General features: G+C 40.8%; 3 protein-coding genes across 10 annotated transcripts; all 3 read left to right on the forward strand.

The window, feature by feature from the left end:
• Positions 1–35,380: 35,380 nt before the first annotated feature.
• IFNAR2 (interferon alpha and beta receptor subunit 2) lies at positions 35,381–52,909 on the forward strand. Of its 6 annotated transcripts, none has more exons than XM_074858220.1 (10): positions 35,381–35,496; positions 36,552–36,786; positions 38,662–38,758; positions 42,049–42,090; positions 42,402–42,531; positions 42,705–42,868; positions 45,185–45,357; positions 46,841–47,003; positions 47,447–47,565; positions 51,516–52,909. In XM_074858220.1, exons 3-10 carry the CDS (start codon positions 38,716–38,718, stop codon positions 52,203–52,205), a joined length of 1,524 nt encoding a protein of 507 aa, XP_074714321.1. In that variant the 5' UTR covers positions 35,381–35,496; positions 36,552–36,786; positions 38,662–38,715; the 3' UTR covers positions 52,206–52,909. The 6 variants fall into 6 exon arrangements, with proteins under 6 accessions (XP_074714321.1, XP_074714319.1, XP_074714323.1 ...); XM_074858218.1 differs by having other exon boundaries at positions 35,398–35,496; positions 36,547–36,786; XM_074858222.1 differs by having other exon boundaries at positions 35,398–35,496; positions 36,547–36,786; positions 47,471–47,565.
• Positions 52,910–54,073: 1,164 nt separating this feature from the next.
• IL10RB (interleukin 10 receptor subunit beta) lies at positions 54,074–67,125 on the forward strand. The gene is made up of 7 exons (XM_074858225.1): positions 54,074–54,227; positions 56,999–57,122; positions 58,446–58,615; positions 60,837–61,003; positions 62,521–62,671; positions 64,190–64,347; positions 66,369–67,125. The coding sequence occupies exons 1-7, from the start codon at positions 54,179–54,181 to the stop codon at positions 66,579–66,581; spliced, it is 1,032 nt and encodes a 343-aa protein (XP_074714326.1). The 5' UTR covers positions 54,074–54,178; the 3' UTR covers positions 66,582–67,125.
• Positions 67,126–79,294: 12,169 nt separating this feature from the next.
• Positions 79,295–102,303, forward strand: IFNAR1 (interferon alpha and beta receptor subunit 1). Of its 3 annotated transcripts, none has more exons than XM_074858226.1 (11): positions 79,295–79,452; positions 88,257–88,377; positions 89,636–89,829; positions 90,521–90,666; positions 91,806–91,953; positions 92,906–93,023; positions 93,855–94,057; positions 95,253–95,407; positions 96,201–96,354; positions 99,081–99,235; positions 100,670–102,303. In XM_074858226.1, exons 1-11 carry the CDS (start codon positions 79,326–79,328, stop codon positions 100,895–100,897), a joined length of 1,749 nt encoding a protein of 582 aa, XP_074714327.1. In that variant the 5' UTR covers positions 79,295–79,325; the 3' UTR covers positions 100,898–102,303. The 3 variants fall into 3 exon arrangements, with proteins under 3 accessions (XP_074714327.1, XP_074714329.1, XP_074714328.1); XM_074858228.1 differs by having other exon boundaries at positions 99,108–99,235; XM_074858227.1 differs by having other exon boundaries at positions 92,909–93,023.
• Positions 102,304–121,847: the final 19,544 nt, after the last annotated feature.

A 121,847-nucleotide genomic window follows, 5' to 3' on the forward strand; every position in this document is an offset into this window, starting at 1 on the left:
AAGGATATGGTCTGCAGAGGACGGTGATGCTCTTAAGCCATAACTCCAGTTGATGTGGTAGCTTAAAACACAGTAGTTAAGTAAGAATGAACTGTGCTGGTGATCAAACACTAGCCTGATTTCCAGGTGAGGTAAGGTAAAACAGAGTGTTACATAAGTCCCCCCTGCACCTTGAAATATCAGACAGCTTTCAGTTAGGCATCAAAATATAAGCAATTTCAGTGTTTCATTTTGTGCACCCAGGATTAAGAAGTAATCCCCGTGACAGACTCTAGTTGTACAGTCACAGAGCAAGCTTTCCCTGGCTCATGTGGGTCCAGGTTTTCAGAAAAGGTCAGGGCTGAACGAGAACATCTCTTACTGGATAGTCTTTGAACGTCATACTATATTAGCCTTTTTTCCCTTTTTCTTTTTACATCTGTTTCTATAGACACCCATACTAGCAATGAAGCAATGCTGCTTCAGACTTCAATTCATACTGATTCACAAATGCCCGCCACTGATCCCTCGGTAAATAGAACCACAGTCCCTTGAATGCAAAAGATCTAAAGAAATTGCCTTTTAAGTTACAGACCTAAAGCTGGCCCATCACAATGCTTTTTCTTGATGCCTTGCCTAGGATTTCTCTTTATTTTCCTTTTGTGGTTTTGTTTACTCAGTTAAAGATTATCCTGACAAAAGAAAAGAAAGAGATTTTATTTTTAGAAACATTTTAAATTTTTTTTAGGATAGGATTAGATATATCATTTTGTGCCTGAAGAGCATACTCACTGTATACTATCCTCTGGTGCAAACGCGGTGTGAAAAAGACTCTACTGGGATGTTTTTAAGTCTCTTGATCAACTTCTACAGGAGAAAGTTTTAAAATGGTGAAGCCGAAAACTGTTTTTATAATTCCAAGGCTTTCCTAAAATGTTTAACTCTTTACAGTGTGGTGCTTAGGTACAGCAATAAGCAACTAAAAAATCTATATGGGTAATCTACATATCTTGCATGTCACAAAATAATCAATATCATATCATATCATAACAAACTCGAATTTTGCCACGTTACACTGACAGCCACAAAGAGTTTTAGCTCAGTTTGGCTTCTGTCGGCGACAGCAACGTGAGAAAGGAATTTAACACCATGAAGTGTCTCTGTAACAGGCAGCACAGAACTGAGTGGGGTGCCACTGATTATTGGCATCACTCTGCTACCTGAAATTCTGGCAGCTTTTCCAGAACACTAACAGCTCTTTCTAAAATATTTTGATGAGTTTACAGAATATAATTTTTTAAAAGAAATTAATAAATTGATGTACTAAGAGAGTGCTAGATGTAGAGAGCATTAGTTCACTCTGATTTCTTTTCTGCTTTATCATAGAGCTCATATCAGGAATAATAAGCCACGCTTCGCATGCACTAACTTTGTAGTGGAATTATCTTTCTTTTTTTAAAAAAAGAACTTTGAGTGAAGTCTTAAACTCCAAAAGCAGAACTCTCCCATAACTGCAGAGCTTAGTGCAAATGCATAATCCTTGATATACGTGATCTTTTTGTCCCCTGGCCTGTGAACCGGAGGCTGGGGCTTTGCTGTTCTGGAGATGTGGCAGACTTCAGAAGAAGAATGGCAGTTTGACACCGTACTGTCACAGTGAAAGCGGGTCCTTCATGTGACCCAGGCTTGGAGGCTGATGCTCTGTACCCAATAACAGCTGAAGCTGCATCTGCCACGTTTCGTGGGCCCGCCACACCATGCTGTGTGACCAGCTGCCTCTGTTTACGCTCGGCCCCTCGCAGCCTTCTGGCCGGGCTGCAGCCAGCCGCAGCCCCGTGCTCTGGTGCGGGGCTTCAGATGTCGACGTGCGCCAGTCGCAGCGCCGCAGGACGCCCAGCGCGTTGGGAAGGCCGGGAAAAGGTCTGCTGGCTCCGCGAGCTGCAACATGAAGACAGCGAAGCATCGTAGCAAGCGGCCTCTTTGCACAGGGGAATTCAGGTTAAAAAGTCTCTAGCAGGGAAAAGGAGCGAGGCTCTGGGAGAGCCACTGAAGACAAACACCTTAAAACGACTTTTTATTAAAAATAAATCATCTGTGCTGCTCTGCAACAGCATAGTCCTAATCAAATCAGATGGCATTCTGTGCGTCCTAAAAATAGCGGTATCTAACACCACTTTCTTCAGGCCAGCTTGCCATATAGCAGGTGTATGCACAAGATGACAAAGAAATCCCTGATATGGCAGCGCAGTCAGCCTTTATCACGAGCACGGTAAACACCTCCTCCCCACCTCTTTGGAGAGGAAGGGAAAGGGCCCGATCCTGCAGTGTCAGTATGACAAGAAGAGTTTGTGGGATCAGGCCCAGATATCTTTCCATCTACCGAGAAAACAAAGCGGTTGCACTTCATCAACCCCGCCGCTGATTGCTGCCATGACACATCACTTCCCATTCATCCCTTAAAGAGGGCCCTGGGACCACAGGCAGGAATCCCTTCAACAGAAAATAATTTTGTCTTCAACAAGGAGAGTTTCAAATCAGTAATAAAATTTGCATTGCAATAAGAGAGTGTTAGACCTATAGGCACGGGATGAGCCTCCCAGGAGGCAGGTCCCAGCACTGCCCAGCTCAGTGTGCTCTGGGTGCTCCTGGGCTTGGTCAAGAGCACCAGTTGATGTGCAACTGGTACAGTCTTCCTGTGAGAAAAACAGTGCTGCACTGCATGGAACTCAGTCCCCACAGCTTGGCTGCAGACAGCGCTAACTCCTGAGCCTCTGCCTTTGAGAAAAGTTTAATTAGTCTTCATTACTGCTTTTACCTAAATGGAAGCATAAAACATAGCAGAGCTTCCTTCAAGTCTTCCTTCATGCATGACAGCAAAACTTCTGTCCTGGTCATTAGTATCTCACTGAGTAAAATCCCGTGGACAATTTGGAAATTCCTCTTTGACAATGATCTGAAAAGACTTTTTCAAAATAAAAATACTTCTTTCAATATAAAGTAACTACTCCCACAGTCTTAGCTTCTCTTACTCCTTTCCTACCATTTCTGTTTAAAAATTATTCTGATGCTGAAAAATTACAGTCAAGAGCAGGCAGAATCAAGTACGCTGCTAATTTTCTGCTTCTTTCTCCCTCTTTGCTTCTTAGGACAGCAGTCTAAGAATGATTAAGGGACACCGAGCTAAATTCCCATTCTCCATAGCTAGGCAAAGTTTATAAAGAAAAGGAAGCTTGATCCTTGGTAATTCACCAGCCTAACAGATGTTTAACTGCTACCACTCCTACACTGAAGATGCAATTAAGTAGGTTGTCAGTAAGAATGCAAACAGGAGTCAAGAACCTAAACAGGTTTAAACATGTTATGGAAAGAGTTGTTACTAGAAATCCTGTTCACAGCTCTAAAGTCAGTGAGTAGGACATCCTAAGGGAAGACCTGGGACATTAGCCCTGCCTCTCTCATGTTGAGTGGTACCCACTGTCACTCCAGAGGGAGGACAGCTCCACTTCCCAAAATTAGAACTGCCTGAATTACAGCCCACCCACAGATAAAGCCAAGGACAGCAGTGATGGTCCCTTACCCAGAACACTCCCTTCCAACTCAGAATACCCTGAGACAATTCCCTTTGCAAGGGAAAGAGATGGCGACACACCTCTTCTAGCCGCTGAGTGCAAGCTTGAGCCATCAGGTGCTGCCACGTCCTGCACAGTCATCTCTGCACTCAGCATGGCAGATGATAGCCTGCTCTGTGCAACACACACATGCATGCATTGGCAGGGGGAAGGAAGGGTCTTTTCTCAGTGCAGTTGCAGCATTTGGGACAGGAGAAACTAGGATAATTCTCCCTGTTCTACTTAATCTTTAAATAGTTTGCATTATTTATTTTCCTCCCCAGAAAGCCTAAGTCTGGTCTTTTAGAAGGTGCAGTAGATGCTATTCACCTGGGACCACAAGTTACTGGATTCCTGTTATTTTGAAAAGGACATATTCATTATATTCATGCATTGAGAACTTGTCACAACATGAAAAAGAGATTCAGATATTTGTTTCTACCAGAATACACATTTAAATCACTTCCAGCCTTCTCTTTTAGAAAATATATTAATGCCCACTTTTCCTTTCACATGTCTAGCCTCAGTCTTGGACAGCCTTACAGTATAGTCCTGAGGGAATTCATCACAGTGGTGGAAGACCCAGGTTCAAATTCCTTTGGACACAAGTGGAAGTTAAACCAAAATGCTGGCTACTAGAAAAACAGAATTTACAAGGAAAATAGTAGCTATGCTCTGAGGAAGCTGGGTGAACCACGGCTAGGAAGCAAGACTGGTAGTGAATGACAGATTCATGAGTCTCGGCTGAATATGTCAGATGACTGAGCACAGAGATTTGAGGACAGCATCATTTGGATCAGAGCAGTGCTAGGCACATTCTAAGCAGACATTTAGGAAGCTCCAAGGTTAGGCAGCACCCTGATCATGTAAAGACTGTAAGTTTGGGACCTTATGGGAGCAACTGGCGTCCAAGTCTTCAAATGGCCCAGACTGCCCACCCTCTATTCAGACTGGCCTATCTGGGGGGACACTTTGGTGAGAATGGTGGGTACCCACACTTGTCAGTTGTGCTCGTGAAAATAGAGAATTGCAGAGAGATCTTGTGATGAAGAAAGCAAGCTAGATCTATTAACAGAATAACTGAAGACCTTTCCTCACTTTCACCATTAACAAACACCTTCTGAGAGAAAAAGGTATCTAGGCTTTTTTCTATGGGATAAGGTTTACTGGTGACCTTGGCAGTGTTAAGTTTACAGTTGGGCTCAATGATCTTAAGGGTCTTTTCCAACCTAAATGATTCTATGATTCTATAATTAAACATATCTGAAAGTTTTGTTGAAAGTTTTGGTTCTGTTCTTTGCATGATTACTGCAAAGTGTCATTCAGAAGTCTCCTCGAGGGTAAATCCTCAAGTGGTGTAAGTTGGCATTATTCCCTCAAGAATATGGCTATGAATATTCCAAAATATTTAAAACCTTAAAAATATTTACAAACTCTTGAAGTCATCCACTCATAATTCTTGCACAAAAGCTAAGTAACGGTACGCATTGGAATGAGAAGTCAGACATTACTGTAAACGTTGCTAGTATTTTCCTGACACCAATCCGTGTTTTACAGTGATGCTACAGCTTCCAGATGGTGAGGGAAGGCTGAACTTTGGCAATTAAATTCAGCACTGATTTTGAACATGGAAGGTCACCTTCAACCTTTCCTCCACCTAACCTTAAACTCCAGTGAAGAAAAAGAATGGGGAAAGCAGTTCTGTCTGCTCAAATGTTTTGTTGGGGAAAAAGAAAAATATTCACAGCCTAAAATCTCAGCAAGGACAGAAATGGTAGCTGTAACACAGAAACTAGCAGAGATCCAGCTGGAGCTTCACATCCTACAGATGCAAGGACAGCAGGAGTGGAAAATGCTGAACACTTCCAAGGATCAGATCTTAAACACAGTGCGCTGGCAGAACCTGCTTCCCTCTCACCGTGTTTCTGTTTTTAACATCCACAACTGCTTTTTTTCAGATTCATATTCCACATATAGCAAAGAAGCATTGGGCTGAATGAGTGCATGCAAAAGTTTGAATATCTGGAAATCACTGCCCTTTAGCAATAAGGAGAGAAAGAAATGGGAAATTACCCAGTATACAATTTGAGGGTGCAAAATGAATAATTTGAAATAGTCCATGAAGACATTTCCTAGAAGCAAATACACAGATGAATGCGTCTCTCAAAAATTACCCCAGCAATTTGTAGGGGACAGCTAACTATTAATATGTAAATTGGTTTTAGTACTTCTTTTCCACTTGACCAGGGAATGGATCTTCTGTTCAGAGTGAGCACTGCTAAGGGTTACATGGTGTCATGGCTGTTCACAGTCAGTTTATGCATCTTTGTGAGGACGAGTTCACCAGCACAAGTCAAACTTCACTCACTCATGCTGATGAGTGCCTGGGCACCAAAGTCCAACTTTACATCAGTCACGACCCTGTTTGCTCTCAGACCGGTGGCTCATTCATCCTAAGTAGTCATGTCATTCACGCTTCCAGTGGAGAATCCACCTGTGCTTTCGGAGCTGATGCTCACGTCAGGTGTGCTGGGTTGATGCTTCCAGCCTCATGCAGACAGCTGGGATTGTCTTGTTGGACTTCATGCAGCTGTTTGTAACATGTTTTTTGCAACATGTTTTTGCAACATACAAAGCTTCCTGTGGGTCTGACTTCCACAAACCGAATGCCTTCTTACCTCCTATTGCTCCCTTTCAGACATTTTTTACTCAAACCATTCACGCTTTGAGTTTCACTCCAGCCTTGCTGACCTCTTCCAGTTAGCAAACTGTAATTCAGTTGACACTATCTGTGGGTGGCGACGGTTGTCTGACTGGTTTGTTTGGCATAGATCCTCTGTTTTCATTTCTTTGACCAAATCTCTACCTAGACTCTTAGCACTGATTTTAGACTCCAAAGGCAACACCCTGGCATTATAGCAACAACACCATTTTCACTTTCTCCTTGAAATCAAATTAAAATTATGTTATGATTCACATTTACATGCTGTGCAGATCTCCTCTGACATATGTAAAGTATTTCATAGTTCCTTCATTCTCCAAGGTACCCATGGTTTGTAGATACAACAGGAAGCACTATTTCAAAATATTTATTTTCAGATGTTTCTAAAAAGGCTTCAGGTCCAAGAGGATTTTTAACTGCTGCAGCCTGCTGTTCCAGGTATTATCTTATTGCATTTTCATATCTGACACGTTGAATGGAAAAAGAGAAAAATCACCCATAAAATCTGAGAGGTCTGCACCATTCAGTGCTCAGACCATTGCAGAGAACAGGAATTGTTCCAATCGGCTAACACAAAAACCTGTTCAAAGCTGCAGTTTCCCATAGCAAGACTGAAATCCAACATCTTTTAACCTCTCTTTTCCAAAAACAAACTGCCACACTATCCACAACAAGATACTATTGCAGAGAATTTTTTTTTTTTTTTTTTGAGCACAAAGCTTGTTTGCTTGCAGGCTGAAGGGAAGGATTGTTTGCAGTACAAGATAAATTTCCACAGGAGTGGTTCCAATGCCATCAGATTTGCACCTGCCAACAGCTGAGCACCCAGATTAAATGAAGTGTTGAATTTGGCTTTCGTGGATTGGAGCATTCCTCTTTGAAGGACAGTATGTTTTATCCACGCCATGCTGACCCAGCTGCAATCCACCGCATCATCTATATTGGAGCTACCAGGACAGTATAAGGGCCTCTCAGCTTCGGCATCTGCTTCTCACCGGATCAGTCCTACAGCTTTGAATCCTGCATGTGGCAGAGCCCACCTATTTCATTAAACTCAGCTATGGGGAGAGAGAAGCTAAAGCCTCATGGAGGTATGTTCTTCTAGAGGTTTAAGCTGAAGGGCTGTATTATGCTTTTTAAGAACTCACTGTTTCAGTTCAGCTTTCTTCATGGCGTGTAACTGTAATAAGCTGCCACAGAAAGGGTATCTTTGTACCAGAATCCTTGCATACTATTTTAAATAATAAATTCCTAAAACATTTAAGCTCCTGCCAGTTTGAGATTTATTCTGACAAGTGAAGAAATGTCAAAAAAGGCAGTAAGAACTTCTATATCACTCAAATCATTCCACAAAATCCTGGGCCCACTGAATCCAGTAGCAAAATTACCTGTCTTCCTACTAACCAGCCACACCCCAGTAAATGAGAGTCTTCACATGTTATAGTCTATTCTGATTCTGGGGGATTCTATTTTAATTAAACAGAGATTTTAGGAATGACCTCTAAACTTCCTGAAAAATCAACCATGCTGTCCTCCAGTCCAGCAGTGACTTTCATATGATGCTTCTCATCTCCTGTAATAAATTCACAGATGGACCATCCTTGTCCTTCCAATGCCTAAGAATAACTCCTAAGTACTGTTCCCAGGAGATTTGATTTAGTTTACACACATCTGCTGAGATACGTGTCTTTGAGCCCAGATTAAGTCTTTGTTTGACTATATTTGAACATTTGTGAAACTACTTGGCAAGAATGTCCTTATTTTATTCATTCAAAACATGTGCTGATTGTTGCCAGTGTGATCTGAACACCTCCGACAGAATCGCTGTCTTTCATTTCCAACCTATTCAGAGGGAAAAGAAAACCAATCACAGAAAATGGTCAGCTACATTAGCCCTAAAACTGTGCTCCCCAAGTCTCTCTTCTTTAAAAAAAAAATAAAATCAATTCTTCAATTTTTGAGCAAATACATTTCAGACTCAAATCTTTTCCTAACTAGAATAGTAATGTTTTGCTTTATTATCCCCCTGTCTCAGTTTAATACCGGTTTTGCTCATTACTCTTTTGTATCAGATGGGAGAGGTTTCAATTAAAGTATTTTATCTTTCATGGCAGAGAAAGGACTAGGAAATTGCAAAACCTAAGCTTGCGACTGGCTCTACAGGAGAAAGGTGAGGATGCTGAGACCGTGGATGTAGCTCGCAAAAGCAAAACATATCTTACAAGGAGTACAGGACACTTCCAGCTATGATCCAGACTGCCTCAGCAACATACAACTTAAACCTTCCTTTGTTGAGCATAAACCACCTAGTCTGTCACACAGCAAGATCACAATGCTGACACCACTGAACCAGCAGTGAGAATCTGTGCAGACCAGCACCTCAGAAGGACGGTACATCAAGGGCTTGAGGTTTATGCAGTTCTGTATTATGCAACTGCATTTACTTGTCGATCTGTTCTTCTCAGTAGGTCTTGTCTTTCTCCATTAGCATAAGCTCTCTAACTCATGTTACTTCCATGAATTGTGTTACAACACCATTGACCAGAACCCCATTGCCCAGGAGAAGCAATACCTGCGTCTTTCTGTAGGAAATACGGCACATGGGGAGTTGTAGCCTTTTTCTAGTGGCTTATCAAGTTACCGCAGATCAGCCCAATGACCTTCCTCATCCTTGGTGTGCAAATAGTTAGCTGGTCCTCGCTGCAACATAAAATGCGCCAGCTCAGACCTCTCATAGCAGGATTATTATTATTATTATTTTCACATAAAATGGGAAGGACCCAGCTGTCTGGAGACACAAGGAGCCAGTTCTTACCCTTTCCTTCAGAAGCAGCTTCTAGCGTAAGTGGATGCAAAAGGGTATTTTTGGGGAAGACAGAATCAGATTCCTCCCCGCCCACTCCTGAGGTAGGTGGCAGAACAGAAAAACGAGGCTGTAACAGCATTGGTAAGGGCAGGCTCAAAGCAGTGGCATCACAGCTGTCCTGACAGACGGGGCTGGTTACTGCTCACACCCCTCCGAGGCAAGGACAACCCTGGAGCCAGGGCAGTAACCTCCACACTTCAATCCCTGCACTCTCCCACTGTGGCAACAAGCCTGCTTTGGGCAGATTTATCCCATGCCGAAGGGACTCTCCATCGCAGAGCTTTTATCAGGACCTAAGCAGCACCTCCAAGCACAGGCGCGGACCAGCACCACGCTGCACAAGACAGGTCAAAGCTATGGCCTCTCCTCTGAACAGGAAGCAGAGGATACATGCAAATAAAACCACAGGTTGTTGTTGTGCATTTACAGGCCTTCCAGAAAGCTGCTGGATGACTGTAGAAACAAATCATTTATGGTTTATAAGTCATGCTTTAAAACCTAACAGGAAGCCCAGCCAAGAGAAGTCAGAAACCTTAGGACCTGCATAACCCCTCACACTTACCCACAAAGAGCAAGCCCGGGCTAGCTGAAGCTTGTTTCACCAGACACTCTGCTCACCACGACTGGGGAAATGCAGCTTTGTGTTTGCTTTGTGGGAAGAGCTCTGCCCGGAAACAGAGTTACTCTGACACTTAATCTGAGCTGATGTTTCAAAGTGCAGATGCAACAAGACCTGCCCTGTTCAGAGCATAGTTCCAGAAGTTTTGGGAAACATTACCCATACAGGGCTGGTCCCTTCTCAATGCTACTTAAAATTTTAAAACGGAGACATTTTCTTTCTGTTAGCCATATAAATGCAATACTATGTATTTTTCCTTACATGCAATATTTGTGTTGCTTTTTCCTCTGTTTACAGCACTTCCTACTTACGAGTGTTAGTAAAGTTCTTCCAAATGTGCTCCTTTGACGTGCTTGCTTTCCATGGGGAATTCTCACCTCCAGCTCAATCTGGGGACCAACAGTAGTGCCCTCACATATCATCTTGTCTTTTACTCAGAATGAAAATCAATTTAAAAAAATGAAAAGCAACTAAAAGTTCTCCTATTCCAGCATACTCTTAAGCATTCTGGCCAGGAGCTGTATTGCCAGCAGTAGGTTGACAAGTCCCAGGCAAGACTGTCAAACAGGGGATGAAATAAAGTTCACTGCTTTAAAAACATTAAAACTTCTTTTATTTTACCTTCCCGTCTCCTGGAGTGGCCATGTCCCCTAGCACAGGGTAACTATGCTGCAACCATCCTAGCACTCCCACCTTGCACTGGAGGAGAGAAGAGCAGTCAGCTTCCACACTCCTATTCAATTTCTGTATGACTTAGATTGTTCTTCTTAGCTCTCCCTTATTATTTTAGTTTAATTACTTCTGGAACAAACCCAAATATCTAGGTTCATATCATAAAGTCAATTTTTAAATAAGGACTTGTTGCGTTGAAGTCATTATTTAGTATCACTGAGTCCCCAAGCTGTTCCCCCATAAAGTCTCTCTTCTCCACATGTAAGTGCTGCTAACAGCAGCCACAGCTGGGAGAGGAGAAAGGGGGTTAGAGAGGAAACATGGACACACTGTGGCTTTGCCAAGGCTCTCTTAAAGTGCAGCTGACAAGTGCTCAGTTGTCCATGATGGTTATGATCTCCTCTGATGTCCCCATCATGTAAGCAGAGCAATAGCAAAGGTGCCTGGGAGCCCAGGCATTTTCTAGGCTTTGAGAAGACTGGGATCACACGCCACAGATTTGGGCTGAGTTGTTTATCTGCCCTTATGGTGCCTCAGTTGCCAGCCCCTGAAATGGAGGAAAGTGGTTCTTTATGTGCTAGGGCGGATGATAACTACAGGATAAACCTGTAGTTCTTGTGGTAACAGTGACCTGTGTGTGAATATGTGTGACATGCCAAGCTCACTACCACACTTGCACACCAGGTAAACATTTCCCTTCCCATGTCCCTCTCTGGAGTACTAAACGAGACCTACAGCAGATGAGATACCAGGGTTATAATAAGGAGGTGCCCATATAGCTGCAGCCAGAGGAGACATGAGAGAAACCAAAGGACACGGGAGCTGCCAGAAGCAGAGTGAGAGGAGCGGATGTTTTGCCAGCGTTCAGTGTGCGGCCATAGGGGAGGGTGTTACCCTGTCTTTTATACCAACACATGGCAGTCTCAGTGTGACTCCATGTTGGCTGTTGTGCCTCCAGGAAAGCAGAGAAGGAATGCAAACTCTGGCACACGAGACTACCCATCCATCCTTTGGAAAAACTGATGGGAGCTTTTTGTACGCCTGCCAAAGGGAAAAAATAGCAACACAATTTACCTGGGAACAGATGGGTCTTCCTAGGCAGCCAGCCTTAATTAACCAACAAGACAACTTAACAGCCTCGGGCCGCGGCGCATCGCAGAGGCCTTGCTGGAGCGGCGGGCAGCGGCCCAGCCAGCGAAGAAGCGCCAAGCCAGGAAAAGCCCTGGACTCAGCACAGCAGCGCGGGGGCCGCCAGCGAGTCAAAGATGTCACTTGTTCTTTGCTCTCCCTGCTGCTCCTCCATATCACGCTGCTGACACCGCAGCCCAGGGCTGGCACTCGGGAGGAGAGGCAGCAACCCAAAAGGCCAAGGACGTTTCCCTTTCAGGACAGGGAGGGAAGCGGCACGCTGCGGTGCCGAACCTGAAAGCCTGCCAGGAAAATGCCCCCTTCTTGACTGCTCGGAAGAGGTCACCTGCAGTGCCTTGTGCCATCTATTTTCTCAGTTTTATCAGAAGTTAAGAGTTGCAAAGTTAATTCGGAAGTGCTCAAAGGCAGATGGGGAGGGGTAAAGGGATGGAGCACAAAGGTGTTGCATTTGCAGTACTGGAGGAAGCCCTCTCACTTGACCAATTAACAATTTTCTCTTCATTTTCCATCCCGTACATGGTTCTTCCCCAGCAGCTCTTCCCACCAGGCTCAAGAACCATTAGTGAGTCCCATGTGCCCCTTTCGTAACAGTAAACACTGCTGGTTATCAGACATTGCTGAAACAGTGCCTCCATTTCAGACTGTGCATCTGCTGGCTTTCAAATTCATCCATTCACTTTCTTACTCTTGTCATTAACATTTTTCTTAGCTTAAAAAAAAATAAATCATTTTGAGGAGAGTCTCAAAAACATCCCTCACGTATCTGAATTCTTAGACAAGCAAACCAGTGTAATTTTGCTTTTAAAACGATGGCACCTACTACTTTTCTGCACACAGCTCAAACTGGCTACATTTAAAATTTTAAAGCTATGCACAGAGTGAAATTGTAAATAATGAAATCTATCTATGGGACCTATGGGAGTTACACAGGGTTTTGTTGACTCTGCTATTGGAAACTACAACCCAAGAGCAACTGTAGGGTAAAGATGATAGACCAGCATTGGTTCACAAATAAGACAATGTGATCTTTTATTTATATTTCTTTATATACATGTGTCTATCTGCTCTGTATACTCAAACACATCAGGAGACTGAGGATCCCATTTTAGCCCTTATTCCCTTCCCCATTTGTCATAAAAACACTGCAGATTAGACTTGGATTGTTTTGCATATTCAGTCAGTGAATCACTGACCATGGCTATCTATAATTTAATTTACAGATAATCCAGAAAGCGAGTACAATTCTCCATCTCTACCCTACCATCCGTTGCTATCCTGCCGGTGCCATATGTTTGTTTTGGTGGAAGCTATTTCTCTATGCCACTTCTGGTTACATTTGAGGGGTCAGGTTCCCTTTGACGTGAAACCTTTAAAAGCAGTGGGAAACCATTGCTCCCAGCACAGTAATTTGTCAGAGTACATCTTTTCCTAGAGGCTCTGCTTAGCAATATGAAAAGCTTGCATCCACACAGCCAAAGAAAAACTAAGAGTAGTACACTAGTTTCTGTGATTATTGGAATAATCTCCATGACGTACGAGTACTGTAATTTCAGACTCTCTTCCTTATGGATGTATCAGTTATAGTTACTTGCATAGTCATAAATGCGTAGCCAGTTAGATGAACAATTTTTTTTTTCCTATGGAAATCAGACTATTGGCTTTTGAGCTAATCTTTTCATTTAAGAAAGTGTCAAATGCCTTTGAATGTCTTGGATTTTCTGTTAAGGCAAATCAGTAAAGTTCTAATATGCTGAGTAAAGGCCAATTGGCTTCTGATTTTTTATGTCATTTAAAAGGTGAAGAAAATTCCTTCCTCTTCTCTGTTAAATGTGGCTGAGCAGAGCTCTCTTTTACATGGTGAGCAGACAGCAGGGCAATGTGAAGATAGTCTTCCTCACAATTTAAGCAAGTCAAGCCTAGTACTTGTAGGCCAAACACATTCTGGTAGGTTGCAGTCAGTCAAAAATATGAAGAAAACATCATGAAAGAAGAATATATTGTTTCTAAGACCCTTTCTTTTCCTCAGATCTCTATTATTGGCCTTGCATTTCAAATAAACTCATAGCATAAGACTACGGTTAGACCTTTTGAACAGACTTTTCTGGGTCTGGAAATATCAGAAGGGAGCCACATTTAGATAAACAAGAAACCATTTTTTAGCATTCCCCACAGCCAACCTGATGTCCATACCACACGAAGGAGTTTTAGCCCTCCCACTTACCTCCCTCAGGCAATTCTTAAAAAGCAACACACAACTCCTGATCATTAACGATTCATTATCTGTACCACTCTCTTTCTCTCTTTTGTTCTAACTGTCACAGTGTAATTCTTTGTCTATTTACTGTGTATTATTGGCCAATAACACTTTGTAGAGTCTTTAAAAAGAGCTGTTTGCTCAGAGTCAATAACACATTCATCCACAAGGAGTTAATGCTCTCACATACACTGAGGGGGACAGTTTCAGAGGGCTGCACAAATCCCACAGCATTGTTCATGGGGATTTGTGCACAAACTTCTGCTTACCCCGCCTTGGAAATCTACATTTAATTCCGTTGTGTATGGTAATAAGAGTGCAGTGGGCTAACATTTCCATGGCTGGTAACCCAAACAACTTAGCAGAATATACTTTTTATGTCATTGTCAGTCATTGGTCGGGTAGTTGCTTGGCTTTAATTCATAGGACAAAGGTGAAAGTCTATCTGCAGCTGAAGAATTCCTGATCAGGAGAAGTACTGGAGAAGATACAATCCAAGTAGCACAATGCGCTGCAAACGACCAAAGAACATGTGCAGGAACAGCATCAGTCCCGTGCCCAGTAGCAAAGAGAAGCCTTCAGGACTACTTGTACACTGCTTGGGTGATGGATTCAAGACATGCAATCTAACCACTGGGAATCTCCATCAAAAAAGACCTTGCACAACAGCAAACCTGTGAAGTTTGGAAGGACTTTTCAGAACCATGGGAAACAGCACATTAGAAATCCGTATATCCTAGGCATGTATAGAAGACCTCTTCAAAGCACTGTGCAAATTTTACACCCACTGCAAAGCCCAGTACTTTGTTACTGCCCTTACTCAGTAATGAAGCAGCAGTGTTCTGTGTACTCACTCCACACTTCAGGAAGAACTGGGCTAACTGAAGTTACTTTCTCCCTTCAGCATCGTTACCACACAATATAGAAACCTACAAACTCACAAAGGGCTTCACAGGGTAGGAGGGCAGATAAAGCTCAGTCACAGTTTATCAGAGCACTAATTTATTGAACTAGCGACCAGTATTTTCATTCAGCTCCCGCTTTTGTCAGACAGCAAGTTGAAAATACTGAACTCAGTAAGTCTCTCTCTGGCTCAGTAGGTCCTGACCTGTTTTCATTTTTTTCCCTAAGTCCTTGCCGCTAGCCAGTGGTCTCTGGGTTTGAATGAATTATCAGGGTACCCGTTCTGGACAGCCTAGAAAAAGAACCCCAGGATCTTGCCTCTTGTGTGTATTCATGGAATTTCTCACAGTCCCTAATGTCAGATGAGGCTGTCAGCACTAACCAAATGGACAGGAGGACAGCAGGCTGTTCTGCTGCTTTTCCAGACCCCTAGATTGAACACCAAACCTGAGGCAGATCACATCACACTTGTTGAGTCAGCCTGGGAGATCAACAACAATTTTCCCACCCTGGTGATCATCAGTTCTCTCTAAGTCACCAGTGTAGCCCTGCTTCATCATCACACACAAGGACTGTGGGCACTGCCAACACCACCTCTGGGTTTTTTCTGCTTCTCTGCACTGCAGGTGCTTGTAAAAGCTTGTAGGAGCATTCATGTGTGCCTGGGGCCAGTGCATGAAGACAGGCTGTGGGGCTCAAGGCACATTTCTTCTGACCCTATATAAACCAGCCCATGTACATTATAGCAGTGGCATTTGCAATATCCTAACTGAGCAAATTGGCATGTTCAATTTATATAGGGTGATTTGGAGGGCATGAATGCTTCCTTTCTTTCCATGAGCCTACAGACTTCTTTCCCTCCAGGAACAGCCAGGAGATGTGATCCTCACACAGTTAGATTACTGCTGCTTTGTAAGCCAAGCCTGGTGCTGCATTTCCTGGGTGTTCCTCTGTGTTCCCACCTGTTTGAGAAAGAATAAGCTGCCACTTCATTTAATGATTGCTAAATTCTTCCATGCTCCTAGAGGTGACTCACTGAAAATTTCTTTTGGATTAAAGCTACTGGAATTTTTTTATGAGTGACCTATATCATACCCTTACATGAAAGGCTTTCATTCCACCTCAGAGCTGCCTAGGAACAAAATCCAAAGTACCCTGTCTATTTTCAGCACCACAAAGAAATGTATTTAGTGAACAAATAGCCTGAAAGTCAAAATGTGGTGTCCTCTGAGAAAAAAAAAATAAATTATTGTTTCAATCAAATTATTTGTAGCACAGAGAAGGAAAACAGTATTTTATTTCTACATGACAGCATAACTCTAAACATATAATAAGTACCTTAATAAGCTGTTATTTCACTTGAGAAGATTATGTCTACTTCTCATCTTCTGCTTTGATCCAAGGAAGACTAACATTAGAAATCTGGACTTCACCACAGGTAAACTGGAGGTAGAACTTAACAAAGGCTATATGGGGATTACTGTAAGAGGACTTTTAGCCATGGTTTACACCAGCAGTTTAGGTATATCCCACTGGAAAGAGCTGCTGAAAGGGAAAATCAAGGAGAAACATAGGCTTAGAAAAGATAAATCTGAATATTAAATGTATATACTATATCAAACTTATTTGATTTAAAGCATCGTACACATGGATTGTCCTCAACATTGTCCCTATTACATACCACTGTTAAACTAAACTCATTAAGCCAAAAGCTTGAAATTAATGGTCCGGGAAAGAACGGCTGGAGGACTCACTGTTAAATCCCACATATGGGGGATTTATCATTAAGCATCTGAGATCAATTGCATCAAATCCCTCTGACAAATTCAGTGGATTAAAGCTAACACAGAACTATTAGATTTATCAATGGAAATCACAATAAAGGAACTGATAAGGGTTATTTCTAAAGAGTAACCATACTTTAACATACCTCCAAGTTAAAGCCAGTGATCTTTTTGACGAAAACACGGACTCTGGGCATGATTTGTTCAGGTAGTTATGGTACAACAAGAAATACTATGATGAAAATTATTTCTTCACTTATCTTCTGAATAAAAGTATATTTTCCTCCAAGAAAGAAATACAATTTCATAACAGAAAAAGCCATGAAAACAAAATGCGACTAATGAAACTAATATTTTCTCCCAAAAAAAGAGCTTTTTCTCTTGACTTCTATGCAGTATTACAACTAAAAAGACTGTATCACATCCATTTTCTCAAAAAACATGCTGTGCATTGTTTTGAAACTACTCTTTCACAATATGTACTAACATTTTCAATGATCAAAAAAATACTAAATAATACGAGATAAAGTTTCTTTGTTTTGAGCAACACAAAAGGCCACACTTATGTGAACTACTTATATTATGGATGTGGAGAGGATTAAAAATAAATAGATGATAAAAAGAATGCTTCGATTACAAATACATATTTATGAGACAGGGTAACTCACACAGACACTGAGAAATACTTTTATCCCAAAGTTCTAGTGGTGTTCATTTATTTCTACCAAATTTTACATTTTATGGCAGACTTCACCTGATAGAATAGCTGTAAAAATTACTTACAAACCATAACTGGGATCAAACAGAGTTAAAGATAGAAAACTTCTTTTTGAAGGTCAGTATCATTATTTTCATGTCATAGAGAAGAAACTGAGGCACACATAAGTGCAGATCAGCAAGCAAGTTGAGAGAAAGGAACAGACCCAAGGTCTCTCAAATCCAAGGACACAACACTGGAGTTATCATTACTACACAAAATTCAACAAATACCAAATAACCACCTTAGTTGTCTCTGAAAATTCTGGGAACCCTTTTACAACTTCAGGTTTTCATCAACTGTAACACAAGAATAATTTGGACAACTTTACAAAGGGATTATCAGAATTGACTGGTTTGTGGTATCTGGCACCATGTTTGCAAGTATAAATATAGATTAGGGTAAAATTTATTTTCAAAGCGAATACATGCTAAGATTTCTCTAAAATAAAGTTTAAGAAATGTGGTTAGTTGATTCTTTTGTAACTCCAGGAGCTGTAAAGCTTTAGCCTTTGAAAATTATTTGTTCCTTCATTTATTTTAATCCTCTCTGGATTTCCATCCATTATTTAGAAGTGTAAAGTGAGTTGTTTATGCAAACAAGGAAAATGATAGTTTTCTGATTTTATATGCAGAATCATGACATTCCACTACAATGCATTATTAGCATGATAATACTTTGCACTTTTATAGTGGCTTCCACACATGGAATTCAAAGTGCTCTGAAGAAATTGCCATTCTGGCCATTCAAATTTACATTGCCAAATCAGCTAGGAAAATATGTTTCTGCAATCTTTCGACTGCTCTCAATTAAATAAACTGTATTTAACATAATGTGAATGCTTTATAATTCCAACTGGTTCAAAAACTGTTGCTTTTGAATAAATACTACATGCAAATCAACATTTAATTGCCTAGTAGTGCCCCGCAGCTCCCTGCGTGTTCCAACTTTACAGATGTTCCCAATAGCTCAATGGATCATGTAGCGAAAGATCACGATTAAGGGTTGTCTTGCTAAAGGTCTAAATGCACCAGCAAGTCCTGCTAGCTTCCTATGTACCTTCAGTCAAGCAGAGGTTTGATATATGTTTGCTTCTCCCAAGCCATCTATTCAAAAAACCCAACAGGATACTTGTTTGTTTCTCTTTTTAGAATTAAGAAATACTAGGGTTTGGGTTTTTTTTTTTTCTAGACTACTGTCCTATAGCTTGGGAACTGTCAGTTAACTACAGCCTGTCTACACACAGGAGACATATCTTCTGAGTAGGTGTCTGTGTCAAGCTGCACGGGAGCACCTCTGTTACCCTGCAGCTAGATATATCGTTTGTCTGTGCACTGTGGTTGGATGCCATTTTCTTGGCAAGTTTCTGGCCATAGAGTTACAGTTATTGTTTTTGTGAAGCACTAGGTACCATTTACTTCATAAGGAAACAACAAAGCATTACCAGTGATGCTTAGGTAGCCCTCCATCCCATATTTCAGAAGAGAAGGGAAGAAAAAAAAAAGGGAGATTTTCAAATGTGATTGAGATTAACAGGTACCTGACTCATATCTGACTCTCACTGACTTCCAGTGGGACCTGAGTGCCCTCTGAGATCTCCCCCATACAAAACATATATGAGAGCTAGTCCAAAAAGGACTGTAATGTTGACCCCACCAGGTGATCACTTTGATACTGCAAAAAAAAAGAATGAACAATGGCAACCACAACTTGCCATCACAAAAAATAATGCCAGTACAGAAAGTGACCAACTATCATCCCTGTGACACAGGTCTGTAGGTAATGTTCTGGCAAAGGAATAGATTTCTAAGAGCACTTGATAAAGTTTCCTGTGCATTCTTTCAGTTCCTGTATCTACAGGGACAGGAGATGTATATGTATACACATAATTTTATTTGGTTTTAATCTGGGCTAATAATAAGGTAATTTAATTCCTCAGCCTTGCAAGCCTGACAGAGTTTAAGAAGCAGCTTACTCTTGAGACAAAGATGTGAAGGATGTCATGGTTCTGAGTGGCAAGATACTGCTTTGGGTGCTTCTCTTGTCTTAACATCATTGCCTACCCTCTTTCTGCTGCTTTAGAAATCACACAGCAAAAACATCTCACCACAATAACAATAAAATCCTCTTCCTTCCCTCCTATACACCAGTCAGCCCTTCAGTCACTGAAATGTCACATGCCAGCATTAATACTCTTCAGAGTCTTCTCAATTTCTTGTGCTACAGTCCTCTCTCCGTACCCCCATCTGTCCCTTACTGACATCTATGAGTCCCCTCCCTGTCATCACCAACACACACAAAACTAAGTTACAAATTTTCCCTCTTCCTTTCTTTTATGGATAACTCATACTCCAGATGTGGTGGTCCTTATTTTTTTAAATTTAGAGAATAAGCTCTTTAAATCTGAAACTTTGCCTTATTTGTTTATGCAATGTGGGGTGGGAAGCTTATTTGGAGATGCAGTCTGGGGGATGCAGGTGCTTTATACGCTACCTGCATTGCACCGCTTCAGTCTCAGCTAGGATCTTCAAAATGCATCTTACAAAGCTAACAAGAGAGACAAACCTCTGTTTCAGAAGTCTTCTGTTCTGAAAAGCTTCCAGGATCCAAAACTAGGGATCAACAGATGGAGTTTGCTAGCTGGTTTCTATTCTCAGTAAAGCCCACCAGTAAAGAAGTTGCCTTGTCCCCTAGACAGCCAGAACTATAACCATCCACAGGGAGAATCTGGAGATTAAGGACAGCACCTCAAATCCTGGCAGCAAGTAAGAGAGTGACAGGAACAGCACATAATCCATCCCACAGGACAGTGAGGGGGCACAGACCCACATAAGGGCTTGTGACAGCCAGATCCATGCAATACAGCATTTACTTTTGTCAGGTGTCCCAGGCAGATGTTACTGTCATGTTCAGGTGGATTTGGGCAGCTCTTTCAGGAAGGAGGCCAGGGAGAGGTGCAGCTGAGGGACAGCAGGCTGTTTTCCTGAATCTGATCCTTTTCCTTCCCCTGAGGTGTGCTGGGAGCCCATTGTACAAGGAGCTACTGCTGCTTCCAGCCCTCAGTGAGAAGAGAGTTTTCAAATACATACATCAGCAGACTCTCAGGCCCTTAAATGTTTTCAGGTGGCTACTTCTGAAAATGATGCAAGTTTTTTGCCTCTAAGCTGATTTAAGGAGCTGGGCAGCACAGTCTTACATTTCCTTCTCTTGCATTTTAATTTGGTTTGTTTCCTCCTTCCTGAGCCTTATGTCTGCCAGAAGTAGAAGAATGATCATTTTTCACACATGTAAATCAGAAAAATTACCAGCAGGAAATGGCTCACACCCACCACACTGCTCACTGGTATCTTGACATTTCCTGTGTCATCATCCAAAGAGACAGAACTACCTCTGTTTAGTACAAAGCAACGACTGAAAGTGAAAATAATTACCTACAAAGAGAGTACATGTTTCTTTCATCTAATTAGATAATATGCCCAGGTGTTTAGCACCAAGGCATCTACTCCTTAATTGGAAAAAGTCAAGGACAGAAACTAATTAGCAGCATTAATCAAAAGCAGAGGTCTAATGATAATTAACAACACATCCCCACTACAAACCCAATCCCTTTATATAATAAAGGTATTCCAAATTGTAAAATTAAATGAATGGAGTTTTACAGTAAGTGTTTCCAATTGCCATCTTCTGATAAAACTACGCATTATTTCCCCAAAATAAAGAATACTAATCAGACTAAAAAATATCATTTTCCACACAATGGCTGTACACAGTTTTCCCTGTAATTTGAGGAAAAAAAAAAAAGAAAAATCAAATTCCTAGGTAACTCTCCATATTATTGCAGCCACTGAGTGCCCAGTGGCCAGACAGATCTCTGTTCTTGCTGGGACAAAATGCTACCTACCATGCTCAAGGAAGAGCTCACACTAGCAAAAAAAAACCATGCAAGGGGAAGGGAAACACAGAGTCTTGCTAAGGTAGTAGTTTTGCTGCTCTGCACAAGCATGGAAGGCTACAGGTCTTAAAAGTTTTGGCAAAGACCTCAAACTTTTGTGAAATAAATTACTAACAAGCTGCAGCAAAAAAACATCAGACGCACTGTCCTCCTGCAGAAGCCTTTGGAGAAGGCAGGGCTGGAGAAGAAATCCCCCCTCTCCAGCTCACCCCTTCAGCCCTGCCATTTAGGAAACCCTGCAGTTTTCCAAGAGTGTCAACACATTCAGACACATCCCAGAACACAGTTTAAATTTGACTGCTCAGGGCTTTAGGCTCACTGGTGTTCAGCAAACTGAGGCTGCACTGGATTTGCAAGAGGGAGAAACCGCTGGGTTGTTACATTTTCTTCTCTGAGAATCTCCAGGGTCACTCCTTCCAGCCTCCCTCCACACTTCTGACCAAACTCCTATTTTAACGCTGTTCTCTCCTGGGCTTCCCGTTACAGAGCTAATAGAAATGCATCTTCATGACAAGCTAAAAATTATCATCCCATGTAGAAACATAGTCTGCAGTTAGTTACTGCCAGCTGAGCTGCAAATTACATTATTATAATATCAACAATGATTTTCATAGGCTCTGGCATGCCATTAAGTGATTACTTATAAGAAGGAAAGCAATGAGAAAGGGAAAACATTAAAACAGCGAGGCTCAATGCTTGAGACCACAGGAGTTACACTCAAGAACAAGATACCCACAGAAAGAGAAATCTCTGCCCACATCTGTGAAGCCTACTTCCCAGATCCGCCACAGCACATTTTCCACATGGGGCCTGCAGCCCTTCAGTAGCTGGGTAATTTCTAACAGCATTCACTTGCTTTTTCCCATCTACTCAAACACTCCTGTGAGGCAAAAAAAATCTTACCTGATTCAAAACTTAAAAGGAGTAGTCAAAACCCAAAGAGAACAGCATAAATCTTTATGCCAGACTACGATGTAGGTCAGTCATTTGCAAACAAAATGTCCAGATCCTGACAGCTTTTGTGGGCTGAAAATTCCGCTGCTGGGCAATGGAAGATTTTACTCTCTTTCTTTACCATTTTAAGGCCCTTTACTCACATGCACTCATGTAAGGATTTAATAGTCTCATTTAAGTTCAGTGAGACAATGTGTGCGAGTAAGACCAAGGATGTATGTAAATGCTTTCAGGGTTACGCTAACACCTAAGTTTCATTACCTCTAGCAACCGTACTGTGGTTCGCGTGCATTTCCTGTTAGATGCAATGCCTGTCAAAGACTTAGAAAAACTTCCTGGGGATCTAAGCTGCCAGCTTTCCAGAAGCTGAAGTTTACAAAAGGGAAAACAGAAATAAAACCCCCTGAGGTACAGTCTTCACACATCTCTCAAATCAAGGTTGTTGGGATTTTTCATTCTTTTGCACTGAAGAGAGCTGCTACACACCGCCCTTCTCCCAAAGGACTAAGGCAATGGAGACTGTTACTGAACAACACCTGATACAAAATAAATCTAATTACTCTGTCAGCCCACTGCAGCTCTAACAGAATCTTTTTATTATTTTGGTATTTCTATGTTACATCTTAGTGAAGAGACAAAGCAAAACAGGAAAAATATAAGTGTTCATTTAATTTGGTGTGTGGTGGACTAATTGCCATCAATATTGATTAACCTTTGGGGACACCATTGAATTTTAAACCTGCAGACAGTGAAATCCCAGCTGATGCTTTGAGTAACACTTATTACATGTTTCTGTGTTTATATTTATCTGAGAAAACTGTGAAACTAATGGTCCCACACTGGGAATAATATGCTATCATATGCTCCAGGATTGTGCAGTTTCTGCAGCTCTCTACCCCTACCAGGTGCTAATCAATGACAGGTTGATTAAAGTTCTTCCAAAACGGAGTATTATGAAAAAAATTAAACCATTTCTGAGTGTTGAGCAGCCCCAGAAAGCATTTGATAGTCTTTTAGCCCAGTGCTGGTTTTTCATGAATATAAATCACCAGAGACCAGAGTCTGTACCACCCTACTGCAAACCATACTAGGTTAATTGACTTCGCTGAGGTTGCATGATTTCATGCAGAATTTGGCTTAACAAGTCATACCTATATTGTTTTAGTTATTGCACTACAGGCAGTGAAAACTATGGGTCAAGTACCAAATTCACTGTTAAGTGTGATACCAAATCAGATCCCAATTCAGTTACGGGATATACCAAGGCATCAAATGTTAGCAGAATCATTTTAATAAAGAGGACAAGTTGTTAGTAATATTAGCCAGGCAATTCATTCTCTGTAATCTATCTTCCTATTAATAAGTATTAAACCAGAATTTTTTGGCATGTATTTTATATTTAAACTGTACAACAATTTAATTCATGGCTTACTCCATGCTTAGAAATTGATGTTTCACTGGAGCTTTGAATGAAGATTCCCACGGTTGTTTTCATTACACTCAGTGCTGTTATGTGATGATACAGTATTGTGTTTAGTTACTGGACGTAACATTATAGTAGACATTTCAAACGTAAGAAAATATTCAGTAAATGTCCTGATTTTGTTTGGTTTTGGTTTTTTTTTTTTTCTAAAGACTTCTCTGTTTGTGTTATAACTACCTCACATGCAGCAGAAAGTATTTAATTAATAGGACGGAAAAGGTCATGCTGTATTCAATAAAGTAGCAAAACACTAACATCATTTTAAATTAAAGCTTCAGCCATTAAAAAAGAAGAGATCTAAAGTACTGATCTGTACATCTGGCTTGCAAACAGCCATGTCCGAAGCAGAGAGATGTAGGTACATGGAAAAGAGTTCATATATTAACTTGTTTGTACAAAAACTGTCTTCACACAATTAGTACTAGTAGTAGTAATGGTAAAAGTAGATTTGGATTTATTCTATACAATGCACTTAGAGTAAGTTGTAAAGTTATACAGTAATAGGTGAAAAAGTCCTTTGTCACTACTCATAGGAAAAAGTGGCAACTTGGAATATTTTCCAAGGTTTAGACTTCAGAGACCACCATCTTTAGGAAAGGAGGTGTGGTACTTCCTAAAAGGTTAATTTTACACTGGAAAGTGGCCACATCTTCCCAATCGAAATAAGCATCCCATCTAGAAGCATAATCATGGACTTCCATTGTGCCATTATAAGGATAAGCACTGTTTTCTGCCCACCCATCTGGGAAGTATATATATATACATGGTCCTCATGCACAGCAACCCCTATAACTATCCTAGAACTGTGCAATACTGAATGAACTATATTACACTGTATTTGCTTAAAACTTTCTTTTTAATCCTTGACTAGGTCTTCAGACAAAGTTTCAAAGCAGGTACGAGTTCTATTTTAAAGTGCCCCCTTTTTCATGAGAACATTGCACTGTGTGTGACAGCCAAAGAGCGGGGTCATGGGCAAGTACTGTCTAGCACTCTTTTCCTATCTGTCACACTTTTGTTAAACCAAACTTTTAAGATCGCTTAACAGGCGGTAAGCTGCCAATACTGATTATCCAAGCAGAAACAAAAGGCTTATTCGGACCTCCATTTTCAAACACAAACCATATTTTAGAGAGCCCATAAAAGTCACTATAAAACTGAGAAAATGCTTCCCATCTTTAGTTCTTTTCTTCCAGACCAAGAGTATGGGACAGATTTTAGGGTGAAAAGTATTTACTAGGCAACAGGGAGTCACCATTCCTCTTCTACATCTCCCTAGTCCAAAGAGGGAATTACAACATCAGGTTTCCAGTTGTGGTTCTCTACATAATCAACCACGCAGAGACCAAATTAAATTTTGCAGATCGTGGTAAGCAAGGGTTCAGTCTAGCACTTGCATATCCCCTGAGAAAATGATCAAGGTTACTTAAGTCAGCAGTTTTCAGAGAAAAGTTAGCAGGTTCTATAGAATAAACAGTGTTGAAAAGTAGTATTTGACACTGCTGTTACAGAAGTGCCTCAAAATCCCAGCCAAAGATCAGAAATCAGCAGTAGTCACCTTTTATACGGCCATGGTCTGACAGCTATCTTTACCCAGAGAGCTCATTACCTACATAACTCACAATACAATGCAGGCAGGACGCAGTGCAAGGCACGTAAGACAGAAGAAGCAGAACCTGTACAGCAAGGACCTCCACAACCCAGGTGTAAAGGCTTAGGCAATGAAAAGATCTGATGGACAATCCATTTTCTGCAAACACGAAACAGAATCTTTCCCAGTGCAGTTGGCATGCCTGCAGATTTCATTTCTTCTACATGGCAGTTGTATGTAGGAACTCAGCTGTATTCCTGGAGCCATTATGCCTGTTAGGTTCACATGGAGTTTGGAGCCTTCACAGTACCTGAAGCTCCACAAGGAACCTGTGGGAGTTCACAGGCACTGAAACAGTCCATGTTCATAAAATCCTGTTCTCCCTAAGAACACCTGGCTTGGATGTCCTGCAGTCTGAGTCTGTACTGATTCTGCAGCCATAGGACATAAGCTCAGTCAAACTTCATCATACCTAAAATTCAGTTATACCTGTGTCCTGTCTCATGCAGCAGCCAGCAGCACAGACCTCAGGAATAATGTAAAAACGGGTTAAGCATCTAGTAATATCTTAACATTTAATTTCATCTGCCACTTTAATCTATCAAGTAGCCCAGTGACAGCTGGGAAGTATTGCTAAATATTTCTGCCCTGCCTAATTTCACACTAGCAGTAAACTTTGCCTGCCTGCTCACTTTTCCAGGTCATTTCTGAAAGTGCTGAACAGTGCAGAACCAACATATGCCTATGTAGAAGAACATCCTGCACCCACTGTCTAACCTATCCTAGAGTCCTACATTCCCTCATACTCCAAAAATAACCAAGGGCTGTGCTTGGCACCCCACCAGAAATGCATGGCATCTCAGGCTGGGCCACCAAAGGCAGTGACACCTTTCCCCACTCACGTTTAGGACGAGACAAGTTCTCTCTCCCATCAGCATTAATTGGCCCGTAAGGTGAGACACAAGGGTGACACAGGTGACACCTGAAGGTGACAGACCACATCCTAGAGACATCTAAGACTGGAATTTCATTTTAAGCAATCTTTCAGGATACAAAAGATTTCTTAGTAAAAAGGAGAAGGATCTCACCAGTTTGCTAAGCCTACAAAGGGACAAGGAAATTGGGCCAAAATTCAGAAATTTGCTTGTGTATTACAATTTAAGTCAAAACACAGAGATGGTAAAAATTGACTGAAATGAGTCATTCACAAGATATGAAAGTAACACCAGAAACCTACTCTGTCTCTCAGCTTTGCACAATGAAATCTTTCAAAACAAATAAGCATAAGCACGTTCTGTGGGGACTTGCACATAAACCACACCTCTCTCCCACCAACAAATCTGAAAGCACGTCAAAGCAGATGACCAACACAAGAAGACAGATTAAAGATATGCATGAATAGGAAAAAAAAAAAAAAAAGAGGCTGCTATTTTTAGTGTGCTGGTCCATGATATGCTGGAAGGTTTAATAAAGTACATTTGAGTTCTGCTAAGAGAGGTCTCAGTCTTCCAAAGTGTTGATGAAACCTTATTAACACAAAGTCAAAGAGCATAAATAGGTGTATATCTAATGTTAATGCAAGTACTTTCTACAAGACTTCCAAAGTACTCCTCTTCAATGTCTTTTCCAATACTTTTTCCTAGAGAAACAGCATCACCTTCAGGCCAAACAAGATCACATTCCAATTTCTTTAGTCAGTAAAGACTTAAAAATTACTTCTCAAAATCTTGCACATTTTTTATTTCTTTCTGATCCTAGATTGTAAAACATGAACGTAAAAAACAAATTTTATGGGGCTGTACACAAATTAAAAAAAAAATAGGGAGAAGGGGCAGTCTCTCCTGGTTTTGGATCCACTGAAGTTTCAGAACAGTCCACACAGTTGAGGTCAGAACAAAATAAAGACAGCAAAACCAGAAATAAGATTTACTAGAAATAGATGTGTCAGAAGCCAATAATCAGGGAAAGTTATATAAAGATGCCTACACCTAGAAATTGTATAACAATGTTGTCCCTAACAGTATCACTAAATAGGGTGCACCAATACTAACGCTGACAGTAAGCATAGCAATTGGAAGACGGGCTCACAGTACTTTACACTAGTTTTGATTGATTCCCAGCATCTATATACTCACTGAAACCCTGCCTGCATAGAGGATCATCTCTTACTAGAGGTATCAGCAGTGGGAAAGTAATAAAATGTAAGAAGAAGAAAGGAAATAACGCAGGACATGAAAAAGTTGAGGATATCTCAACTGGATGTATGAGATGAAATGAGTACCCCATGAATTCACAAAGAAAATAAGAGCACCTCAGTCCTGTCTTTTTACCTCTTTCTTTATTCTCTCTTTCTTTGCAATGGGCCAGTTTTACCAACAAGCCTCTCAGTAGCCAACTGCTATAACAATTATTTTGCCACCTGAAATCTCCAGTATCAATAATACAGTCAAAAAGGTCAACATGGTCTATGAATGACAGAAAACAGGATGTTTCAGGGTGTGCAAGCAGAAGCAGCTGTCATCAGAAATTATGTCAAGCTAAACAAGACCTACGTGCACTCTAGGAATTTTCTTTGTATCAGGAAAAAAACAGATGTAGCACTGCATAACTTCAGGACAAATACCAGCTTGATGAGCTATTTTGAAATGATCTTTTGAATTATTTTCATGTTACTGCCTGTCCTGGTGTATGGCATACACACATGATCATCTTCAAAAAACTATTGAGCACAACTAGGCTGAGCAGCCACAGGAGAGGAGGTATGACCATGGTCTGTTATTCCAAAAAAGGTTGGGAGACACTATTCTATGCAGCACAGCATGGGGACTGCCATGTGTGTTTAGCTGCTGCATTTACTCCTCCAGTTCTGCAACAGCAGTTGCACCCATAGACCTGCCCACAGCTGGCAACTCTTTGGCTTGTCTAGATACCACAGTAGCTCCAGAGAGGAATGGGATGATCTTTTTGTCATGTCCGGGCTGGCTTGTTGTGATATGCTTAGAATACTTTGGAGCTCGGAACAATATCCATAACCTGGCTTTTGCAGACTGCACTGGTCTGACCTTGTATCAGTCTAGACTGGTGAGACTTTCCTTCCAGACAGCCCTGCATTCAAAAACTAAATATCAAAGTGACAACGGGAAAGAGAGGGTGCTTGCTTTATCAGTGTTAAAATCTAACTTTTAACCCAGGCACTGTGTGTTAAGCTCCTATGTCTGACATGAAGTACTAAAACACAGAAAGAACTGTTTCTGCCATTGCCCTGATGAAAGCACAACCACCTCTCTCTGCCCAGAACAGAACAAATGGATGACAGTGACTTCTTCTATGTTAGTTAACCTTTTATAAACTTTGCCTTTCTTATATTAGTTTTGAATCTAGTTTTAAAACCTCCTGCTCTTTTAACAATCATGTATTTCATGGGTTAGCAGTGGCACATTTAATCCTGAGGAATAATTTTACTGTAGATTAAATCTGATTCATTGTAACAGATGAATCACAGTGAACTCTCGAGATCATTTTATTTAACCTTATATTGCAACAAGGGAAACTGAGAAATTGAATAGGAAATTTAGCATCTCAGTTACTTCCTCAAAACGCCTTCCTTCCTCCCCAGATCAGCTTTACATGGCACATTTCACATGTAACAAGCTGCTCTTTATCCAGCATTGGCCTTGTGCAAATAATGCATCAGATGATCTCTGAGAGCAACAGTTACATGCACACAAATAGACATCTATGTGTAAACACACATGTGCACATACATACACACACACACATTAACAGAACTAAGAAAATAATTGTCTGCGATACCAGTGTATTTAGTCTGTGAAATTTCTTCCCAATTTTCTTTGAAGAATAGTATCGGTGTTTACTATGCCAGAGCCCAAGACCAGGCTCCCCATTTCACTTAGAAATTCTACAGGCAATTTTTCACATGAAGTGCAACAGATGGAGCCATTCTCTAACATTAAGAAACAAACCCTCAAAACAACAAACAACCCCCCCCAAACTACTGGAGTTTTCACCACAGAATCTTATTCCTGGTATAGTTGAGCATCTCTGTGGTTTCAGCACAATTTTTCTTTCATGGGAAATGCAAGTTAGGCTGCCAAAATTGAGAGGCTTTATACTTTGCACAACCCAAATCTTCACTATTCCTTGCTTGTAGCCCTACCCTCCTCCCCATCTGCATTGGGTCAGTACCTGAGTGAGAGTACTTTGTTGAGTGCTCCAGAATCAAGAACAGCTAGGAGTGGAAGTAATATTTCAGCACCCAAGGATACATTTATCTCTGAGTCACAGACAGATCATTATGGGAGTCAATTTATATTTATGTTGGTAATAGCTGTAACCTGACGACCAAAAATTTGTGAAAACTGAGTTCTAGCTCTCCTTCACCACAAGCATACAGGATAAAATTGCACAAGTCATTTCTGACTTTAATCCTAGTTACAAGAACTGCCAACAACCTGTAACTCACCCTAAAATCACCAGGGATTGGAAAGGTCAAGCACCTTTGAAAACAAACCTTCTTACCTCTCTGCCTTAGTCATCTCACCTATGAAATAACAATATTTTCCCATCCCCCACAAAGGGCTCTGAAGCCCATGGAAGGAAAACCGTACTTAAATAGAAATAACAAATGTGATATTATGAAAAAATAGTCCAAATAAAGAATGAGTTTCCTTATTTAAAAAATAAACAAATGCAGGAAAGGCATAATTCCAGGAATGGGACACAGTGTAAGAAAGACCCTGAGGCTAGTTAGAAAGAAAAACATTCTGCATGGAGGAAGAAAGCAGAACATTAACAGATACCACATGTAAGTGAGAGCTATTTTAACTTACAAAAAGGATCAAGTGCTCTTCAGGTAATTCAGCAACCTTGCAGCTCAAGGGTATGCTACCAGCCAAGGGAACAATTCAGCTCTGGGTACTTTCTGTTTGAGCAAAAAGAATAAGTCAGCAGCCATGAAAAGGAAAAAGCAAAGGCACGAAAAGACACATCCTAAAGTTAAAATATTCAGTGATACCAGAGATCGTGAGCATGGGTAAAGGATAACACAGATACCAGCACACAAGCTGCAATTTTATTGGAAGAGGTTTACAAAGAACCTTACTCAGCAGACACTGCATGGATGTAAACAGTTCCCTGTAGCTACTAGCGGGGAACCTATAAAAAGGGAGCCTGATCCACTGGATCTTCTGCTACACTTCTTCCCAAAGGCTTCCTTGGAAATGTTTTTCAAGGTTTTTCTGGCTTTCTTGCCAATCACTCAGGCTGAAGGCTAGTGTCCTTACTCCTCCCAACAAAATTCTTCTCCCTTTGCCCCTACAAATATTGGCGAATAACAGTCTGCCATAACCTGGTCTCCTTTTTGCTGGCTTCCCCATCCCAAAGTAGCTAGGTAAGCAAGCAGGCAAAGGAGTCCCTGCACCTGAAGAGTCAAAGGCAAAGTAGCTGATTCCTGCATGAGTCAAAGCTGATGAACTCTTTCCCCTCCTGCTGTTGCTCACTTAAGCTTTTTCCCCCTCACGGCTCTCTCTACCCCATACAATGGAGCCAGTGACTTGAAGGTTTCTTCATCCCTCCTGTACCTCAGCCAGACAGAAGATTTCACTGGATGACTAAACAACAGCATTATCACTGGAGACAGTAAGGAAGACTGGCAGAAAGCTGAAGATCTCACTTTTTGCCGTATTTAAAGCGGAGAGGCAAGGAATGATCAGAAAAAGGAAGAAGGAAATGTAAAAAGAAAAAAAGTGCAGAAAGAACTTCAACATCTTCAGCACGAAGTGCAGAGACCACAAGAGCCAGTGAATTCATCTGATAAACAGGAAAGAACAGAGTTTGGGGGACCTTCTGCAAAGATGTCAGGAAAATTAGAAAGAAATTTCACTAAAGATAATGCTGAAAAGGCAGTTCACAAAAAATAGAAAGGCTCACAGGTAAAACAGCCTTTAAAATGTGAAGCAAGTGAAATAAAAATTAAGAGTTTAGGAGACCTTTATGTTTGGATAGACAGAAGCTGAGGGAGCCATGGGAAGGTAGTGTCAGAGGTATAAAGCAAATGTAGGTATACAAAAAGGCACTGTACCATTGTAGGAGAACTGATCGAGGCAGAATATCATTAAAATTTCAATTGTCCTTCTGATTTTCACTCCAGACTCTGCTTCCAGGTAAACGTTCTGCCCTTCAAAAAGTTAGTTTGGAACTGTGTGCTGGTTTTGGCTGTGTGGTGTTTATTTGCTGGCTGGGGTTAAACCATGACAGCCCTTTTTGGTGCCCAGTGTGGGGCTTGAAGGGTTCAAGATGGCGATGGGTTTGATTGGAATGTGCTGGATCGAGTTTATAGCTGTTATTGCTGTTTAGATGTTGGTTGGCAGGCTCCTGTGCTTGCCATGGGGCTTGCTTGCCTTACTGTATGTTAGAGTCTAGAGCTAATTAGTGGCTGCTTTTTGGTTTTGCTGTCTGCTGTGGTGCTGCACTGCTTATCATCTTACTCTGCTGCGCCTGGGAACATTTGATAACAGCAATGGCGATGCGCCTGGGCTAGCAAATGGCCAGGGCTTTGCTGCTGTTTCTGTGCTACTGTACTGGGCAGGCTGGAACTCCGGCGTGACCTCGAGTCAAAGGCAGGGTGAGAGTTCACATGGGAGCAGGACACCCCAAAGCATCTGTGGCTGTGAGTAAGTCCACAACAGAGCAGGTACACCTTGAAGCATGAGTGGCTGTGCATGAGGTCATGCTGGAGCACCTCAAAGTGTGTGGCCATGGATAAGTCCACGACAGAGCAGGTATAGCCCTGGAGCGACTGCAGCCACGGGTCAGGCTACTCTGGAGCAGGTATATCTCTGAAGGCTTTGTGGCCTGTGGAGAAGGCCACGCTGGAACAGGTGCACCTCAAAGCAACTGTGGCTGTGGATAAGTCTGTGCTGCAGCAGGTACACCCCTCGAGAGACTGTGGCTCATAGATAAGGCTCCACTTGGAGCAGGTACTCCCCTGAGGGACTGCAGTCTGTGGGTAAGTCCAAGCCAGAGCAGGGACAAGGGAAGGAGTTCATTGCAATGTTAAATCTGATGGTCTGGCACAAAGGGAGCAGGGATGGAGTTTGTAATGGAAATACCTTTAAAATGTTGTAACCCATGATTTAAGTCGCATGTTATGGGAATTACTATAGCAGGAACCACCTGAACCAGTGGAGGACATACCTTACAAGAAGCAGTGCAAGCGCAGCTGTGACCTGACCTGAGCTGGCTTTAGTGCTCAGTAACTCCACCAACACACCACCTCTCCTGTCCTGAGTGACCACCATGAGATGGAGCCCAAGATCATGGACTAAATGAACTCAATGGACATTTGTGGATGTTTTAAAGACATTTTACAGGGGTGGTCCACAAACTAAGGGAATGATATCTATGTATTATATCAAAGGATGGGGGTGGGAGGTGGTTAATGAGGTTGTATTGGATAGTGTGGGACCTGAGCATGACATAAATGGTACAGAATAAAGTGTGGAGAATGCGTTGGTTTGGGCTGGGATAGAGTTCATTTTCTTCACAGTAGCTGGTATGGGGATATGTTATGGATTTGTGCTGAAAACAGTGTTGATAACACAGGGGTGTTTTAGCTGTTGCTGAGCAGTGATTGCACAGAGTTGAGGCCTTTTCTGCTTCTCACCCCACCCCACCAGCGAGGAGGCTGGAGGTCACAAGAAGTTGTGAGGGGACACAGCTGGGACAGCTGACCCCAACTGACCAAAGGGATATTCTATACTGTCGAGGTTTAAGCCCAGAGGTCAAGTTGAACACCATTCAGCTGCTCACTCACTCCTTCCCTCTCAGGGATGGGGAGGAGAAAATATAACAAAAGGCTCAGGGATTGAGACAAGGACAGAGTGGGATGACTCACACATTATGGACACGGGCAAAAGACAGACTCCAGCGGGAAGAAAAAGAACATCAATTTAATTTGAACACCACCACCACTAATTTACTAATCAAACAAAGTAGGACAATGAGAAATACAACCACATCTTAAAAACACCTTTCCCCCACCCCTCCCTTCTTTCCGGGCTCAGCTTTGCTCCCGATTTCTCTACCTCCTCACCCCCAGCAGCACAGGGGGGCAGGGGATGGGGGTAGTGGTCAGTTCATCACATGTTGTCTCTGCTGCTCCTTCCTCCTCAGGGGAGGACTCCTCACACTCTTCTGCTCTAGCGTGGGGTCCCTCCCATGGGAGACAGTCCTCCACGAACTTCTCTGACATAAGTCCTTCCCACAGGCTGCAGCGCTTCATGAACTGCTCCAGCGTGGGTCCCTCCTGCACACTGCAGTCCTCCCAGCACTGAATTACAAAAGCAGGGGCTTCTCTCACAGTCCCAGCCTTCTTTGGGCACAGCCACCTGCTCCCACATGGGGTCCTTCACGGGCTGCAGGTGGGCATCTGCTCACCAGCGACCTCCATGGGCTGCAGGGGACAGCCTGCCCTCTCACCACGGACTGCAGAGGAGGCCTCCCCCCCTCCTCCTCCTTTCTTCACCTGACCTTGGTGTTTGCAGAGGTGTGTCCCTCACCACTCCTTCTCCTCGCAGGTTCCCCTTCTTAAATACATTAATGCAAAGGCACAGCCACCATCACTAATTGGCTCGGCCTTGGCAGAGGCGGGTCCAACTTGAAGCTGGGGGAGCTTCAAGAAGCTTCTCACAGGGGCCACTGCTGTAGCCCCCATCCCCTGCTACCAAAACCCCACCACACACAAACCCAACACACATACCATATAATGCTGGGGGAAGAAGAGGGAAGGGGGTTCGTTCAGAGTGATGGTGTTTGTCTTCCCAAGTACCCATTACACATGATGGAGCCTTGCTTTCCTGGAGATGGCTGAACACCTGCCTGCTGATGGGAAGGGGTGAATGAATTCCTTGTTGTGCTTTGCTTGCGCATATGGCTTTTGCTTTACCTTTTGAACTGTCTTTCTCTCAACACACGAGTTTTCTTACTCTTACCCTTCCGATTCTGTTGCCCATCTCACTGGGGGGGAGTGAGCAAGCAGCTGTGTGAGGCTTGGTTGCTGGCTGGCGTTGTGCCACGACAAACTGACATCGAGAAATACAAATAATGGTGCCATATATAATACTCATGAGACAAACTCATGCAAAGACATACAGTTAATTTAGCCTGTTTGGAGTTTTGATTCAAAACTGGGACTTTTTCAGTTTGTATCTCAGATCTAAAGTTATTTCTTCACAAAGTAAAATGAAGAAAAACTGTGTTCACTACTTCTGAGCTATTCAGGGGTTAAAGCAATATAGATATTTAACCAGAAAGTTTGTAAAAGCCTAAAAGATGGTGATTGGAAATCTCAGGTTTGCTTTGCCTTGTACGGCTTAAGGACATGCAGCATAACCTCATGTCCAGCCGTCAAACAACTCCCCAAATTACACCTGTCTCCATCAGTGAAGAAACAGAACAGACAAGGAGATGCAGTGAGGCTGCAGGTGCAGCAGGACACGGCCACTAACTGCACCTGGTTTGTTACCGCTCACCTGCCTCAGGTAGGTACCAAGATTTTCTCATTAAGATCCCTCACATGACATGATACAGGCTGTATTTAATACCACGTTATTGCTGTTTCCGCTATCAGAAAATACTTGGACAGAGGACACCTCACCCATTTGGGTGCCCGTTAAGACCAATATTTACGAAACACTTAGCAGCCCCGCGCTCCCTCCACACTAAGGAGAAGAGGAGGAAGCGCTGCCGCAGCTTTCCGCCGAGACTTCCCTCACTGCAACGAGCACCAAAGGCCGGGGGGTTGGGGTGGGGCGGCGGGTAAAAGAAAGTGAAACAAGGGCAGAAACCTCTTTCCGCGAGTGCGGGGAGGGAAGCTGTGCTCCGCCAGGGGAGCCTCCACCCACCGGCGAGGCGCAGACCCGGCTCCAGCCGCAGCGGCGCCCCAGAGCCGGGACCCAACGGCCCTGACGGACACGGACACTGCCCCGGCCCCTCGCGCCCGCTAGCCTCGCGCCTGGGCGGCGGGGGCGGGGCCGGAGGGGGGGCCAGCCGCGCGCCCTGCGCCGTAGCGCCCCCTCCGCCAATCGCCGCTCGGCACCGGCGGGCGGCCCCTCTCCCTCGGCCCCGGGGAGCGATGGGCGCCCGGCGCCGCGCCCGGCCCGCGGGGACGCCGCCTGCGGCCAGGTACGGCTGGGGAGGCCGCCTCCCTCCCCCCACCCTCCCCTCCTCTCCCCTCCTCTCCTCCTTTCCCTTAGCGGGTCGCTGCCCGTGGGGCCGGGGAGCCTGTCTGTGGTGTGGGTGTTGGAGCTCTTCCGTTAGAGCAGCCGGAGCGAGGGCTGGGGCGGCCCTGAAGCGCCGCCGGGCCCGGGCTGGCCGCGCTCGGCGGTGTGCTCCCCCCTCTCCCTCGGCGCGGGGAGGTGCCTGTCGGCGCCAGGCCCGGCTTCCCGACCTGCGGTGGGCTGCCGGGATTGCCTGGGGAGGGCCCTGGTCTCTGCTAGCGCTTGGCTGGGCGCCTTGCGGAGGCCGCTGTGGGCCGGAATCCGTGTTCTCCGCAGCACGTTTTGCCGTTAATACCAGCGGAATCGCGCGTGAAACCAGCGGGTTATTGGGGTTGGGGCTTCGGCAATGTCACAGCGGGAAAACTGACCGTAGCCATAGTCTGTGAGGTGCAGTGTAGCTGGTTTTGATGTAAGTAATGAAAAATTGAGCTTAGCGACCCGTGGAGCTGGTTTTGATGCAACTAAATCGTGTAGCTCAAGGCTAAAAAATTTGTAAGGAAAAATGCCCAGCGGTAGACTCTGACAGAGCTTGTTGTCGCCAAGTGCGGCCGACGCATCTGTCGGTACGTTTTAATGCCGCATATCCCACCGTGGTTCCTCCAGGGGCATGTCCCGCTCACCAGGAGCACCGCTGGCGGCATGGGGAAAATGGACTTCTGGTTAATGGATTGGATTATTAAGGTTAAATGGGTTTGATATCCTTAGAAACAACTCATTCAAAGTTCCCCAGCAAAACCAGAAATAGAGTGTGGGTGTAACATTACAACCCGCAGCACCATTTCCTAGTTCGCGTGGTTTCAGTAGTAAGGTTGATCCATATGTTGTATTACCTGTGTAGGTTTAGAACATTTCTCTGCTGACTTCTCTGCCTGAACATCTCCCATGGTGTCTGTCTGTCTCTCTCAGTATTCTGATAAGCAAATTTCTATAAATATACCATCTGCTTGTTTCAAAGAATAGGGTGTGTCTTCTGCTTTACTGATGTGGAGATTTTCTGAAATACAAGCCAGTGACTTTCAAAATTGCAAAGCCAGCTTTTTTCCTGATTGGAAGGAAATCCAAAACAACCCAGCCCGAACTCCAGTTAAAAATGAGCTGCCGCTTAAGATGATGTGGAAGTGTGAAGCTGAGTTTTGAAAGTGCGAAGGGCTTCAGGCAGCTCCCAGGGGAGTTACTGTGAGCCCAGGCTGATGAGGTGAGTGGGGGCTGGTCTCACTAGTATTCCTGTGGCTTCTCTCCAGGGATTGCCAAAACTCTGAAGAGGAAGAGTATGAAAAGCTAATCAGAGTTCTGACGGAAATGGTTTTCCCCTAGAATTGTACTGGCATTGATAGATCTGCAGAGGACATCCGGATTTAGACAACTCTGCAAACTCAGAGATAAACCTGTTTTGTAACATTTTTCTTATATATTCTAAGGTGCTAAACATATAACTTTGCTTTGAATATGCATCATGTAAGATACATGTGTTGTTCAGCATACAGAGTCATACATGAATCACTTCAGATTGCAAGAGTGAGATAGTTGTTATTCATGTCAGCATGTACAGCAAGGATCAAAGGTACATAAATCCAATCTATTGCATAATACCATATATGGAGTGCTTTGAACATGTCTTGTGATTAATTGCAAGGATTAAGACATAAAGGAAATATTTTGTTAAGTGAATTCAGGATCCTCAAAAGTTTTCCCCTTAAGAGAAAATTTCAAACAGTCTGAGGTATCAGATCCTGCAGGTGTAACTGTTCTTTAAAGTGACTGCAAAAGTAACGTTGTTTGGCATTAGGTTTCTGCGTGACTTCTGAACAAAGCCAGTAATCTTGTTGAAATAGAAATATTTTTTTTTCTGCTTGTGTAATCTGTAAGATTGATCTGAATGAGAAAATCAAATTATTTTGTCTTCTGTCACATTCACTAGTGCTAAAACTAAATGGACTTGATAGATATGTGTGACTTAATTGCTTTCTGGTTTGCCGATATCAGCGATAAAGATTTTCTAACTAGTAAATCTTATCTTCTTATTCATCACTTATAATTTGATTGAAAAGAGGAAGACTGGTATTTTATATCACCTAAATATTCCTCATGGTTGAATGAATGAAATGAACCAAACTGAAGTGAAAAGAATCTTCCCTTTGTGGAATTATGTGACTTTCTATAGTCATGACTTTCTATAGTCCTTTCTATAGTCATGCTAAAACTCATGCAGAGGAAGATTGACATCTCAGATAACGGTATTTTTAATTCATCTGATTTTAACATACTGTGTTAGGTTTGACCATAGTATGCTTTGTCATGATTTTGAATTTTAAAGGATGTTTGTTTTGCAGAGGAAAGAATTTAAGTTGTATTTTAAAATCATTTTAAATTAAAAAAAAAATTATTTGTATTAAACCTGAAGAGAAAATTATTTGGAAATAGTTATACCCTCACCTAGCTGTCTATAGATTCACACTTGTTCCTTAGTACTTTTCCTGTTATTCAAAATTAGATCCTGTGAATATTAATGCCATGAGGATAATAAATAGAGTAAAATAATAACATCGATGAGAGGGAGTATTTTAATAGATCTTACGTATTTTAAAAAAGGTAACATAAACTTCATAACTTCCTTATAATTAATAATTTTATAATTGTTTTTCTTCTAACCTCCCTCTTGATCTACTCTTTCTGGAAACATTTTTTACAACAGTGATGAGTTCTTGTACTATTTCAAATAAAGCCAAGCAATGTTTATTTTCATTGTATTTAATAAATTGGAGTGAGTGGCATAGAATTTTCAGATGCTATTTTCATGCAAAATTAATACAAATAATTATACAGTGACTATACTTATTTGAAATGGTAAGAGGCCTTTCTGTGTGAAAAAAGGAAAGTGCTACTGTCATGAAATTGCCTGTCTAATCTGAGAATCCTTGCCCCTCCCCTGCCAGCAGTAACTGTTTCAGTACCACTGCCTCCCTCCAAACATTGGAAGAGCTTAAAATAACTCTGTACATAAACCTCGGTTTACTTGCAAGTAATTTACTAACGTAATTTGCTGAATGTGTTATTTTTAATGTATTTGCAGGCACAGAAGCAAAATGTTTATTTTACAGTCAGTAGGTTATATTTCTTAATCACTATGGAAACACTGATGGATGGACCAATGCGTTTTTATCAACTTGGTAAGTTGCCTGTACCTTTGTATTGTAAGAGGAGTAGTACTGCTAATTTTTCACTAACACTTCTCCTGAGTTACTGAAGTAAGATACCATCATCTTATTATAGAGCTCTCCTTGGAGTAATTCACAGAATCAAGAATCTAGTGTATTATATTCTACGTACTCCATTCTATACATAAACCATGATTTTCCCATGAGAAGGAAATGCTTTGAAACAGCATGCTGCATTCTGCCTCTCTAAATGTCTGGTGAACTCTTACTTGGATGTGTTGGTTTTCATTGCTTATTTTAATTTTTTTCAGCAGTTCTTAGTTTCTGGATTAGCAGGCACAGCAAACATAGTTTGTTGGCTGAGCTGTAGTTGTAGTGAGAAACTGTTTTGATAGGATCATTCAATTCAGTAGAAAGGATAAGATGGCAAAGAAGATTCCCCATTCAGTTTACAGACCATCTTTATTTTTCCAGTCTTTATTTTCCCAGTTATTTGGTCTTAAGATTTTTTTGTTGTTGTCTGTGTCTCTTTTGTAAGAGTGTAACCTACAAAATTTAGCTATTGTTGCTAAACATGTTTGTTGAAACAAAGTTCAAAGGAAGGCAGTATGGAACTCCAGATGAACGGAATTTGATTTTGATAGGGGAGAGGCGTTTAAAAGTCACAGATATGAACAGAATAGAAGAACATTTCTGTCAACAAGAAATACATCAGCAAGACAGCTGACACATGTGAGGTGGCTGGCAGAAGAGAGAATGGCAAAAGACTGTTTGCATCTCCTAATCTGAACAGCTTGCTCCAAGGAAGTGTGTCATTAATAGAGTCTGTGCACTGACACTATCTGTTTCTGTAATGGGAATAGCTTTAATGTGCCTTTTGGGAGAAGGGAGAATTCCTGCCACAAATTGTTACAAATCTGAGCTTGTATTCAGGTAAAGAATAGCAAAATATTGCTTTGTTATTCATACTCACTGGTTGTTTTTTCCAGATAGGTGAGCTGTTACTATAGGGCAGGAAATCAGTTGTTCTACTTTTAACTGCACTTCCCTAAGGAGATGTTTATTATTCAGTAATAATGTAGAATAATGAGAGCAAAAGGAAGATGTACAAGAGAGAGGATGTCTGTAGTTTGAATGGTAAAATGAAGCTTCAGGGAGATGAGTTTTCTGTCTTGTGGAAATATAAATTTGCTGCACGTGTGACTCAAGTTGCTTAATGTCTCTGAGTCCAATTTCAGAAGGAATGCTGGGAGCATAATTTAATTTTTGTGAGACAGATGTCCAAAGAGCCAGATTTGTAAGAGATGCTTGGCTAAGTACCCATTCCAAATGATTTCAACAAACTTAGGTGCCCAAGTGTATTTGTGTGTGCTTCTGTGTGTGCCACTACTAACTAAAGGGCAAGTTTTAAGGCACTTCTCTGCAGCCATAAAGATTATGTGCAGCTATCTCTTTAATGGAGTAGGAAATTTCTCCTTTCTTTTTCCAGTACTCTCTGCAAAAGTAGACAAGGATCATAAAATAACTGCATTAATCCCATTAGGAATTTCTCACAGTGTGTCTGGGACCGGACAGTTCCCACTGACTCACTGCTGTTCTGAATCCTCTCTACTTTAGCAGGAATATGTGTTCTGGTACTGTGTTTCACATAGGGGTTGGACCTGATGCCCTCCGGAGGTCCCTTCAAACCTCAGCCATTCTGCGATAGTCCTGTTCTATCCATTATTTGTAGATCTCCATAAAGATTGTCTTAATTTTTTATGAGGTATGTCCTAGACTTCTTTTCTCTTTTCACGGTCATTCTTACTGTGGCACATCTTGTTGACACATCAAGTAGTTCTGTTGTATTGTTTGTCATAGTGTGGCCCCTGAGAACCTCAGTTGTGGGCCAGAGTGCTACTGCATTAGTTGCTGTACAAATGTAAAGTCAAAGACATTCCTCATACTACAGAAGTTACAATTCTAAGTGAGGTGAGACTAAAAGGACATGTTAAGACAGTATTAATCAGCACAGTTCAACAGAGGTAGCAGGCCAGTGATGTTTTGGGTATTGTCATATTTTTGCATAGAGGGTTTAGGTGTAGAGACAAAAGAGGGTTCATGGAGAAAAGTTTTAGGGAAAATAATTGAGTAATTTTGCAGATATTTCCATGGAGTTTGTCTAAAGTATGCATGTTTGAAATTAAACTAGTAACTTCTTTGGCCAACTGAGTATGGGAATTGTCATCTCATCAGTAGGAGGATAGGCCACAAAATCCTTTTAAAATGAGGACAGGAAGTTTATGTTTGTTGTACTTGGAAAGCAGAAGGGAGCTAAAGGAACTTGAGAAAAAAGTTAGAAGGGTTAGAACAATAATTTCAAGAGTGTCTTGAAGCACCATGCTGAAAAGATAGGAATGATTCAAGGCTGGGTTCGTCAGGGAAAAGAATTCTGGATACAGTGAGAATCTGGATGAACGAACAGTCTTACAGAGGTTATACAAGAAGATGTGGGAACCTCTAGAACATCAGGATCTGCAAGAAGGCTGGATTCAAGAGATTACTCAGGCAGTAGGCCTGACTGGCAGGCTGAATGTGGCCTTAAGCGTGCCCTGTGACAGGAGAAGTATTGCAGCATCTGTTGGTGTTTTTTTGCTTTTCTTTTGCAGGCATAGAATGCTGTAGAGTTAAACATCCACAGGGGAATGTTACAGAAACAGGGCACAAAATAGAGAGGTAGTTACAAAATAGACCCTGAAATAGGGAGTTCCAGGAGTTAGCTGGCTGAAGACAGTGAGTAATATACTGAAGTTGTTAAAACTACGGCCTTGAGGGCTCCCCACATATAGCAAAGAAGGACATCTATGAAGGTTCTTCAAGCAGTAATAGTGTCTTTTCCCAGACCAGTTTTAAGATCCTTGTCATGACTTAAAATGGTGTTTAATAGACAGTGAGCTACCTGAAATATAGTCAGAATCCTCTAAGACAGTGTTTGGTAACAACATCTTCAGTACGTTTATTCACACTGAGTCTTGAACCTCATCTGGCAGGGATCCGTGTAAGCCTGAACCACAGTGTAGTTATCAAAGAACTGACTCCTAGGAGCCTTGAATTAATGACAGAGGTTGGAAGGGGACATTCCATACTCTGAGGAAGGAGGGAAGGGTAAAGCGGTAGGAAGAAGATGTGAAAGAAATAAATAGTTCCACTGAGGGAATACCAAGTATTGTCTCTAATGGTTGCAAATTAATATTGCCAGTAGTAAGCTAATAATCAGATATTATAGACATACAAATGTGTTAATACATAGTTTCATTTTCCAGTGTACATCAGCATTCTGTCTACAGCTTGTAGCAGCTTGCCTGGTAAGAGTTTTTGTTGTCTTTCAAATGCTTTTCCTAACACTGTTCAAAAAACTTGCGTATTCTTACTAAGCATCATCTTAAAACATCATGCTTCTTGAGTAAAGAACTTAATAGAAGTATAATACAGAAGGACAGTTCTTTGCATTGTTGTTTCTATTGTGCTGAATTCTGTTCTATGCTTGCTTTATTGTGGGGCAAATATTGGGCTGCTCTAGTTGGGTTTATTTATTAGAATTCTTGCAATCTCACATTTGTTTGTCATTCATATTGGTGGGTTGTTTTGGTTTTTTTTTTTCCTCTTCCCTTTCTAGAAAGATTTCTGGAAGGGCCACAACACAACCTACAAATGGAGTCTTGTAATTTTCAGCACATTTTGTCCTGGCAGCCAAAAAGTGATCCAACTATGCCAACATACTATCGTGTGCTGTACACTGACCACAGGCAAGTCTTACAAGACACAGATTTTACTTTCAATGTTTATTGACTCGAAAACCCCAGCCTTAGTATTTTTTGTTTGTTTTTCTGCTCAGAAATGCTTCCCCACCCGTGCTTTCTTGTATCAGAGAATCCAGATAGATTATTTTGATCTTGTTTTAACTTCTTTTGATTTACAGGAACTGGAAGGCTGCTAAACATTGTTCAAATATTACACAACTCTCCTGTAATCTGACAGATGATTTTGAAGAGTATTTCACTGAGTATTATGTATTTGTTCAGAGCTTCATAGGAACCGAAGTATTCAATTCTTCTGTACTTCGTTTTATGCCATCTAGTGACAGTAAGTTCTCGGTCTGCATCTGCTCATTTTAGTAGTTTAGCTGATGTATAAATGATATTCTGCTATCTTTTTACAGTAAGATACTCCAAACTAACTTGGTCAGTAGCTTATTCCTTTATATAAAAGAATATTACATATATAATCTATCACATACCAGTTACAAGACATAAAATATATAGATAGCTTTCTAAAATTAGTGGCTACAGTAGTTCTCATAAATGGACGAGGCTCTGGTTTTGAAATAAAATATATATCTATAAATATAGAGGAAGTAGCATCGTGTTAAGCATTGACGAGCACAAAGTAAAAATCTCTTAAGTGCATAAGATACATAACTCAAAAAACCCCCCACATACTGACTACTTGAAGACATAAAAACAGTGTTAAGAGTTAAAGAAAGACCATGTCTGCACTAGGCGTAGGGCAAGAGATTTACTTGTTTGTTCATCAATGTGCTCTTTTTCCTTTCCTTGCTGAAAGATGCTTATTAGCTGTAACATCTTCTACTGTCAGAGGTGGCTTTACCCTTAGTTGTGCTTAGTGTTCAGTTTTGAAGTAACGGAGACAGAGATGAAGGAGCAACTGGAGGACTACGGAGGAGAAATAGGTCGTGTTAACCTCTGAATTCAGCACAGAGGTAGCCACTGCTCTGTCCACTTATAGTCTCAGAAATGATGAAAAATTGGAGGGGATGGGAAGAATAACCACAAGGATAACTGAAGGATTTGAGAACATCCCGCTGAGGTGGAGGCCTTCAGTCTTTCAAGAGTTAGTTTAACACAGAGAAAGATCAGAAGGTGCATTGACCCCTAGTTAATACGATGGCAGGCTTCTTCAGTCTTGTAAACAAAGTGTAACAGTGTGCCCTGAATGAAAGCTGAAGCTAGGTAAGCTTTAGCTAGGAACAAGAGACATATTTTGAATTGACTACTGGAACAAACTGTCAGGTGCTCTGACTGATTGTCCATCACTGGCAATTTGTAAATTGAAATTGTATGTTTTGCTAGTAGTTCTCTAGTTCAAACCATAAGCAATTGAGTGTAGTCATGTTTTCCAACACACAGGACTTGGATGAACCTGTAGTCTTTTCTTGTTTTACAATACCTGAATAGGAAAGAATCAATATTCTATTTCCCTACTGGGTGTAGTTGATATCTACCATTGAATACCTACGGTGGAATCTCACCTCTGTTGACAGACAGATTTGAGCAAAGACAGAAAGGCTTCACAACAAAGAGCCAAGAGAACAACCGCATTTAACTGTAACCAGATTTAAGCTAATGTTTATTTGTAAGTTAAAACAAAAGATGAGAAAGGAGTAAGTGTGCAACCATTTGACTAGGACATGCTTTCCTGTTTGAAAGTAGATGAAAGCTCACATTTATTTTAAGTATTAAGCTTTTTTTTTAGCTTTCTACCCTATTTCAGGAACAGAAGTAGTTAGCAAATATATATTGCTTTTCTGAATTTTGCAGAGCTTTGTAAACCAGTCAAACTGTACTGGAAAAGACAAAAGTGAATGCAAACTTTTCATGTCTTTTCCCCTGCCAATGTACTACACAGAAATGGAGGATTATGGAGATAGTTTGTTCTCATGCCATTTTCCAACATTCCTATTTTTTTCCTGTGTTTGAGGAAAGAAGGTCTTAGGCTTGATTCACTACGGAAGTTCCTCTGATATTGATGGATGTGTAGTTTTGGAGAGAGGAGACAATTAGTATGCTCGGCTCTTCAAACATACATTTTCTGAGGACCTGAACTTGAGAGATTACTTTGAACTCAATGGAAGTCTCACAGAAGCATAACTATGTTTCACTAGGTCCTCTGTCCTACTGTCAGTGGAGTTTTTAGTCTTTGGAGCTCAGCTGTCAAGTTAGACCTGTAGCTTTCCTTGCAACCAGCATGAATATGTACAGGACTGCACACCAATGAATTTCTACAAAGATTCCTTCCAGAGAGTGACTAGAAGATGATGATGAGCAAGAAAGTAATCAGCTTTTCCTATACATTAACCTCAGCTTTCCTCTCAAATAGATTAAAAGCTCACATCTCTGTGGAGCTGATGCAAAGCCTCTGTCACCTTTCTGCTTCTTCCAACCCCACCACTGCTTTCTGTTTTTAAAATCTAGTAATGTGGGAAAAGATCGTTTGACTGTGAAATTTAAACATTGCAAGGTCTTGTGGATTTACAACAGTAACATACTCTGGAATCTGATTAGGCAGCTATATATCCATCACCGAAATAGAACTGGTACTGAATACATAGTGTATATTTTTTCCATCATTTTTTTTTTCCCTCTTTCTTTTTTTCAATAGCACTCCTGGGACCACCAGAAGTTAATATCAGTTCCTGTCTAAACTGCATAAATGTCACCATAAAGCTGCCAACCTCTCACTTCACACAAAATGGAAAGTTACTGTCTTTAACTGATATATATAAAGAGCTTGATTATGGTATAACACTGAAAACACCCGATGGAGAGCATAAGGTAAAGACTTTTTTGTTTGAGCTTTAGGGGAGAAATACAGAAAACATAAAATGGCTCTGATGGTTAGCAGATTCACAGAAGCAAATATGTGAATAGAAGATACTTAAAAGAAAACAAAGAGAATGACCAATATAATCTTAGCTTTCTTTTACTGCAGAGTAGCAGGCCTGGAGGAGGGATACTAGTTGTCCTATATCCTTACTTGAAATAAAGCACAGGGCACTGGCTCAAGTGATTATTCTCTGGGTAGAAAAGGAAAAGACAGTTTAGCAGAAACTACTAGCAGGGGTATGCACAGCTGATAGGAACATATGTTCAGAAAGCAGTTCAGTAGTTTTCTGTCAAACTGGAAAAATGTATCAGTTTCTGAAACAGCCTATTCTGGGTCTGGTACCATTTAATTTGGTGGGTTTTTTGGTATGCTGAAATAGAAAGGTAGATAGGCATGATTAGAACTTAAAATGATCCTCACGAAATGGAGAAAAAATCTTAAAATATTAGGACATTATTCAGTAAGGACCAGTGCAAGGCATAACGCTTAATAATAATTGTCTGTGTGTAAGTAACAGCTACACAGGCAGCAGTTTTGCCAGAAAGGACAAGAGCATTCTATAATATTACAAGCTAAACATGACTTGCCTATTGCTGAGAGATAAAAAAAAAATTATATTTTTACATACTCAGTATTTATAAAGCCCACCTACCCTGTAGTAGTATGGGGTTCAGAAAAAGCATGGACCAGTTGAGCAGAATCCAGAAAGGAACAGTGAGGACTGGGGGGGATCCTAACACATGATCCTGTGAGGAAATGCTGGAATAATAGGGGACTGCTTAGTGTAAGCAAGCAAAGCACAGTTAGAGACCAGAGTCTCTGAGTATGTAAACATTTGCTATAGAAAAGGAGGAAATAAACCATTCACTGTGACCAAAACCAGTGAAATCAGCAGTTGTGCAGACTTTTGGTTAAACATCAAGAGTCACATTAAACCCTGGGCTGGCAAAGCACTGTAATAACTTGTCTAACTAGCACATGGACTGCCTGTACTGGAAGCTTTGAACAGCAGGTCAGACAGGTATCTGTTGGGAATTTAATCTCTCTAACTTATTCTGCCATGGAAGAAGGACCACAGCTTGCTTGCCCAGGATATTTTTCCCCGATTTCTGAATCAAAATATCACTTGCAGTTTCATATCTGTAGAATCTATGTGAGGCTACTTCAAGGGGATATATAGTGACCAACAGTTGGAGAGGGATTGTCTTTGATAATAACGATATTTCACAAACAGGCGTAAGGTAGGCATCTTGACATCAGCTAGAACTAGAGATGAAGCAGTTGCCTAGGGAAATCACTGAATTACTGTGTCAGTTTTTGCAGTTTCACATGCTACTGTGTTTCTCTGAAATAGCCATAATATTTTATCAGTGGCTGGGGATCTCTTTTTAGGTAAATAGCTAACTTTTAAAACGTTGTCTTTCATGGCAGAGGCCACATGAGAAAACCACTAAAGAAATTTTTAGTACTGTCATTGAAGAACTGTATCCAAATAGAAATTACTGTGTGTCTGTTATGGTCACTGCATCTCTGAACAAACATTGCATCCCATCAGCCTGGAAATGTGTAACTACAGATGCTGTAGCTCAACAAGGTAACTATGCTGTGGTGCAGGAATGGATTGTCTGACTTGATTATGTGCAAGTATTTGCTTTTTATATAGGAAGATTTACAAGTCAATCCTAAAAATAATAAGAGAGGAAGTACCTTCCAAGTGATAAATGTTGTGGGGATTTATAAGTGAAATATAAAACCCCATCTGCTTTGGGGCTACAAATCTATTGTTAATCTTGTGAGCCATACAAATCTCCACTAACTGCATAAATAGTTACCAAAAACGGCATTTTTTTTTTTAATTCCTGAATCTAATTTGAGATTTGGTCTTGTTTTGACTTTGGACCAGATGACCTCCAGAGGTCCCTTCTAACCAAAATTATTCTGTGATTCTAAATAGCTGTTCTGAATGTGAAATACAAAATGTGGTCATTGGAAACTTCATTCATGTATGTTTATTTGTTTGGTTTTTTTCGCTTGCAGATTATCATACAGTTACAATTGCAGGTGCTGTATGTTTTTCACTGGTGTTAGCTGGTGCCCTGAAGTGTATGCATGCAGGAGGTTATATTCTTCAAAAAAAATCACTTCCACATACCTTGGTATGTAATAATTCCCGTATTTAACCTTTCTGTCTGGGAGGAGGAAGTTTACCATCTGAAATTTCTAATCCTGCACACTAGGTGCAAGTTACATACCTACATGTTTCAATTTGCTGTTTACCTATGTTAAAGATAGTCTATAGGCTGCTAAATCTTGTCTGTTCTGCGGAACAGATATTTTTTTATTTTTCAAAACCATTTCTTGCTACTTCTGTGACAAGTTACTAACAGAGATGTGATCATCCCACCCTACTTGGTGCTTGTCAGGCTGCACCTGGAGTATTGTGTCCAGTTCTGGTTGCCACAGTGCAAGAAAGATGCTGACGGCCTGGAGAGGGTCCAGAGGAGGGCCATGAAGATGAACAAAAGGCTGGAGAACCTGCCCTGTGAAGAAAGACTAAAGGAGTTAGGTCTCTTCTCGCTGGAGAAGAGAAGGCTCAGGGGGTACCTCATTACCGTATTTCAGTACTTAAAGAGCAGCTACACACAGGACAGGCTCTCAAGACAAGGGACAATGGGTACAAGTTGTACTATGAAAGCTTTCATCTTAAGAAAGAAGTTTTTTACAGTGAGAACAATCAATCACTGGAACAACTTCCCCAAGGATGATAGAGTCACCATCACTGCAGGTTTTCAGTATGTGGTTGGACAGGGTGCTAGAGAATCTCATCTAGGCTCTCCCTCCCCTGAAAGGTTGGACCAGATGATCTTTCGAGCTCACTTCCAGCCTGGGCTGTTCTATGAAGTTAGAGGGGGTAAGCAGTAGCGGAGGGGAAATCCCCCACAAAGTAACTTTAAATGAACTCTTTATGTTACACAGAAGCAGGCTAGGTCCTACAGCAGACCACCCAGCATAGGACAATTAACCCCTTGCCCTTTGAAAATTACCTTATGTGTAAATCCTTCCTGTAGTAGACAGATTTATTCTACTACCTGAGCCAGGGCAGTAACTCCAAAACAAAAAACCTTCTCCAGTTCTGAAGTAAAGTGCACAGTGAGAAGACCTGTTCTCCACCAAGAAGGATGCTCTGGAAACATTCAGGAGTAATGTGTATCCTTATCAAGCAGTTTCTGGCACATTTTACCTCCCTTACTTCACCCTGCAGCATCATACTTGTCTCTAAGAATAAAACCAATTATTACCCCTATAATATTTTTCCATTTATTATACAAAAAAATCAGAGCATTCCCTGAAGATTTGAGGATAGTTTAGCCAGGTCCCTGGTTACTGGAGTTTAAAGGCATTTTGAGAGATTCTACAACTAAAAGCAAAAATTTTAAGCTTGCCTTCAAAGTCTTTTCTTTATCACGTTTCCACAGGAATGCAAGCTGCAAAGACAAAAGGTAGCTTTAAGACCCAGTTGGGTATGGGCGTATGTCATGGTTTAACCCCAGCTGGCAACTAAGCACCACGCAGCCACTCACTTGCTTACTCCCCGCAGTGGGATGGGGAAGAGAACTGGAAGGGTAAAAGTGAGAAAACTCATGTGTTGCGATAAAGACAGTTTAGTAGGTAAAGCAAAATCTGTGTGCACAAGCAAAGTCATATAAGGAATTCGTTCACCCCTTCCCATCAGCAGGCAGGCATTCAGCCATCTTCAGGAAAGCAGGGCGCCATCACACGTAACGGTGACTTGAAGACAAACGCCATCACTCTGAACGTTCCCCTGTTCCTTCTTCTTCCCCCCAGCTTTGCAGGCTGAGCATGACACCATATGATATGGGATATCTCTTCGGTCAGTTGGGGTCAGCTGTCCCGGCTGTGCCCCCTCCCAGCTTCTTGTGCACCCCCAGCATCCTCGCTGGTGGGGTGGGGTGAGAAGCAGAAAAGGCCTTGGCTCTGTGCAAGCACTGCTCAGCAACAGCTAAAACACCCCTGTGTTATCAACACTGTTTTCAGCACAAATCCATAACATAGCCCCATACCAGCTGCTGTGAAGAAAATGAACTCTATCCCAGCCAAAACCAGCACAAGGTATTGTTCTGTAGAGATGCACAAAAATGGCCTAGAGTTGGGAGTTTTGGTCTCATTATCCCCAAAAGATGTGATCATTTAGTCACATCTGGAGAAGAAAAGAGTTACTGTTAGCATTCTAAGACTTTTTTTTTTCTAAAGCTACACTTCATGGTTATTGTCCACAAAAGGAGTCAAGGATAGCATGTGAGAAGTGCTAGAAATAAAAGTTCAGCAGCCTGGTAAGAGCAGATCTGGATGGTTGTTGGAAATGATCTCACCCACAACAAATAAGAACTTACTCTCAATTCACCTCAACAAGGAGACAAAGGACAGACCATCAAAGCCCTTTGTAGAGATGTGAGGAAACAGTCTTTAAAGCATGTTGTTTCTCAGGAAACCTGAGTCTGCTTTGTAATGTCAACAGTAACTTCTCAGTCAAAAGAAAAGTCCTCTTTACTGAACTCAGATATACCTTGCATGTCCCCAACCTTCCAGTTCCACAGGTATCTCATACCATAGATGGGGATGCAGTTATGTGTGGATATGTCCCTGCCAGAAAAGTTTCCTAGTTGTTAGTTCCAGAACTGTTACTAGCAAAATTCAGGGTCACTTTTCTGGGTGGCCTGATGTCTGTCATCCTTCTTCAGTCTCAGTAATGATTTATTACTGTACTCTGTTATAAACAGGCATTAGTGAAAAGGATGCCTGATAGTAGAACACTTAGGAGGAAAAAAAGGATATTCGTATGCAAGTTATCTCTGCCAAAATCTAGAGCTAGCATAGTATCTTGGAAAGTAACTCCGGGACCAGGCTGTCAAAATCTACCCAAATATTGGAGTTGGATGAAAACAAAACGGTAAGGAAAAGAAAAGAAACAATATAGCTCTGGAAGAAAACTTACTCGGGGTGGGGTTAGGGGGACGGAGTGGCATGTACACAAGGCAAACAGTACCTGCGTTACCTTCCAAATGCTAAGGTATTCTCAGGAGTCACATACAGTGATTGGCAAAAAAGTCCATGATTAAGGAAGAAAGAATGGTAATATATCACTCAAATTGTTCCACTGTTTTGAATAATCTTTCTTTGACTTTTTCTGTGATCAAGTGTCATGTTTTAGAACTTGAAGAAGCCAGTCCTGAGCCAGCTAATTTTTTATTTTAATAGAAGAGGCTGAACTGCCACTAAATTTCAAGCAAAAATAAGGTTCTTGGGACTTGTTTCTATCCATCTATGCTTGCTTTTTTTTTTTAAATAGTTTCTGACTTCTTTTACATTATGGAATTTTTCAGCATAAATATTTTCCATTTTCTGCAAACATATCCAGAGCACATTGGTATCAACTTTTTTCTAAGACTTTTCCTCATGTTTCTCTTTATTGCTATGTCATTACCTTCATATCCCTAAGACTGCTGAACATGACTTTGCCAGGTAGTGTCTAAGGTTAATTTTTTTTAATTTCCAACACTTTCCCCAATGCTTCCAACATTCAGTAATCCTCAGAAGTGCAGACTAAAACTGAAAAAATGGGACTTAGGATGTTATGGAGTTCATTGCTTCAAATGGTATGTTTCTAAAGGACATTAAAACTGATCATCCATGTAGGGCTTCTCTTTTGCATGGTAACTGCGAGAGCTAATAGAGAGTTGCAAGACTGACTTCAGGTTTAAGGTGTATTTCTAAAATTTTAGTCTTAGAAAGATATCTCAAACATTAGAATTAAAACATTTCATACCTGACACTGCTTGGCGCTAGTGTCATTTCTTTGAGGCTGTCCAATGCTGTGTGCCTTGATTTGTAGTGAAGGCTGTCATGTTTACAGGAGTGGGGAAGGGGGACCAATCCTAGATGCCCTGAACTCTGAAGAAAAAGCCAAAAATGTGGCGCAGAATGAATCATTTGTTTGACAATCTCATGATTGGGGGTATTTTTTTCACGTTTTTCTCTCTGTGTGTGCAAATTTGGCTGATATTTTTAATTCACTTTGCTCTTTTAGGTATTCATCAGGACATTAGCCTATTCACCTTGCACATTTGAATCTGAAAAAATAGCCTCTGTAGAGATCATTTACAAAGAGGTTAAAAAAAAGGCAAATGAATCCAGTGGTGGTGTCAGTGATGAAGATGACAGCGATGACAGTGACAGTGATGCCATAAGTAATCATGACTATACAAGGCGTGATATCATAAGTAGAGCACCTCATTCCTCTGACACACCTAATGTATTTGTGCAGTACTCTGCAAATAGTATGCGTGATGACAGCAGCAGCCAGGCAAGTGAAAATCCAGACACTGAACAAGAAGATTTTGAAGATCATGAGTTGGACATTGAAGAAGACAGACATACAAGCAGTGAGTTACTTAATCCTTTCTCTGAGGTAAATTGTAACTATTCTTCTAGGCGAAGGAACAGTGCTTGCTTTACCATTAACCTAAAAACTGTGATGTTGGGAACCTCTGAAGAGAACTTGGATAGTTCTGCAGCTCTTCTTTCTTCCCAAGAAGATGCAGTTGACTGGCAATGTACTCATGCTTTTGAAGCAAAACTCCTGGGTGACACAGAAAGTGTGCAGAAACCACACTGTCCTAACAGCTCTCATGAATGGCAAAATTCCTCTCAGTCTTCTGATGAACATGACTCGTCAGATTCAGATACAGACCAAAAAACTGAATACATAAGAAGATGAATAAGTGAGAACCACTGTTACTTTATAACACATGAATCGATATTGTCCAACTTCTGTTTCTGGACTCAACATACAAATCTTGTCTTTTCCTTTCTTTAACATTCAGTGAGTATGCCTGAACACTGAAAATATTCAATGCTCATTTTTAACAAATATTTCTCTGATCTCTCCAGGTTGTTCCAGGTATAGTTCAGGTTGGATTATCCACAGGGAAACAAAAATGACTGTTCAGATGCAGCGGAAAGAGTAGTTCTTTCATTTTTGCAGTTTGATAGTGAAGTATACCTTTTAACTGTTACAAGTGAGAAGGTAGTTTGCAGTATAGGAAGCTGTGAGTGGCTGGTCTCTCAACCAGACCACTTTTTAAATTTTATTTTTTGTATTCTTTAGCTCTGTTGATGGATTACTCTGAAACCTGTTTTGCTGGATGGTTTGCTGTATTCAAGTCAGTGAACTGATTTCTACATTTGTGTAGAGAAAGCTGATCAAGTGAAATAATGGAGACAGAGATAAGAATGCTCACCTTACAAGAGAGTTCCTCTCACTATGAATCAAGTCATTCAGTTCACCTTTTTATAATTTTTTAATATAATTTTGTACAATTATTGAATATTACACTTCTAAAAAATCTTTTGACATTTAAAAGTTACTGCATTTAAAAGTGTACAGTTTAACATTTGGGCTTCATAAAAAAAATTTTCATATCCCTGTCTGAATTTTTACTGTGGCTCCTACACGCCTTTGAAAAGCTGCATGAGTTAGCCTGCTAAGAATTCACTCCTTATGGGAAGGCTTTTAGGTATCACATAGCTGAAAATACCAACTTTCTTCACCTTGTGTTGATCTCCTTAGTTATTGCTTTTCTGCCCACAAGCAGTTTCTGGCTGCCATGGGTGGCAGTCATTCTTCTGGTCAGGATAGCCAAGGCATTTCTGAGGTGCTGGAATGTATTCTGCTGCCGCACTACTGTGAAGAACGAAGTAGGTGTAAGTACCTGACAGCTTGGATCTTGACAGGATAATTTTGCAGATTTGCATATCCATAGAATTAGTGGATGAAACTTCCACTCACGCTGACCCTGTAACACTCTGCTGTTCGCGCAATGGAGTGGTTGTGCACCTCCACAGTGGTAGAAGCCAGGGGAATCACTGACGTGTAAGCGAAGGCCATGGAACTGTGCCCACCCCAGGGAAGGTCAAACCTGACTTGTAACCTTGTTCAATAACAGGAGGTAACAATGGGCCAGAAACAAATGTATTAAACCCCCACAAAGAACTGGTATTTTCAGCTTGAGAAAGAATCGTTTTTACTCTATGAATAATATAACTGCTCCTCCCTTCCCCAAGTTTACGCTGGTTTTTGATGGGGAACGTTTAATGTTCTGGCAGAAGTAGTGGCATTGGCATCTTTTGGTGCAGGCTAGATGCTGAAGTCAGAAGAGAAACCTTTCCTCAGGTAACACTTGTATTGCCTGCAGCTGGAATTTCACTCGAGATCAGGTTTGACGCTATGCGTCAGCTGATGTCTGTTTATGCGTTAGTATTTACCCACTTTGCGTGGACCTCCCTTCTCGTGTCTTCCCAGCTGCCAGCCTGTGTGCTGGAGGTGCTCTTTAGACACTACGACTATCCCAGCAGCCAGGTGTCACGAACACCTTTTAAAACACGGCGCCGATGAACAGCTTTCCAAACCCGCGGGGGAGGTTCGGGTGCTGGGTATATACACTCCTTCTGGAAAGGGGAACGCAGCCGCGGCAGGCGGGGGAGGCTCTGGAAAAGTTGGGGTGAGCCGAGCGGAGCGCGGGGGAAGCCCCGCCGGCCGCGGGTGAAGCCCCGCCCCGCCCCGCGGCGGTAAGGCGGAAGGGTGTCGGGGCGGCCCCGCTCCCCGGCCTGCGAGGGCAGCGCCCGGTGCCAATGGCGCGGCGGCGGCATCGGCACCTCCGCCGCTGAGGGAGGTGCGCGCCGGGAGCCGCCATGGCCGCCGCCCTCCGGTGCGCCCTTTGCAGCTGCCTCCTGCTCTACGGTGAGTCCGCCTCTGGCCTGGCGGGGGGCGGCGGCGGGAGGAAGGGTCGCTAGGGGCGACCGGCTTCGTTCTCCGGGGCCGCGCTGCCCCGAGAGCGGCACCGACAGCGAGCGAGCGGCCGGCCGGGAGCCCGCCGCCGCGCCGTCAGGGTGCGGGGAAAGGCCGGCGGCCGCCTTCCCGCCCCTCGCGGGGGCCGTGGCGGGGGGCTGCGGGGCGCGGGCCCAGCTCCCCCTGCCCACGCGCGTTTATCTCCGCGAAGGCTGTGTCTGTGCTGGGAAACTGGAGCTTCCCTTTTCGGTTTTGGACAATTGCGCAAGTCCCAGTGATGAAAGGCATGTGCGGGAGCAAAACCGCGCTCTTCAGGCAGGGTAACCGCGGGCTGCGGGAGCGCGGGTATAGCTGTGCCCACAAAGCCCCCACGAACCAGCCTCCCCCGGCTGCCAGGCACGGCCGCTGGAACTGGCCCCTGATGTACGTTCCCCAAAACAGGCCGTGTTTGAGACTGGGGTGTGAGCTGCCTACAAACCTCTCGTTTACAAAGTACCAGACCACAGACGTATCTTCTCATCTCTTTGGATCCATAGTGCTGAATAGAAAAAACTTCACCTGGAGGCTTTTCAAGTAGAAAACGCTCCCAGGGAAGCGAGCTTTCAAAGGCATCGTGCCTTTTACAAGCGTACGTCAAACCTTTGGAGGGAGCTTCCTCAAAGCATGGACAGTGCCCTAGGGAGAGTCCTTACAGCCAGGACCACGTTCTGCGGGAGAGGAGAAACCAGATGCCTTCTACTAGCCAGATTTTTTTTCAGCTGTGTTGTTCACGCTGTCTTTGCAGTGTTACCTTGCGCCTGTCTTCCTTAGTGTTCTGCGTACCTGGGATTTTGCAGGTGGGAGAAGGTGTGGGAGCAGGAGGCCAGAGGTGCCTGCGAAGGGCAGAGCGTGCGCACAGGCAGAGATCTCCAAAGGCGAGTGCCCAAGGCGGGCACCAGTGAGGGCACGTATGCACAGGGACAGCATCTCTCACGGAGGTCTGGGTGCAGGGAAGTGAGCAACTTCTGCTTTTCTGATGTGAAGCGTGTTTGAGTTGATTTGTGGGAATTGATTTTTTGTTTAAGCAGGGTTTCAATTTAAAACTCATCTGCTAAAGGGGGGTAACTGACACATTCATTTTGTGTATTTATGCATCAACTATAGACATATAGGTTATTTTTTTTCTTAGAATTTACGTCATTAGATTTTACTGCTGTAACATTTATGCAATGATCTGACCTGACAGGATTTGTTTGCAAACCTCATTAAATTCAACAAGGCCAAGTGCAAGGTCCTGCACATGGGTTGGGGCAATCCCAAGCACAAATACAGGCTGGGCGATAAGTGGGTTGAGAGCAGCAGCCCTGTAGAGAAGGACTTGGGGGTATTACTGGATGGAAAACTGACTATTGACCCAGCAATGTGCGCTCACAGCCCAGAAAGCCGTATCATGGGCTGCATGAAGGGAAGTGTGGCCAGCAGGTCGAGGGAGGGGATTCTCTCCCTCTGCTCTGCTCTCATGAGACCCCACCTGCAGTGCTGCGTCCAGCTCTGGGGCACCCAACGTAAGAAGGACATGGACCTGCTCAAGCGGGTCCGGAGGAGGCCACGAAGATGATCAGGGAGCTGAAGCACCTCCCTTATGAGGACAGGCTGAGTGAGTTGGGGTTGTTCAGTCTGGAGAAGAGAAGGATCTGGGGAAACCTGATAGTGGCCTTCCAGTACATAAAGGAGGCCTAAAGGTGGCTGGGATAGAGCTAATTTTTTCTTCTTAGTAGCTAGAATAGTGCTGTGTTATGGATTTAGTATGGGATTCAGCATGAGAAGGATGTTTATAAAACAGTGATGTTTTCAGCTGTTGCTAAGAAATCAAGGACTTTTCAATTTCCCATGTCCTGCTAGTGTGCAGGTACACAAGAAGCTGGGAGAAACCACAGCCAGAGCAACGGGCCCAAACTGGCCAATGGAATATTCCATATTACATAACCTCATGTTCAATATATAGGTGAAGGTTGTCTGGGAAGCTTGCTCTCTCTCTTCCGGGATTGTGGGTTCGGGATTTTCCCTCCTTTGTGATCACTAGCCAGGAACGGGCTGGGCATCAGTTGATGGGTGGTGAACAGTCGCACTGTGCATCACTCATTTGTATATTCTACAATTACTATTATTATTATAATTATTATTTTAATTTTACTTTATTTCCATTATTAAATGGTTTTTATCTCAACCTACAAGTCTCCTTACCTTTACCCCTCCAATTCTCTACCCCAGGGTAGGGGAGGATAAGTGAGCAGCTGCATGGTGTTTGGCTGCCAGCCAGGTTTAAACCACAACAGTGTTCCTCTTAGAAAAAAAAAAAAAAACAACCAACAAATCAATCCATGCACCCGTGTTATTTCCGTAGTGCTACTGGAGCACTACTTAGAAAAATTTGATTTTGACAATCTCAGTGAGAGTTCATGCTTGTAGCCTGATGGCTACATGCCAAGTCATAGGCAGTAACAAGTCAGTCATACGTAATAAATGATGATCATAAAGACTGTACTTACTGGAAATCATTGATGCTGGCTAATTTGTTTTTGTTGCTCAGAAGGAACGATAGGCATCGGGATTTAAATTAATTATGTTAAAGTCTGTTTTAAAAAAGTGTCTGAGGCAAGGAAGAGAAAGAAGGCTGTATTTAAGTTTGGGATGACTGCTGGAGAAACACATATTAAAATGTTTGTTTTCGATTGCTCCCACAGTATCTGGAATAGTGCCAAAACCCCAAAACACAAGAATTATTTCAGTTAATCTTCATAGTATTTTACAGTGGGACACACCTAGGTTTCACAAAGGAAATATAAGTTACACTGTCCAATCTAAGAGGTAAGTCTGGGGGAGTTGTGCTTTCTTTAATTCATGTTTTACAGCTGCGCGTGTGTGTGATTTGTTTCCTTTTTTATAGGAAGATCAGTAGCTGTCCATTTCTTTTAGCTCCTGAGAGGCTTATCTTCTGAGCTAAATAACAGAGCAGAGGCATTTTCTACACATTCCACACCTGAGGCAGCTTTCTACACAGTTTTTTGGAACCAGAAACACATTTTAACGTTGGCTGTTATTAGCTCTGTGTGTGTTTTTTCTCTGTCATGTAGCTGTTACCTGCAATTCAAGAGATTTAGTCCTGCTGAGAGTTAGGACCTTACCTGGTCTTCGCTCCAGCAGCATTCTGTGCTCTGCCACCAGTGCAGCCAGCTTGCCTGCACTCTTAGTGGAAATCCCCAATGAACTGCAGGCTGCTGGGTCCTCCATTCAGTGCCTTAAACTTAGGACACATTTTCCGAGGACTCCTTTTGTCGGTTTTGGTGGGTTGATTTAGCTTTGATTTGGTTTAGCCACCGTGTCCTTCCGAGTTGGTCTTTCCTGTTGGGAAAGGTGGTCTGTACGGCTGTACCAAGGAGGACGGCCGCTTAGCCTGCCCAGCGGTGGGCTCCCTGCCTGCCTGCCTGCCGCTGTGCTTGGCAAGGAAACCATGTGATGGGCCAGAGGTCTCACGTTCCTGATGAAGGTTGAATTCTTTGGCCAAGACAGGGTAGGTTATAGTGCAGAGATGATGGCACCCACAGGCAGGTGCCTGCTGAGGGGAAATCCCCAAACCGAAGGTAGAGGCCACCTTAGTCAAAAGAAGATTTTTCTGGGTTCTGGTAGCAATTACCTGTTGATCACTACATTCCTAGGTGGGCTTTTGATACGAAACAGGAAGAATATCATGTATTAAACAGTTCTCAGTCAGTTCTCGGGCTCTGTTTTCTCTGGCTTTTACTTATATGCATATCTTAAAGACTGTTCTGAACAAAGTCCAAGTTAGACAGCAAAGCCATGCATAGCAATATTGTCTAATATTTGCAGACTTGTCTGATAACTCTGTCCGTTGAATCAAGTTTTGTAACCACTCTCAAGAAAAGGGCATCTGTTTACTGAATCATAATTTTAATCTCTTTATCATGGATTTATAGATGCATGTAAAATGCTTAATCATTACTACACACTAGTAATCATGTTTCTTATACACTGGATCTAATTTTTCTTGTCCATGAGTCATAATTGGTTGTATTAACCAAAAGATATGCCACTTTTCCAGTTAATTGAGAGGAAAGACATATAGTCAGTTATAATTTACACATTGTGTACATTTTGTTTCTCTTCATACAGCATCAATTTCCCTGGAGACACATATGAAAATGTGAGCACAAACTTGAGACTCACAGAGTGTGACGTCTCTTCTCTGCCTGCATATGGAGACTACCTTTTACGGGTCAGAGCGGAGTCAGAAAATAACCATTCAGACTGGGTGACCATCAGATTTAAGCCAATGGATGACAGTAAGCCTTTTTCTAATCTTCCACAAAAAATACTGTCTGCTGTTAATGCACTTTTACAGTTTGGCTCCATAAGAAAAGCTATAGCATGCAGGTAATTTTTAAATTTAATTACTTTGAACTATAAAATCTTAGTTGTAACACTTCCATTCTTTGAAGACAGAAGTTGCTGTCAGAAAGCATAGATTCACTATTATAGCCAGATGTTAGATACTGGAAACATCTTTCAAGTTTTTCAAAAACTCTGTATTTTTCCCTTAAAATAAGGATAATTTATATTTTTCAGCCAGGGAGAGCTTTTCTTCAGATTCTTGTGTATTCTAGGATTCAGATGGATTTTCAGAAGGATTCAGACTTCCTGTATATCTAAATAAGTTCAATTAGTTTCTTCATTGCTGTGTCAGGCAAAAAGCTTTCTTTATTTTTTTTTAATTAATTTCACAGAGAAAGATTCAATTTTGGTCAAGAAATCTTCATTGCACAATATTACCATTCTCTTAGTGAAGCTTTATGGTCTTTTGTGAGAGATGATTTAGACATTGCCTTGCATTAGATTGCACAACAGAGATGTTAATCATGTTGCTGTCACCTGAGTTTGGGAATGAGAGAGTGGTTTTTACCGATGAGCTTTGCTTTGTACCTTCTTACTCCACTCATAAGCAAAAATAAAATTATTTTAGATTATGTAGTTAATGTTACCCAAGGCTTTTTTCTCCTCACAGCTATTAATACAAAACCATGCAGGAAGCTTCTGTTACACCTCATCTTTGAGGAAAAACTTTTTTAAATCCCTTTTTTTTCTTGTTCTGCCTTCATTTGCTTGAATTTCATCATTCTCTTCCTTGGATTTCAGAGTCTAATTTTACAGTTTACAGACTTGTTTTCCAAAATGCTTTTATTGGTTATCTCACCAAAAACATAAAGTTGATATAATTTAATTTGCCTAGAACAGAAGCACTGAAATATAGCATGAAAAAAAACCAACCACCAAACAATGTTGCAAGTATAAATTAGAGCCAAAAGAAAATGTAATACAAAAAATATGGATATATTTTCAGAGTAGAGGGCAAACTTGTAAATCATTAACAGAATTGTAGTTTGACATATATATATGAAAGAGCATGTGGCCTTCAGAGCAGACATGGCTTTGGAAAGGCAGCTTATTCCTGAATGGGAAAATCTGAGTATAAAACTACCTGGAAAGATATATCTGGGAGTACTGGCCAACTGGCCAAATCTCTGAGGAAGACATGAGAGTTTTTAATGTTGTCATAGCTGATCTGAGCAGAGCATCATAATAAAAATACCTGATATTCCTTTCTGTGTTATTATTTCTGCTAGTGCTTTTTTTAATAAATTCCACACTGTATTATGGGAATAGCCTAAGAAAATCAGAGTAACCAAGACTCTCTTCACATTATTTTTCATAAGTTCAACAACATATTTGTGAGCATTACATGAATGTACAGTCCAGCAAGCAGGGTTTTTTAAATTTTTAGTTCTAGAAGCGCATATTTCTAGAGGAACGCAAAATTATCTTATGTTGAGCTCTGCCTTTCTTCGACACTTTATAGTGTGACTGTAGCCAGGCAGATTTCAGTAGAGGCAGCCAAGGCAAACTTGTTAGCTGGGATTATAGGAGACTTTAATGGAGAGCTCATTGCTGACACAACATAGTTGGTAACTAAGCTACTCATGAAATAGTTTAGGTAGTGGCACAAAAACATAATATAGACAAGCCATTTACAAGATGCGAGAATAAAATATTCAGTCTAAGGAGTGCAATTGGTAAGACATGCAGAAATAATTCAAATGTTTCTGTTTTTCAAAATGATCACAATGATTAAAACACTCACTAGAGGGCCTACTCAGACGAGACAGATGTTGCAGCAGCTTGGCCCAGAGGAGAAGTGAGTAATAACCTATAAAAATAGTCCTTCCTCTCCCAGGACTCGCCACAGCTGGCAAAAGAGAACTGAGTTAATTTAGGGTATGGGAAACATAGTCTGCAATAGTATCTGTTATTTAACTGCAAAAATAAATGCTTTTCAACACCAGTTCTATAAGGAAATGATTTATTTAGCCTGACCCATGAAAGAAAATTAATTTAATAGATGAAATTATTTAAAATGTGAATTGTCATGGGTTGTGTAAAAATGTCAAATTGAAAACAATGTGGAACTGAATGCTGTTCTTTCTTCTCTTCCACCATTCTAATATATAGCAGTCATTGGGCCACCTGATGTAAAAGTGAAGTCAGAATCTGGGTCCCTGCATGTGGATTTCACAGGCCCTTCTGCTGAACATAAACATGACAAGTGGCCTCTAAAGCAATATTACGGCTCATGGAATTACAGAATACTGTACTGGAAGAAAGACAGCAATACAGAGGTAACTTCTGCTTCCTGGGCATTGTGACCCCATGACTTTGATTTATGCTTTTCTTGATAAAATAGCATGCTCACGAAGTTCCAAAAGCTAACGGTACTGAAGGAAAAATTTATCTCTACTAATTACAGTGTAATAGTCTAGTCACAACAACTGCTATTCGGAGCAAATGGCGGATAGCTGTGTAGTTAAACAGTAGCATGGATATAATTTGCTCTTTCCATTATTAGAAATAACTGGTACATGATGAGAGTTTATTCCCTCAGTTTAGTGATGTGTTTATTTGCGATGCAGTCTTCCCCACCAAATCTCCGTATTTCACACATATAAGCAAGGGTAAACTTAGAAGCTGTAACATCAGCAGTATCTGTGATCATGGCAATAAGCTGACCTAGATTCAAATCTCATGTCATTCAAGTATTTGTGCTCTTCTTGGGACCTTGGGCTTTGAATACCACCTTGGATGAGGCCTTATATTAGCCGTGGTCATCTTCACCTCTTCAATTTCTATCAGTCGTAATTTGCTTTCTTCCTCTCATGGCCAGCCTCTTCCGCAGCCAGATATGTTACTCAGGCAAAAGACTTCTCTATACGAAATGCATGGAGAAAGATCATAAATAATATTTTAATGATAGGTCTTGAGTTCTATTACTGGAAGATACCAGTCACAGTATAATTAGTGCTTTGTACATCAGTACAGTTTTCATATAATAGGACTCCACTGCATATAATTCTGATTTGTATTTGTTACCCTGCAAAATTCTTTGGCATTCAAGGTCAGAAGATGAGGGATCATAATTTCCCAATAAACAGACTGGTTTTCAATTTCCAAACTACAAGGCATAGTCTATGTAACTTCATAGGTTGTTTTTTGAAGTGGATGCTTGCTCAAAATGTTGAAACCCAGCTATAGAGTCTTTTCACCCCTGAGAAAGAATCTGTTACTATGTAATGGGGCATGTCATAGGGACTCCTATACTCTGCAGGGACCATATAGTTACAGGGACATAATCAATCGTGCCTCTAAACAGCAAGTTGCATCTGCTGTCAGTCATCTAATAGCTTCCACAAGCCTTTTTGCTTTCTCTCTTTTTTTTTTTTTTTTTTTGGTGTTGTCTAGATCATCCATCCTACTTGCTCTGTCTCAAATTTAATTATGTTTGCCCGTGACAGCACTCTTAGTTGATCTCATTTGGTTAAGCAGTTGTTTCTCTGTGCAGGCAGATCTCATTTATCACATCTCCATAGGCCTCTTTAGCCTAAAACTTCATTAATGCTTCCAGAAGCAGCCAGAAAGTCAGTGACAGTGATGGTCTCACACTCTAACCATAGGCGAAATCAATGTAGAGTTATCAGTTATGTGATACAGACAGGGCATTTCATTCTGCATTTAAAAGCCTTATTCACATTGCAGCTATAACTGCTAGGGTTTGTCCTACTAAATGTAATTTTAATTACTTGGCTAGTCCATTCACTGGACTCGTGCTTTTCAAATTTTTTATATTCTTCTCTGTTATTAGGTAACTCACATAGATACTAAACATAACTCTGAAATATTATCTCAGTTGGAGCCATGGACAATATATTGTATTCAAGTGCAAGCAACTATCCCCGAGTGGAACAAAACAGGGAAGCTGAGCAGAGAGCTTTGCGAGCAGACAACCCACAACGGTAATACCTGGTGAATCACAATGGAACACGCGCTGTAGGAAACTGGGAAATGTGCAAAGCCATTCAAAATGAAAATCGTGTAATGTGTAAACCTTCCAAAAGTGGATGTGTTTGTCACTGTAGTATTGGTGGTTAATACGTGTGTGCCTTTGGAGCAGAGAAGTTGGAAATGAAGTGAAAACTACAAGCAGTATGGCACCGATGGCATGATGCTCTGCATTCCTCGTACTCTGAAAATCAGAGTTAAATGGAGCAGAGGCTCCTCACTGATCACACTGTGTGTCTGAATTTCTTTTACCATCAGCTGTATTCATTGTCCTGTGAAAGCCTTTGTTCCGTATATTTGCAACCGAAAAAGGAATTGGACCATGTGTTGCAGTCTCTTTCATCTGTGGTAATATTGACAGTGTCTGTCACAAGGCTAAGCCATGATGCTCTTTCTCTGTGAAACACAGCAGTTATTGATCAATAATATGAACACATATTTTTGTTTAGATACTTCCCTTCTCATTTCAAAGGCAGTTAAGTATAAAAGCACTTTCCTTTCTAGCCATGCCACCTTAGCTGCTGTCTGAAGTCCAGCAGTAACCACCAGGTGGTCTGACCCTGTCGTCTTAGCAGGGAGCTTCATGTCCCTAGTTAAAAGAAAGGATGGGGTCCTGGATACTGTCTTTTTCACAGGCATAATGGGTATTTCAGCTAACTTACACCCTCAGATAACGTGTGGAAAATCAGAGACAGAGACACAGGTTAATGAGGAAGCCATCTGGGGGAAGCCTGGGGAAGTTACTGGGCTAACCCATTTCTCATATGTTTTTCCTCATAAAATGTTTCCTCGTGTATTTTTCCTACAAGCATACTATCTGCATGTGCTGCAGCTGAATTGCAGGTGGGTTTTGGTGGTGGTGTTGCTTGTTAGTTCGTGGCTTGAACAGTGCTTAGCAAGCATAGGTTGGTTTAAAACATTTGTACAGTGATGTATGGATACCTCTTTATTCCCATTGCCTGTTGTGAAATCCCCATGCATGACATAACTTTTTTTAAAGGCTCAATCTTACAGACTTTTGTCCCCTGCTGTGTTTACTTTGCTGCCATTTGTACAGATTTCTTTAAGACAAAAGTGGAAGCCTATACTCTGATAGTGTTACGTGTCAACTTCTACAGTCCTGAAACACCAGACTGGGCAATAGCTTTTGACATATGGTTTTGTTGGTCTTTCTTCCTTTAATCATTTGCCTAGTATTGCATGTAGAATCACCAGTATGTATAACTGTAAATGTCTAAATATGATGGCTTGTAAACTTGCTTTATTAAGAACTTCCTCAGCCTATTCAGACTGAAAATTTAAGAGCCAAGAGGTATTTTGCAACTGCGAACAAAGACTTATGTTTGCAGTTACAATTTTGTAATAGTTTGGGGTTTTTTTAAATTCCATAGAGAAAGTGGTAATTTGAAATGAATATATTCAGAAATTAATAATCACAGTTCTAATGTGGGTTTTTTTCTTGTCTCTTGCAGGTGTAACTCCTGTGTGGATAATTGTGACCGTTCTTATAGGATCAGTGTTGTCTGTTGTAATATCTGTTCCTATTTGTTTCTTTTCCTTTTTGTATCTATATCGACTCACCAAACATGTTTTCTGCCCTTCATATATTTTCCCACAACACTTGAAAGAGGTTTGTTTTTTACCTAACGTAATTAAAATCAGCCTTTTCAGCAGAACCACCTGCTTTTCAAAGGCCTTCCGTGCCACAACCTTTAGAGCTTCTTTTATTTTGCCTTCTTTCATTTCCACCTGATTGCTGTAAAGTCCATCTGTAAAGTGCAGACTGTTCTAAGGGGGGTTTAGGCTATAAGGAGCAGTGGTGGTTATCTGTTGTTACATAGTTGCTGAGTATGGTAAAACTCACTCTTCTGCCAAACATAAAAAGCCATTCAAAGGGTAAATGATGAAGTCATGACCTTTGGAAACAACTGACAAAAGAAGGTACTTTTCAGCATGAGAAAGGTAGTGGGAGTTAGCTCATTTAATATTTAATTTTTGGCATTATAAGGTCACAAATTTTGCATGAATGTTACCTCATTTTTTTTCATCAAGTTCTGTGGCACTGCATAGACATAAGTAAAATTAAGACTTCCATTTGAAGTATACTGATGTATGATAAACTCTGAAATACTGTCACTTTGAACTGTTCTGCACAGAATGGTCCAAAATATTTAAAAGCTGAACAATTAAAAAACTTGGCATAGACCTTTATTACTGAAGCAACTGCATAATTTGTAATATGAAGCTTTGTATGGCTTAGAAACTGGATGTTTTCTTTCATTTTAAAGTGAGAGAATAACAGGTGTTAACCTTCAGTTCCTTATTTTAGAGGGTAAATAAATGAGATATCCATCTCCCCTGTCTCATTTTAGACTTAAAATTACACTTTGTTCTGAAACAAAGTTCTTTCACAAATATGAGTTTTAATTTAAAGAATGGAGTGAAGTCTGAAAACTCAAGATAAAATGAGATCAGAGAATGTTAGCCATTACTATTGGGGAATACCACTGACCCTGTTACCCATATAGCAACATAAAAAGGCTGTAGCAGAATCTCCTCAAATCTGATCAACACAGAGTGTGGTCAAATTTCGTTTTGCTCAGTGGTTTCTCACAAGAAAGGGAGAGTGTTCATTTTTGCTAGTGGGTTATAGTGTTTAATCACAGTAATCAAAGTTCAGTCATGCTTACCTAAAATGACATCTATCAAAGGCAGTGGTTTCACTACATGAATATTTGAGATTGCAGGTTACTGACAGAACATTTCAAATCACAGTTTGCTAGAAAAAGGTCTAATAGTAGTAATATTAGTATTTATTTTTGTAATTACAGCGAACAGGACTCCTGATAGAGCAGCTTGTTTCTTATGTAAAATGCACTAAGTAATAAACAGGGGTCAGGTCACAAGAACAAAATGCAGTTGTACTCCTCCAGCCACTACCGATAAAATGAACTGCCACTTCAGCTGCCAAAAGGAGTGGTTGACATGTTTTTACTGCGTTGAGTAGGTGTGCTGTTCTTGTGTTGACATTCAAAATACAGTCATACCCTGCCAAGTCCACATTGATTCTTGAGGCTGGTTCCATCTTATCAATAGTACAGGGAGTGGGAGGAAGTTGTGATATTTCGGTACTAAAATTAAGTCATCTTTCTCACTGAACTGCATAGTCCCACAAATCTCCCTCCCTCTCCTTTACTTGACTAAATGGTTATGGTTTATGTTGACATTTAAAGCATCACTATTTGATGTCTGAGCAGACAGGTCTCCGAGATGGCAGAAACAATTCACATCTCTTGGAGCTATTCAACAAATCCTTCTGCAAACTCCTTCACCTACAGTCAAGTCACACTTTTAGGTTTTGTTTCTAAGCAAAACCTAGGTGTTTTTTTTTTTTTTTAAGAAAGTTTATATTGCGAAGAAGTCACTAACCCCTGGGGTACCTTCTTGCAAGTAAAGGCACTGCTGACTTGCTTCCAAGCCTTGCACAGGATGTTAAAATGAACAGAGAAGTTATTACATTGTCGCTACTCTGGGACTTCTAGGGATTGAGAAAGCCAACTGATGTGTGGAAAACAATATAAAACATATTTCTAAGCAAACAGGATGGTATGGCTGGTGCAGCCTAATTCTCATTTCCTCTTTCCTTCATAGTTTTTGAGCAACCCTTCCAGTGGTTCGCAGCTTTTTTCTCCACTCCCACAAGAAGAGCATCTTTTTTATGACAAACTAACCGTCATTTCAAAAGAACCCAAAAATCAGAGTGAGGAGTCTGGGGATGAGGCCAGCAAGACAGCAGAGCACCTTCAGGACTCTGAACAAGAAGATTCTGATTCAAGAATAGTACCAGCTTCAGAAAAGGCCTAAATGCACTCCTCATACTTCACTCAGGCCAAAAAAAAAAGCAAATGGGCTGTTGAGTTTATCTTCTTATTGCTGCATTCTTAAGACAGTGAAAATTCTTATATGAAGATGTGTACACAGACTTTTCATAGAATCATATTATTTTTTTAAAGTACAAGAAACTTGACTATAAATGAGGAATTAAATGATACATAATTTTTGCCACTGTAGTGGCTCACTGTTAAGTTGTAGCATTACCTAGGATCATATTGTGACATTAATTTAAAAAGCAAATATATATATAATACCTGTTAATTTCACTTTGAATAACTATTTATTGCAAAAGCTAATCAGAATGGCATATTGTATAAGGTTTGTAAAAGAAAATCATATTTTGTAAAGAAAGACCTGATCTGGCTTATTTTTTTTAATGAGAAATTGCATGTATTTCTTAAGGATATTCCTATGGGCATAATCCTTCTATTGAATATTTTTTTACCTGATGCAAAATTATATATTTGTTAGGATGTTGTGAACCTGGTATGAATAAACCAAACACAAATATTCAGTGTGTTTTGCATTCTGAGGTGTTACTCATACTTCATCGCTAAGGATAATGGGAACATACCAGTGCCCTGACAGATAGCCCTCTCTGCTCAGGTATTGCTCAGTCCCCTGAGCCTCTGCCCTGCAGTTTCTGAAGCTAATTAAATTTTGCCTACCTAATCCAGAGTCCACTGAAGTCTGTGGAAAATTTCACAGCTGAAGTGGGAGTTAAAATGTTCATTTTACTTATCTACTGATAACATGTTCTTAATTCAAAAAAAGTAAATCCAGGCTGATATGACTCCTGTGCTACATAACGTGATCTCACCTGCAGAGCCCTGTTCATGCATATGAAGGCTACGTCTGCACCAACACTGGGGCATAAAGTGTGACCTTTGCCCTATGCACTAATTTTGTGACACAAAATTTTTTTGTGTGTATTATTACATCAAAAATTAAATTCTGTCAGCAAAAGGAATTTGCCACAGGTGAAGTTGTATGTAAATCATAACGATGTGGGAATAGCAAAATTTTTGGCTATGGTTTTGCAGTTTGTTAATGCGTAAATATTCAGTTCTTGGGAACTGTTGCAGGAAGAAAACATACGGAGAACAGGCATTGATTCTTTATACCACCCAGCTATATGTAATTTACACACACTTTTTCTGCAGTTTTTAATTTTCATCATATTCTGGTTTAATATGGAATATGGAAAAATGGGGAAGCATTTTCATTTTGGTTATTTAAGGTGTTTAGTTTCATTGGTGCTTTTCTTCACCTCTCACCAAAGCTGCTCTGTGCGTGCTGATCCTAATGAAGGCCGATGTCCTGTGTCTGGTACACCTCTCCACTGTAAATATTCAGCTCCTTGTGTGTTCCCTATCCCTCCTTCCACAGTAGCAGCTTCTTCTGTATAGTCTTATTTTTTTTCTTCTTTAGGGGAGGGGGGCTTTCAGAAATCAAAAAACACATAGCATAGCTTATATGACCAATGCATCTGCTCGTTGGTTGGCCAGCTGCTGTCAGAAGAGGGTTGACATTTCCCTGCCTTTTCCTCACTCTTTTAGTAGAGCTGCTTTTGTCTATCCAGTGGCTGATTTTCCTGTAAAAGCAGGAAGTTACTGTCTATCAAATGTGGCTGAAATCCATTAGCTGGTTCAAAGGTTATGATGAGGGCACAGATAAGGCAGTCCCATGTGCTGTGCCACTTCGTTACAGGTTCATTGGTAAGCCAAACTGGAGGAGAGAAAAAAAATAATCTTGGCTATTCAGAGATACAGTCTTTTAAGATTAAAGCAGGAAGCATGTGTGCAAGAATATTGCCTCTGAAATTCTGAGAGGTTGGCTTCCACCATTTAAAAAGAGGAAGCATTTCCCCTCATGTCTTTGCCAATACAAATTGTTCTACTGTCACATGAGAGGAGAGGGAAAGACTATTCTCAGAATACTGCTTCCTCTTTCAACACATCCAGACACGTGGGGAAGGGATTTGTCCTGACCGCTTTGTTTAACTTTTCTTTGATATGGAACGTGGTGTCTTCAAAGAAACAGCTGGTTTAAATTCATGTGAGCCCATCTTTAACCTACTGTGTAGATCATCATCAAAAAGCCTTTATACAGTAAATTCCAAAAATATATTAACATTCCAGCTGCACCAGCATGAAATTGGAATGAATTCCCCAACTCTGTGTCTCAATAGGTCACCAAAATTTCCAGAAAGTCCAGAGACCTGTACTATCCTAGCAAAGGTTCCCCCTCAATCATACCATACTCCAGTTGTCTGAGGACATCAAGCTGACAGTGCTGTTGGACTACACCAGTGCTAGTGTTATTCTAATTCAGATAAATTGGTAAATAAAGTTAGGAAATTATACGCCACACATAACAGAAATGAAGGCTCCAATTCAGAATATATTTAATAAAGATCATCCTGAAAGGGCAGATACACATTCTGTGAAATCCTGACTCGATTATCTGGTGCCAGAAGTCTTATTTCATGCAGACTTAACCTTGTAGTCAGGGGATCCTCTAGCACTGATGTCTGCTTGCTTGTCTGCTCTCCCTTCAGTCATATGAGCATCCAGCATGTGCATTTGTGCAGTGTAGCAAAGCATTGTTTGTATTCCTGTTTATAAAGGAACTCAAAAGTAACATTAAATAATTATCTGACCTTGTGGAGGACTTAATGCTTCATTGCTGACTTCTCACCTCGGGTTAAATCGCTTAGCTGCATTGTCCTTATAATTCCCTCAGCTCTTAAATGAGGATTATAGTAGGCAGATACCACAGTGATGAGAGAGACAGAAGCCCTCTAAGTAAGCAGGCAGACATTGTGTGCATAACGACAGAGCAAGCAGGAGAGGGTTAAGGCCTGTAGCTAATGTGTACAGCACCCGAGAAACCTCAGCAAGGCTGTTCCAACGCAGCATAAGGAGGACAGGAAGCTGTATGTTCAGTGACTGTTAAAAGACAGATTTAGCTTGCTGAACCAGGCAAGGCATTTCTTGGATGACTCCTATTTTCTTTGCTAAATTTCACTCTTCTGACCTCAGAAGAGGGTTTATGACTAAAAAGACAGCGATATGCTGTACTTCAGAGCCCCTACATGCAGTGCTCATTGAGACCTGACTTGGGGTAAACGTGTTCTCCTAAAGGCATGATCCACAGCAGTTGAAGGAACCTGCCACAGATAAATGAGGTTCTTCTTCCACACGTAGAAGGAACTTCATGTAAAATTTCAGGCACGTGATAAGAAATGCAAATACAGAGCAGTGCAACAAGAATAGGGAGAATTTACAGCACTATGAAAAGGGAAAGCCCAGCTTATTTTTCACTTCTGACTTCTCACCTCTGATGTATTTTGTTCACCAAATTTCATATTAAGCTGACTAAAACCCAGCTAAGCCATTATTGTCTACGGTTTTTACTCACATGTTGCTAAGCAACTATTCCTGGGGATTTGGGGTTTTTCCAGTGTTTTGCTATTTAATGGGCTAAGACCCAGTAAATCGGTTACAGTTAGATAAAAGGACTAAGTGACAAGGGGTGATGTATCCAGAAACTCTAATTCTAGCCCCATAAGGCCAATGCCCTGGGCTCTCCCAGGACAGTAGCTCCTTCAGAAGGTAACATCCTGCGAGCCTTCTCTGGAAGACCACCTCTTTCCTTCATGACTACAGAAAAATCCTAGGCTACTTTATCCTCTTAGGCAAGGTTAATCCATACAAATACTCTCTGACATCTTGTATTCCTCTTTCTGCTCTCCAGGGAAGTCGGGAATCTAGTTGTGACTGGCACTGAGGCCAGACATGGCTAAGGTCAGATATTGCAGTGCCACTTGAGAGGAATTAAAACTGACTTTTATTTTTAAAGGTCGACCTTTCCTAAGAGCTCCTAAAAGTAGTCCAGATTTTTTTCTTCAGAGTGACCTGCAGTTTGGTTTGCTTCAGAAGTCTTTCTGGTCCAAACTGAGTCCTCACAGGAAAGCATTTGTAAGTGAGACCTCTCTTCTTCAGCCACTGTCCTGGTTTAGCCAGGATAGGGTTAAGTTTCCCCAGCAGTGGGGGGGAAGCTCTAGCCGGGTTATTCATATACCATGCTGACGTCACATCCTGGCGCGAGCGCGGGAAGAATCGGTGATCGCGTGGGTTGGCACAGCCGGTTCTCTCACTGCTGTATCGGTATATACTTTGCTCTGTTCATTGTTATCACTGTTATTGTTATTGTTTGTTGTGTTGCTGTTGCTCTGTTGTATTAAACCTTTCCTTATCTCAGTCTCGGGGCTTTGTATTTCACTCCCTCTGTGGGGGAGGGGCAGCGGCCGCGTGGTCTCAGACCCCGGCAGGGGCTAAACCACCACAGCCACAAAAGGCACAGCTTCACTGGGATGTGTAAAATGAGCCAACAGGCCTGGGAACAAGGTGCAGCCTCTGGCTGTACCCAAATGGGCTATATGGCCCCACAGGTACCCCAGGCAGTATATGGCACCTAGTGCCTCTTCAGAGAAGCAATAATTCAGAGAAGAGTTGATCTTGAGCTAAGCTTGTGGAGATTACGATGAGAATGAATCAACAAAGTAGCTGAACTTCTGTGTTATGATGTAAACTGCAAAGTACCAAAGTATGCAGCTAACGGGCACAGCGTGCCAGGGGGTTTGGCAAAGTGATGAGTGAAACAGACTACTTTGAAGATCTGGGAGTTATCAGAAAAATATTTTAGACATGAAATGCAAAGCAGAGCAGGATGATTAAGGAATGAGAAGCAGGGAAAACTGAGGGAGAGCAGTCTAGGCTTGTGGTGAACAAAACACTACAGAACAGAGCAATAAGGTAAGACAGCAAGAGAAGGAACAGGATTTTAGCAGGTTCCGGTCAAGGGAGTGGAGTGAGCATTTCAGGGAGAAAGGGAACACCAAGCCCAGGGCCAACCAAGGGACTAGGGATGCAATTGCCCACCAGCTCCACATTTTTCTTTTATCTGTACCTGTTAGTAACTTCGGTGTCTTCCCTCCACAGCAGGTCCTGGAGGCAGCAGGGAAGGCTGGCTGGCTGCAGAGCACAAATCCGCATCTGCTGGCTGCCCGGCCAGAAAGAGTCCTGCTGAACACCATAGCCAGAAATGCTTTCAGAAACTTTAAGTCTACATCCATGACAAGCTATAGAAAAAGCCTTTAAAGTGATTCTTAACCAGAAATACAGCATAAAAATTTGTGATATTAAGTTAGCCATTTTTTTCTGAGGCAGGTTGTGAAATAACCATTATTACTCAGCAAAATGTAATTTTCTAGTAATCATCAGTTATTGAATAAGTGATATGGAGTGTCATCAAGGCTCCTTCCCTTGATATTGCACTGTCATGAAAAAGAAAGGTGAAAATAGCTATTTTACAGAAAGTACTGTGAATAATCAACAGGCTTAGTTGACCATCTGCATGCAATATACTGGAAACTGCTCATTTGCACTTCATAATGCAGAGTCCTTTCTTATTTCTTCCTTACAAATTGAATTTCCTTAAGTTAATTTTGCATGCTTTCAAGCAATTACTGTAAAAGACTGAAGACATAGACTGATAATGACATTAAAAAGACAAATGAGAAACCACTGGGGAAATCTTATAGAGGAAATCCTGGTTCCAGCAGCACTGATGTGCATTCACTAACAATAGGATTTCACCCTGGAGAAAGCACCAGACCAAAGAATCTGTTCAATAACTTTCAGTTCTTCCATTTTCCCATCGACTCTGACATCATGTCATTCCAATACTGTCTCTCATTTCCACTCCCTTCTCTTGGCTCCTGTCATTTACATTACACTTTCTAAAAGGAGACCGCAAGGTTCTCAGAGCAGGGACTTTCTTTTCCAATCTATGTGAGTAGCGGAGATACAAAGATGATGTAAATCACAACTGGAGCTTTCCACTCGTGTTCAGTTTTCAGACACACTGATGTAATGGTACAAGGCTCTGAAACTCACCCTGACCGAGCACAACAGTTATGAAATACTATCTGTGAAGATGAAAGTTGTAGATGTATTATAGTTAGGCATTTTGAAGATACTAGATAGGTCTTCCCAGGCTGTAAAAGAAGAGGTTGACAGCAGCCTTTCTACATTCTTCCAGCCTTCCATGACCTCTCTTTCGTTCAAAACCTAATGCACTGTTCTGATCAGATGCCTGTGTTTTATTTACCTGAGTTTTCTCATGTGCTGAAAATATTCAGCTGTCTCATGGCTAAAAACATTTCTGATACATGGAATTATACCTGTCCCAAAAACCAAATTTGTTTTTGTAGATCTTAGGGTGGAGGGTCAAAAGAAAAGGGCAAGAACTGAACATAAGAGTCTTTCTAGAACTTAATGAGTGTGAGAATAAAATAGTAATGCAGGAAATATCCTTTGAAATATGCTTAATGCTAAAGTCCTGTGGTGTAGCACTACCATCTTTATCACTGCAGCTCTGTACCCTGCTCCTTTCTGAAAAATGACAAAATGCTTCCTGCAGTACAGTATGTCAAGAATACACCAAAGGCAAGACCAGAAGGGTGTACAGAGCAGGTAAAGGGCATGTCATCTCAGCACCAGTATGGGAGCAGCTGTGAGAAACAAATGACTTTTTAGCTCTTGTATTTGCACTGACCACAAGAGTCACTCTCACAATTCTGGAAGCAAGACCTTGCTCCCATTTTTACTGAAGAGAAAGGGCAGTTTGCTAGAGCAAGTAATAAAAAGATTAATACTGGTGCCGGGCATTGTCCTCCTTAACCTAGGGGACTCACTTGCTCCTCTGCTGGTGGCTGAAACCTTTAACTTGACACCTGGAATTCTTAAGAAGCTGCAGAAGAAAAGGAGCTGGGGATTGCAAAGTAGAGAAAAAGCACTAACTGGAAGGCTTAAGCTAGCTGATCAGTTCTCATTCAAATTACAACCATGCCCTGGACAATATCAGCAAAATTCAGGGAGAAATTCCCACTATGGTATAAACCTGCAAAGATGTGGAAACTGGTATCAGAAACCAGGGATGCAGCACCCTGTCATTGGATCTTGGCCACAATAAAAGCCACAGAATAGTTGGTCAGATTGAAGTGCAAATTAGAATAAGAAGGAATCTTGAAATATTTTTGAAAACATGAACTAGTATTATATAGCTTTCCTTGATGTGAAATAGCCTGGTCCCAACGAGATTAAAGTCTCAAAAGCAAATTGCTTGTAACACATGAAAGAAGAACTTGCATTGCATAGACACATACCTGTTTACATTGACAAAAGTGTTTACTTGTGGAAAATTCCTCAGTTATAGCCTTGCTATAGTCCATGCCATGTTATTTGGAAGCATGGGGGGACATCTACTTTTATGTGAGCACGGCAGTCCAACCATACTTTGTTCAAGAAATGTAGAAATAGAACCCAAATGTCCAGACACAGTACTGGGAAAGAACCAGGTGGGGTTTTTAACATATACTTCACTTGTAATGTTTTTAGCATCCAAAACTATGTAGAAAAACTATCACTAGCTACATAATATCAATGTATTAACAAAAATTTGATCTAATTCCCTTCAGAGAACATCAATGAACTTTGTGCACAAGGCAGAAGTGGTAGGTTGTATTCTGACTTTAGCGTTGAAAGAACGCAGCGGGAGCCCAGCCATCATTTAATGCACAAAGGCTCAACTTTATTAGTACTCACACTTCTTTTATATCTACAATAATCAGTTCATACATATTGCAAAAAGCGAGCTCCCTATAGGTTGCTAAGGTTAGATACCTTGGTTGCTAAGGTTAAATACCAATCCCACCCCTTATGATTTCTGCAAGGCCTTCTACATAGTCTTGCTTCTGTTCTTTGTTCTTCTTTGATACTTTTCGGTATTTTCCCATCACGTCGCCATTGTCAGCAGTTCCTCGGTGCTGTGCCCTTTCTCACGTAGCCAGTTGTTAGCAAACTGCTCCACACTTTAGTAAGGTTTTTTCGTATCTTACAAGATACTGTCACAGGCGAGTTAAGAAAAACTGGTCTAGGCAAAAGAAGACAAATGTGGGACTCACAGTGAGTCATAAATTATAAATGAGTCAATGTCTCACTGTTGTGAAAGAGGCAAATGCCATACAGAATACACAAACTGCACTATAGTCCAGGAAACATGTAAAATAATCCTTCCAGCTATTTAGCGCTAGTAAGGCCATGTGGAGAGCTATATCCAGCGCTGGGAAAAGTCAGGAGGAGGACAGAAACATGCTTTGTGAAGGAAGATGGTTTTATGTGATCTGGCAAAAGGAAATCTGATGAAAACATGATGTCAGTCTTCAAAAATGTCAAAGGTTTCTGAAAACAGGAAATGAATAGTCTGTTGTAACAGGCCATGACAGACATGAAAGCAGTTACAAGACTGCAACAAGGCAGATATGAGGAAAAGTTTTCTAATTATGAAAACAGGAAAAACATAGGAGATATTGCCTGAGAGGTGCCATATTAAAAAAAAAAAAAAAAAAAAAAAAAAAAAAGCAACAACAACAAAACCAACAACTAAAACCAAATGTCCACTAGGAAGGGGGTAGATACAACTGATCCTGCCTTGGGGCTGCACAATGAAACACTGGACTCCCTAAGGTCCTTCCTTCCTGAACCTATGTTTCTATGCTTTTCAAACAAGATTAAATACTGTATTTGCTTCTTTTATCCTGTTCCAGAGTTGACATGAGAAGAAACAAGCAAATTATTTCTCCTTTGTCTGTCAGCCAACTGAAATAAACTCAGCAGAGCTTGCATGGCTTAGTTTCCTCCACCACATGTATGTTTAAATATTGGCATTGTTAACCACAGGGGCATACATTGTCTTCCCTCTTGTTTGGTTGCCTGTGTACTGGAGATCGAGCTTCTCTTCTAACATTGTATCAACATTAGTTTCTGTTTCTTTCTTCTATAATATCAGTGAGAAAGTTGCAGCCAAACTTACCAGAATATAAACTGTAAATACTATGGTACATTTATTAGGTTACTAAGTATTTCTACCAGTAATAAACTAGTAAGCTAGGTGTAGTTTATGATCTAGACTGCAAAATAGTTACCGTGAAATGTGGTTTACATAAATAACTTGCCATAAAAATGTTTCCCTATAAACTGAGCACAAGGTAACAAATTATCATAGAATAAATCAGACTCAAGGTCAAAAATGCCCTGCAACACTATGTCCCCTAAACGTCATGTTATATACATGCATTTATCTTCTACAGGCTGAACCATAATGCATCACTTAGTAATAGCTCACTCTTGATGTGCAGAATGGAATTTTGCATTTTTTTTCTGGCAAGGCTTTCATATCTGAGCATACTTTAACTCTGCCTTATAGATGGTTTTAACCAGACTCACCATTTTAGTATCATAGTACCCTATATCTTGCAAGAATACATTTTGCATAATTTCTGCAGCCAGCGTCTAACTTTAAAGGGCATAGTTTTCCTCCCACGAAGACTGGAAAAAATGTACTAAGTACATCTCTTAGCTTTTAGCACTTCATGACTGTGCTAGCCAAGAACTGGCAGTCACATACTCTCAGCCATCAAAATTTTCAGTTGTCCAAAGCCTTCCTCTCGTCATGTAGCAAGTGCTGCCTCCACAGCCTGTAGCCTTGGGCTCACTACCTTGGTTTCAAGAGTGTGCGGGTGTGTGGGAAGCTGAGAGAGGCCATATGAACCACTCTGATAGCAGCAGCCTGCTCCTACTCACTCTTCTTCCAGGTGTTGCTCAGATCTCTGCAGCAACAGGCTGCAGGCACAGAAGCAGCATGCTTCTTACAGGTGTCCATGTAAGTGTTCCTGTAAGTGCATGTGCATCGGAAAATACGACGTTTCCAGGAAACAATGAACCTTGTGTGCATATGTTGCACACATGGCCTGCACATGTACAGCAAATCCAGCACCCCTGGGAAAGGGTAGATTGACCCTTGTGGGACAAGTCTGCTGCTTACAGGCAATAATGCCCATCTTATGATGGGAAAGAGCTGTCCCATATAGCCTCCATTTGACCCTGTAAGGCGTTGGGTGTCTTTCTCAGCTGGAAAAGCATAGCATCAATGATCAAAATGAAGGTCTGTTTGGTGTCAGATATTCACACCGTGGACATAACAACACATCGTTTGGGTTCCTCCTCAAGGAGACTGCCAACCTGGAGAGCCCCAGTTGTTGTTAGGAGTGTGGTCAGTCAAGAACCGTATTAGAAAATGACCAAAGAATTGTTCATAAGGGACTAACAGGAACGTGACTGCCCCTGGAAAGTCTTGCCTCCTGAAAAGGGCATTGCTAATATTTACAAGCTAACAGAAGGTTGTCATTTCACTCCATTTATCAAAGAGCACTGACAGTACAATAGCTATGTTGAATGTTGCTTTGAAATCCTCTTAAGATTTCAAAGGGACTTCAGCCATACTCATATACTGACTTTTTTACAGCTTGAGAGAAAGGATAAATAACAGTCTTTGTCTTAAAGAGCAATCAGTTTACACAAAATCACACAGGAAGTTGTGGTGAAGCTGACAATGTTTCACAGATTATGTCCCATTTTGTCACCTGCATCACAACACGCTTTCTCCTCACTCATTATCTATTGATTACATTATATGATGGTCATGATAGATATGATAGCCCACACTGAGTTGTAATTAATAGCCTACTGTTCACTCAGTTCTGTTACACAATAAATACACTTATGCATTATATATTTATTGCATTGCATATTTGTCTATCCACATAAATTAATAATAGAAACCAGAAACTAACATTATATTAATTGTTTAAACACTCCATAAACTATTTTTTCTATAAAGAAACTGTGCTAGGTACAGGCACCTGTTGCATACTAGATAACATTAGACACTGCGTGTTACAAAGGACATGGTTATCCACCACCTCTTGTCCACAGTCTTCACTATAATAGTATCAGCCTCTTCTCAATCATCAGTCTTTTTGATAGGGCAGGTCTGTAGCTTTTACACACCTGCACTGGTTAATGCTGCATATGCATTCATTCATTTACAGGAATCAACAACATCTGCATTTCATAAGCACAGTTAGATACTAATGGTACTGGCTTTTAACAAGCAAAACTGGCATTGTGGTTACCTGTTGATGACCACCTCAGAAAAGGAAATCATTGAAACGTTATATAAAAGATGATGCAAACCATAGAAATATCCTGTCTGGATCAAATTTTGCCATCTTAGACGGTAGGAGTGATTTGACTTGCCTCATGGACTTGAGAGGATCCCTGCACTTATGACCCAAAATAAAGTCAATTTTGTTGATTTTTGTATCTTGCCCTTTAGCAATCCTCAAACATTTCTTAAAACCTGCAGGCCAAAAGAATTAAAGCTCCAGTTATGCATATCTTCATTGTTGTCCCAGGAGAGCGTAGGCTTAGTAGACCTGTTCAGAGTACGTGTAGCACCTCATAGCAGAAGAGGCATTAATAGCAGCTAGGAACACTTTTATTCAGAGGTATGACTGGAAGGATTGTTATCTCCTTAAGCAACAAAAAATGTAATGTTTATAACACCGAGGATGTAGGGACATAGACCTTTGCCTACCAGAGTTTCAAATCCTCATCTCTGAAGACATTGCTGTGACCACTTAGGATTTTGTTGCTTTGAGGGGGTAGGAAGTGAAAGGTAAACCCTGACTTCTACCCTCCCAACCACTGCAGCTGGGCACCATAATGAAAAATATGAAACAGAAAAAGAGAAGAGCCCTTTAGTCATAAAACCAGAACATGTCTGCAAAAAGTGAGCTGGGTCCAGGCCCCACTTAAAGGACAGCAACATGGATGCTGCATGCACTACTCACTGTAGCATTCATTCAACCATTCAAGAACCAGGGCAGACTGCACAGATTTTCCCCTCCCCAGACAAGTGCCCCAACCATTGAATGAGAGGAATTATGTTCCCTCCCTGTGACTCAACGCGTCTTGTGGTTTCCTGATTTTTAACTTTGTTTTTGATTAAACAGAAGGGGTCATTTTTTGTGTGAGCTGAGTGAATGGCCTCTGTTGACAATTATAGGATGGAATAATGGCGACCAGGCAACCAGAGCAGAAGAAAGGGAGGAAATGGGAGTGCTGGGAAGAGTGTGCGAGAGCTGCGCAACCCCTGCCGCTGGAGGGCAGCAGTCCTACCTGGCCCGCAAGAACCAGACCGCCAAGCATCTGCCTGCCGGTAACAGGCCGCCAGCCCACACCGACAACAAAATTAAGCTTCCGTTATGGGTCCACATCCCGCGGATGCAGATAAGCACACGGGGTTATGCCCACGGCAGACAAAGCGACCCTGAGCGAGGGACAGGCCCTCGCAGCCCGCGGGAGGCGCGGGCAGGCCAGCACCCCCCGCCGCCTCAGCCGGGCCGGAGGGGCAGGCCCGCGGCCCGGGCGAGCAGCCGCCCGCCGCGCTGGCCCAACGCTAACGGCCGCGCGCCCCGCCGCCCTGTCACTGACCGGGGGGCGGAACTTAGGCACACGCGGAATTATCGGGGCGTTCCGCGGAGCGCCCAGCCTTCCTCCTTAAGCGACACTCCCCATTGCCGCCACCGGAGAACGAACGCCAGAGGGGGTACCGGCCTCCTGAGTGAGTCGCTCCCCGCAGGCTTCGAGAACAAGACAAGCCCCCACCCGCGGCGCTCACCCCGCCCGCCGACACCCTGCGCCCCGCTCCGGCCCCCGCGGCGCGGCGGCCGCCTGCCTGCGCATGCGCAGCTTCCGCCGCCCGGGGCTTCCGGTAACGGTGCAGGGCTGTGCCGAGGGAGGGATGGATGGCGGAGCGGCGGCGGCGTTGCTGTCCTGCCTCCTGGTCGTGCTGCCTCTACGCTGCGCAGGTGGGGCCCGGTGAGCGGGCACGGCACGGCACGGCAGCCGGCGGCTGGTGCGGTGCCCGTTCTCAAGGGGGAGGGCGCCGAGACGTGGGGGCTGCGGGCACTCCCAGTTCGGTCCTGCAGTGGCTGCCCGGTGCCGCGGCCTGCGACTCTGTGAGGGGGGACGCGGGCCTGGAGCCCGCGGCGGGGGTGCCAAGGCAGCCAGGCCCTGGGTCTGGATAGGTGGGGGTGTCTGCTGGGTTTCCGTCGGGTGTCGGGGGTTTTGCTCTACGGTTAGGTAGCTGTCTTCACCTCGTCTGCTTCAGGCTTTCCTGCTGCTTCTGGATCCTAGAGGCTGAAGCTTAAGCGTGGAGCAAACAGGTTTTTGAATCCTATTGACTTGCTTGAAAGGCATCTCGTTCTAGCCTGGCAGAGCCTAAACAGGGAAAGGAGAGGAGTGAAGTTGCCGCATGAGGATTTCACCTGACATCGTGTAACGTGCCTCTTCTTACATCCTTAAGCAGCAAGAAACAACTATTGCAAAAGGCCTTTTTCAAGGGGAAAGTATTGTGCAGCCCAAATAAGCTGTAAATTGCCTATAAATTACCAGCATATTTACAGAACATCCGACACGGAAATACTGGCTAAGCTAGTTTGGATAACGGAAATAGAGCCATGGGGTAGTGTGTGCACGCTGCTTCTGCTGCCGCCTAAACTCTTGAATTCTGCATAAAATTGTATTGTTCTAGTTCGGCATACCGAAAAGAAGATTAGAGAGAGGATGTTTTCAGGAGTCCATACTTTGCATTCATGGTAGGTGATTCAGGCAGAGAAGCAGCTCTGGGACCTCTTTCTTGGTTTTCTTTTGGCCGTTTGGTTAGTAGGTGAATTCTTTGTGCATCAGCCCCAAATTTCATCCCAAAACTGGAAGCATTGTGATACATACAGCTACGTTGGTTAACCCACACATATTGTAGCAAACAACTAACATGCCACATACTATTTCTAGAGTTAGAATTAATTGCACTGCTACAGTCACCTCTCACCTTCTGTCTTGTCAAAACCAGCAGTTCCTCTCTGCTGCTCCTCTATAAAAGCTCTTGCAGTTACAGTTCTCCCTGCTCTAGAGCACCTTTCTGCCCACAGGACCAGTAACAGTTGGGTCATTTTTGATGTGTGTTTGCTTGTGGCTTTTTTTTTTTTTAATGTCACATGTAACAGGTCTCCTTTCCTTCCTATGCTGAAGGATTGACTTAAAATTTCCATCGATTCTGCCACATACTTAATGTGATAAGCAGCGAGCCATTATGTACTCTTAATGGAATTTCTCTTCGTTGTCTTCTGAGGGAATAGCCTTCTGTCTTGCTAAGACCGCTTCCTTCCCTTGTTCTTCCCTTCTGTTGCTAACTACTTTCTTCTGTTCTGTTGTTCTCTTTTGTTATTTCATAAAGTTATATAACTGTGATTATTTTCAACCATCATTTATTGAAGATATTAATTGAAAGATTACAAATTGAGTAGTGATGTTTATTAGAACAATTTTGTATTTAGTTAGTTTATTAAAATTTGACAAGGGAAGGAAGATAGGCAATTGTGCTAAAAGCTTTTCTTGTCTTTAATCTCTTCTTTCCGTAAAAGTCTAATCTTATATAATGTCCTCAGCACCAAAGTGTTGTCATGCTTTAAGTGAAGAAACATGAATTAATTTTAAAATGTCTGGCTTTCAATCATTAGTAAAATAAACCAGGAAGAACTCTTGATTTTTAGATATTACTTTGCATATCTGGTTTCTAGCTAAATCACAAAGTTTCTTTGGTAATTAAACATTACTGAGTTTAATCCTTCATTCCTCAATTTCTGTTCATTGGGATTTAATAATTTAATTTAGGGAAGCAAACAATGTTACAATGCCTTGTAATTCATGTGTAGAAGTGTCTTGTAAACTAGACTTCTGTTTATTAATCTCAGCTGGAGTATAGGGATTTTCTGAAGTGTACTGTTTCAAGCAAGTTCAATCATTTGGAAAGAATACAAAAGAGAACAATAAGTCATTCAGAAAGCTAGAAGATTTGGCTTAAAACGAAAACGAAAAGATTTTTGCTGACGTTCAGTTTTCTCTTTATCATTAGTCATGTTTATCATAGTTTTCAAATATGTCTGATGTAAAGAATAATGTGCTTTAATATCCGTAGACAAAAAGTACACGGGTTAAATGTGCTTAGAGGCAACATAGGTTAGACTCTGGGTTTTGCAGTCTGTAACCTCTTTGTTGTCCATGGACTACGAACAACAACTAAACAAGCATTCTTTCTGTAAGGAAGCTTAGATCTGTTCTGCAGAGATCGAGACCTCCAGTGAAATCTACTAGGAAATCTGATTGGGAGTTCTTTGCTTTTGATTTATAGAAAGCTTTCCCTGATCTCTGACGTGCAGAGTAACGACTTTACAACCAGTAAGGTTATAAAGAAGGTGTGTTTATTCAGTGCTGGGTGCACGGGGGATCACTCCTCCACAAACGTGCACATTTTGGGGCGAAAAGCAGCTCCTTTCTATAGCGTAAAGCGTTTACATATTCATTATAATCCTGAGAATAGGGAGAGATATTACAATTAGTTTTGAGAAATCATTATCATAAATCCCACCCCAAGTCCCTCCCCGTTGCGCCTGCACAGTGGCTCCTGGTGGTCTTGGGTGGGGGTCTTCAGGATGAAGATTGAAGATGCCTCCTCTTCCTCTCGTAACTTTTCACCCAATTAGGTCTTTTCAGCATGTCAATTTAGCATTCTTTGAATCCCTGTTCCTTATCTTGGAACTCAGTAGTTGCAGTTCCTCCCTTATCTCAAGAGCCCATCCTGCTGAGAGCCCCCCTGCTGAGAGCCCTGCATCTATTTTGTTAAGGTTCTTCACTTCATCTCTAATGGTAAGGATATCAGAATATTTCAGGAGATTGGAGGTCTGTAAAAATCGATTATGCAGTGGTGGAAGCCATAGAACTTCTCTACGCAAACATCTGATGATGTACACAGAATTGGCCACCTGCTTTCTCCAATGTCTAATATAGGTGATCTTCCAAGGTTTCTTCCAGCTCAGTTTCTGTGCTTCCAGTATACGAATGGGTGATTAGGAAGTGTTAAAAAGCAAATTGGGATCATTAACTTTTAACAAATTTCAACCAAAAACATTCCTCAGACTATAAAATTATAGCTTGCTCTCTGATTATATCCCACTTTATACCGACAACAGGGGAGGGTGTAAAAGGTGAAAGAGCTAATTGTGACCCGGAACCCTCAATAAATAGGTATTTGAATTTGGATGAGAAATTTGATTTCCTGGTTAAGAGAGTTTGAACTATCAGGATTGTCTGTCAGGACTGGGAGATCCTTCTGAAGCAATAATCTGATTTTCTGACCAGAGCAAGGAGGAAAGTACCTCATCAAGCTTGAGAGAGATCTACAAATAGTATTGTGGTTTTTTTGACTTTTTTTTTTCTGTTATGTTTTATACCACATGAAGCCAGAAGGCCATCTAGTCCGGTGTTCCTCTACAGCAGCAGTTGGTAGTTGTGCTGGATTTGTGTGGCGGGTTTTTGGTAGCTAGGGAGGGGGCTACAGTGGTGGCCCCCTGTGAGAAGCTTCTTGGAGCTCCCCCAGCTTCCAGTCAGACCTGCCTCTGGCCAAGGCCGAGGCAGTTAGCGATGGTGGCTGTGCCTCTGTGATAACATATTTAAGAAGGGGAACCTGGGAGGAGAGGGAGGAGTTGGGAGGAGGAGTTGGGAGGAGAACGCTTACGTGAACACCAAGGTTAGTGGAAGAAAGGAGGAGGAAGGGGAAAGAGGTGCACCGGTGCACCCCCACTGTAGTATCCCATGGCGAGACATCAGGGCCACCCCATGCCACCCATGGAGGTTACTGGTGGAGCAGATACCCACCTGCAGCCCATGGAGGACCCCAGGCTGGAGCAGGTGACTGCACCCAAAGAAGGCCGGGACCCCATGGGAAGAAGCCCCTGCTGTTGTAGTTCCTGGGAGGACTGCAACATGCAGGGGTGACCCATACTGGGAGCAGCCCGGGAATGGCTGTAACCTGTGGGAAGGACTCGTGTTGGAGAAAGTTCATGGAGGACTGTCTCCTGTGAGAGGGGAATCTGAAAGAATGTGAGGAGTTCCCCTTCTACCCCGCCCCTGCTGAGGAGGAAGAGGCACCCCCCATTCCCCACACTGCTGGGGGGGCGGAGGTGGAGAAATTAGGAGCAAAGCTGAGCCCAGGGAGAAGGGAGGAGGGGCTGGGGGGAGGTGTTTTTAAGATGTGATAAGCTTCTCACAGTCCTACTGTGTCTGAATTAAATTGATGTTCTTTTTTGTTCCCCTAATGAGTCCGTCTTTTGCCCATAACCATTAACGGGTGGATCATCCCTTCGTGTCCTTATCTTGATTCCTGAGCCTTTTGCTTTATTTTCTCCTTCCTGTTCCTGAGGGGGAAGGGATGAGTGGCTGTGTGGTGCTCAGTTGCCCTCTGAGCTGAAACCATGGCAGTGGTGCAATAGGAAAGAATAAAAAAGCAAGTATACAGTGACACTTCACAGTGTAATGTTACAGCAATCTATAACATCAAGACTTTGTATTTGACTCTGAATTCATAAGCCAGGTAAGAGCTGAGCATTCACAGAGTCTTAAGAAAAGGAATTCCACAGATTGACTAAAAGTTCAATGAAGCAGCAGTTTCATTTGTTTGCTTGGAGCAAGCAGAGTGGTGGTTGTTTTAACGCTTCTGCCGTTGTGTTAAGAAGACAGCAAACAATCTTTTGCCACTTGCATTCGCCATGCTACTCATTAGGTATCTGTAAATCTGTCATATCCTCCTCTCAGCCTCCTTTTGGGGGCTGAAAAATCATAGTCCAATTCCTCCCAGGACAGAAGCTGTTCCATACCTTGGATTGTCCTTGTCACTGTTCCCTGCCTTATTCTGTTCTGCTGTCTGCTTATGAGAGTGGGCACTCTAGAGCTGCACGTGGTATTGAAGATAAATATATAATGAATTTATATGATGACATTAAGCTTTCAATTTTGCTCCCTTAATTCCGTACCAGTTTCTAACTTATTTTTCTCTGCACTGCAAGTGTTCACACTTGTACATTGTTGTTGAACATAACACTGAACAACTTCCTGAAAATTCCCTGAAAACTACAGGGTCTTCTCTGAGTAATTGGTACAAGTTACTTTTAACCCTGTAGTGGATTTTAAGTTAATTTTATAGGTGATGTCTATGAATAGCATGTTTCTGTTTATTAAAGTTGTATAAAGGCTATCATGTGCCACTGAAAACAGCTCTTAATGCCTTGTTTCAACAGTTTGTAAGGAGGATTAAAAAAGGGTGTCAAGATGGAGTCCAATCTTGTTCAAGGTTCATGAGGAAGAGGCACTCTCTGAGAAAGAGGCAGTCAAATCTGAGACTCGTGACAGTCATCTTTTGGGCCTTTAACCAAAGCTGTTCTGGAATAAATCCCTTCTAATTCACTGTGTGTGCTCTTACTTCAGGTCTGGAATACTGTATCTTCTTCCAAATGCCAGGATCCAGAGCTCTATTTTCACAATATTGTTTGTATCCAGAGGGAGGATATGATTATTTGCTGTAGTATTCCCTAGGTTTAGAAAAAGCTGGCCTAGCTTAAAACATCAGTTGGATATCTTACATCAGCATGGTTCTTGTAACTTGGGGAGAAAGTATATCTGGTTAGAACATGAATCTTGAAACTACTTTGTTGCTGTCTCCAGACTTCCTTTTTTTTATCTGACCTCAAGTGGAAAAGGTCTAATAAGAATTATTGTAAAGCTTCATGCTATCTACAAGGTAAGTATTTGAAAATGTGGGAAAGATACTTTGGAAGTGCAGTAAATATTTGATTTTCTACCCAAGGCAAATAAAAATAATAGTCTTAACATATGGTAGTATTTTTTTACCAGCATTGGATCTCTGTAGGTGCAGTGTGGTTCTCAACTAATACTATGTTATCTAATCCTACCTTCTTATGGTTTACTTCAAGGTTCTATGTTGTTCAGGGTAAAGAATGTCCCTTGGGAACCTCCTGTTGTAAGGACTTCTGTTTAGTACTGCCATGGTAGGATTTTAAACCTAGTATGTGTGCTGTTAGAGAATTGGGGAAACCGAATCTTGCATTCTGTTTGCTTTAGGAGACTACTCAAATGTCAGCAGTTGAATTACATTCCAGAAAGATGCTTTGAAACAGGGTTTCTGTCATACTGTTTATTTTTAAGCAGACCGAGTGTATGAATGATATTTTTTTAAGTTTCTGCAAATATGTGAATACATGTATTTACAGGGAAAAGGACTACTCTGCCCTTTGGAAGTGAAATGTGTCAATTTGTTGATGTTTCTTTAGAACTGAAAGTGTTATGCTGTATCATAACACTTAAATAATCTTCCACTAGTTCATAAAGCAATGAATTTTACTAAGCATGATTATAACATTCAATCTATCAGTTACTGTAGGTGGTGGTATTCTTCAAACAAATTATTACATACTTTTTTCAGGAGGCTCTGACAGGCTTGTGCTTTCTACGTTAATAGCAGAGTTTTGCTTTTTTAAAAATTATTGTTAAAGCTAGTGGAACACTTTTGTTCCATGCTTTTTGATTCGTAAATTTAATGCAAACGTTCTCAAAGAAAGTGAAAATTATGTTTTCCCACTAAGGCAGTATTTTCTTTGTGAAGGGATATAAATATTCAAAATTGCTATTATTTGCCAACGTCCAAAATAGCTGCCTTTGTTATCATAAGCTTTTTGGCTGAACTGTAGCCATCTGTTGGATAAATATCTGAAGAAAATTAGTTATTTCCTTTGCTCTCTTATTTTCTGATTATGAAATGTAGTTTGGCATTCTCTGGGCTTATCTTAGTCTGTCAGTTTAGAAGAGTAACAAATGCAGGTATCATGGAAATAAATTTTGTAGTGGGATCAACGAGGTTTTATTGAATTATTTTCCTTTCAAGTTTTGTGCTTTCAGGAGTTATTTCCAAAAGTCAGTAGTCTGTGGATACCACTTTAACTCTGTTCTCCAAAAGGAGTTTGCAGACTTCAGTTTATAGATTGTTTTTCCACACACATTTCCTTTTTATGAAGAGAACTTGGTCATCATGTAAAATATGAAATGGTTTTTGCAATGAAGAGCCACCCTTAAAATCAAATTCAGGATAACCCTTTAGATGTGCAAACAGACTTTGGTTGCCCAGGTGAAATAGGATGTATTTGTTCTGATTTCTTCCTAATATAATCAAATATTAGGCTGACATCAAAAAGCACTTTCAGAGTCACTAACGTGTTTTTAGAAGTTGTATCTATTGGGAAATGATTGATAGTGTGACACACAACTGGTTAAAGTAGAAAGTCATCAAGTGGTATGTGGTGATTTTTTTTTTTTGAATTTTTTAAAATTATTTTGTTGATTTTCTCCCCCCCCCCGCGACATGTTAGAAGTTGAAAGTGCATCCTCAAGTCAGAGGACAGAGGTGTGCACTGCATAAATTGCATGTAGCCTGGGTTGTCAAAGATACCTAGTATAGGATACCAGAAGGATGTAGATTAAGTTTAAGCTCTGTCAATCTGGATATGGCTGCTTGGTTGGTGGGTTTGGTATAATTTCAGTGATTTCTGCCTGAGTGTTCCTCAGTTCATGCATATTGCCTGTGCCTCCACAGTGTTTCCCTTTGCTTTGTAAGCCACAGTCTGGTTTAATTTCTAGTACTAGAAAACTTACAGTGCAAACTTTCAGCCCTGACCGTAACTTTTTAGCCTCACTGCTGTGAAGCAGTGCCAGAGACTGGTGTGAAATAATTCAAAGCAAAATGTGCCTTATAAGTAGCTAAATTTCAGTTTTCATAAGTGTTAGAATAATTTCTTCTTCCACAGCATTGTTGCTCTCATCTGTCCTCTGATACCTGAATTGTATACCAAATGGGACACCTAGGATTCGGCATATCTCAAAGTTAATGGTAAAGAAGTCTTCTTTAGGAAATGGAATATAAGATAATTATGAGGCAGTTGAGGTTTTTTAAAATACTTTTGAAAGGTGAAAAATAAAGGAGAGTGCTATCCCGCAGATGATTCTAGCGTGCATGCTTCCCCCTGTTGGCAATCTGCCTGTTAAGCCTTCTCTTCTCATGGTCTGGACCATACCTTGAGGGGGAAGCGTCCTGAGACTTAGCTCTTGCCCTCCATAAATCATTTTATTGCACTGTTCTTTGTGTAAAAGAAAACACAGGGTTACCATGAGCAAGATACAAGATCTGCTATGTGATGAAGCCTCACTGAAAGGGATTTATGTTCAATATGTTGAATTTATGGCAGTAACACGTGACATAGCACAAGTCTGCTACGCTCAATGTATTCCACAACTCTGAAATGACAGCGTTAGGTCAATCCCTACCTAGCACTTTGCAGCTGAGATCCAGATGTTGGATCCAACCGATAAAAAACTGGTTTAAATGCATTCAGACTGCTTATAATCAATCCGTAACAGTGAACCCAGGCCTTAAATGTTACAGCTGTATCTACCTTTTTTACAGGAATGTGGGGAGAAAGACTTTAAGCACAGAGGAAAGAGCTGTGTAGTCAAATAGGCAAAGGAGCTACCTGATACACAGCTCCTGAGCTATATATTGAAGTGCTGTTTGAGTAGGGTGGCATTTTCTTAACTCATGTTTATTGTCATTGCATTTCACAATAACTTTCTACTTCCTTTTTAACAGAAGTAAGTTGTTATGTACAAATTATTTATTCCAGTATTTATATACCTTTATGTTACTTTCTTGTAGGCCAAACTAATCTGAAGAGTCCAGAGGATGTTCAGGTCTATGTTGTAAATTCGAATTTCACTCTAAGGTGGAACTACACTGGGAATGATACCAATGTGACATTTTCAGCTGAATGCCGGTGGTAAGTAGTAACTTTATTCTGAGCCAGAAATGTCTTACCTTATTTGTGTAGAAGAGCATATTAATTAATTATTATGCTTCTTGATATTGCCACGTAAAATTTCTAGAGACGTTTTGAAATCCAGAAAGTAGAGGCCAGGAAGATTAAGTCTTGAAATGTAGTTGGATCCTAGTATTGTCCTTCATTTGTCTAATTCGTATGTAAAATTAGATTGTTCACTGATAGCAATGTGTCATAAATGCAGAACACACTTGGTAGTAATGCTTAGTACTAGAGTGGTTCTTTGAGAAGATTCAGTGATACACTAATTTTTGTTCTTAAAAGTTTGCTTGGTTTTCTTCAATTGTTTCATATACCAACACTTAACATGCATATACATATACATTTGGTATTTTGTGTCACTTCCCTGACAAGTAAATATTAAAAACCACTTCTAAGATCAAATCACTTAAGAAGTTTTTGATTTTAGGATTTTCTAGTGTATGATTTTTGGATTTAAAAAAACCAAAACCAGTTCACCTTCAATGTGTAGATGAGAAAGAACAGCTTTGAATATAGTCTCATTTTAATAATGTAGTAGTGGTCTGAAAGATAAGATAGGAGTTGAGGATAAACAATTACTCCTTCAAGCCTCTGTCTTTTTTTTTCGGTCAGGACATTTTTAATCTCTATATGAAATGTCTCTTTCTTAAATAAAGTATGAATGTCTCTTAACTCACAAGAAAAATAGCTTCTGTAAAGCTAATTATTCCAACATGTACTGCTGAACTCCCGTTTTCTCTGTTGAGTTTTTCTTTTCCCCTAATCTACATTCCTTGCTAATGTTAGAATTGGGGGGGTTGCTGCTTTTATGATCTTTTAAGCACTTCATTCTATCAAGACTTTTAAATTTCTTCCAATTAATTATAAAATCAGACTAGGATCATGTACTAAGGATATAATTCTGGATTTTGACAGTTCTTTGATGCTGTTTCCTGACACTGTGTGTTTACATGATGAATAAAGTAAACTGGTATGAGACTCTGCAGACTGATAGTTTACCTTTGGTGATAAGGCTAAACTAATAAATTAATTAAATTAATTAAATGGCGATATGAATTCCAGGGTAACTAAATAGATAACGCTGATTACACTAGTGCTGGTGATAAAACAGCATTAAATGGTGTGACATTTATTAGCATTAAGAAGAAAAGGAAGAAGAATCTCAAGATTTAAATTGTGTATTGGTTTTATTTTTGGGGTGTTTTCTCTCTTACAGGTTTGAAGGTTATGAGACAGATAAAACAGAATGGAAAGAGTTGTCTGGGTGTCAAAAAGTTACTCGCACGGAATGTGACTTTTCCTCAGCAATAACCGAATACTATGATACACATCATGTGCGTATAAGGGCTGAAAGAAGGGAAGAAGTGTCTCCATGGTCTAGCATTTTTGAAATGATTCCATATTGTATAGGTACGAGCTCTATATACTGTAATATTTTTACTTAAATGTCCTTCAGCACATTACTGTAGAAAAAATGCATGTGGCTTCCATTGCTCATAACAACATGAGCTAGTGGTTTTCTCAACGTAATATAAGGTCTTTTCAGGTCATTGGAATGTTATGATTCTCTCTTTTGTGGAAAGAGGAAAGTATTCAGAATGATACTGTTTTTCTGACAGAGTTTTCTGTCACTCCGTATTTTTCTAAATTTCAGAAAAATCCTTTTTGACAGTGGACCTTTCTGGAAGTTTCTTCTAACCTTGTGACTTTTCAGTAGTTACATTATAGTGTGGTACTGAAGCCTTCCCTCAATGTTGGATTGATTTGTTTGAGCTAGGTTTCTTGCCTTGCATGTTTTAGAATAACTTATACTGATTTTCATTGCAGACTCTGGAAAACATTCACTAGTAATATTGCATTTTAACTACTTCTTTTAGAACCAGGTAACGGTGGTTGTTTTTTATGATAGATTTCTATTAGATGCTGCCTGAGATTCATTAAAACAAAGATCCTACAGGCAATTACTGTGATCTCGTTACTGCCTCAGAAGTATTAAAAATAAGATCCTATAGGCAGTTACTGTGCATTTATTAATGTAAATTTTTTTTTTGGCATTTTCTTCTTTAAATAGTCATACTTTTTTTTCTTTTAATATTTGCAGCTCAGATCGGTCCCCCAGAGATAGCGTTGCAGTCCACAAATGGAGTCATAAAAATTAAGGTTTCTCCTCCAGAAACAAAAATGTGGATAAATCCTCTAAATTTTAAATATAATCTAGTTATCTGGGAAAATTCGTCAAATGCAGAGGTATGGTCACTTTTTTCCTTCTTAACCTTAGCGTAACTGTCGGAGATGTACTTTAACTGCTTCACGCTGTAAAATGGAATTGTTCAATTATGTAACTGTGTAACTGTCGCTGTGCAGTTTACAAGTTGGGAGGGGGTGTTTTCTTGGGGTTTTTTGTTTTTGTTTTTACTAGAAGATTGTATTAGATATTTTGTTATAAGAGTTTGTATTTCTGTTCAATACTGGATCCACTTTCTAATGCATGAGGAAGAAGGTGAAACCATCTCAGATGTGTTGGAGCAGGAGCCACCCTCAGCAGCAGGAACAGGGAGGGGAAAAGGGTTCAAGGCAGTGGGAAGAAGTGTTTACAGTAAGGCATAGATATAGGGGAGGGAGAGGTAAGAGATGATCTTGCTGAGACCATATAGCTTGACTACAGCTATCAGTACACTGTCCTGTGTCATTAAGTTCTTTGTTTTACACTGTAGGTTGGGATTTTTTAGGGATTCTTTTGAGGTCTTGTAATTGTGAACTAGTTTCCAAGCTGTAATTGTGCATCTCGCACAGCAGATATAGCTATTCTGTAAAGACCCAAGGTAGAAACAGTCTTTTTTTAATCCTTTTAGGAGAATGGGTGCCAGCTAGAGTAGGGTGGTAACTGAAGAGATACCTGTGTTAATTTGGAAGACCTAGTCATAACCATTACACATCAAAGGGGGAAAAAGCTTTAAGTTAAGTATAAGCCATGTACAAAGGTCAGTCACTGGAAAGTCTAGTAAACCAAAAGCAGGGAGATAGCAGGAGGGGGTAGTGTTCATTCAGTGAATTGAAGGACGGAAGTGTACTATTTCTCTTCTCAGTATGTGCCTGAATATTTGTGTGGTGAGTTCTGTGTCACGTACAGCAGTGCCAGAATCCCTCCCTACTTTCATGTGTTAAAGGGGCGTGACACAGTCCTTCTCAGTCCCGTGGCTACGCTGGAAACTTACCTTTAGCATTTATTCATCTAATATATTGTCCTTCATTCCCTACTTCAGCATTTTTGATGGCATATTCTATAAATGGGCTGAAGCCTGAGGAAGAAAAAAGATACTTTAAGAAAATCAGCTCATCAGGAAGAGCAGTTATCTTCATATGCTCTTTGCAATTGTTTTTTACAGTTCAGAAGTCTAAGTATTTTTCCTACTGACATAATTGATGATCTTGCGCCAGTCACTACCTATTGTTTGAAAGTTCAAGCAACAATTCCTTTGGACTTGAAAGAAGGCTTATTCAGTCCCATTCATTGTGTAAAAACTACCCGTAAAGGTACAGAGTAAAATCTTTTTATCTTAAAATGATTGCTCAAGTTTAAACTGTTGGAAAGGAAATTGTTCTAAAGCAATAGGAATATGTGGATGTGCCAGGTTCCTACTCATTTTGGTGTAACAGCCATCTTGACGGTTATGTACATTTTCTGTTTTAAATCAGTATAAAATATGTCACCTATCAATATCAGAGTTTTGATAGTACAAAAAGGTTTTTGCTCTAAGGCAAATTCTGTTTACTAATTTGGATTGCAAAAACTACTTTCTGTATTGTGGAAAACTGGATATTATTTATGAATTTTTAACTTTGAATCAGGAGGAAAGGGATGTGTGTGTAGGCAAAAGAAAAGCTCTTTGTATACTTGGCATTAAATGAATGCGTATGAAGTTGAGCTAAGCTTAAAACAATATTGTTTTTATGCAGGCCTTGGTGAATTTATTATTACAGATTCTGAAGAATGGCTTAGTGACAGTTTGCCACCCGTTGCTTGTTTTGCATGTCTAAATATAAATTCTTTTGTGTGCTGTTCAGGTGTCAGTTTAAGTACTTTAAAATGTTTATTTCAGGAAAAAAAATAATTGTGGGAATGTAGAAAGTCAAACAATAGATTGAACAGATGGTATGTCAAAATTACTTCATGTTTACATGTGTATATTTTGCACATTTTTGTCATTGAGTTACTGCTGAACAAGTTTATTTCTACTAACCTCAATGTTTCTGTACTTATTTTTTCTTAATTGATTTTTAACTGATTCTTTTTTATTAAAGGCTTAATATGCTGTAAATATCACAGACTTTGATTTGCCACCTTTATAATGAAAACAGACAATTTTTGTTGTGAATTAGTGAAAGTGTACCATGACCATTTACCTGAGAAATGCCCGTTCAGTGAGAAGTTTCTGTACATAAATCTTTTCAGTAACTGTGGGTTTCCTTTCCTTTTCATTCTCAGCAGTGAATGACCTAGTCTGTGCAACAAATGTGAGCGTTTTTGCTTTGAATATGAAATTTTATCTGCATTGGAATAATCAGTATAAACAACATGTGACCTACAATGTACAGTATCTGATGTGAGTTAAAAAATTTCCATACCTCTGTTTAAAGGGGTTATGTCATTCTGAATGCCATCCATTGTATTTTGCAAATAGTTACTAGAAGTTAAAGTGAAATACTTAGCAAAAGTTACTTAATGTATACCTTGAAACATTGGGTACCTCATCTGGACTGTGTGGCTTTTGCAAGGGTTGCATATAGCATCATACCCTAGAATTTCAGGGTACTAGACTTCTTTTAGGAGTGTTAAATACCTGATGGAATGGACTACTACATATGTGCTAAGTAACACTTAAAAGATGTGAAGTCTGCATTGCTTCTTAGCTTTTGGAATATAAAGAAATTAGATGACTAGAAGTGAGCAAAAATGCAGCGTGTTCAATGTTTCAATTCTCAGCATATTTGATTACTTCTGGTCAGATCCCTACATGGAAGAAAACCCATCATATCTATAAACGTGTATCTTAATATCCAGTTGTGTCACAAATATTGTGGCCAGCATCTAAATGAAGACTCTAGCATTCTTTTGGAATTCATGTGACGTGACAGAAAAATAATCGACTTAATAGAACTATATGAAAAATCTTAATTTGGATTTTAAAAATTTCTAAAACTGATATATAATTTTTCTATTGAGGCTTCATTAAAGCACTGATTTGTATTTTTTCTGATCCAGTTAACTTCATTGTTTCAGTTATAAGTGAAAAAACAGTATTCTAAATATGAGAAATTTCTAAGAGGCCCATTCTTCCAAAAATAAAAAAACCCTATGTAGCACAAGTGAACCTTCCTTTTTTTTTTAGAGTTCAAGGACCTCATATGAAAAACTGTTAAAATATCTCTTGCAGGGGATATCTAAAGAAACTTCATGATGATTACTCAGTGAAGTGGCTCAGTGTACCCAGATGTGAAAACATCACTGATACACAATGCAATTTCTCATCTATCATCATTGGTACTTCTGGATTTTATTATCTCCGTGTGCAGACCGTGAATGAATATAATAAATCATGTTTGTCTGATGAAGTAAAAGTAGATCCTCTGATAACAAGTAAGCAAATGTGTTTTCTTAAATTTTCATTTGTCAACAACTTTGTACCTACCTGATGCTGTTATTTGCCAAAAGAAACTTGCTAGATTAATGAAACCGAATACATAGTTCCCCTACAGAAACTGTTTTGGGAATCCTGGCCTCATCAGGTTAAACAGGAGTTTTTCCATGGTCTTCTCTATTTGGCATAGCCAGTATTTCACTATATTTAGAATCGTATCATTTGCTTTACAGAATTCAACCACAAAGCATTATATGCCATTTTATAATCTCACTGTATACTACATTAATCACTGCGTGAGATTGTACTAGAACTATCCCTAGTCTGACTTTTGCTATTGACAGGGAGCACTTCTTGATAGCTCAGAAAAACATTGCCAAAGTCAACTAATTTTGGAATCCACTACCTCTATTTTCTTGTGCATCTACTCTCATCTCCTCCTCTCTACCCCTCCACAGTGCACCCCTGAATCTTGTGCTGAAGCAGTATTACATTGACGTACAACCCTGAAGGGCTTTAATGATAGTGACATCAAAGTCAAAAATATGCAACACTTTCCAGAGAGAAATTATAATCATTTTTATCTTTGCACTTTTTTGATTTTGTAAGAAATATGACCTTACTAAAATGTTTGACTTAAAGTTATCAATCATAAACGTCAAGAAATATTTATCTAGTATGTAGGGTAATATTCCATTGCCTTCTATACTGAAGATGGAATCAATAACTATTCTATATGTCAGCTTTCCTTTGTCCAAGCTCTTGATAATTAGATAATTCTTTAATAAGATAAGTGACCTAGGTAAATAGTTCAACAAAAGAAAACAAACACTTTAATGCTTCTCACTTTTCAACTATACAACTGTGAAAGGGGATATATGTTAAAAAGAGGGCCTATATCCTGATGAGATTAAGCAGTGTTTGTTAGTTTCACTTTGATTTGCAGAGAGTTAATCCCACCATCTGTGTATTTCATGTCACCAAAACTTGCAGAAGCAACATATGAATGTGGAAAGAGAAAATAATTGAAATGTGTCTCAGGATTTGAAATTCTGAATAAAGCTATAGTCGTTAGACTTTTAAATATATGTTTCTTAAAAATGGTCGTAGATTTAAATTACAATATTTTATGCAATATTTATTATTTGTATTCTTTCAGTCTTATTTTTAACTTTTATTTTTAAATGTTTTAAGATGAAATTGGCCCTCCTGATGTAAAGCTGGACATCAGTGATGTTTTGCTTCATATCCAGATTTCTCCTCCAGGAGGATCTGAGAGTGAAGTCATGAGGGACCATTATGACTTGTCTTACCGGATTCTGTATTGGAAAAATTCGTCGAATAATGAGGTATGAACTAGTTAAATCTTATAACAGTACATAAAATTTGTTATGACTTAAATACTGAGGTTGAGTTCTCAGGAAGCTTATTTTTGAGAGGCGCATGTATGGTGTATCAGTCATGCAATCAATTTTTTTTCCTGAAAGATTCTTTCAAAAATCTGGCCAAGACAACTTTTATCACAAAGTAATTGAGATTTTAGTCTTTTTCCATTGATGTGGCTGTAGGTAATAATTTTCAGAATTGCACTGAGTTTTGTACAAGCTGCTAAATGGCTCACTTTTGAATAGAAGTTGTAGGGTTCTTGTGATGCCATCTTTCTTACAGTATGGCTCTGTGTACTGTCTTAATGTAGCTTCTGGCCCCTCAATTTCTTTATTTGCAGTTTTATAGGTATATGTATCATAAGACAATGAATTCTTGCATGCTTTTAGCTCACGTTTTAATGGATCTTTCTGTATTCTTTAAATGCTTCTTATAGTAAAATATTACACAGTAATCGGTAAATGTGTATGTGTAAATGCATGGAAGAAGAGAATAAAACAAACTGCAGCAGGAAGAGAGGAAGAGGTTTAATTTTGCACACAGCTTTGAACTGTAAAATTTCAGTGTGGTGAAAGCAGTAGGTTCTTGCCGATTAAGTGTTCCCTGAATGTGTGATTTCGTTTATTTAATTCAAGTGCAGAATAGTGTCTGACTTCTTACAGAATTACTTCTTCAGCAGAGGCCAAAATTCTAGTCTGTTTGAGTGACTCTTGTACTATTTATGTGCGTCTTATTCTTCCAATTTTTCTTTTTCAGGAGGAAATAAAAATGAAAGAGATAAAACAGACAATAGGGACAGTCTCGGATCTAACACCCTCGACTCTGTACTGTGTAAAAGTACAAGCATTCTCAGAATTTTACAACAAAAGCAGTCATTACAGCAAAGAGGAATGCATCAAAACACCTGGAGGTAGGAAGAGCTTGGGAATCCTTACACCTCTGGAAGTAAAATTGTTAACCCTTCAGAGGCCCTTGCAGGTCTCACTAGTTAAAAAATATTGACTTAATGGCCCCACAGAGTTAGCAGCTAGCTGGGCAGAGATCTGTATCAGCAGTCTGTCACTTTGCTGCTCTGTGTTCTCTCCTATAGCTAAACTAATAAACTGCTGCTGTTCTGACCCAATCAAAATTACATCCTGGTTATTCCATGACACAACTTGGTTTAGAAATTCTCAAATTAATAACTGTAATGATTGTGAACTAACCTTAGTTCTGTACTATGACTTGTTAATAGGCAAGCTTTAATTTCCAGTACTTTTAAGATATTTTTAGGAGGGTGCAAGGGATTACTAAATGCTCTATCTTCAAGAATATTTTATTATTGAAATTGTCTTAATTCTTCTGTGAATGAATTCAGTTTTTAAAAATCCTGTGCTAAAGTGTGAGGAGACAAATCATCAGACTCATTATAGCTGAAAGCTCGCCTTTGTGCAAAACGAGAATACATTTGTAGATGGATTACACGCACTCAGAAGTATTTTACCAGTTAGTTATTAGTCTTCCCCACATCCTTCTATTATAATGAGCCTATTTAAGACCAAGCAGTACATTCAAGACTCTATATTAAGAGATGCAGTCACACAGATCATGCCCTGTACTTCCCATACATTCTTATATCCCAGTGTGGAAATCTTTCATTCTCTGTAAAGTATCTCCTGGTATGTATTAATTTTAGTATGTTCAAACTCCCTTCAGCTGTTTGTTTGAGATTAGTGCCAGAGAATATGTTGCAAAGCAGAAGAGTGGAGGGGAAAAGGAAGCTTGCAAGACTCAAACTTAAGCACTGAATAGCTTATGACTCTACAGACAAAAGGTTTCTTTGACTACAGTATTTTACTATCTAGAGCTGGATTCTGTCACATAAACTCCTTCCACCATAAGGTCCAACCCTAAGTCTTAGAACTGAACCTAGCCTGTTAAAAGGTTTTCCACAGTTCCTGGGTTAATATGGGAATGCAGGACCGTAGACTTACAGAATGGTTTGAGTTGGAAAGGACCTTCAGAGATCACCAAGTCCAATGCCTCTGCCACAGGTAGGAACATCTTTCTCTAAATTAGGTTGCCTAAAGCCCTGTCCAACCTGACCTTGAACACTTCCAGGGAGAGGACATTCACAACTTCTCTGGGCAACCTGTTCCAGTGTCTGACCACCCTCATTGTAAGGAATTTCTTCCTTACGTCCAATCTAAACCTACCCTGACTTTCAGTTTAAAAGCGTTGCCCCTTGTCCTGTCACTACAGGCTTTGGTAAAAAGTGTCTCCATCTTTCTTATAAGCCCCTTTTAAATACTGAAAGGCCACAATAAGGTGTCGCTGGAGCCTTCTCTTCTACAGGCTGAACAACCCCAACTCTCTCAGCTCCTCTTCCTAGAAGAGGTGTTCCAACCTCCTGACCATTTTTGTGGCCCTCCTCTGGACCCACTCTAACAGGTCCATGTCTGTCTTGTGTTGGAGGCCCCAGTACTGGACACAGCACTCCGGTTGGGGTCTCACGAGCAGAGCAGAGGGGGAGTATCACCTCCTTCCACCTGCTGGCCACTTCTCTTGATGCAGCCCAGGATACGGTTGGCTTTCTGGGCTGCGAGTGCACATTGCTGGCTCATGTCCAATTTTTTACCCACCAGTATCCCTGAGTCGTCCTCAGCAGGGCTGTTCTCAATCCCTTCATCCCCCAGTCTGTATTGATACTGAAGATTGCACCATCCCGGGTCCAGGATCTTACACTTGGCCTTGTTGAACTTCATGAGGTTCACATGGGTCCCCTGCTCAAGCCTGTCAGGGTCCCTCCAGATGGTGACCCTTCCCTCAACCTAATCAACTGCACCACTCAGCTTGGCATTGTCAAGTTGATGACAGCATGTCTGAGCACTGAAGTGAAATTCATCTCGCCTTTCTATACTGGCAAAGTCAAATCTTGTGCTCAGCTAGTGTGTAGACTACCAGCGTAGAAAATAACTGGAATAACCTTAGGACTGATTTCTTAGATAAGCATCTGAAAGGAATAGATGCTCACTGGAAGATCCTTTTTTTTCCTCTGTTGGCTGTGTTGTAGACATCTGAAGCTTACAATTGGAGTTCCTCTCCTGTCCAAGAAACCATTTGGATGCTTTCAGGCCCCTGATGACCCTGCAAGTCTAGGCACTCTAATAATTTCCTGGCTAAATAACCATGGGCCAACTTCACTGCAGTAATTGCCCATTCTTACGCCTTTATCTCTGCCTTTTTAAAGGAGAGAGCTGTATCAATTACATACTGTGTTCCTTGGGGTTACACCCTGTGCACAAGCAGTAGCACAATAAATTTACGTGCATCAGGTCCTTCATGGTAGCTGTCTACATGCAGCCTTTTTGTTCTGCTGTCAAATAGTGACATATAACTGGGAATAACTGATCTTGGTTCTGATCCTGTCTGCAAATGCCTGTGTTCTTATATTGGATAAATATTTTATGCTGTGTTTTTAATAAAATTATCTAAGATATTGGAATGGCATCAGTTTTGTAATGATCATGGCTGGGTATAGCACTGTAGAAATGTGAAATTTTATGATAAATCCTGTAGCAGATTTGGATGTAATCTGTTCTTTAATCTTTGCTGTTTATGACACCTATACTGAATGTGTTTTATTCACTTTTTTAGATAAAATTTTACCTCTGATCATTTTAGCAACGTTTGTAACTGCCCTGATTGCTGTCTGTCTTGTGGCTACAATACTTGTTTTTGCCCTGTATCAAGCCTACAGTAAAATCAAGTATGTGTTTTTTCCATCATGCCAGCCTCCTTTGAACATAGAGGTAAGATGATATGTGTTTTTCTCATTCATTAAGAAGATGCATTTTTAGAAAAATGAATAGAAAATATTATGAAAAAGTGTTTATCTGTTATCCTGTGGTCTTATGGGTATGCCAAGATTAATTGTATATGTTTTAACGAAGTGCAGGAATTCCTATGGAAAAAATGGGTAGTACCAATTTCTAGAATTCTGCAATTAGCAAATATTTTAACTTTTATGTTTTTTCTTCTATCTGTGCAGAAGTATTGCTAATGATCCTTCATTCCAGAGAGTGTGCATGTCATATCTAGTGTGATAATGTACTTTTGCCTGTTATGTGAGACCAGAAATGTTTTCCCATTGTATTATCTGGAAGAGCATGCTCTAGCCTTTTTGTTGTCCTTTAAAACTCAGAGGAGGCAAAAATGCAAGCCCAGTCTTTAGAGGAAATTTTAGTGAAGCAGGCAGAAAATGCTTCTACCATCTCCTGACCTAGCAGCCTCAATGATCTCTAAAATTGCAGATGTTGTCGGATTTCCAGCTCAGCTTGGCACAAGTAGTACTTAGTAGGGATCCTGTTCTGGAATGAACAGGGCAACATGTAAATGTAGGTGTATTTTGAAATGTAGCAAGAACTGCTTTTCATTGTGCTTTCTTCTGTGTCTCTCAGAACACTGATGTTGAGCAGGGTGTGGCCTTCATATGTGTGTCATCTTCTCACTGAAGCTCCTAGGATATATACTATGCAAAGTTTTCTGAATAAAGTTTTAATTTAAAACCAGTGTCATAGTTTACAAGGGCCAATCTGAATTTAATTTAACAACATCTTAGCTGGTTTGTTCAGTAGAATACTGGCAACATAATTAATGCAATGCATATTTAGAACCTTTTGTGATGGATTTGATATAAATGACCACTTCAGAAAATAGGTGTAAAGCATGTAGGATACACAGCAGTGCACTGTTGGGAGCTGTGTAAGGCTTGGTATCCTGCTGCAGCAGTTTGCCTTCTCTGTCTTCTTTCAAACTTTGCTTTATAACTGGTAATAATTTGTAGACTTTGCAAACACATACCTGTCATCCCTGTGCTACCACATGATCTTTGGAAGTGTTCTAAATTAGGACTTTCCTTTTTGTTCTTCTGTGGCCTCCTAAGGCTATAATCAATTAAATACTACAATTATATAGATGATGGACAACTATGAGCATAACAAAAGAGTTAAGATTAATGTTAGAGTAATTCTTCAGTGTTCAATTATATGAATGCAACTAAACTTCATCTTAACTTTGAGTTTGTGAACTTGGGGAAACAAATGGCATATTATAGGTAGAAAACCTCACGATGCTTCTGCATACGATAAACCGGATTTGTACAGCTGTAGTGTTAAGTGGAATCATTATCTCAGCGTTATGTATGAATGTTCATCTCTTTCTTTTCTGCTTCTCTTTTTTTGCAGCATTTTGGAGGACAGCTCTTCAGTAGTCCTTATCTGTCAACTACAGAAGAAGTAATAGAGAATTGTTCTATAATTGAGACCATCATCATAGAAGAAGTAAATCAAATTGATTTTAAAGATGACAAACATTCTAAACAGAGCAGTCGAGATTCGGGAAATTATTCTAATGATGATGATACTTCAGGGAGCAAAGTGTCAGAAGAAATGGTAGAAAAGGAAATAGTATAACTTTTAAGAAAATAAAATTCATGTATGGGACTGGCAGCGTAATAAACACTTAAAACTTCTTTATTGTGAAAGTCACAGCCTAAGGAAGACAGTGTGACTTTGGGATCTTCGTCTTCAGGTTTCCAAATCTGCACTTTGTTAGTTGAAAGTTACATACCCTGTCTGCTGCAAGCTGACTGAAGTTAAAATACAATTGACTTCTCATACCTTACACCATTTTGACTGACTCTTCATCATATGATACAAAGAATACCATCTGCGTATGGAGGAGCAGACTGTACACTTTATATACTTGAACCTGATAACCTCAGTGAACACCTGCTCTGTTTCAGAAGAAGAGTTTCTTGCTATCTTAAAGGTGTTGAATGCCAGTTTGTACTGTGACAGAAACTTTAAATTCCAGTGTTGAATCTTACGATGTTTACACAGGCAGAAGGAAACTGATGCTGGATACAATTTTAAGAACCTTTCTGATATTCTCTTCCAGCCCCTTCAGGGGCAGTGCTCTTTGGCTCAGCAGGTCCAGAGCAAGAGATGCAAAGGGACTAACAGTAACCTCAGTGAGGTGGCTTCTCTGAGCCTCCTTGTAGAATTCCTTGTGGCCATGGCTGTGGGATGCTCCCAGTGGCCACTCGCTTCTTTGTGTGTCTGTGTCTCTGCATCAGGGTGCTCTTCTCCCACAGCACTCGGTAATCTGGGTGATTTGGGGGTGGGAAAGGCAGGAAGGAGGTTCACTTTGCTTTACTATAAAGAAAAATTTCATAGTGGAAGCTCTTTGTAAATAGAGCTTGGATCAAATTGTTTTGCACTGCGTTTAGGATAAAAAGCAAGAAATGTCCAAGCCAAATATACGCTGCAAGAAGAAACTAAATAATACTGTTGCTTTAATGACAAGGCATGTTAAGAGGCATATTCTTGATTATTTTCTTACCCATGGCTAGATAACCAGAAGTGTAAAATACTTACTCCTAATTGAATTGTATTTAGAAATGTGAATCTCTTTTAACAAGGAAGAAACTTATTTCTATAATTAGAAGGACCCAAGTTGAATGTAGAAAATGCCTTTTAACAAATGGTGAGGATGCTTGTCATTCAAAGCTTTTTCAGCTTTTTGGTTTTGCCAACAGACTTTTCTTTGTACAAATTATAAGGATATGCTGCAATAATGTTTCAATTTGCATACCACTTTCTTATGAAGTAATTTTTAAAGTAGCTTATTTTTTATGAAGAAACTGATCTAGAGTAAACTGGTTTTGAGCTTCACGTGGGCATCTGTTTATTGTAACAAGCAACTGTTGGTGTTATATATATTTTTTTTTAATTTTGAGGATGTGATCTAATTTTATAAATTTTATGTCCTTGTGTTCATTGAAGAACATAATAAATTTTGCACATTTATTATTTTATTCCTTTTTTTGTATTTCCTTTTCATGTATTTTTGATGTAGTGACGTTGAAGCTATACCACGGAGACTTAGGAAGTTCCCGGGAGTCTTCAGTTAGTGTCCTTCCTAAAAAACCCAGTGTGAATCATATCATATATAAATTTAATTAGGGCTTGTGTGAAATGTTGCATGATTTACACAAATTGGAAAGAAAGTGCTAATTCATTTTCTGAATTGGAGCTTAAAATGAGAACACTGAACGTGAGCATTTCAGTCACTATGGTCTTTGGTAAATAGCTTTCATCTGTGAATTATTCCGAGATACTTAAATGAAAGACAGTACAAGGTTGTCTGTGTTTGTGTGGTATCTTCAGAATAATCCAAGTTTGCTGTGAGGATGCAACTGTTCCTCTTAGTGATTTATGCTGTAACTGGCCTCACTGGATGTTTTTTCTCTCAGACAACTTTGATTTCAGTCTGTTTTTCTTATTTGTGACCTACTTCTACAGTAGAATTTGGGAACATGATTTCATTTTGGGGATTTTCAAAAGTGAAGCTATTCTAAGCAAGTTTACTGAAGTAAGGTGTGGTAGTTTTTGGTTTTGTTTTGTTTTTCCCAGCTCATGTAGGGAAAATGTTTCAACTGGTATTTCAGCAGCTAACTGTGGGCTATTATTTTGATAACTGTTTTCTGTGACACAAGATTTTATTTGACTGCTGGAGTTTCAGCACTCCGGAAGAAAGCTATTTGATGTGAAGAATTTCACTGTCAGATTTCAAATGATGGCAAAGCAGTCTACAGTAAATGCTTCTGAAATAGGCAGAATTCGTAATTTGCAGACAATCCACATTTTTCTTCAGAATGTAGAATCAAATGAGTAGTGATGAATATATATGTATGCTTAAAGTTTGGTTATAAGATGGGTTACAGAAAATCTTACATCAGTTCTTTTCAATGTTGCCAGAAGAAGCAAAACCAGAACTCTAAGATGGAAATACTCATTCTATTTATACAATATCTAATACTTAAACTGGAAAATTAAGTTCCTAAATACCTGAGGCAGTCTCATTCTGATATGCTTCAGGTGTATCCAGAAATACTGGAAAAATAATTTGACAGAACTTCTAAGTTCACCTTCTAAGAGCAGTTTATTACAGTACATAAAAGAACTTTGTTTAAATGTCTTTTTTTCAATTTCCAAAGTCTTTCTAAAGAATAAGACCCTTGAAGTGTTTTTTTTTCCTTCTTCAAAATATTTCTAACAATAGAAAGCTGAGCTTTATTATGTGGTATGGAAGATGTCTGAGGAGGAACTATATTTGCCTCTCTTCACTGAAATTATTCAGTGGGACGAGTTACAGCCCTATTAATAATTTAATACTTTCAACTGGAAAATGTAGAGTTGGATTTGTCAGTACTGATGCTAAAAATCACAAGCAAGTTAAACCCAATGTTTTTGAAACTAGAAGCACTTAACCAATGTTGGTATTGTGGAATGTGTGTAATATAATCAGCTTTAAGACTTGGTGTGGGGAGGAGCGATGAAGCAGAAGTTTCCTGTCATGGGATTGTTAGTTGAAAGGAAACCAGCATCTGGTAATGATTTTGCATACTGGATCACACACGCTGTGACTTTCCCATGACTTCTGCTTTTGGAGTGGATTTTGTTGTTAGGACTGTTTTTATATATATTATTTCAGAATCCTATGCTTGATGATGAGACATGGGTGAGAATGTACAGATGAAAATACAGTCAGTAGAGAACACCTTCAGTGGTAAATCTTTATGGGATATTGGATCATTTTTGTAGGGACGCTTTCCTGAATGATAATTGTGCAGCGCAGTTGACTGTACTTTGTACTGAGGTATTTGGCATGTTTATAAGTGTTATGTACTGCTGTTTGCATTGGGATTTTATTTCAATGAAAAAAATTCTGAAGATGCATGACAGTAGGATTATTTCTTACTTTACTAGGAATTCAGTGCCTTTTGGGTAGGGGGAAGCAGAGAAGATCTGCAGAGGAGGAATTGTGGTAGATGGCTATGCTCCATTCTTCCTATCAGTGCAAGTATTTTTTTGAATGCGTGCCAGTGATGATTTTCAGTTAAGATGAAATTCATAGGTATAGTAGTACCTGGTAGTGGAGCATTTGATGTAAATGAAGAAATGTAGGTAAGTCTTGGGGTATATTGGAGATATGGGTAAGTCTTGGGGCCTTTCTTAGGGATTGATGACTAATGATCTACCTTTACTCAGCACTGGTGAGGCCACACCTGGAGCACCGTGTCGAGTTCTGGGCTCCCCAGTGCAAGAGAGACATGGACATACTGGAGAGTCCAGCAAAGGTCAATAAAGATGGTGAAGGGACTGAAGCACCTCTCCTATGCCTTTGCTGGGAGAGCTGGTGCTGCTCAGCCTGGAGAAGAGAAGGCTCAGGGGAACCTTATCAATATACAGAAATACCTGCAGGGAGTGTACAAAGACGACGGAGCCAGGCTCTGCTCAGTGGTGCCCAGTGACAGGACCAGAGGCAAGGGGCACAAACTGAAACACAGGAGGTTCTCTTGAACGTCAGGAAACACTTTTTTACTGTGAGGGTGACTGAGCACTGGCACAGGTTGCCCGGAGAGACTGTGAAGTCTCTATCCTTGGATATACTCAGAAGCCACCTGGACAGGCTCCTGGGCAACCTGCTGTAGGTGGCCCTGCTTGAGCAGGAGGGGTTGGACCAGATGACATCCAGAAGTGTCTTCCAACCTCAACCTTTCTGTGATACTGTGATTCTCTCTTTTTGGACAGTACTGCAAAACATTTAAGAAGTGAACTAAGACACTTCTTTTTCCTTCCCCCCCCCCCGCTATTCTGTCAAGGCCCCATTAAAAGTATAATTGCAGCAAACTTCAATCCATGAGGTAGCTGATAAACAGCAACATGAAAATAATCAGTCTCAGTTAAACTTAAGCTACAGGAATACCAGACATGGCATAGTCTTCCTGACAATCACAGTTTGTTAGGGTTGCAGGTAAACTTGAAAAATTTCTGACAGATAGGCTTGTGGCACTAAGAGAATAGTTTGGTAATTTTTTAAGGAAAAAGATGTTCTTGTTTCAGGCTGATAGTCATCAGAATAAAATGAAATTTCTATGATGCTTAACTTGCATTTCTGAACTGTCCACCTATCTCTATCCCAAATTTCCCTGTCTGTAGCACCCAACTAAAAGTGCAGTGATATGCTTTAAGAATCCCAAGGCATCAGAAGTGGCACTTTTTGACAAATGAGTCATTTGTCATTGCTGTCTGTGACCAGATAATCTGAACTTTCAAAGACTTGCTTAAGTGATTGATCACATACTGAGTATTTTAAGTAAATTTCTAGAAATGTAAGCAAGATTGCCTGCAAGTTTTCCAGCAAGGGATCTTTTCCTAGACTATCAGTCCTTTATTTACTGCAGGCATTTCGATTACAGAACTGGGGATACATGTGCAGTATATAATAAATGTAGGCAAACCGATAGAAAATGTAGTTGGTCTTTGTAGAACTCCTTCTCGATGTTGCCTCCATGTCTGATACTGCAGCTAGCTGGCAAGTGACTTCCACACAGATCGCAGTGAGGAAGGCTTTCCAATTACATTACAGTAGTGGTGGTCTTAGTAAATTCTTGTTTTCATCACAGATGATATTTCCTAGGTATCTAGTATCCCATTCAAAAAAACAACATGACAGTCTGGGCAGTCAGGACAAATAATTTGTCCTCTTGGAAAATATTTTGACAAACTTTACACTAGAAAAATTTGTATTGTCAAAGTATCTTGATTTCACAACAGAATCCAAAACATCTTGAAATCACTGAACAGCAACTGTTGACTTGTTTGCTGTGCAAAGAAAACAACTGTAATACCAGGAAATCCTATTTTTAGTATAGCTGGGTACAAACTGTGGTAATTTATTCAGTGATGTTGAACTGATGGCACGAAAATGTTCATCAAAGCATCTGTTAGTAAGTGCAAAATTACTGTAATTAGTGGAAGCTACTACCATATAAGGAACATATGATCTAGCTAATCTGACGGAATGGCACAGAATCAAAGAAACTTCTGCTTGACCGTGTACCAACGTTTTGTCGTGGAGACACCAAATCTTTAAAATTTTGTACTTTTAACTAGTTGTCTTTTTTTTTGGTGCAGTTTCTGGCTTCGCAGAAATAATATTGTAATTAGTACCAGATCTAGTTCTGTTGTCTTGCTGATGCCTTTTTCCCAAGATAGCAAAGGCAAAGCATATTCAAAAAGAAAATGGTGTCAGTGGCAGCTTTGCTTAGCTTCCAGTAATTACATTCCCTTTATTGAGTGTCATTTATTTACTAAACCTCCGAAGTATTGATATCCAATCACGTGAAAGTGAGGATTTTTTTTCCTGGCATAGCTTTCTAGCAGCAATGTTGGTACCTAATGTTTTGAGCTCCCTCTGCTGGTCTTACAACGGCACATTAAAAATCCTCCCCGAAGAGTTAAGATGGGACAAGGACAGGGGCCATATTCAAACAGCCTTGTAAAAATACTTTTTTTTTTTTTTTTTTTTTAGATTCATTAAACAGTCTTTTAAAAGGAGACTGATTTGAAATTAAAATATCCAAACTATTTAGCCAATAATTTTCTGCCAGAATGACCTTATCCTTAGATCCTTGCCCATAATCCATATATGTATTTGTAACTGACTGGCTGTGTAATAATGCAAAAGCTGTTGATTTAAATTACATCAGAATACTGATTCTTTTTTAAAATTTTTCTCTCTCCTCTATTTTCAAATGAGATTCAAAGTCAGTATATAAATGTACAATTTTATTTAAAAACACTTCTTTTTAGCTAATAACTTCTGAAAGAGACCTGTACGTGATGTATGGCAATCATCTCTGTGCTCTGCACATAAGTATCAATGACAAAAAGGTTGTTATTGTGTAATACCAAATGCAGAGGAGGTCACAGCTGTTTGTCAATTATTTGAGCATCATGTGGCTGCTTAGGCATGTGTTGCCAGTTTGTATACTGACTCAGAAGACTTTTGACTCATTAATGGATCCTCCAGCCTTGTTTCTTTGAGGATATCCGCTGAGGACTCTGGTATTAACTCTTCTTGAAATAAATGTCCAAAATTCATTCCCTCTAGCATCCAGTTCCTGAGTCTTGCACACTTAAACTAGGTTAGACTGATACATAGGTATATCCATATTAGCCGATACTTAGAAACACTTCTCAGCCCTTTTGTTTCAGCACTGTCATTTCCCTGGGTTTTGGGGGGAGGGGAGTGTGTTCTGATGAGCATTTCTACAGAAAACCCAGCATAGCATGTTCTAGTAACACAGTAAAACTTCAGAAAGAGGTCCCTTTCCAAAAACACTTTGAGGTATTGTTTGTGAAATGATTTGCAGTGTGCCACAGTATTATGTGAAGTCTCTGAGAATTAGTAGGGAAGGGCATTGAGTCAGGTGAAACATTATAACTAGGAGGAACATCTAATCAGGAACACAAGGATATATTGAGGGATGCTGTCACGCTTAGCCTTGAGAGACAAATACATGGCAGGATGCTAACTCGCTCACCTATGCAGAGGCAATTAAAATAAGGATGAGGCTTAAACAATAGATATTTGAGCCAAACCCAAGACCTTGTACAAACTAACCCTCATTTAAATGTGAAAATCCCATCTTTTTGTAAATGTAAATATTTACAAGTAATATGTAAATTATATTATAATGAAGTAATTGTGGTGGTGCAATTCTTGTTGAGGTGCTTGGTGCTAGGTGCGATTCCACCCACATCCCCCGAGCTATACACCAGTCTGTGGAGATAAGGACTGGCAATGTTAAGATTGCTCGGAAACAGCTATAACGGCCCATCAACTCCTAAGGACCTGGCACACCTGTGCCTGGGATGTGGTCAAATGGGAACAATAACCGAGTCGCACATTCATCAAATTCTTTTGTAACTACTGGAAGGCACCAGAAGGCATTTGACAAAAGTCAATTATCTTGGACCCTATAAATGGCGACCACCAGGGAGACCCTTTGAGCTCTCCTGGATCGCAGCGGGCATGTGACCAGCACCTCCCCTGAGCTGGGACGCCTCTCTGGTACCAAACCCTTAAGGTGTCGACAGAAGGCCAGGGCGAAGTCCCCCGCTCGAGTCTCAATTATTGCCCGTTGAGGAATGCCAAGGCATTGTCAGTATTTGCTCTAAACTCGAGAGGGAAATTTTCTTTGAGCTAGCTTCTCTTTACTGTGTGTGTGTGTGTGTGTGTGTGTGGGTACATACCCTTGTTTCTGTGTGTGTATGTCTGTTCTGTGTCCATTCTACTGAATCCAAACACCTTTGTTTCTGTATGTTTGTCCATTTTGTTATGTGCATGCATGTATATATATAGGTACCGTTAAGTAAGTTAGTGTGAATCTTGTCATTTTAGAATCTGAATAAGTCGCTTTTCTTTCTTTTAGTATTTCTGAATTATTTTATAATAATAAATTGCTGTTAGTTATTAATAAACCTAGATTTCTTACTAAATATTACTGTGTCAATACTTTCATCTGTGACAGTAATGCATGTGCTGTAATTATATACCTTATCTTTGAATACACTGCACTTTCTAATCAATCAATCATTCCACAAGTCTCTTACTCTGAGAAAGGATATAAACCCTGTTTGGTAATCGTTTGGTGTCCTGGCTGTATTAGATGCCTAGCATCCTACTCTGCAGACTAGTAAATATCTCGGTGTCTTGATTGGCTTATTGCACACTGGGTGAAAGAACCCAGATTTGGGACAACAAGGCATATGACAAAGGAAACAAAATTTCTGTATTCTTTAATACTGTAATGGGTTTCATGTGTGTAGTTCATTGTTAACTTTGCAAATTTCTGTCTTTTTTTTTACCCTCCTCCAGCAGCTCTGTCCCAGGACTCCCTTCTGCCCGACCCGGGGACCCAGGCTTTCTGCCCAGGCTGAGGGACGTGACTGCCAGCCTCCAGTTTGCAGGTTCAACCAGTAGCAAAGCTGAGCACGTGTCCCAGGGGCACAGACCCAGGACACTGACATGACTGGTTACACAGACTGCCACAGACAGGGTGCACCCGCGTACAGGACTCTCATAAAGTGTAGACAGCCAACTCCTCTTCCTCCTCTTCAGCTGGTACTGCCTGTGCTGAGCACCTCGCTCTTGCCTGTCCCCCCAAGGGAGGTGGTTTTCGGGACACACACCATTCCCCCCCTGTGGCTGGAGGTTAAAAACCCCCTACTCCAGTAGCTGACACCACAGCCCGGCTCTGACTCCAGGACGTGGTCCCAAATCCACTCTCACCAGTAGCTGTCACTTCATCCTTGACATACACATACACAGGGGATAAAGAGTGAGATTACACAGAGAAATAAACAGTTAAAAAAAAATTTAATAAGATACAAGAAGATAGGACAGACTGCAGTGTCAGCCAGACAGGTGTCAGTCTGTCCCTGTCAGTCTGGCCCTGTTTTACATGCACCCTGCCCTTTTTATACCCATTTCTGTCTCCCCCCCTCCCTTGTTTCTTTCTGCTTCCCCTTCCTTCTGCGTGTCTTCTCATGGGTTTGTACAGCTCTGTCGATGCCTGAACAACTCCCAGCCAGGTGTGTGGGATTCCCCCTTGTTTACAATCTTAATCAGGTGCAAACTTCAGGCTGGGACTTCCCAGTCTTGGGAGGGGTGCCCGTAGTTTCTAGTCTGTGTCTCCATATACTTCATTTCTGTTTTCCCTCTTTTTCTCCTTTTCCTAATTGACAAAGTCCCTGATCAGGTAACCTTGCTGGAATAGCTCCTGGATCAGATACCCTTAAAGGAGCAGACACTCTCCTTCCACATAACCTTAGAGAAGATGATTCATTTCATAATATGCAAAACAAACACATACTGAACTCCTAAATGTCTACACATTTGAGGGAGGTTGTCATATAAGCAATCCTGGAAGAAGTCTAGCCACAAGACCCTGCTTGATATCCCAAGAAAGGTGTCCATTGGCATTTTGAGTCAAAAGATCTTTTATGGTGCATGTAAGATGTATGCGTAAACTTGCCAGAAAACTCCTGTTGGGTGAACTACTTTTGTTTGAGCCCTGGTAGGATCTAAGGTGCTACCCTCCAGTCAGCCCCACTGTCGAACCTGTGTGTCCCCAGCCCTGTGTTCTTATGCAACTTGAGAGGTTTTTTGAAAGGCCAGAAGGGGAAAAAAAGAGGGGGATTTTGTAGCTGTGTATGATAGCATGTCTCTTCCTTCCCGCATATGATAAAGATCATAGTCAGCACACAGTTTCTTATCTTTTTGTGTTGAAATAAAACACAGACAAGAAAGTTCATAGTTGTAAAGCTGAAAAATCTAAAAGATGTTAGCAGTTTTGTGTCTTTCCCCTATGGGAATGTTGATACTTCAAAACTTTTAAATCTTTCCAGGAGAGGCTCAGAAAGATTTTTCTTAAATCATCACTTCTCAATAAGTGTGTGTGGTGTATGTACCTGCATACATACACTGGTGTATCTGCCTTCCTCTTGAGCATGTTTTCCACTGAAAGTTTTTAAGAGTTAGTTTCCTCCTTTGAGTTTACAGGCCCTCTTCCCACAAATGAAGCCCCAGAAAACATCGAATTTTTTTTTGCCCTAGATCAGTCTGCAGGACTGGGGCCCTGCTCTTCTTTTTTCTTTTTTACCTTGTGCTGGCATTAAGGTTGTAAATGTATAAATGGGATACAACCTAAATTCTTCTTCAAATACAAACCTAGATTTGCAGCCACAATAAGCAGCCTACACATACATGCTGTACTGGCTAGACTATTCTTCACCCTGGCTGCATCAGTCATTCCTGTCCATACATGCCCTATATGTTTATAAAAGGAGCAGTGTGCACCTCCTCTCAGTTCTGAATTTCTTGACTGAGTCATAACAAATTTCCTTTCACGCCTTCTTAGCAAGCTGCCTTATTTTTTTGTAAGGCCCTTGCTGACCTCCTAAAAGCTTATTCACTTTGCTGGTATGACCAGTTTCCCCTCATCCCCACCCCACCCCCCTTCGTACTGATTTTTCTGCATTGCTTCCGTATACTGCCCTGGCTGCCTGTAGTCATGTTTCTTGCAGTGGAAGGGTCTCCTCTCCCGCAGAGCCACTGCCATTACCTTTACTGCTTTGACAAAGAACATAGAGCATGTGTTGGTACTACCAGCCTGGCTTTTCAACTAAAGGCTGAGTGTGCAAGTGATGATGGTAGCAACTAACAGTCAAGACCAAGGTTTCTGTGGTGTTCTCTCCAGAAAACAGCAAGGAGACCTTCTTCATTCTCTGGGATGGCCTCAGAGTATCAGAAAACCACATCTCACCTACCCCAGAAACAGCATGAGATCTCTGATAGTTCCCTCACCTTTGGCTCCATTATCTCTCTGCCTACAGTGACCACAGGAGAGGGTCACCAGAGCTCCAGGTCCTTTTGTGTTACATCTACAGCTGTGATCTCCTATCTGCTATGCATGATCAAAGGCAAATAGCTCAAGTAATGCTCCTTGACCCTGTGTCAGAGGCCATAAAGGAATGCCATTGCCTACACATAAAGCAGTGTCCTGTCTCTGGTCATAGTTTACATTGCAGAGAAACTCTACAAAGTCTATATCAGGTACTAGAGCTCTGGTTACATCTTTGGCAGAAAGCTAGGTTCTCCCAGTGCCTTCAGTTTCCCTCTAAATCAACTGCTGTGTCAGCTGTCCTTCAGAGCCATTCTCGGCCACAAATTTCTGGTTTTAAGTGCTGTGGACTTACTGTTTGCAGAAAATAATATCTAGCAATTGGAATTAAGTGTTTTGTTCAACCAAGCTTTTTCCAGAAAACTTTTAAGATCTTGAAAACTACCTCTAGGAAGAAAACCACTTTTTCCCCATAATGTGTATCTGCTCTTTTGCAAAAACTTTCTCATATAGAAGCCTCTGAGATGTCGGCAGAGTTTTCACTGATGCATCAAATTAGTTCAGCCACATTTTCACTGCAGCCCTTGACTCAAAAGAACTTTTGAGAGTAACCTAAAGGACGGAAATTAATATAGTTTTCCCAGCTTTAGTCATCAGTTCCCCTTTAGATTCCCCAAAGGATGTTGCAGTAAATGTCTAATCACACTTGGCAGACTATAAAGTTGGACAAATAGTTGGCATTTGGTTACGATATCTAGAACTAACTCAAAGCATTACCATTTCCACACCTGTCTTGCCTAGTTCTTTTTCAGGAACCTTACTCAATCTCCTGTTGGAGCAGATTCTCATAAGTAATATTGCTGAGTCTGCGAGTGATGGATTCAGTTCCTATTCACTTTCAGAGAAAGAGGTGTAACAGTCACTATTTCCTGGTTATTTCCTGAAGGATTGGTGGTTTGAAGCTTACTTTAGATCTCTTAAACACTTAAGTGCTTTTATCTACATATTTTAAAATTTGGTACAGTTATTCTTGTATCTGTAATCCCTTCCAGTAAAGGGATTAATTCTCATCTCTCGGTCTGCAGGCTGCATATTTTGACATCACATCTAAGTCTTGTATCAGAGGTATCTTTGCTTTACAGCAGTCCCAAACCCTTCCTAATTTAGAGTCACATCCCTCTATTTGTCTTTCCACAAATGCACAGAGTCTTTGGGAGAATTGAACACTAAGTGCTCAGTTCAGGCAAAAGGGGAACAGCTGAATGAGATGCCTGTCTCAGAGATTCCTCACCTCGGAAAATGTTATCTTGAAAGTCCTGGTCTCTGTTTGACTCTCTTCCCACTCCTCAGTTTGCCAGTTGCATAGCTGCCTTGTTTCCTTGGGAATACACCTTGAGAGACTGAGTCCTTGAGCCCTCTATGCTTTAGAAGACACTTACACTGCGATCCGAGCGCCTGCAGTTAAAGCCTGACAAATATTTCTTCCCCCTGTCACAGGGTATCATATTCAGGGAAAGATATATAATATCACCATGTTACACAGACAGCAAAGTGGAGTGTGATGCCCTTAACCATGCAAACTAGTATAGCCATAGTCAGCTTTTAGATTTATTTAGCACCCAGAGACTGAGTTTCATTGATGGACTTAGAGAGAATTTTTCCCTGCCAAACTAGACATTCAGAAAACGTTTGTTTTAAAGCACATTTCACAGCTATGGACAACTAAAGACCAAGGCCTCAGAGGTCAATAAAAATTGCAAACTTGTCTCTGCCTGCGTTCAGCACTCTGATTTGGAAAAGCCAAGATGTAGATTCTCCCCAGGTCTTTTGTCACCAAATGAGGTTAAGTCAGGACAGGAGTGGGCTTTGTGGGTGCCTGTAGGGCCCACATAGTTTTGGTATCAGGATCTCATAAGGCTCTCTATGTGAAAAACTAGGTCTCTGTCTTTGCTTCCAGATCATCTGTCAATTTGTCAGGCCAAATTCTTTGCCTGAATCTTAACTTGTACCTCATCACTTGAATGCTGGAAGGCTTAGACAAATACCATAATGCAATTCTCCCTTTCCTCCAAAAATAATTTGCTTAACACCAAGTCCCCCAGAAAAGCCTATAAAGCAAAATAGCTGACATTCACAGACTGAAGTTCAATTATGTCCCTATCTGCAATGCTGTTTCTCTCACTTTCACGTTGCAATTTGGAATCTGGGAAAACTCTCATTCGTTTGTATGAAATAAACAGAATTCCTTTGACAGCTTCTTTGCCTTTTCATTCCCCATTCCATTTAGCTCTATTCAACTACAAGGTGGTTTTTGCAAGGCCTGTCTAGATTCTTCCTGTGAAGGACCAGTTTCTTAACAGAATTTAAACACAGGCTGTCATTTCACAGCACCCTAAGCCAACATACCTGCTGCCTTCACAGGTCCCCAGACCACAGTTTCATTGTGCCAGAGCTAGTTTCACCAGAGCTCAGTAAACTGTCAGGGGAAAAAAACAAAAAACAAAACAAAAAAAAAAAAAAAAACAAACAAAAAAAAAAACAAACAAACAAAAAAAAAAAACACCCAACCAAAACCCCACCAAACCAAACCTGACAAAAGCAAGTAGTTTCCTGTTACTTAATACAAGGCTAAAAATAATCAAAACATATAAGGAAAGAGAAGCAATGCAATAGCAGCCAGCATCTGCATGGTCTTAGTCACATTGCAAGAGAAAACACTTTAAGCAGTTTGTTTTTACCTTTGTTTATTTATGATGTTTGACTTCTTGGTAGCAGTTACTTCAATTAGATGGGTGGGAGAGATTCAGGCCCTAAAGACAAACCTTGTTAGTCTTTTGGTTTTTTTAATTCCTTTTTTTTTTTATAACTAATTATCTGAGATCAAATTTCAAGCTGAACCTAAGGTGGTACCAGAATTTAATCATCTGGTTTAAGTGAATCCATATGTTCTGAAGTCTTACAAAATTCAAAGCTCTACTTTTGAGCCTTCTCTTACTTTAAGCATGCTTTGTAACAGCCTGAAGGCAAGGTGATTTAACCAGCCTAGTCTGTGCCCAGAGGAGGATGTCCCAGTGGAAAGCTGCTTTTGAAAATTTTTGAAGGAGCCAAAACAGGGCCTCAAAGTCTGATCAGGATTTTGTTCATCAAGAGCCTGAGTGGTGTTGGCAACATCCATTTGAAATTCCAGTAACAGCTGAGATTCAGAAGGTCATGTCATAGAACTCCACTTGTGCTTTTCAGTAAGCATCAGGGTCTAGTTCAGGCATCAGAGGGATGTTGCTAGGGGTAGGGCAGTCCTGCAGGTTGAGATTTGACCTTACAGAACAGCTGATTTTACAGCTGTCGGACTGGATGAGTGTTGCTTCTCTTCTACCCCAGCCTCAAGCCTTCATCTCCCAACTCCTTCCTCACTCCCTTCTGTTAGATCTAGTAACAACATGGTGCTGGGATGCATCAGTTCAATGAACCCCGAGAGGAGTTGTTTCAGATCAGCCAGGCCAGCGGACCAGACCAGTGCCATGAGCCAGGGAGGGGACGCAGCCTCCTCTTTACAGTGCAACTGACTGTGTGGTCGGCTTGGCTTTTGTTCAGGTAGGAAGCCAGGGATTCTCTCCCAGGCATTTTAATGTGGTTGCTGCCTGTATTTGCCCACAATATAACGTATATCTTAGACAAGAACTCAAAGGAGAAAGAAGAGTTATTTACATGCAATTGTTTTGAGACACTCGTGTTTTCTAGGGGTGCTTTTGTAATTCATCTCCCAGTGCTGCAAGCCTTCCACTACCAGAAATAATATTTGATTGGGTAATGTGCCGTAGGGTGCATTCTTCAAAGAAGAGTGACTTATGGAATGAATCTGTTTTAACCTCCTACCCAGTCGCCTTGAAAATTCCCACACCAAAAATTGTATCTTCCAAACAATTCTGCATCTAAATGTCAATATTTGAGGAACTTGTTTTTTTCTGTCACTGTAATCTTTTTGTTAATACAACTATTTACAACTATTAACAACATGCCCAGGCATCTTAAATGAATGATCAATTTCAGACATCAAGATATGCCTTGTCTTAGAAATAATGATCTTGAAGACAAGTTTATCTATAGCAGATATGGGGTGTTTATCTATCCACATAAGCACATCTCTGTTTCTGCTGCTTATGTAAGCTGCTCTAAGTAGACACGCCATGACTAACTGATTATACTTCCTCTCTGTTTCTAGGAGACTGTATTTCATCAGACAGTTACTGTAAATGAATCACTAAAACTTTTTTTTTTTTTTAAATTTAAGCACCACAGCATGCTGAAATGCACGCACCACATTGGGCTCAAATCCACTGTCCTCTTGGAAAGCCTATTCTAGTTGCTCAATTCACCAGTAAACATCCTAAATAATGCTCTAATTCAGAATATGCAAACAAGATCAAGGGAGGGAGGTGTTTCCTCTTTTCTTTATGATCTCTTCATCTTCTCTCCTTTTGGCAGGCACAAACAGTATAACCTGGGCCTCATATGAGTACAGTGTGCGTGCCTGTGAGCGGAAGAAGATAACCTGCAGAGAGTTTAGTGGGATCAAGCTTCATTGTAATACGTTTGTATTACAGGGTACTTTTAACTTTATAAATTCACCTCAGAACATCTCAGAGAAATAAAGTAACATTCTTCCCCTGAGGAGAGGGCTGATCTTTAAAACCTCACTGCACATGACTCAGACATTTTCTAGTTGTGTAACACTGTGGGAATTCCCTTCAGTCAGCAGCAGAGCCTTCCTCCATGGTGACTCTGAGCTAGTGAGTTCTCAAGCTAGTGCACATCTGTCTTACTGCTGGAGTTGCTGATTCCTGAGAGGTGATGAAGAATATCAGGCTCAGCAAAGAGCTGGTGAGAAATCAGACTGCTCAAGGTGCTGGCCTGGAAAACCTCTGCCCACATGCCTGCCTTACCACGAGTCTCATCAGGCCACCACTGCCAAAGTCACCAGAATACCGAGTTTGCAGGGTCATAATGCAAACTTAAGCATTTCTGATGCTCCCTGAGGCCAGAGAAGGGTCCAGGTACTCCTGGTAGCTGTGGGTGCTCATGTCTCCTTGCAGGGTGAAGTCTTCTGCTGACTTGCCGAAAACAGACTCTACAACTCCAATAGAGTTATAAAGTAGGTATGTTTACTCCAGCGCCAGGGTGCAAGGGGATTTCTCCACAAAGCTTGCACACCCACCGCACATTTTACCAAAAACTTGTAGAGTGTGAATACACATATTCATTGCATTACATAACACAAACATACATATGCATGAGTAAGGCTAGGTTAGTTCGAAAGGCTGGTGTCAGCAGTTTATGTTATCTTTGCACCTGCGCATTGCCTCCTGGTGGGCGTCTTCGGGGGTCTTTTGGAGGAAGGCTCATAGTCTTTCTCACCTTGTACTTTTCCCTGGAGCATGTGCAGATTCTCTTGGCCAATTTCTTGAATAACAAGAGTGTTTTTCAGCTGGTTTACTCATTCTATCTTATCTAAAAGTACCAATGGAGCTTCTACCATCCGTATATGGATATCTCTATTCATTACCAAGACCAAACTAGTTAGAGCACATCTGTTTCCCATGGACAAAAACATAATATTTTGCTGAACACTGCAGTTCTTAGTAGATGTCACAGTAAACTGCTTTGTTTTGATGAACACAGTAGTCCTTGGTAAAATTCCACAGAACAATCTGGGCAAGCAGGATTCTTAGCAATATTCAAAAATACTTTAAGTAATACTATAAGTTGCTATAAGTAAGTAAATAAGTGGCTAAGCAGTTTGCTATAAGTAAATAAGTCTCAAAACAACTAATCATTTCTCTGTATCACTACCCAGCATTTCCTTCTGAGCACAAGCATCGCTGCAGCCCAAACGCCATGATGCTGGCTGGCTGTGCAGCAGTTTGCGCACGCTTTTTGTCCCAGTTGCTTTCCTGGCTCCTCTTTCCCAGTTTTGGATTCTGTTCTCCTTTACTCCTTCTTTTTCAAGAGTAAGTATCAGGAATGGATCCTGCAGCAGCTGGAGGAGCATAAACACAGTTAGGAGAGCAGAGCAGATATGGGTGCTAAAGAATGACTGACAGGGAAGAAAGGAATCAAGACTTAGGTGGCTGTGTCAGGGGAGGATAGAAAGACAATAAATAGATGTTTCTTAGCTCTTTAGCACCACCCCAAATCACCTCTTTCCATGCATTTGTGAGTAGATAAATACTTGTTCGTCATACATTCAGAAACAGAGGGTATATGGGATGTCTGAATGCAAAAATGCAATATAATCTTTTCATCCAATATTAAGATATTAGGAGCATTTTTTAAATCTTGTAATTTGTTTAACTTTTTAACTATTTGATGGTAGCACCTCTGCCTTTGCAGGTTGGGAATAAGAGCATGGGAAGATAAAGAGCTTGATGTCTTTATCCATTTGATATGCAATGATGTTTCCCATTACAAACCCCTTGTGAATAAAGTGGGCTGCAGAAGGCTTAGTCTGTCAGGTGTTGGGGACCAGAACATTTTAGTCACTGAAGTCCCAGAGGGAGTGGAACTTCTAAGAGAACCAAGATGTCTTGCTGAATTGGAGATGCCCCTTTACAAGCCTAAACACCTGAAACAAAGAAATTCACTCAACAGTGAGAATCCAATATAACTGTTAAGCAGGTATTAGCAGCGCTGGTGTCACCCTGGGGATTCTCCCAAGAACTAGCAAGCGACATCAGTTTACATACACACAAATCGTATTGATTAGATTTCCTGGAAAGGGGTGTCTTATGACAATGGGTTCCCGGAATTCATTTACATAGTCCAAGCATGCATAGTATAAATAGAGTGAGGGTCTTCGGTGGTCAAGAGAAGAAGTAGTCTTCTTCATGGTGTTTGCTTCTTTCCAGAGCATCCGCTGTGAAGTAAAGTCCAGGTGTCTTCTTCCTAAATCAGCAAGACCATCCTCCCTAGATAGTATCTCTGTGTCCTTTTGTTTGAGTCCCCCTTATCTTAGTTTGCCCATTCTAGGAGTTGCCCAGGTGTCCATTGAAGGTTTTGAGTCTGCTATCAGTGATTTACATAGGGAGATCTAAACAGACAAAGAGGTCTAGGGAAACAGTTAAGGAGTCCTTGGGAAACAAAAAAACAAAGCAAAGCTTTGAAACAAATGAAGTAAAACACAAGCAAAGCTTTCATGTATCACAGTTTAGTCTTAATCAATGATCGCCAGAAATTCATTTGTTTGAGCCTTTTCACACCCTTCCATCAGCCTCCAAAAGGACCCAGTTTGCAGATGAGGGTCCAGATCATTCCAGCTTTTTCCCACAAATTAGTAGAGCTACCGCAGCAAATTTTGCAGGGAGAGGCTTTGTGTCTGAACAGACCAGTACAGTAGTTTTCCTGTAAGATTTCTTTTTTTTTTTTTCCATGTGTGGTGGTTTAGCCCCTGCCGGGGTCTGAGACCACCCGGCCGCTACCCCTCCCCCACAAAGGGAGTGAAAGGCAAAGCCCCAAGACTGAAATAAGGAAAGGTTTAATACAACAATGCAATAGCAACACAACCAACAACAACAATAACAGTAATAGTGATAGCAATGAACAGAGCAAAATAGCTACCAAATACAGCAGTGAAAGGAGCAGATGTACAAAACCACACGTGCACCGCGCTCCCGCGCCAGGAAAATGTGTCGTGCCAGGATGTGATGTCCCCATGGTATCTGAATAACCCGGCTAGAGCTCCCCCCCACTGCTGGGGAAACTTAACCCTATCCTGGCTAAACCAGGACACCCATGCTAGGCCAGTATCAAACAACTCAAATACATTTCTTTTCCAGGAGAATTATTAAAAATTATAGCAGCAAACACCATGAGTTGGAAGTAGAGAGGTAAGAATTTGAAGAGTTAGCTTTTGTCAAAGTACGTCTTTAATTTGTTTAAGGATTGCTGAAGTATAGTTTGGAGTGGGCACAAGAAATTGTGGGTGTTTACTATTGTTTCCTGTTCTCAGTATATTTGTGTTGTTTCTTGCACATTAATGACAGCTCTTGCAAACATCTGTAAGTTCATACTACTCAAAACATCAGCAGAGTAAATATCACAGATGAATTCCAGTGCCTGTTAAAAATTTTTGGTCGTTCACAAATTAGAGGGGAGGGGGGATTCTTTTTTATTTTCTTCTTTTTTTTGGTTTCTTAACTGAGTTAGCCATGGTTTTCATGAGGTTCCCAGAAAGAGGGGTAATGGAGGAACACAAGGAAGGTGGTTGATTTACCTCTTAAACCTCTGTGGTTCCAAAATTGTGCACCTACCGGTCACTACCTGATGTATGAGGTGTCCCTGACTCTTACAATGGTTGCATTTCACCTCCAGCTATGTGTTATTTTGGAGAAAATCCTTAGCTCTTGTGGATTCAAATTGTTTTCAAGATTCTGTGCCAGAAATTTGGCTGCAGGAAAATGATTGCCTTGATATTGATTAGTTATCTTCTTATGGATGAGTTGGTTTCAGTTTTACAAGGGTGAAACCAAGCATCCACATATAATAACTGGCAAGGCTGGGGTTTTAGAGTAGTAAATAGTTTGCATTAGTGAGATACACCTAAAACTACTTAATTATGTCAATCTATTGCAGTTACGTGCCATAATGATTTTTCTTTTTTTCTACACGTAAGACTTCTCAGTGATTTTAAGAGCCTGTAACTTGCAGTGACAGATGGAGTTGTTTCTCCTCTGAAATGTATTTCCTTCTAGCTTCACTTGGTACCTTTCACTGTCCCATGTTGAGAGCTTTTAGTGAGGGAAAGGGACCAGAAGAAAAAATAATTTGTCCCTTGTTTTCTGATTTGACATTAACTTTGCTTTTTGCTCCCTAGGCTCAAAGAAAAGAAAGCCATATACATAATTATCTCTGAACTCCTGTATGTTCTACAGATTTCCTGGGTTAATTAATATTTTTTTCTTTTGGGCTGATTGATGGGATCAGATGTTGCATTGACTCCAGTTCTCTCTTCTCTCTGTTTTCATTAAATCACGATTTATTCTCAGTTCTCTCCTCTCTCTCTTCATCTTTTCTTAAGTTTTAAGAAGTCGTACCTCATCCACTGATGGTGAAAACCACATATTTCATTAACCTTTCTTCATGAAGGCACAACCAGTCATTTTGACTTCCCTCTTAACAACCTGCTAGACTGTAAGAGGGTAATTTCTTGGGCTTTGACTTAATAGGAAGTTCAAGGTAAGAGAGAGATCATTGGAGCAAAACCAAAAGCCAGCAAAAATTTCCTGTCCGATTTGGTGAAGGGAAAACACATGATTGATTGTGGGATTTCTCTAACAATGGCAGTAAGTACCTGTCTTTCAATGCAAGGGTAGAGTGAAACCCTGCTTCAGAATTCATGTTTTGAGTTGCTCTTTAATATATCCAACTTTCCTCTGTAAATCAAAATCTCATTAGCACATGAATTAGAGATGCCACCAAAATGAACACACTTTCTGGACATGCCATTTTGCTATTTAAGTTGCACAGTTAGAAACTGCCAATGGCTCTCCCAGCTACCTGCTTGGCTACCTGCCACCAGAAATGCTCCACAAGTCGCACTAACAGTGCGTGACCGAAATTCCTCCACTGGCTTCAGACATCGTTATTAAAGGATCTGTGTCTCAGAACAGGCCTGGCACCGGGGAAATCCCAAAGCCAAGCTTGTGGAGTGGAGGGTTTTGGTAGAACAATGCTGCTCAACTGAGAGACTTGAGTCATCTTTCCCAGAAGGGTTCAAAAAGAGGTCAGATATGTTAAGTGCAGAGAAAACCGGCTCAGTTTACAACTGAATGACTTTAATCTCTGCCATTCCTTTCCAGACGATCTTATTTCAACAACCAACCAACCAACCAACCAGCCAGCTTTTCAGCATTTGCTTTTTTCCCCCCTCCTTTGTTTATGCTCCTTCCTAGCTTTTATCATTTGTCTCAGTGTTAAAAGGCTTTGACTGAGCTTCTGGCCCGTTTTATTACTGTATCTCCCTGCAAAGGAGGATCTTTTCCCTGAAAGCTTACAATTGATAAGAGCAGGCCCTACAGCACTAAGAGAAAGAAAGAAATCTATCGTTTCAG

Source organism: Strix uralensis, chromosome 2, assembly GCF_047716275.1.
Source record: "Strix uralensis isolate ZFMK-TIS-50842 chromosome 2, bStrUra1, whole genome shotgun sequence".
Lineage (NCBI taxonomy): Eukaryota > Metazoa > Chordata > Aves > Strigiformes > Strigidae > Strix > Strix uralensis.

Bases quoted from the DNA above. Each gene is read 5' to 3' on its own strand.
- IL10RB (XM_074858225.1), top strand. From the start codon at position 54,179: ATGGCCGCCGCCCTCCGGTGCGCCCTTTGCAGCTGCCTCCTGCTCTAC. The intron at 61,004-62,520 runs GTAACTTCTGCT...CTCTGTTATTAG, and splicing joins AGAAAGACAGCAATACAGAG to GTAACTCACATAGATACTAA. The intron at 62,672-64,189 runs GTAATACCTGGT...TGTCTCTTGCAG, and splicing joins CGAGCAGACAACCCACAACG to GTGTAACTCCTGTGTGGATA.
- IFNAR2 (XM_074858220.1), top strand. From the start codon at position 38,716: ATGGAAACACTGATGGATGGACCAATGCGTTTTTATCAACTTG. The intron at 42,532-42,704 runs GCAAGTCTTACA...TTTGATTTACAG, and splicing joins GTGCTGTACACTGACCACAG to GAACTGGAAGGCTGCTAAAC. The intron at 47,566-51,515 runs GTATGTAATAAT...TTGCTCTTTTAG, and splicing joins AATCACTTCCACATACCTTG to GTATTCATCAGGACATTAGC.
- IFNAR1 (XM_074858226.1), top strand. From the start codon at position 79,326: ATGCGCAGCTTCCGCCGCCCGGGGCTTCCGGTAACGGTGCAGGGCTGT. The intron at 79,453-88,256 runs GTGGGGCCCGGT...ACTTTCTTGTAG, and splicing joins GCTGCCTCTACGCTGCGCAG to GCCAAACTAATCTGAAGAGT. The intron at 88,378-89,635 runs GTAAGTAGTAAC...TCTCTCTTACAG, and splicing joins TTTTCAGCTGAATGCCGGTG to GTTTGAAGGTTATGAGACAG.